At 40.6% G+C, this 144,179-nt stretch overlaps 2 protein-coding genes across 3 annotated transcripts; one reads left to right on the top strand and one right to left on the bottom strand.

Annotated features, from left to right (window-relative positions):
• Positions 1 to 42,342: 42,342 nt before the first annotated feature.
• Positions 42,343 to 48,522, top strand: GPR101 (G protein-coupled receptor 101). The gene is made up of 2 exons (XM_070603894.1): positions 42,343 to 42,473; positions 44,594 to 48,522. The coding sequence occupies exon 2, from the start codon at positions 44,638 to 44,640 to the stop codon at positions 46,204 to 46,206; it is 1,569 nt and encodes a 522-aa protein (XP_070459995.1). The 5' UTR covers positions 42,343 to 42,473; positions 44,594 to 44,637; the 3' UTR covers positions 46,207 to 48,522.
• A 6,242-nt stretch (positions 48,523 to 54,764) lies between these two features.
• On the bottom strand, positions 54,765 to 143,963 carry LOC103543080 (transmembrane 9 superfamily member 2-like). Of its 2 annotated transcripts, none has more exons than XM_070604954.1 (17): positions 143,509 to 143,963; positions 135,879 to 135,946; positions 134,245 to 134,338; positions 131,281 to 131,408; positions 130,949 to 131,078; positions 114,874 to 115,001; positions 110,341 to 110,452; positions 93,735 to 93,814; positions 91,535 to 91,643; positions 90,700 to 90,832; positions 89,506 to 89,625; positions 89,245 to 89,302; positions 75,760 to 75,919; positions 74,462 to 74,610; positions 69,869 to 69,980; positions 67,338 to 67,509; positions 54,765 to 54,955 (listed from the first exon to the last, which is right to left on the bottom strand). In XM_070604954.1, the coding sequence occupies exons 1-17, from the start codon at positions 143,689 to 143,691 to the stop codon at positions 54,888 to 54,890; spliced, it is 2,004 nt and encodes a 667-aa protein (XP_070461055.1). In that variant the 5' UTR covers positions 143,692 to 143,963; the 3' UTR covers positions 54,765 to 54,887. The 2 variants fall into 2 exon arrangements, with proteins under 2 accessions (XP_070461055.1, XP_070461054.1); XM_070604953.1 differs by having other exon boundaries at positions 74,462 to 74,613; positions 143,509 to 143,892.
• Positions 143,964 to 144,179: the final 216 nt, after the last annotated feature.

The raw sequence follows: 144,179 nt of genomic DNA, 5'->3' as shown, positions 1-144,179 counted from the left end.
GTGGGAATGGAAGGTAGAGGCACTGGAGGAGAGATCATCTGAAAATTAGAAGATGTACCCAAATATCCATCAACGACGAATGGATAAACAAAATGTGATATACCCGCCTTTAAATGGAATATTATTCCGCCTTTAAAAAGCGGTGAAATTCTGTCACATGCTACAACATGGATGAACCTTGAAATCATTATGCTAAGTGAAATAAACCAGTCACAAAAAGACAAATACTGTATGATTCCATTTATATGAGGTATCTAAAGTGGTCAAATTCACAGAAACAGAAAGTAGAATTCTGGTTGCCAAGGGCTGGAGGGGGGGGTGTGTGGAACGGGGAGGTCATGTTTAATGGGTACAGAGTTTCAGTTTTACAAGATGATAACGTTCTAGAGATCTGTTGCACAATAATGTGAACATACTTCACACCACTGAACTGTACACTTAAAATTAGTTAAGATGGTAAATTTCATGCTATGTAATTTTTACCACAATAAAAAACTGTATTTGAAGATGCAGTTTCTGCAGTGATGAGAGGGTCTTGGTGGACTGTCATGCATCCAACAGCCCCAGGCATCTCCCACAATGCCTTTCATTTCAAACAAAGGCCCACCACTCAACATACGTGTCTCTCTTCCACTAGAATGACTTCTGCAGCTTCTTATTTATGATCCTGCCAGTGAGCTTTACTTCAGGACTGGAGACTAAGGAAGCAGGAGTGCAGGAGACAAGCATTTCCCCACCAATTGCTTTCCTACTGATATTTAGAAATATTCAGCTTCCTCTAAAGAATGGCACTTGAGAATTTGCAGCTGCTTGTCTCAATCATATCCCCTTATCCCCAAGAGCTCTTTCAAAGTCACTCCATGTGAGCTTTTGACTAAGCCTGTGGATCAACTGAGTCACTGTATGCATATGAAACATGTTCATAATACATATTTAAGACCCAAGAGCCTACCTTTAAATATCTGCATTCCTGTGAAGCTCATCAGTAAAAAAGAGGGACGCCAAGGCAAAAGTGACCAAACAGCATGAAACTGATGAGCCTAGAGTCGCTGGAACAGAAAAGAAAACTCAACTCTGGTTAAAATTTCACCCTGTTGATCCTGTTTCTGTGTGTGTGTGTGTGTGTGTGTGTGTGTGGTGATTTCTGGCCAGTCTGGGGTGCTTGAATTTATCATAGTGTTCATGTAAACAAGGCAGTTAATTGTCTAAATGTCTTAAATATTTCCAGCCTAATTGAGGAGAACATCAATATGTTTTTTTTGACCTCTAACCATTTGCATAATAAACTCTAAACAAATCTCTCATCACCAACTTCCCTGGAAAACAAACAAATCCTGCTAAAAATGAAAAACTCACACACAGATGAAGATGGGTGACCCCAAATCACCTTCATTCTGTCCTCAGAATGTCCTTAGATTCATCATCTACCCATGACCTTGCCTCTCCTTCCTCCATACCTCCTCGACTCCCGTATCCCCTGCCTAGAGCAGTGCCATCCTATCAGTGAATACTTACAAAACAGTCTCGAATCATTTCCCTACCATTGGATATCTGCTTAACTGTAGCAATAGCAATAATAGTAACAGTAGTAGTAATAATAATGATGATGTATTCATAGTAATGATAATGATAATAGCAACGATTTATTTATTTTTTTTTAAAGATTTCATTTTTTTCCTTTTTCTCCCCAACGTCCCCCGGTACCTAGTTGTATATTCTTCTTTGTGGGTCCTTCTAGTTGTGACATGTGGGATGCTGCCTCAGCGTGGTTTCATGAGCAGTGTCATGTCCGCACCCAGGATTCGAACCAACAAAACAGTGGGCCTCTTGTAGCGGAGCGCGCGAACTTAACCACTCGGCCTTGGGGCCAGCCCCCTAGAAACAATTTATTGAGCCTCTAATATGTGCCAGGCATGGTACTAAATCTTTTACGTACATGGTTTCCTTTAATACACATAAAAAGTGTTGTGAAATAGCTACTGTTACCCCACTTTACAGATGAATAAAGGAAAGCCAAAACCTAGCACAGCTAGTAAGTAGAACTAGGTCTATCTGATTCCAAAGTCCATTATCTTTCTGCTTCCCCATGCCACTACTAAGAATTGTGTTTTCAGAACTGGGAAAATATTATAAAGAATTCCAGGTGTTATAATCCACATTCATACAATGTATGACAACAAAGTAAAATGTGGTTTCTATTTTTCAACCAACCACTAGAACTTTTGTATCCAAGTGAATGATTACACTCTGAGTTGCACCCATGGGAGGACATACGCTAATTCCAAGGGCATAAATATTGCTCCAATGTTCCAACATTTCTGTAGCTCTCTTTATTAGAACTGCCTCCAAAGCTTGCTTTGAAGTCACACAGGAAAATCTGTCTCCTTACCAGAGAGGCTCAGCTCATTTCTAAATCCAAAATATTCATTGCCAAGCATGATCACTAACCCCATTCACCAGTGTGGGCTCTAATGACTTTTAGCTGTTTGTTCAAATATTGTCCGTCCTCAGAGGACAAAGATTTGTCACCACTGAGGAGATTCAAAAGAATGCACTACAGGCTCTGAATGCAATTTGATAATTGTGTTGCTTCCTCCTCCCCAATATCTAGCATCTGGCTTGCCTTTTCAAAATTTCATGGAAAACAGGCAACGAGGAATCAAGAAGTTCTTTTCTGAATTAGAAAACAAACCAATTTTTCCCTCTAAATGTAATCATAAGTTCCAGAAAGTTTGCATTCACCAGCAGTCATTCATCAATCTTGGAAGGGATATCAGTGGAAACCAGTTGCTAGTTGGCCTTATGATTTGGAGTAGCCAGAATCCAACTGGCTCCCTGGGGTTTATTCACAGTGAACCAGGAAACAAACTACTTCTCACTGCAACTCTCCTTTGGTTGGAACAGTTTACCACAGGAATAAATTAATTACTGGTATAAAACTCCATTCCTACTCTGTCTGATGTATGTCTGTGAGAGGAGAGAGCAAGCCCCTTTGCCAGGTGGCCGCTTGGAGATAAATGAGCAATGGCAAACCAGCTGCCAGTTGGTCGTCCTTGCCACTACCTTTAAATACATATTTCAAGCTGTCTCTCCTGCTCCTGCTGATAAAATATTCTAGTATATTTATTGCTCAGGAAGTGATCGTCTCAAACATAAGCTTGATGTACCAAACCACAATGCTAAGTAAGATATATGTTTCATGGATCAATTACCTTCATGCAAATAGCACATCACTTTAACACGCTCATGAAGTGTCAAGCTTTTTGCATTTAGGTGCTGCAAAGGACACAATGAAGAATTGTTATTTTGGCGCTGGGGATGTTATACTAACCTAACATCACTGAGCCAAGCGATGTGACTTTCTGGATGGGGGAGTTGAAAAGAAAGGGGTACTTCAAGACAGCCTGAGCAAGGGATAACCAACCTGTGGCTAGCCCTTGAAGAAATGTGAAAGAAAACCCAAAGCCATTCTGAATGGGACTGATGCTGCAATCAAATGTCATGTTATATCCCCTGGATTATACATTGCCTTTGAAATGCTTGGGAGCACTATAATCAACAAGCAATGGGGAAAAAATGGTTTCATGATCTTCTTTTCAAGTAAAGCAAACAGTAGATTGAGCCATTTGTCAGAGCCACTAGTGAAGTCTAGCATTTGCCCTTAGATTCCGTTGAAAATCTCTCCCTGAATAATCTGGAAAGCAATGGTTTGGGGCAATTTGTTGGAGACTCACTGGGTTCTTGGAGCTTTCCACCACCTTCCTCTTCTCACCTTTCATTCCCAGGTTCCCACATCTCTCTCCATCCTCTGATAGCCATCTGAAGTAACTCTCGCAGACCTCCAGAAGATGGTCTAAGATGCTGCTATGGGTTAACATGGAGTCTTTGTGACTCCTTTGATTAACTTTGTAAGGTAACAAATTTAAGCAAAACCCAGCTGAGATACCCAACTGAGGATCTGGTGTGAAAAGAACGTTCTACATGAAATGCATCTATAATATTCTCATCAGTGAGTAAAATTCACATTCTCACATGAAATGGAAATGCTCGATTTCTTCCCCAGAGTTTTGCCTCTTACTAGGCTGCTTCATCAAAGTTAAGGCACAGTCAAATATTCTCTATTTGTGCTTGTGAGTATGCAAGCCTCTAACAGCACTTTAGTCATTCCCCTCCTCGGTCTGGCTTTTAATATTCCTCAAGGGAGAAAATTTTGTTTCACATGTAACCTGAGCACATGACAATATCCAAATCCTTTTATAAGCCTGCGAAACGGTGTCATAAGCACTGCTAGGAAGTTAGCAATGTCCGTAAACATTACCTGTGCTTGCTGCACATTTGCCCCATCAACAGGATTTATTTGCATCAAGACACGTTTTAGTAGTACTAATGTAGCATTATAACCCTAAGTGTATTCAGCTTTCTTCGCATATAATAGAAACAAGACCCCTAGGTTCGAAGGCTGAGCAGCCAGCTGCAGAAAAGGATCCTTTTTCCTCTGTCATATTACTTTCCTTCCAGAGAGACTCTTGATTCTTGGTGAACTTGCTTCCTGGCAGGTCTCATGAAAACTTAAATTGATAATGAGGGGTTTGCATTTTCCCAAGCTCTCCAAGGACTGCTAGCCACAGAGAGAACATTCCCAATTTGCCATCTCTTTCAGCAGGGCATGTTGCCTGCCCCTAGTGAATCACCGAGCATGAACACAATCCCTCTCAAAGGCTGCATTTGCTGCCACTGAAGTTTGTGGAAACATCAAGTTTGACACCAGGTAATTCCACATGAGCTTGTCTGGTACTACCTGAAACCAGATTCTTTCCCCTTGCACCCCTCTTCAAAATGCCACATACTAGTTTAGAAGTCCAAGTGATGAAACAGCCTCTAATGACATTCTCAAACCTATCAGTGGCCCCCAGGTCAAGTCATGAGAGCTGTAGCACTTGCAGACTTGGTTAGAGAATCCCTTTTCTTTGAAGTACAGCAGACACCCAATCCCTCTTTAGGTCAAATGTTTTATTAGTTCAATATCCTACATAGATATTTCTGCAAATTCCCTGTGCACCCATCCTAACGGGGAGTAAAAATTTCTAAATATCAATTGGTAACCATTTGAATCATGCATTGATGAAAGACCTTGTGAGTAACAGCTATGGGCACAGCCCTCAGAGGGCTGCTGAATACACACTTTGATTTAATGAAGTTTTCATGATTATGAGACAAACCAGAAATCCATTCCTAAGCCTGTAACTTATTGAGGACCATTGAGCAAGTGTGTGTACGTCTTCAGTAAAGTCAATATGAACTGAATGTAGTCCAGCTCTTTCATCGTAGCTAAGAGATTTCTCAGTTAGACTGACAACATTGCCAATACTATCTTTCACTGTTGATTCTGAAAAGTACTCTGTAAGCATTTCACCCTTAACTTGCACAGAAGGCATTCAACTACTTATTGATGATAAAACTCGCTGGTCAAAGGAAGCACTCAATTTGACTTTTTTTTTTTTTAAAGATTGGCATCTGAGTTAACATCTGTTGCCAATCTTCTTTTTCTTCTTCTTCTTCTTCTCCCCAAAACCCCCAGTACATAGTTGTATGTTTTAGTTGTAGGTCCTTCTGGTTGTGCCATGCAGGATGCCACCTCAGCATGGTCTGATGAGCGGTACCATGTCCTCGCCCAGGATCCGAACCGGTGAAACCCTGGGCTGCCAAAGCGGAGCGCGCGAACTTAACCACTCAGCCACGGGGCGGGCCCCTCAATTTGGCTTCTTTTCTTCTCCCATTTCTTGGATAGTCCCAAATGCCTCAATGGACCAGCATAAGCAGCTGGTCAGTTTTCCTCTGATGACACCTGCCTTCACTCTTAAAGAACATGGGGCTGAGCAGGGAGGCAGACAAGGAGAAGGGGAGAAGGAATGGAGTCACTGGAGAGCTTAGTTTAATCCCTTGTAATAATGATAATAGTGCTTGTTTAACCCCTAATATTGGCCACATGTCAAAACCAAGAGTAACCCTTTTCCCAGTTCTTTAGGGAAATATGTGTTCTTTTTTCCTTTTCTTTTTTTTTTTTAAGGTGGGCACCTGAGCTAACAACTGTTGCCAATCTTCTTTTATTTTTTCCCTTCTTCTTTCCCCACACAGTCCCCCAGTACATAGTTGTATATTCTAGTTGTAGGTCCCTCTGGTTGTGCTTTGTAGGACGCCGCCTCAGCGTGGCCTGCTGAGTAGTGCCATGTCCACACCCAGGATCAGAACCGACGAAACCCTGGGCCACTGAAGCGGAGTGCATGAACTTAACCACTCGGCCATGGGGCCGACCCCTGTGCTTTTTTATAGCACCAATATATCTTTTCCACAGCCTGTAATGCACCTGAAATTGGCTTGTTCTGCACACTAGTCCCCAGGACTCTTGTCACTGCCATGTCACCTGGGTTCAAGTCCTGGTTCTTCTATTTTCTAGCTGTGTGACCCTGAGACAAGTCACTTCACCTCTCTGATCTGTTTCCCATAGAATGGAGAAAATCACAGCACGTACTACGCAGGGTTGTTGTGACACTCAAAATCAAAATGAAAGGATGGGGCACTATAAAGTGCTCTACAATGCACGCAGACTATAAAGCAGTTTATAAATGTAAGGTGATGTCATCTACAACGTAGTGATAACCCAAGTGTATGTGGATGCTGAGACAAGTTGCAAGATCCCAAAGTGCTTCTTGATCAACAACGACACATTTGATTGTATGGAGTATAATTTAGCAGTAAGTATAGTTTGTTATGTTCTCATTCCTTTAAGCATGCAGCTTCCATGTTTGTGGTACCTATATATCTAGGCAAAGCAGTTGGTTAACCAACAACTCCACCTTCCATCAGACTGAGTAGAAAAGTTTACCAACTCCTTTGACACAGAACCGGGTTCACCTCTTCATCTCAGTGCCTCTCTTGCTCTCCCCAGGCATCAGTTCACATGCAGTTCAGTTCTCCAGTTCACATGCAGAATTCTGCATGTTGCCCCTGCTCCCTAGGAGGAAAACACATTTTTTCCAACATGTGCAAGGGAGATGGAGTTAAAGCGTGCCTCCTTTACCACGTGCAAACAAGCAACTGGCAGCCACTTGGCTGTTGGCCATTTAAATCCTAGAGCCCATCTGTCAATAAGATGACATTTACCCCTCCTAGGGTTCACAGATGTATACTGGACAGCAATTAGCTCAAGCCGTAGGTACAGAATTTCATTCCAGCTATTTTCCACAAAAATATTTACAACCATTTCCAGCATGAATAACCAAGTAACATCTCATCATCATTGGTTGTTCACGTACACACTGCATATGAGATAAGCCTTTCACAGAGATGATACCGGGTTATATTTGTATTATATTCTTATGAAATACCTTGCTACATGTTATTCCACGTTTCTCCTCACAGCAACCTGGGAGAGGGTAGGAAAGATAAAATGCTACACTCACCACTTTCTAAATGATGAGGCTAAGACATAGAACCTTATTGATTCAAGTAATATAGCTGGTTAGCGAGAGGCCCAGGCCTAGAACCCAGGCTTCCTGACTCTCAGTGTTCTCTATTACTGCTGATGTGTAAACATTTGTTATCATATGGCTAACGAAGAAAGGCAGTTCTAGTCGATGTAGGCGATGAGAGACAGAGAAACTATCAGAACAGCCACATCAGGATCCCCATCTCCACGGGCACATCAACACACAGCACTTCCAAGACAAGCTCTTCGATCTTTTCACTGCAAACACAGACAGCCCCACTGCATGAAAGAGAAGCACTGCATGTGAACAGGCACATTCCCTTGTATCCATCAAAAAATATTGGGCTTCACCCAGAATCTCCTTTTCCCCAGAAACTCAGCTTCTGCTGACTCCAATCTAAAGTTCACCAGCCTGACATCCAGAATCACAATGTGTAATCCCTGCACCATTACTGTGAAATCAACAAATTCCTCGGCCTCTTGGCTTCCCTTCAGGAACAAGCAGGAGAAAAGTTGCTCTGCAAAGAGAACATCTTGGATCATTCATTAGCAATCACAAAAGAAAACCCTCAAAGATAAACAGGGCTGCCCTTAAATGGGTTGCATTTTACCCACTTTCACCTGGGCTGCATCTCTCATGAGCCCACCTATTTCTCAGAAAGCTATTTTTGCTGTTTGTATATAACGAGTCTGCCTGCAGCACTGTGAACTTTTGCACTGGAGAGGAGTTGCAAATAAAGCAGAGTCATCCTATTAAGCCACAAACATTGCAAGTCATTTCATACTCCCCAGCCCTACTAATTACTGAAAATAATTATGCAACAGTAAGTGCTTTCTCCCTCGTTGTGTTTGGACTGATCATAATAGAAAGTCCTCAGGCAAATTAGAAGTCTAACAACTGCTTTGTTCAGAGTAGGAGAGAACAGTAAACTGGGAGGAGGAGAGCATAAGAGCAGAGCCAAGGAGAACTGGAGTGACTTAGGTTCACTCATGAAATTTCTCACCTCAGAAAGAGAGTCATTTTCCTAGTGGCTCTGCCCATATTTTAAGAGCAAAGCAAGAATAAGAGCTCTTGTGCGTCCGCGTAGGACGGTAGGCTCTCCCTGAAGTAGAATAGGTGGCTCTTTGGCCAGGTCAATGAAGGTGATTTTCTTACCAGAGAGACCACTTGCTCCAGTGGCAATTCCCAACAAGGAATCCCAGAGGTCATCAGCTGCAACCAGTGAATCCAAGCTGCTGTTGCAAGGGAGGGGCTTACCCAACCCCTACGGTACCCAACTCACTGCAATTGTTCGTGGTGGCTCTCATCTCTGGCACGTATATCCCATCCCCTATTTGCTTGTTAATGACTTTTTATAAGTAAAATTTATACAAGGAAATGCACAAATCTTAAGCCTACCATTCAATGACTTTTGACAAATGCACACACCAGGATAATCCACACCCCTATCAAATATAGGACATTTCAATCACCTCAGAAAGTTCCATCGTGCCCCTTTCTAGTCAGCACACACACCCCCCCCCCCCCACCCTCAGAGGCAATCTCAGGTGTGATCGTTTTCACCGTGGCCTGTTCTAGTGCTTCATGCAAAGGGAAACATATAACATTATACTCTTTCAGATAAGACTTCTTTCATTTTCATGGAGATACATCTATGCAGTTGTTCATTCCTTTTTATTCCTGTGTAGAGCTCCAATACATGACTATACCACAGTTTGTCTATCCCTTCACCAGCTGATGGACATTTGGGTTGTCTCTGGTTGAAGGTGATTACAAATACAACTGATATGAGCATTCTTTTACAAGTGTTTTTATGGAAATATGCTTCCATTTCATTTCTCTTGGGAAAATGCCCAGAAGTGGGATTGCTGGGTCATAGCGTAGACGTATACTTAGTTAAATATGAAACTGCCAGATTTTTTTCCAAAGTGGTTATATCATTTTACATTCCCACTGACAGTGTATGAATATTCCAATTGCTCCCCATCTTTGCCCACATGTGACATTGTCAGTCTTTTTTTGTTTCTTGGTTATTTTGGCGAGGAAGATTGGCCCTGAGCTAACATCTCTTGCCAATCTTACTCTTTTTGCTTGAGGAAGATTGTCACTGAGCTAACATCTGTGCCAATATTCCTCTGTTTTTTATGTGGGATGCCACCACAGCATGGCTTGATGAGCAGCATGTAGGTTCACACCCGGGATCTGAAACTGCGGACCCCAGGCCGCCAAAGCAGAGCCCACAAACTTAACCACTATGCCACAAGGCCGGCCCCCTGTCAATTTCAGCCATTCCAGTGAATGTGCAGTGGCATCCCATAGTTTTGATTTGCATTTCCCTAATGATTAATGACGTTGAGCACTTTTTCATGTGCTTATCCCCCATTTGTATTATCTGTCTTTGGGAAATATCTGTTCAAATTATTTGCCCACTTTTAATTGGATTATTTGTCATTATTGAGTTATAAGAGTTCTTTACATATTCTGGATGTAAGTCCTTTGTCTTACTGTTGTGAATATTTTATCCCAGTTTGTGACTTACCTATTCACTTTCTGATTTGTGTAATTTGGTGAGAAGAAGTGACAAATTTTGATGAAGTCGAGTTTATCATTTTTTTCTTGTATGATTTTTGTTTTCTGTGTCCCAAGAATCTAATAAATTTTGACTCTGCCTCTTTGATTGGTCTTGAATATGGCCCCATCTTCTCCTTTTTTTCCCTTTTGCAGATGACCAACTTCAAGCCACAATCATCTTTTGTCAAGACCACTGCAAGAGCTCCTTATATGTCCAGAATAGAACTCACGATTCCCAACTCTCTACCCCACTCCCACCTGTCCCTCACTTGGTCTTCCCCACCTCTTCAAAGGTACTACCATATAATTAGTCACTCAAGCAAAAACCTAGAAGTTATCCAGCACTTCTCTCTCTCTCCCTTGCATCTAACCCATCACTAAGCACTTTTGATTTTACCTCCAACCTATCTCTCAAATGCATATGCTTTTCTCCATCTCCTCTTCCACAACCTTAGCTCCGGCCACCCTGACTCCAGCAGTAGTTCTTAACTGGTCTCTCCAATTCCACTCTTGCTCTCTCCATTCCATTCTCCACAGAGAGTTAGAGTAACTTTTCCAGCTATCTATTGCTGCATAACAAAGCCCCTCAAAACAAAACACTTGGTGTTGTAAAACAACAACTATTTTGTTGTACCCATAGACTCCAGGGGTCAGGATTTGGGGAAAAGTACAGTGCAAAAGGCTCTTCTCTGCAACTTGATGTCTGGGGCCTAAACTGAGAAGAGACTAGAACACAGATGGTAGACCGGAATCATTCGGAGGCTTCTTCACTTGTATATCTGGTCCCTGGTCTGGGATGACTTAAAAGCTGGGTTCAGGGCCAGCACAGTGGTGCAGTGGTTAAGTTTGCATGTTCTGCTTCAGCAGCCCAGGGTTCGCTAGTTCGGATCCCGGGTGCAGACATGGCACCGCTTGGCAAGCCATGCTGTGGTAGGCGTCCCACATACAAAGTAGAGGAAGATGGGCACTGATGTTAGCTCAGGGCGAGTCTTCCTCAGCAAAATAAAAAGGTAAAAAAAAAAAAAGCTGGGTTCAGCTGGGACTGTCAACCAGAGTGCCTTTGTGTGGCCTCTCCATGTGGCTTGGGCTTCCTCACAGTTTGGTAGCCTCAAAGAAGTCAGATTGCTTACATGTCAATTCAGTTTGCAAGAATGAATGTTCAAATGAACATAGTGGAAGCTGAATGGCCTTGTATGCCTAGCCTTGGAAGTCACACAGCATCACTTACCTTGTAATTTACTAGTCAAAGTAGTCACTACACCCAGATTCAGCAAGAGAGGATAGAGACCTTACCTCTCAATAGGAGCTACATCAAAGAATTTGCAACAACCATAGTGCCCAATCTGAACCACAAAGCAGATCATAACATTGCCTGCCAAAGGCTTCCAATTGCCTTAGCAGTGACTCTCAAGTGGGGACACCCCTCTCTAGAGGGTGGCTCAGGATAACCTGAGGAGCAGTCCAGTCCTCCAGGGGTTTGTGTTCTCTAGAAGTCATGAGCTCATCCAACCAGTTTGCTCTTATTCATGAGCACTCTCTCACCAGGTGCATACAGAGCCAATACTGGCTGATATGGCATCTTTGTGCAAGTTTAAAAGGTGCCCCTTGCCCCCTCTGCATGAACACAGCCCTCTTCCAGTACGCATAGGCATGGTGAATGAAGCATGGGTTATATTTAGCCCTCACTCGGTTTCTCTCTAAGCCAGATGCCTTTGTGTATGACAGACGATGTACAATCATATATAATGACCCTGAGAACACAGCTCTTTCTGGGTGTTCCACAAGAGACAACCCAACACCTACAAAAGCACTCTCCCCCTCCTTGCTGCACCCTTGATTCTTTTCTTGCTCTTACACCCTATGTCCAGTCCATCAGGAAATCCTATCAGCTTTCTCTTCAAATATATATCACAGTCTACCTGGAGTACAGCTATGGGTGCTTTTCTAGCCTTCCCTGCTGGAGTGCAAGCTCCTTGAGGCAGAGACAATACCTCATTCACTTTCATCTGAAGAGAAGGCAACTGCTTACACGCTGCAATACGATGCACCAGAGAGTGCCTCTCTCCCATCACGGTGCCCAAATGCCTCGAATATCAACATTAGAACCCTTTCTCTGAGTTCCTGAGTCTATTATAAATGCCAGCATGCCTGGCACATCCATCTCATTCCCACTAAAGTGTTAGTGGCATATCACATCTGCTTCTTTCATGTGAATGCATTAGCCCATGCAGGAGGAGAATAACAGCACCAAAAGAGAAGGACGATGGAAAGAGAAGCCCACAGGACAATTTCACCCTGCCTTTGCCTTGTACATTACCAACACCCCACTGTGACAGAGTAGTCCTTGACTGGCTACACTAGAACATGTTTCATAATCAGAGTGCCCTATACGATTCCTTTTCTCCACAGATGCTACTCACACCAGAGAACATAAAATAAAGTTCTTCGAGACCTTAAATGAAGAATTTCTTTATAAAAGTTAAATAGGAAGTGGGAACAATCTAACCAAGATGATGGAAACTGGAAAAAACCTTTCTGAAAAGCAGTTTGGCTCTCTGCATCATAAGCCTTCAATCCAGCAATGCCCCGTCTAGAAATTGATCCTATGGGGGAAAGCAAAGTCCAGGAAAAGAGTTATGTACAATGATACACATATATAATGGTGAATAAAACGGACAACCTAAATGTCCAGCAGTAGGGCAATGGGTAACTAATATAAAGGAATACTATGCAGTCAATGAAAGTGGTATATTCAAGGAATATTTCATGACATGGGGAAATGCTCATGATATAATTTAAGCGGATAAAGCAAAATACAAAACCACATATGCAGTATACACATGTTTTTGTTGTTGTTTATTGCTGCATAAACAGTGCCTAAAACAGTGCCCAGCTCAATAAATAATCACTAAATGAATATGCATCATATAAATATATGTATATTATAGCATATATAATATAGTCATTGAATGACTAGAATGATTGAGTACTCACAATGTGTCAAGCGCTATGCTAAAGCTTTCATGGCATACATACCCTATTTAATCTTTACCACAATCCTTGTAAGACAGTTACTTGCACTAACCAATTTTTACAGATGAGGAAGTTGAAAGTCTGAGAGGATAAGTGACTTTGCTCAAGGACACATAGTTACTAAATGGCAGAGGTAGGATTCGAACCCAGGCAGTCTGATTCCAGAGCCTAAGGTCTCTAACAATGTAGTAATCCTTTATACATACTTTTGGAAACATATGAAAAAAAGACTGGGAGAAAAAAACACCAATATGCTACCAGTACTTTGTCTCTGGGTGGTAGGATTAGAAATAATTGGTATTTTCTTATTTTGCTTTTCTTTGTATTCCAAATTCCCTACAATAATTATGTATTGCTGTTGCATTCGGATTTTTTTAAATCAATAATTTTGTTTTTAATCAACCAAGAACTTCGGAGTTCTCAGCAGTCAAGTCCAGCCCTTGGTCCCGACCCCCCACTCACCACTTGGGGTGGATTCACCCCCCTGCAGTGCTAACCGAGCAATATGTCTGATTCTCCCTCGCCGAACCACCCCGACACCAAGCTGTAAGTATAAACAGTGCTTCCTGGCTGAGGTGGGAGTTAACTCTGTGTCCCTTTGCAGCTGTTCTGCCTAATCTTTGGCTTTCTGGCTTACCTTGGGCTAACCCCTCGCTCAGCCTTTGCCACTTAGGTTTTCTGCCTTCTGGCAAACCATCCCTCCCCACCCCCACCCATGCCTTACCCCCTTTCTTTCAGTCTCAGAGCCTATAGGCTCAGTATGACATCATTGCAACACCCACTGCGACAGTTGGGGGAGAATTCTCTATGCAGAGTCCTTGCAGAACACAGAATTCAGGGACAAGCCACAACAGCACTCTCTCTCCTCTGTGACTTCTTCACTTCTCTCTTCAGTTACAGACCCCAAGCTGATCACATCACTCTAATAAGGCCCTGATCAATGCTAAGGAGTTATTTTATGATTCCTGCAGGTTGTATTCCTGTTATTATTACACATCACAGCATCACATTAGCTTTCAAAAAACAAACCAGCATTGATTTGCTGACTCACTCTATGGTCTCCTATGACGCCCAGATCTTTCCATTATGTTTGCATCTCTAGGCAAGGAGAGAATTGATTTCCTCTCCAGCCCTCCATAAGAGGTTCCTGTTCACTTGCTGCTCCCAATCTTCCCCCACCTTCAGTACTGAAATTGGAGAAGTGTGGAAAGAAACAACCCTGAGGTCTATTTGTTAAGCCCCTGAGCAACAACAAAACAAAACAAAAGCATCAGAAGAAGGGAACTAAAGGGTTTTGCCTACTTTCCACCAGACCTCTCCAATTTTTGTTTTAATAACTTGGATAGCCAAAAGTACAGTTTATCTTATAGGTTATAAATCAATACAGTTGGGTAGTTAAGAGCCTAAGCTATGGAGTCAGAGAGATATGGATTCAAAACCCAGCTCCAAAACCTACTAGCTGTGTGATCTCGAACAAATCACTTTGCCTCTTAAGACCTCAGTTTGACCACCTGCAAAATGGAAGTAATTATAGTACAGTCAGTTCTGCTAGAACGTGATGTACGTGTTCCTAAAAATCACTGCGCCGTGCAAAATTGTGCGTTAAAAACCACAGGGCTTATGGGAAAAATGAGTTTAGGCACAACACTCAAAACCTTCATCAGCAACACATTTAAAAAGACAGCGACCTAATAAAAATTGTATCATAGTTTTACACGTGTTAAATGGTTAAGTAGTACATAAATACTACACCAAATGGGGCTCTTTAAAAAGACCTGAAGTTTGTTTGTGGAAGTGGCGGTTGAAAGAGTTGCAGCTTGTGAGTTCTTGTGAAGTGGTGGAAGGAGGATGATCTAAAATTGGACATAAAGTTGTAACAGCAGATGTGGATGGGTTTGACTTATGTCACCCAGGGTGAACGGAGAGAGCTGGCAGACGTTGGAAATGTGTGTATGTGCATGCATGCACAAGCATGCACATGTTTTGTGTATTCCTATGTGGCTCAGTTCAGCTGGGTGCAGTTTCCTGTGTTCACCTGGTGTCTGTCGTGGAAGAAATCACACATAAGCAAACACAAAGTTCATGTTATGCTCAAAGTGTTCCCTAATATATCAATCAAATCAGAATAAATTCATATTTTTCAAAACAAGAGTTATAGTGGCACCAACTGTACCAACCTCCTCGGCTTGGGAAGATTACATGAAATAATGCCTTTAGCAAATGGCCTAGCCTATGGTAGGCCCCCAATAAGTGAAAGCTGCAGTTATCAAAAGCAGCAGTAGCACAAACCTACAGACCCTACGGTACCTGTAGATGGAACCTGGAAGTGTCTCGATGTGGGTTTTCCTTCACACATCTGATGAGAGGCAATGGAAGCCCAGCAAAGCTCATCTCTGTTCAGAATCAACTCCCCTCACACCCTACCTGCTAACTGAGCGCCTTCGACATTTGCAATTAATTCTATGAACATCTCTTATGGCCTTAGAGTGCCAGACAGTGGCTAAGCAGTGCAGGATCTACAAGAGGAACCAAGACCTCAGCCCTTGGCCTAAAAGAGCTTCCTCTCTGATGATCGGTGAGAAGGGTGAGGCATGAGTGAGGCTGGGGTGCACTGGCTGGAGGGTTTCCAATAAGCAATAGGGAGATAGTGTTGGTTCTGGAGCAGGGCAGTGTCAGGATCAGAGCCATTATTTAGAGCAGATATCAGCAAACTTTTTCTGTAAAAAGCCTGACAGTAAGTTGTTAGGCTTTGCAGGCCATACGATCTATGTTACAACAAATCAAATCTGCTATTATAGCATGAAAGCAGTCATAGACAATACATACATGAATGAACATGGCTGTGTTCCAGTAAAGCTTTATTTACAAACAGGTAGTGAGCAAAGTTTGGTGTTTAGGCCATAGTTTGTCCACTTCTGCTTTAAAGAAGTCTTATCTAAGAGAATTTGTGCCACAAGTGCAAGCCACACAGGTAATTTTAAATTTTTCTAGTAGCCACATTCTAAAAAGTCAAAAGAAAGAGGCATAATTAATTTGAATAGTATATTTTATTTAATCCAGTATTTCCAAAATATTACCATTTCAACATTTAATGAACAAAACAATTAGTAATGAGATATTTTACATTCTTTTTATCATATCAAGTCTTTGAAATCTGTTATGGGTTGAATTGCGTCCCTCAAAAAGATGTTCAAGTCCTAACCCCCAGCAACTGGGAATGTGATCTTATGTGGAAATAGGGTGTTTGCAGATGTTCACATTAAGATGAGGCCATTAGGGTGGGCTCTAATCCAATATGACTGTTATCCTCATAGAAAGGGGAAATTTGAACACAGAGACAGATATACAGAAAGAGACAAGGCCATGTAAAGATGAAGGAAGAGATCGGGGTGACACAGCAGAAACCAAGGAACGCCAAAGATCGTCAGCAAACCACCAGAAGCTAGCGAGAGGCATGAAACAGATTTTCCTTCAGAGGCCTCAGAAAGAACCAACCCTGCCGACACCTTGATCATGGACTTCTAGCCTCCAGAAATGTGAGACAATAAATTTCTGTTATTTAAGCCACCCAATCTGTGATACTTTGTTACAGCAGCCCTAGGAAATGAATACGAAATCTAAGTCTTGGTATTTTACATTTACAGCACAATTGAATTCATACTAACCTCATTTCAAGGGCTCAACAGCCATCCGCGGCCAGTGGCCACCACATTAAACAGTGCAGCTTGACAGACAGCAATTCGGCTACCCAAAATTAATTAGTTTAGGGAGAGAAGGACGTCAGGGACACAGAGAGCTTGAGGATTATGTGTAAACAAAGAACTTCTTAAAAACTTTGACCTTCCTTGAAAATGTATTAAATGGGATGACGCTAGGTATTTACTTTCTCTCCACAGTTTGTGGGCCCTCAGGAACAGATCACTGTGCAGCCAAGGAATGCTCCATTTTCTTTAGCTTTGGCCAAAGTCATTTCATTCCAGAGCTCTGTTTTTGCTTCTACGGTGTGTGATCATTTTTGTCTCCCAACTGATTTCCTCTGAACTCAATATGTGATATTTTCCCTTGAAGTAATTCAGCAGTTTCATCATTTTATTGATCTTCCATTCCCCATTAACTGTATTCGTGCATGCAATATATCATCTGAAGTGACAGGGAGATTGTAACAAAAAGGCTAGCTCTGTTTTTGATGTTTGCTGACAGCTTTCAAGCTCCTTTCCCCTTTTCCCCTTTTGCACCACATCTAGTAAGCCAATAAGACAGCCTGGGCACTGTCTCTTGGTGCTGGTGAGGAAGTTCAAACCAAGAACACTCCAACCCTCGTGCAGCAATCTTCACCCCAGCCCCATCTTCTACCCACAATAAAAACCAGAGCCACTCACCCCTCCTTCACTCAAGCCAATTGGATGGGCTTGATGTTCTGCCCTACTCTCCCCAGAAAGCCTCACGATTTGAATAATAAACCTTTCCATACCTTCTTGGTACATGTGTGACATCATCAGCCTCAAGATCCGTACCAATTTTGCGTGGGTGTAGGAAGCATGATCTTGCCCTCCACAGAGGAGCCTCAAGACAATTGGTGCTGAGGGCAGTATAGTCTAAGAGATGACCATCACTTCCCGGAGGTCTTTCTTCCCTTGCTTTCAGCTTACTAACTGGCTCCACAGCCTGCTGGCAAGTATACACTTTGAGCTGCTGCCTACTGCCCGCTGCCTAGTGTGCTCCCTATCCTGGTCATGTTTATAGGTGTCTTCCTTCAGAGAGTGCCAAATCAGTATTATCAGGGTTAGGGAACTTTCTTATGGCAATTATTGTTTTATTGGGTTTAGAGACTCTGGGTTTAAGTTGAGTTTGAAGTGACCTCTTGGTATGCTGATTAGCCATGGCACTCAATAGAACCCAGAGTCTTCATTGGTCCATATTACAATTATCCAATACCGTGATGGTGTCCTCTGGCTCTTTAAGAGGAGTGGGGATAAAGCATTTAGGGTGGTTTCCATAAGAGTATATTGACTCCATTTTTTATGTTTGATTGCTGACAGCTTTCAAGCCCCATTCCCCTGTTCCCCCACATTTGAGCAAGCCCATAAGAAAGCCCAGATGTTCCTCCCCTTGGTACCGGCAGGGAAGTTCAAACTATCAAAATCTCAACCAGTGCAGGGGAACCCACACCCCCACCCCACGCCCTAACCACAATAAAACCAAAGTTACTAGTCCCTTCCTTCATTCACATTAAATAGACCTGCTCAGGACCTGCTCTCCCCAGAAAGCCTCATGACGTCATAGCTTTCTCATAGCATCTTGGTGCGTGTGTGGCATCATCAGCCTTGACTTCAAAACCAATTTGAGGTGAAGAGCTGATCCCACCCTCCTCAAGGCAACCACAAAACAGAGATTATATCAGTTAATAACTAGTATAAAATGTACCATCACATCTCTAATGAAAGCTAACCCCACCTCCAGAAGAAATTGATTTTTAGTCACAAAAGGAGATTTCCGCAATTGTATCCATGAGGGAAGACATTTTAGCAGCTTACACAACATGTCACATACTTCCCCCACTCCCACTTAGATACAGATTAATTTCCCCTTCAACATGCTTGCAAAAGCTTACTTTCCTAGCCAGGTAGAAAAGAATGCAACAGTCAAAGTCATCGTCTGTACAGAAATCTTGATAAAGGGTTTCAAAGAACTGCAATGTCATAGCTACCCTGGTATCGTAAATCCTTGCAAAGGGGAGTCAGCGTTGCCTGAGAAAGCTTTGTTAATCCTATAACTGTCACAACGTTTGACCAACAAAAAAAGTAGCAGCAGGAGGATTGAAATCCTGGGTAAGTTTCATAAAAATGAGGGGTCTGTAAGAGGTTATACAGTGAAAATGATATTGACAAATGCCATAGCAACCAAAACTGCCTGTCACCTTGTGAAAATTAAAATCCTCCTGATGGTCAGGCATTTAGTATATGTCTATAAATGACTGTTTGAATAAAAAGCTTCCCTCGGAATAAAATCCATTCCAGGGCTGCTAATATTGTTCAGGAAAGGGGGAACTTTGATTCTGGAAATCTCTTTTTTCAGTCTAATCCTACACAGAAGATATCAATTCCAGCTTCCAATGAAAACAGAAGGGAGAAATCTGTATTTATGTGAGAATGTGAAGCGGAAAGGCGCCTCCAGAGGCATCCACTGCACCGCCCGCCCATCAACAGGGTTGTGCTCCCAGGCGGGGCTCTTCAGAAATACTATGTTTCCACAGAACGAGATTTCATTTTCTCCCTTTGCCAAACACTGATCACAGCCCTCGCTCCCAGAGTTCTTCCTGGGTCTAACTTCCATTTCTTCTTGCCCTGGTTTCACTGCTTCTCATTGTTTTGGAGATTGTTTTCCTCATACCTTATTGGTAGATTTGATGATGGTTCAGCATCCTGTCAGTTTTGAGATAAGTCCTCAGCTCTTTAACCTAGCCTTGTTCATGGGTTTATAAATGCAGAAACATTTCTATTCAATCACAATGCTCACCCTGGCCTTAGTCCCCCTTGAACACGAATGCTCCTGTCTCTCTTTCCTAGGAGTCACTGCGCTTCACTATTTCTTTGTGAAAGGAATTCTAATGGAAGACAGCTTTCTCCTTCTGCTCTCTCCCCTTCCACTCATGCGCGCACAAGTGCATGTGTGTGACTTCTCAGGGTTCACAATCTCAACAAAGCAGAAAGAACAATAATAACTTGAACTCTTCCTGTAAGCTGCCCACTTGATGGACTTCTCTGATTCCCACTCAGCCCCACAGGTTGTCGCTCTCCTTTTCCATGTGAGGAAACTGAGGCTCAGAATCAGAGAGAGAGACTTGCAGCACTAGCACTGGATGGAACTGAGATTCCAAGCTTTAACTTCTAGATGCCCACAGCACGCCAGCAGTCTCAGGCTGCACAGCTCCCGTTATCAAGCATGGGGATCAAGGGCTGGGACACAGGGCAGGGGGTGGGGGTGCAGGTCACTCCTTTCATCCCTTCCACCTTGAAAAGTGCTGGTAACCATGAAAATACCCAATGGCCCTTTCTGGGAGTCCAGTTTAAGGTCCACCAACCAACTCAATCTTCCAAGAAGACCAAGTACACAAAACAAACAAACCAATGAAGCAGAGTTCCACCCCTTGAGCTCTCTGCCTACTTCTCTCAGGGGGTCCTGCCCACCTCTCTCTAAACCAACGGTATATGAGCCTCAGCAGTCGGCCAGAGCAATGGGAAACTCCTTCGATAGTCAGCCTGCTAGTTCTCCCCAGTTTTCGCCCTTGCAAGGAGGTTGCACGGTTACAGAGGGAAGCAAGCGTTAGAACAGCAGCAGAAGAAATCGTTTGAACTTTGACGTTTGCGCATGTGCAAGCATAAAATTAAAAATATAGGGGACACGTTAGAAAATAATAAAAATGCATATTTAAGAAGATCCACCCAATGCCAGTGCTTCCGTAAGCTTTGGGTTTTCTTAAAGGAGACATGCAACTGTTTCTTGCAATTTTATTTCTCTTGTCATTTTCTGTCTTCGACCTCTTACTGATCTGCCTTTCACAGAAAACACATTTGGTTATAGGCACTAAATTGGATCACTCCACTTCTGATAAACCTGTCCTGTCAAGTTTCTATAAAAGGGATGGGGGAGGGGCTCAAGCAAGAACAGATAATGCCATAATTGAGACAATAATAATTCTTCTTCATACTTTTGCCGTTATCAATATTTTAACACTTTCTGAAGGGATGAATGCACAACTTCTCAGTCTCTGCTATACAATAACACAACTCAAAAATAATAACACTAAAGTCCTACGACTCATTAGGAGGGAGCAGAGAGAAACGTCGGTGGCATTAAGAACACTGAGCAAGAGGAAAATGAAGGCCGGTGTTACAGCCCCATGGCCAATTCAGAAATGAATGATAATTAGACTGCCATTCAAAGTGCACAGGCAATCCAGACACATCTTTTGAATCTCATCCACATTTGCAGAAGGAACAGGTAGACAATGCCTAGAACGTTACCTTTCAAGAGTGTTAATGATGCAATATAAATTTCGTCCACGTATTAAGGATAATTCAGTCCTCATTAAGCGCCTGTGCTGATAGCCACCCACATTTCGGCACAGCAGGCCCTCGCAAATTTATTTTCCCTTTGTTAAATCCAGTTTACTTAATAGTTTGCTGAGCAATAGACAGAAACCGCGCGGGGGTGGAAATCAATTTCTACGTCTACCAAATAGTACCAGGTTTTCTAAACGGCAGCGCCCGCGTTCGACGGACACGTGGGCATCCTCCTGCCTTCCGAAGAGATGGGGCTACGCCCGGGGCTGTAGATGACGTTTAGTTACGAATAGACTGCCAGAGAGATAAGCCGCCCTTTCTCCTTGGAGTGCTTCCCCAAACGAAAATGTTGTCGAGGGCAGCAGATGGCAGTCACTAGGGCGCTGAGAGATGGGGGCTGGCAGTGGCACTGTCCAAACGGGACCCGCACCCGCGTCTCCGCTAGCGCACGGCAGTAACCTCCGCTGTATCCTACTGCAGGCGCGGCTGTCAGGAGGAGACGGCGCCCTGGGGGGTAGGCGCGGCAAAGCCGAGCGTCCAGAGAGCGCCCCGTTTGACGCACAGTGCTCCTAAAGAAATAGACACGAAGCGCCTCCGGGTCTGCGCCCTGTGGGTCCAGGGGGACCTAGGAGACCCGGAAGTGGAGTTGGAGGCACGGGGCAGTGCCAGGGGTCTTCACCATCACCCTCGGTGGGTCGGGGCCGGCTCCGGCGGTGGCACCCACGCAGTTACAGCTCCGCGACACCAGAGGGCGCCGTGCTCACAGCTTGCTTTCGCCGAGAGCCGGGCACCGGCGGGGAGTTGGGGGCCTCCTGGAGGGTGGGGACAGAAGCGAGTCTTAACTAGCCCGCCCAAATCGCCGCTCGTAGCCCGCACCACCCCCACGCCTCCCTGTGCAGCCCACAAGGGAGAGGCCTGCACTTCTCCGGAACATCCGATCAGGTAATATCTGATGACAACCCAGCAAAACGCAAATGAAGGAGGGGGAAGCATCCATAACACCTACGCGAGCTCAACCAAATGTCATTTTTAAACTGCTGAGAATGAGCAGTTGCAGTCAGACCCTATCCTGCAGCACTTGACAATCGCCCAGAGCTGGCTATGGCCTGAGGCACACGCCCCCCAGAGATGCAAAGGTGCCACACACCGAGGGGGCTTCCTGTATGGGACGCCACAGAACTGCAACCATAATAATCGAAATAGCACCTAGTACTTGCCATCGCTGCTCTGAGTACTCTCACATCATCTTATTTAATCCTCAAAACAGTTCCCACAAGGCATTCTTAGCCCCACTTTACAGATGGGGAAACTGGCTCAGAGGCGTCACAGAACCTGTTCATGTTTACACAGAAAGCATGTTCTTTTCACTGTCCACATTGCCTCCCTGATGGAGAACACAGCTGTCCTAATGGCTGCTTACACACTTCTTCAAGCCAGCAGGAAATATTGTAGCTAAAAGTATGCACGAGTTCATAAAATAACTTGGGCTCTAACCCCTCTTCACTTTGGAAACCACCTCAGAATCTTCCTCTGGTGCCCTTGGAATGCTGTATCTCAGACTGGCTGAAGAAAGCCTTACCCACTTGAGTTACGAAGTGATCCCACACACCAGGAGCCACAGTGGCCCCAGCCACTCGGAGCCTTTTCTTTTAGAATCTCAGGCGTGGGTTCTTGCCAGCATTTGCAAGACCTGCTTTCTGTGCACAGATGAGTGGAAAAGCGTCCAGTGGTCCAGAGGTATCACCAAGCACTCTGGTATGAACTGCTGATGCCAGGGTCTTACCTCCTTCCAGAAGCCTGTGCCAGCTCCTTCAGCCCACATTAGCTTCTCCTGCCTCTGACCTCCCCCTAGCACTTAATGTAGGAGCCATCCTGTAGCAACTTGCTTGTTTCCATCTCCTGCTCTCTGATTCTCTGGTGTGTGTCTATCTCCCCAGTGAGCTGGCAAGAACCACGAGAGCAGAGGCCGTGTCAGCACTGGGCACGTAGCAGCTCTCAGGGCGTTGTGAAATTGAATTATGGCTGCATATCTGCTTACAACATCTATCACTTTCCACCAATTAAACAAGGTGGCCCTGTTTGCTTTTTCTTCTGGTTTTTAGGTTTGTTTATTTGAAACAGTGAGGCCTGCTGACAGGTATAGTTTATAAAAAGACAACAGTAATTGTGAAAATGTGAATCATTTCCTTTGCACAATGCAATGTTTACTGCATCCCCTCTTCTCATTTGGATCCCTGTTTCATCTCTCTTTTGCACCTGTATTTTGATAACAGGTACTTATCTATGCCACAGAAAGCCAAAAATCAATTAATACTAATAGAAAATACTGCCGTCTGGCAAATTCCCATCTTCTCCACCATTTGCTAGAATGTGTTGTGTAGCAATCAGATGTGCTGGGCTGGATATCTCTCCCTCTCCTTCATAATGCAGTACGCAAACTAGCTGTTACTGGCAAGAAATGCGAAGGTGGGCGCTGAGGAGGAGGAAGCGAGGACTGATGAGGAAAAATGGTGAAAAAGGCAGATTGGGGGAAGGGGCACGTTAGAAATTGGGAAAGCAACAAAGTAGTATGGATATTACAGAACCCAATAACTAGAGATACGGAGTATTATGGACTGAATGTGTCTCCCCAAAATTCATATGTTGAAATCCTAACCCCCAATATGGGGGTATTAGGAGGTGGGTCCTTTGGGAGATGATTAGGTCATGAAGGGGAGCCCTTATGAGAGGGTTAGTGCCCATATAAGAGACCTCAGTGGGCTCTCTCATCCCTTCTGCCATGTGAGGACACAGTGAGAAGACAGGAAGTGTGTTCTCACCAGACACCAAATCCATTGCTTCCTTGATCTTGGACTTCCCAGCCTCCAGAACTGTGAGAAATAAATGTCTGCTGTTTAATTTCTGTTTTGCTATAGCAGCCTGAACTAAGACACAGAGGAAGGTCTAAAGAGTTGGGACTTCTTGCTAGACCATGTATGCCACCCAAGTGGCTCCATCCAAAATGCACACACTTGTAGAAGCTTCAAAGTTTCCAGATCTATCCCCCTATGCTAAGCTCCTGCCTCAGCGTGGACATGAGTTCCTCGGGCTAACTAGGTGCTTTGGGTTGAAAAGGACAAAAAGAGTCTCATTTAGGCTGCATTCAGAAAAGCATCCACTTCATGAATAACTGAACCTAGTTAATGATCCTCAGTGGCTGCTGACATCACGAAGAGAGAGAGAACAAGACATCATGCATCTCCTGATGGAAGCACATGGCACCATCTATGAAGTCTTGCCAAAAGGCAAACATGGATCTGCTCAAGCATGGATCCAACTACCAACTTACATGAAATACAAAGGACAGAGGAACATGTTAAAAGACATCACAGGGATGCAATCAGCAAGATCTGGACTCTGGGAAACTCTACAAAACAAATGATCTAATTTCTTCAACAAATAAATTGGAAAGAGAAAAAGAGAGAAGATATAGAGGAAACTGTAGATAAAAAAGGCCTAAATACATATCAAACAATCGCAACGTGTAGACCTTATTTAGATCCTGATTCTAACAAACTGTATAACTAAAAATATTCTATGGCATCTAAGAGATAACTGGAAATTTTAATACTTATTGGATAGCTTATGATATTAAAGAATTATTGTTAATTATTTTACATGTGGTAATGGCATTTCATTTATGGGTTTTTTTTTTAAAGGGTTCTGTGCTTAATTTAGAATACATACTGAAGTATTTACAGATGAAATGATGATATAAGAGGTTTGCTTCAAAATGTTCTGGGGTGAATATTTATAACAGCATTATTTATAATAGCCAAAAAGTGGAAACAACCCAATATCCATCAACTGGTTAATGGATAAACAAAATGTAGTATATCCATACAATGGAATACTATTCAGCAATAAAAAAGTACAAACTATAGATATATACTACAGCCTCAAAGTGTTGCTAAGCATATGATTCCATTTATATAAAATGTCGGGAAAAGGCAAATCCATAGAGACAGAAAGCGGATTAGTGGTTGTAGGGGGCTCAGGGTTGGAAAGAGAGTCCAGGAAAATGAGCAGAAGGAATCTCTTTGGGGTGATAAAAATTTTCTAAAACTGGATGTGGTGATATTTGTCAACTCTGTAAATTTACTAAAAGCCATTGAGTTTTACACTTAAAATGGGTGAATTTTATAGTTTGTAAATTATGTCTCAATAAAGCTGTTTTGCTTTTAGTGCTCCAGAGGATGGGAGGAGGGAGTGATTGGGAATTAAATGAAACAAGATTGGCCATGATAATTGCTTAAGCTGGGTGATGGGTACATGGGGTTTATTAAGCTATTGTCTTTAATTTTGCATATGTTTGAGAATTTCCACAATAAAAAATAATTAAAAAGTTGAAAGGAGGAGCTTGGAAGTTGAAAGTCATCAGGAACTAAGGCTTCTCTGGGGCCCTGCAACTCTTACCATTTTTCTTTCTCATGTGTCACGTTCTCTCTCACAGTGTCTCTGCTCTCTTACCCACGCCCCTCTAATAACCAACTGACCAAGCCTCTCGACATTCTGGAGTCCATCTCTCAGAGGGCATTGTCTGCATGGCCTGGCTGATTGCCAAGGCAACTCAGGCAAAGCCCTTGGTGCCAGCCTGGGTAGGGACCACTCTTGGGTCAGGTATCCATTTCTGGTCCAAACAGCCCACACCAAAAACAAAAAACAAAAACCCACACACAATAATATGAGCCTAGTTCCCTGAGAATGGGGCTGAGGAATAGGCTATTTGGGCTAGAAGTGAAAGTTGAGTCCAGCAGACACTACCATATCCCATATAGCCCCCGTTCCTATTGCCCCAAGAACATAACACGAGCTGTTGCATTACTGGAACTGCCTCTCCTGGATGTGGCTCCAGAAGTTGTGTCTGAGATTCAGAGCACGGCCTGCCAAATAAGAATGAGCAAAAGTGATGGATGCATCCCAGTCTAGCACTGGGGAGCAAAAGTTAAAGTATAAGGCTAACTCTTCTGAAGGGCCTGTGGATCTAAGCGTGGAGTAAAGAAACTCAAGGCGCTCCTAGCAACCTAGAGGGTTCACTAATTCAGCAGGCCTGGCACCCCTCCTCAGCACCTTCACTCTGGTGACCAACTCTCAAAGTTTTCTCCCAAAAGTCCTTTGCCAAAGATGATAAGAGAGCTCTAAGATAAAAGAAAAATAAAAACTTCTGGGTGGCCAGACCTGTCTCTGCCTACTTGTGGTGGAGCAAGTAAGCGATGGTGAGGGGTTCATTAAGCCGCAGTTCGCCCCTGTTGCCTCGGAAGTGGTTGATTATAAACATTTCCCTGCTTATTACCCACGAGTGCACCTACAACCACCTACAGGAACGGCATGTTGCCTTAGGCAGGGAAAGTGCTACATTTGAGCAAAGAGAGCTATTCAGCCTCCAAGCCCCATTGGCTTGTCCCACTTGCATACACCACAGGAAAAGTAGGACTCTCCCCCTGCTACAGTCACACTCGAGCTGCCACTCCAGCTCTTTGGCTGGGTCAATGCCGAGGGTAAATTCATGATGCCAAGCACATGACCAAGGCTGACACAATTAACTCCAATCAGCTGACCCCTTTTTCCTCTGCCTGTTGGCTCCAAAGGAGCTTTTCTCTGATGGTACCAATTTAGCCAAAGCTCTTTCATGAGCTTCATATCTTAGACAGTTTCTCTCTATAACTGTTCACCATGGCAAGTGTGTAGAGCCAGCACTCAACCCAGCTCAGCCTTCAGGAAGGACATTCTGCTTCAAAATGGACCAAAACCCAGGTACATTAAGGACCGATCTGCATACACCAAGCAACACCTCAGTGCCCTTTGCCCAGCTTCTTCTAATCTAGACTCTCTGCATCCCACCACCCCTCTCACATTTCCCCACAGCTCCAGGCACAGATGAGCAAGCTCTCCTAAAGAAAATCATGACCTTGGGGCTGGCCCCGTGGCCAAGTGGTTAAGTTCTTGCGCTCCGCTGCAGGCGGCCCAGTGTTCTGTTGGTTCGAATCCTGGGTGCGGACATGGCACTGCTCATCAAACCACGCTGAGGCAGCATCCCACATACCACAACTAGAAGGACCCACAACGAAGAATATACAACTATGTACCGGGGGGCTTTGGGGAGAAAAAGGAAAAATAAAATCTTTAAAAAGAAAAAGAAAATCATGACCTCGCCATCAAGAAATAAAATATCCGTGTGAAAGAGGTTCTCCCTAAGAACATTCCCCTTCTCCACCATTTATTCTTCCTTAGGCTTGCTACTTCAGGTCACTGGCTTTCTAAGTCTATTCATTTCACCCATTAGTCCTTTACCCTCATTTAAACCATCACTTTGCATCCACACATACTTCCCTCTCAATTGAGCCTTTACCTTACTCTTTACTTAGCTGTTTATTCATAGATTTTGGCTGGTATAACAGAAAGCAATGGATTCTCCTCCTCATTTGCCAACCACAGAAGCACTTCCTAGCTATTCCAAGTCCAGCAGCAAGCCTCTCACCACAGAAAGCTTCTTGACCGAGGATTCTTGGAGAATCTGCCCACTTGGCCCTCATTCCCTCTCCTTTTCATTGTTGGCAGAACTTAGCACAAGCTCTCAGCTATAGAATTACTGCCCAAGGGGAAATGGCTCCTTCCAGATACAATCAAGGCTCTGGATCAACTCTGGTGGTTTATTGATCACCCACACTGGTCCTAGTCCATGAAGTCAGAGAATAACAAGACTGCAAGGGAGGACACTGGGCTTGGTGAAGGCCAGAAGCCGTCTTCTAGAGCAGGGGTTATTAATCAGGGGTCCCTAGACACCAGACTGTATGGATTGCCTTCATAGGTCATGAAGCCCCTACAACTGGGATCAGATTGGTATCTGTATATGTGAATGTGGGTGTGGGTGTGTGTACATGCATTTTTTTAGTGGACAGGGTCCCTAGCTTTTATGAGTTTCTCAAAAAGGCCCCTGATCCAAAAAGAAAAAAAAAGATAAGAATCACTGTTCTCAAAGAAACACTAGGCTTGGTCAGCAACGCTCCCCAGACCATTGCGGAAAAGATTAGAAAGTCAGACTACAGGGTAGGGTCTGGTGGAACTGAGAATGGTATTTCAGGACCCTTTTCTCCAGAGCCAGACAGCCACCAATCCATATCTAAATTCTGACTCCAGGGTTCAGATACTGGAGGGATCCAAAAATCTTGCCCAAGGCTCAGTCAATCTGAATGTAACTCTTTACTCATGGACAAGGGTACACGTTAAAAAGGTGGTGATGCAATGGACTACTACTCAGCCATAAAAAAGGACAAAATTGTTCCATTCACATCAACATGGATGGACCTCGAGGGTATTATGCTAAGCGAAATAAGCCAGACAGAGAAAGACAAACTCTATATGACTCCACTCATAGGTGGAAGTTAACATATAGACAAGGAGAACTGATCGGTGGTTACCAGGGAAAAGAGGGGGTGGGGGAGGGCACAAAGGGTGAAGGGGTGTACCCACAACATGACTAACAATAATGTACAACTGAAATCTCACAAGGTTGTAATCTATCATAATCTTGATAATAAAACAAAAGGTGGTGATGCAACTGAATCATTGGGACCACATTTATATATCCCTGTCCTTCCCATGGGTCAGTCCTGTCATTAAAAGGAGCAACTGAGGGGCTGGCCCCGTGGCCAAGTGGTGAAGTTTGCGCGCTCCGCTGCAGGCGGCCCAGTGTTTGGTTGGTTCGAATCCTGGGCGCGGACATGGCACTGCTCGTCAAACCACGCTGAGGCGGCGTCCCACATGCCACAACTAGAAGGACCCACAACGAAGAATATACAACTATGTACTGGGGGGCTTTGGGGAGAAAAAGGAAAAAAAAAATCTTTAAAAAAAAAAAAAGGAGCAAACTGAACCAAGAGATGGGAAATGGCCTACCTCCTATCCTACAGGGAATTTGTGGCTGAGACAGACTAGAAGGCAGATTCTCTGAGACCACAGATTGCCACATAGCACCCATTAGTTTCTTTGTTCCTCTCCCTGCACCCTGGGCCCCAATGGAAGATGAAGGCCTATCATTAGTAAAAGATATTGATCAGGTCATTGTGAGGGAAGCCCTCTAAAATGCTGATTCCAAAAATAACCAAGTCTAGCATCTCACTGGGAGAGGGAAAACCAAAGAAATCCACCACACGCTTATTTACTTCATTCTAATAAAAGGAACCTTGACTAAATGTAAGCACTAGTTATGGAAGAATTCAAAAAAGTTGAATAAGTCAATAACCACAAGAAGCCTGTAGATAGTTTAGAAAACATCTTATTGAAAATCCAGGGTAACGTGTGCCAAGAATCCAAAATACCGGAAACTTGGAAAGAACGATCTTTGAGCAACTAAGTAGCCAAGTAAGAGAGATATGAGCAATGTGAAAAAAGCTCCTTTTCCAAATGGAAAGGTGGCCCAAGCAAAGGGAACAAAGATACTCCCCAAAAGTCGCAGGGCAGAGGCAAACTAAAAATCAGAGGGAACCAAGGGAGCTGGAGAGGAACCCGGCAAGGTACCTGAAAGCCAAAGCCAAGAGCCTCTTGAGACATAATCTAGGAAGAATGCCAGCAAGATGACCAGTGGCGACAACTGACAGTTGGGATAACAGCCATGCTTGGGAGGCCAAGAAGTGAACAGACACCAAACAGGATATCACTGGGATGTCTATTCCCCAGCTCTCACTGGAAGTGTTCAAGTCATTAGACCAAATAGTGGCAAATGCTGTGGACATCCAAGGCCTACAAAATAGCCTAAATGTGCACCCTTCATGAGAACTCAAGGGTAAAGCGTCCCCATGAAACCAGGCCAGAAGGTGCAGCTTGTCCTTACCAAGGGCCCCCATGACGAAGGCTGGCACATTGCCAGTATGAGTTCCATTCACAAGGTAGGGTCCTAAAGAGATCCTGGGGCACAGGCTGGGAAACATATCATTTTTATAATAAAGGATGAGCTCAATGACCATTTGGACAACAGTTTACACAAGATAAAGTAATGCCTGACCAATCCATTAAAATTTTTTAAGCAGTAAAAGCACACATGGATAAAAAGGAAATGTGAAAACAGAAGATTTTGACATAGTGCCAAATCACTACGGGAGTGGGTGTATGGTTGTATCATGGATAAGCAATGGGCATAGGGACAGGAAACAGGGATAAACTTGCCTTTCTCTAAGGAGGGAAGTGTAGACACTATGGTCTCCCCACAAAGACAGTGGAGAGATCTATCTTATTCGACTTACTCAAAAATTATGTGGAAGAAAGTCAGCCTAGTAAAATCTTTAGGTTTCCAGGCAACACCCAACCCTTCTGAGTAGTAAGATGTTAAGCTCTTTAGATTAAACTGCAGGAAGATGATGAGAGGCTGTGTGAGTGGGCTGAAAAGTAGCAGGTGAGTGTCAGTGTAGGCAAGTGCAACATAATGCACTGAGAAAAAGAATCCCATTAACCACTCAAAATAACACACCAAGCAATCAAGCCTCCTTTGTACAAATCCTCGGGACATCTGCACCCAAAATGAAAGGGCCAATTCTGCTATTAGACTAATGGAGTGACACAGAGGTCATCCAGCTCGTCCTTTGAGAGGTGAGGATATGGAGGTCCAGGGACAGAGCCAGGACTAGAACCCAGGCCAGAGAACTTCACCAGGAGCGCATCCACTGGACAAGAGTATTGGCCGTTAAGTATCAGCTAACAGATCAAGGGTCTTGGAACCAGTGTAGCGTAATAGAGGGACATGGGTTTTCCAGTCAGACACATTCAAATCCCAGCTCCATTTCTAGCCGTGTACAAATTAAGCAAGTTGCTTAATTTTTTTGCGTCTCAGTTACCTCAACTGTACGATGGGAATCATGACACACACTTTGCAAGTTTGTTATGAGGATTAGAGATATTTAAAAAGTGCTCTACAAAAGAATCTGAATAGACATTTCTCCAAGGAAGATATACAAATGGCAATATGCACATGAAAAGATGCTCAACATCATCAGTCTTAGGGAAATGAAAATCAAAATCACAATGAGATACTACTTCACATGCACTAGGACGGCTATAATCAAAAAAAAAATGGAAAATAAGTGCTGGCAAGGATGTGCAGAAATCGGAACCCCAATACACTGCAGGTGGGCATGTAAAATGGCGCAGCTGCTGTGGAAGACAATTTGGCAGATCCTGAATAAGTTAAACAGAATCACCACATGACCTAGCAATTCCACTCCTAGGCGTATACCCAAAAGAACTGGAAACAGGTGTTCAAACAAAAACTTGTACGTGAATGTTCACAGCAGCACCATTCACAATAACCAAAAGGTGGAAACAGCTCAAATGTCCAACAGCTGATGAACAGATAAGCAAAAGGTGGTATATCCATACAATGAAATATTATTCAGTCATAAAAAGGAATGAAGTACTAATACATATCAGAATATGGATGAACCTTGAAAACACTACGCTAAGTGAAAGAAGCCCATCACAAAAGACCACATATTATATGATTCCATTTATATGAAGTGTCCAGAATAGGCAAATCTATGGAGACAAAAAGTAGATCAGTGACTGCTTAGGGCAGAGGGGTGTGTATGGTGGGGAGGGGATCAGGGGCTGTTAGCTAAAGAATATGGGGTTTCTTTTTGAGGTTGTAAAAATATGCTAAAATTGACTGTGGTGATGGTTACACATATCTGTGAATATACTAAAATCAGTTGAATTGTACACTTGAAATGGGTGTATGGCATATGGATTATATCTCAATAATGCTATATAAAAAATAAAAATAATGTGTTCTACAATGATACGTTAGTAAATGTTTAACATCTGCCTCTCAGAGAAACAGGTCCTAATCCGTAGTGTTTGTTGACTTCCATGGTGAAAATACTCCCTTGGCTGATTTCAAAGGACCAACGTAATGTCAGTGAACGTGGAGTTGGGAAGGGGTGTGCAGCAGCACATCATTATAAAGCATTTGCAGCATGCAGACACAATGGACACAACCTCAAGATCACAAATAGTAGTAAAAGGCGATAAAATAATTAGGAAGTGAGGTGTTTTGAATATCTATTACCTGCGTTTTAAATGTAGTTCACTTAACTGTAGGTTTACGCAATTTAACTTTCAATGAGAGCTTGCAAAATTCCTGTAAACTTAATAATCAGCTCTCACAAACCGGCACAGACTGTCTCCAGGTACCACGCTGTAACCACAGAACACTATTTTTGAAGAATTTCACATAAGCATCTTCTAGAAAAATGCCACCCTTTGCATTTCTCTGGGCAAAAACCTATATGGCCATTACAGTTTGGCCTGAAGAGGTTGATATTTCCCCCTCTAATACTGATATCTGAGCACGGCAGAGATATTTTCCTAAATGTGGAGACATAATCCCATTTTCTGTAGACTCCATTTTGCGGCATTTTGGCAACATCACTACAGCCAACAAGCAACACTAACTGTTCCAGGAAGGCACCTGAGAACACTTGAAGTGCCTTTCTCTGGTTAACCCACCAGCTCCAAGGCTCTCTTCTGATTCTTAACTGTCATCAAGCTCAGTGTGCTATTTTAAGAAGTCAAACTTCCAAACATCTCAATTCATTGACAACCAAAATATAAATTAGCCTTTGAAAACTCCACAGACTCTGATATTTAATGCAGAGCCAAGGGGGGTTGAAGCATTTAGTACTTTGAATATTCAATATAAATTAGTGATACGTCGGTTCTAACTGCCCTCCACCCAAGGAATATGTGTTGTAGAAGTGGGTAGGCCGTCCCAATGCTCCTGGCAACTGATATTGCACCAAAGTCACACTGTGAAACTCTTGTTTTCAAGAGCCTCTGGGCAAGTGGACCCAAAAAGAGTAAGTGTGGTTTCCAAAGACGAGAGGGTTTAAGTCTTTCCCGCCCTGCAGATGACAGTGAGCGAAGCAGCTACAGAGAGCGGGCTCTGAAGTTATCCACATGCTCTTGGGGTGGTTTTGAGCAAATTAGCTTCTCTGAGCCTCAGTTTTCTCACTTATAAAATAATGAATATTAACAATACCCACCTCGCAAGATTGTTGGAGAATTGGATGCGATAAGGTGTATAAGGTTCATCGGTGATAGTTAGTGCTTAGGATAACACTAAGCAAGACAGTGTAGCAGCTAGGCATCCAGGCTGTAAAGTCAAAGGCAGTCCTACATTCAAATTCTAGCCCTGCCTGTTCCTCAGTGACTCTGAGTAAGTCATGGCTCCTCTCTAAGCCTTTGGTTCCCCATCTATAAAACGAGGCATCTATCTCACAGTGTTCATTAAATGAGCTGGGAGAGGTCAAGTGCTAGGTATGCTGTAAATCCCGAGTAAATGGGAGCTGCTAGCCTGCCATGAGGGGATGCACATAATTCCACAAGCATGTGGGAAGAGCTCACATTGTATTCCCATCACAGAGGGAAGGGGGGGCAAGGACGCTGATTACTGTAAGAACACAAGGGTGGACTGGCAAGAGCCAAGACAGGGGTGCTGGGAGGCCTGATGGTTCTCTCAGAGAAAGGCCAGTGTTCTAACGCTGGAGGTGGGAGCCTAGACACACAAACCATTGGCTTGGGGGTTTTTTTCCCCAGGGGCTCATTTTTACTTACAATTTAGGTATAATATAGGTAGATTAAACTGCACATATCTGAAGAGTACAATTTGATGAGTTTTGACATACGTATATACCACGAACCATCACCACCAACAAGATAATAAACATTTGCATCATCTCCAAAAGATTTTTCATACCCCTTTTGTAATTCATTCCCCTTTCCTCTCTTCCCCGATCCCAAGGCAACCACCAATCTACTTTATGTCACTTTAGGTTGATTTGCATTTCTGGAATTTTATGTAAAAAGAATCATACAGTATGTATTCCTTTTTGTGTGGTTTCTTTCACTCAGCATAATTATTTTGAAGTTCACCCATGTTGTCATGTATATCAACAACTTGTTCTCTTTTTCAGCTGAATATTCCAATGTGTGAATAGACTAGTCATCTGTTGATAGACAACAGAGTTGTTTCCAGTTTTTACATATTACAAATAAAGGTGCTATAAACATTGATGTACATCTCTACATGGACAAATGCTTTTATTTCTTTTAGGGGTGGAAAGGCTGGGTCATATGGTAAGTGTATGTTTAACACTTTTTTAAGCAGTCAAACTGTTTTCCAATGTGACTGTCCTACTTTACATTCCAAAAGCAGTGTATGAAAGTTATAGTTTCTCCAAATATCCTCAGGAACTATATGGCAAGGCTCTATGGAGAAACAATAAGCATTATGACATGCCTTGGTATGATTTTTCTCATGTTTCTTGTGCTTGAGTTTTGCTAAGGTTTTCAGATCTGTGGGTTTATAGTTTTTATTACATTTGGAAAAGTTTCGGCCATTATTTCTTAAAATAACATTTCTCTCTCCCTAACCCCTTGTGGAAATCCAATTACAGATTTTTAGGCCACTTAAAGTTGTCCCATAGCTCAGTGTTGCTCTATTCATTTTTTGTATCTTTTTTCTCTCTGTTTTATTTTGGACAGTTTCTATTGCTATGTCTTCAAGTTCACTAAACTTTTCTTCTGCAGTGTCTAACATGTTAATAATGACATCCAGTATGTTTTTTTCAATTTCAGACATTATAGTCTTTATCTCTAGAAATAAGATTTGAGTCTATTTTCTACCTTCTATGTCTCTCCCTAACATGCCCATGCTTCCCTCTACCTTCTTGAACATAAGAAGCATATTTTTTTAAAGGCATTTGAATGTCTTTGTCTACCAATTCTGTCATCTGTGTCTGTTTCTATTTAAGAATTTTTCTTCTCATTATGGGTCATATTTTCCTGTTTTGCATGCCTTGTGATGTTTTATTGGATTTCAGATTCTGCAAATTTTACCTAATTGGGTGCTGGATATTTTTGTACTCCTTTAAACATTTTTGAGCCTTGCTCTGATTTGCAGTAAAGATACTTGGAAACAGTTCGATCCTTTCAAAGCTTGCTTTTATGCTTTGCTATGTGAGAACAGAACAAACTTTAGATTATGGTTAATTTGGCTCCACTAGTAAGGCAGTCTTCTTCTGAGTACTCAGTCTAATGCCCTGTATATTATGAAGTTTCTTCTCTGTGGCTATTGGGAAACTGAGCTACTCCTAGCCTTGTGTGAAACTCTAGAAATCACTCCCCCTACTCCTTTTCAGTCATTCTTTCCCCAGCCTTGGGTAGTTTTCTCACATGCATGTGCTGATCAGTAACAGTCAAGTATTTGAGGGGTACCTTTTACAGATCTCTGGAGCTCTCTCGCTGGGAACCACCTCTCCAGTACATTACCTCGTAAATGCTAGCCACCTTCACCTCTCTGAATTCTGAACTCCATCTCTTCAATTTAGGCAAACTTCCAGGCTCATCCTGGGTTCCCAGCTAGAAACTCTCTCCAGGTAGTAAACTGGGGCAATTATAGGGCTCACCTCATTTGTTTCTCTTTCCTTTTTTTCCCAGTTTCATTGCAACATAATTGACATATAACATTGTGTAAGTTTAAGGTGTACAACATGTTGACTTGATACATTTATATATTGCAAAATGATTACCACCATAGCATTAGCTAACACCTCCATCACATCACATAATTACCATTTATTTTTTGCGGTAAGAACATTTAAGATCTACTCTCTTAGCACCTTTCAAGTATATAATACGGTATTATTAACTATAATCACCATGCTGTACATTAGACCCTAGAACTTATTCATCTTATAATGGAAGTTTGTACCCTTTGATCAACATCTCCTCATTTTCCCCACCCCCAGCCCCTGATAATCACCATTCTCCTCTGTTCCTATGAGTTCAGCTATTTTAGATTCCATATAAGTGAGATCATACAGTACTTGTCTTTCTCTGTCTGACTTATCTCACTTAGCATAATGCCCCCAAGGTCCATTCATACTGTTGCAAATGGCAGGATTTCTTTCTTTCTCATGGCTGAATAATATTCTATTGTATATATGCTCCACATCTTTTTTATCCATTGATCCACCAATGGACACTTGGGCTTCCATATCTCAGTTATTGTGAATAATGTTGCAATGAACATGAGAGTAAAGATATCTCTTCGAGATCCTGTTTTCATTTCCTTTGGATATATGTCCAGAAGTGGGATTGCTAGAAAGAGAAATCTTTCATCTCCTTGGTGGGGCAGGGGGCTTTGCCTGGTTGTGCCACATGCTCTGTAGACAGAGTTTCAGTGACCACCTTCCTGCTCTCAGACCTATTCTGTACTCCTACCTTCTGTGGTACCTGTTACATTCTAAGGTTTGAGCCTCTCAGGTGAATTACCTCAATTCTGTATCCTCCACTGCAGAAACTTAGGCTAAAACTTTCCCATTCTGACAGGTTAGTTACCACTCCTCTATCCATTTTCCATTTTCCAAAAGATATTTCCACTGACATATATCATCTGCGATTGTATCTTTGCTCTCTCTTTTAAAAAAAAATATTTTATTGAGGTCATATTGGGTTATAACATTGTGTAAATTTCAGGTGCACATTCTTTTTGAATACCATGTCTACTCATGCAAGGGAAACAAAAGAAAAATAAACAAATGGGACTACATCAGACTAAAAAGCTTCTGCAAGGCAAAAGAAACCATGAACAAAACGAAAAGACAACCCACCAACTGGGAAAAAATATTTGTAAATCATATATCGGACAAGGGGTTAATTTCCAAAATATATGAAGAACTCATACAACTCAACAACAAAAAAACAAACAACCTGATCAAAAAATGGGCAGAGGATCTGAACAGACATTTTCCAAAGAAGATATACAGATGGCCAACAGGCACATGAAAAGACATTCACCATCACTAGTCATTAGGGAGACGCAAAACAAAACTACAGTGAGATATCACCTTACACATGTCAGAATGGCCATAATTAACAAGACAAGAAATAACAAATGTTGGAGAGGATGTGGAGAAAAGGGAACCCTCGTATACCACTGTTTGGAATGCAAATTGGTGCAGCCACTATGGAAAACAGTATGGAGATTTCTCAAAAAATTAAAAATAGAAACACCATATGATCTAGCTATCCCACTACTGGGTATTTATCCAAAGAACATGAAATCAATAATTCTAAGAGATTTTTGCATCCCTATGCTCATTGCAGCATTATTCACAATGGCCAAGATGTGGAAGCAACCCAAGTACCCATCATCAGATGAATGGATAAAGAAGTGGTATATATACAGTGAATTACTACTCAGCCATAAAAAAGACAAAATCATGCCATTTGCAACAAAATGGGTGGACCTTGAGGTGTTATGCTAAGCAGAATAAGCCAGACAGAGAAAGACAAACACCATATGATTGTACTTATATGTGGAAGATAAACAAACACATGGATAAGGAGGACGGATTAGTGGTTACCAGAGGAGAAGGGGGTGGGAGAAGGGCAAAAGGGGTAAAGGGGCACATGTGTATGGTGACAGATAGAAATTAGACTATTGATGGTGAACACGATGCAGTCTATGCTTCTCTTTTCTGGAGGATCACTGTCCTATGCAGATGGTCCCTGACTTACAATGGTTCAACTTATGATGTTTCAACTTTACAATGGTGTGAAAGCAAGATGCATTCAGTAGAAACCATATTTCAAATTTTGAACTTTGATCCTTTCCCAGGCTAGTGATATGCAGTACAATACTCTTTCATGATGCTGAGCAGCAGCAGCGAGCTCAGCTCCCAGTCAGTCATGCGATCACAAGAGTAAACAACCGAGATTCTACAGTGTACTGTGTTGCCAGCGTTTTTTGGATGAGTACCCAGACAACCACTCTGTTTTTCACTTTCTAGCGCAGTGCTCAGTCAATTACATGAGATATTCAACACTTTATTGTAAAATAGACTTTGTGTTAGGTGCTTTTGTCCAACCGTAGGCTAATGTAAGTGTTCTGAGCACGTTTAAGGCAGCCTAGGCTAAGCTATGATGTTCAGTAGGCTAGGTGCATTAAATGCATTTTCAACTTAGGATATTTTCAATCTCCAATGGGTTTATTGGGACATAACTCTATGGTAAGTCGAGGAGCATCCGTACTTCCTTTTTTCCAATGTGTGACAACCATTATTTCATAGACTTGTGTCCACTTTTTTAGTTAAGGTGGAAGGGTAAATCTAGTCCCTTTTACTCTCTCATGGCCAGAAGCAGAAGTCCAGCTTTTAGCTTTTAAATATTGGCGTTGCATTACTTTTGGGGGATTTTTAATAACACCCAGATAGAAAGTAGATGGAATCAAAAGTCATAAACTGACAGGATCCTTAGAGATACCTAACACTTCCCCCGCCTCATTTAGGTGAAGTAATAGAACCGAGGTCAGAGAGGGGAGGGGAATCTTCCCAAAGTCACACAGAATTAGGTCTAGAAATCAGGTCTCCTGCTCTTCATTTTTAATCCATCCAATTATTTTCTGCTAATTTTCTCTTCCAAACCATTTTATTTGGACAGATACAGCTTTGAAAGTCAGAGATTCCGTCCTGCCCAAGCCCAGAGAGTGGGCAATATTAGCTCACACCTAGATAGTGCTTAATTTTGTTTGAATTTTGCAAACACAAACCCTAGGGTTGGCCTAAAGTGAACACCAGAGCAGCTCATAACACTGAAAAACTTAAAACACCCCCCGGGTAGGCACTCCAGAACAGAACTATATATTTTTCCCCATTGACTGATTATGAACTCACTAAGCAGGAAGGAGTGTGACTTAGAATTTAGATTGACTAATTTAGTCATTTCACACCTATGGGAACCATATATCCTACAAAAAGAAGCCATTATCACTGTAACTGCATTTGTATTCTTTCAATTCTAGCTATTCACCTGGATTCAAAAATTTTTCCTGGGCTGGGTCTCCGGGAGCCTTTCTGTCTTGCCTCTTGACCTTTCGGAGAAGCAGCCTAGGAAATGCCCCTGTGTTGGAGTCAGACAGAACAGGTTTTACCTCTCAACTACAACACTTACTTGCTGCGTGACCTTGGGTAAATTACTCAACCTCTCTGTAAGGACAGGGATGGTACTGTCATACATTGATTCTAAAGCACATGGGTTTGTTTGTTTGTTTCCCACATTTTAGCATCTTTGAAATCAAGATGTATATTGCTACCAGTAGTGTGATGGTTAAATTTGCAGGTTTTTTTTTTTTCTTAACGGTATATGGTGTCTTGGATTCTAAAAGTACTCTGTTAATCTCTAACTGGCAGAGTTTCCTCAAGGGTTCACTAAGATGAAGCAAGCATAGGGCTTGGCACATGGTAGGCACTCAAGGACTCTGGCACTCCCATTGTTACTAGAACCAATACCTGGCTGGGTCATGAGCCTCTGACTTCCCTCATCTGGCAGTTGGTACATCCATCAGGGCAGTCTGATGAGGTGAACAAGTCTGGGAAGACCAGGCTGGCACTCTGCTGGCTGGTGTTGCAGCTTGTGATTGTCATCAGGCGCTAGAGCTCTTTCTAGTAGCTTCTTGCCCTCCAGCCCTACCCCATTAATACCATTAGCCCGATCTTACCTCTGCTGTTACAGACTTATGAACATAGGGAAATGGATTAGTAACTTCTTGTGCCATCATTCCAAACTCTCCCTGTCTCATCCCAAAGAACCTCTCCAGAATCCAGCGAGGCTTGTCAGTTGAAGGGCTCTTCCAAGGCCATCGGAATCAGAGCCTACAGGGCCAGAGGCCAAATCCACATTCCTCAAGGCCCCCCACATACCTCTAGTTGGGATGCTGATACTTGCATGCCTTTGAAATTCAAGGACACTAACTCTGCTCATGCCTGGAGGGAAAAAGGGGAAACAGACACCTGAGGATGAACAACACTCAAACATCTCCCTGTACAGAAAAGTGGCTTGCATTTCTTGCCCAGAGCTCCTTGGCTTTCTTACTGTCTCCTGCAGGCAGACTGGCCTCGGATGCAGAGGCCTCACCCCACACAGGCTCTTCCACCCCTTGTCATTCCCCCTTGGCGCCCAGGAGTGCAGCTGCAGACTCCATGAGCCCCGCTCTCTGAGGCACCCACCTTTAACATGCACCTCAAGATTTCCTCCCTGTCCCCTGCTGGATCCCAGCAGTCCAGGGAACTCTCAGTACCATGGCGAAAAGGAGGAAAGGGCAAGATGGACTGGACTGGCCTTTGCCTCTGGCCACTTCTCACAGCTTGACTGCTTCCCAAGTGATTCTAAAATATCGAGTCAGAGTGAACTGCTGCTTAATAGTGCGTGCCACCCAGGATTCTGCACCATGGCCAGCGTGAGACTAGGAATTAATAACTGTGAGCGATTATCATGGAAACTGTCTCCAGGAAAAACGACCAGTTTTATACCATTCAACCTTGGGAAGATAAAATCAGGCCTAGCAAAGAAAAAAAAAAAAAAGATCTACAGCAAATGCAGGACTTGAAATCCAAGGAGCATCCTGGAGCCTGATTATACACCTGCCCTGTCTCTCTCCGGGCGGCACGGGGTGCAGGGGCGGTCGGGGCAGGGCATCTCCATCCAGCCGATCAACCAACTCAGAATCTTGTGCTCATCCTAGACCGTCCCCAACACCTCCTTGTCCTCATCCCACCGTCAATTTTGCTTTCTGTGGGTCTCTACTCAGCGCCCTCTGTGCCACCTGTCGAGACCCTTTTTGTCTCCTGCCACAGCCTCCTATCTGCTCTTTCTCCACTCAACACCTCACCCACCCCGACCCCAGCCCTGCTTCTAAGAGCCCCAGGAAAAAGTGAAATCTCATCACATCGCCTTGCATAAAAACCATCAACGAACAATAATGGCAAAATATTTATCATTGTAAAGGTTGGATGGTAGGAGCATGGGGGTTTATTTTATCATTCTCATTACATTCATGTGCATGTTTGAAATTGTTCATGATAAAACGTATCCTCCATGACCCTCCAGGGATCCCAGGATGAAGTCCAAAGTCCCAAGACTGGCATTCAAGGCCTGTCGGGATCTGCCACATCCCATTTTTCCAGCTCACCTCCTGGCACTCACTGTGCTGCACCCCTCTTGGCACCCAGCTCTCTCCTGCAGCCCTCTTTGCCTATGCGTCTCCTTCTTGCAGAATATGCTTCCCCAGCTGCCCGGTCTGGGAAATGTTTCCGCATCCCTTGGAAACCAGATGCAAATGACCCCTGGTCTGGAACAACTTCCTACACCCGACTCGACTTGGGGGTGGGGGCGGCTTATGCCCTGGTGTCTGCCCAGCTGCGATACAGAGCAAACACTCAATACGTGTTTGGGAGAGACCAGAAAGTCTTGGTAAATAGAGCAGGTGCAACTTTTACTTGAACTTGGGCAAGTAAGGTAAGCTCTCTTGGCTTCTGCTTCTGTCTCTATAAAGCGAAGATAATAGGAGTACTATCTCACAAGGCTGAGGCAAGGATTCGGCCGTATTCCCTGTGTAAACAGCTTAACATAGTACCTCGCCTGGGAGAGAGAGAGAGGGAGGGACGGAGAGAGGGACGGAGGGACGGAGGGACTGACTTACAGACTTCAATCAAGGAATACAGTGGATAATTAAGCGGCTTGTCTTAGATGAAATGCTCCCCAAACCTACAGGAAAGCAACTGCTGTTTAGCTCTTGCTGGGAGCTAGAGAAAATTGTGAAAAATCGACGACATCAAAGTCACGATGCCTCCATTGGGCCCAGGGGCGGTTCATACTTTAGGGGGTGGGAGTAGGGGGTCTTCAAAGGTTGAGACCCCACGCCCGGGCCCAGGTTTCTGCTTCTCTTTGGAAGAACTGTGCAGGTCTGTGACCGGGACCCGGCCGGAAGTCCGGGGGCTAGGAAGGCATGGGATTTGCACGAAAATCAGCCCTGGTGACAATCCCCGGTGTGTGAGGTCTCGGTGAGCTCGCACCGCCTGGGGTGCGGACGCGCCAGGAGGAAATGAGAGTGGGGTCCGCGACAGTGCCCCCCACCCGCCAGCCCCGCTCCTCCGGGTGCCCGCGGCCTCGTGCGTCACTGGCGCGGGCGGGGGCCGAGGGGAGGGGGGCGCCGCAAGGTGAGGGCCCCGCGCTGCCTTAAGACGCCGCGCGCCCCCGCCGCCGCTCAGAGCTGGCAGCGCCGCGCGCCGGCCGGACGAGCGGGCCCCCGCGCCGCGCCCCCTGACGCCGCTCCCGCCGCCCGGTGCGAGCTCGCAGTCGCCCGCGCCTCAGGAGGCAGCCCGGACAAGCGCCGCGAGGCCCGAGGGCCCGGCACGCCGTTCCAGCGCCACCACGCCTCCAACAGCAACAGGTAAGCGGCCCGGCTCGGCGACCAACTGGCCCCCGCGCTCGGGCGCCCGGGCCGCCCCGTCCGCCGCAGCCCGACGGCCGCTGCGCCGCTCCGCCCGACGCGGGCGCGGTGGTCCCGTCCCCCTGCCCCCGGCGCCCTCCCGCGCTCGCGTGTTCCCTCGCACTTTCTCGCGCGCGCTCTTCCCCCCGCCCTCAATTCTCTCGTTGTTTCCTCGTCCTTTCTGTCGTTCTCTGCTTTCCGTCCTCTTTTCTTATTCTTTTTCGATTTTTCTATCTCCATCTCTCCCTGTCTCTCATCCTCTCTCTCTCTTATTCTGTCTCACTTCACTTTGTCTCTCATTTGCTCATTCCTTGTTCCTCTGTCTCTTCCTCTGTCATTTTCTCTCTGTCTCTCAGTGTGGCTCTCATTCTGTCTCTGTCTCTCGTTCTGTCTCTGTCTCTCATTCTCTTTCTCTGCCTCTCAGTCTCTCTCTCTGTCTCTCTCAGACTCTCCCTACCACCCTGGCACCCCTGCCTCCTCTCCCACTCTCCCCGAGCTCACCCATCCCTACACCCGCCGCCACCGCCGATACCGCGTGGGCTGGAGAATGCAGGGAGGATGCCGAATTTCGGGAGGGGGGGGGGTCGCAATAGACATCTTTCCTGCATCCAGCCGCTGCGCTGCTGTGAAACTAGGAGATTTATCCGCCAGAGCCCGCCGTGGCCAAGGCGGCAGCTCGTTTCCATGGCAAATAAAGTCGACAGAGAGATAGAGATTGGAGACAGACATCCAGCCAGAGAAAAACCGAGGTGAGGGATCGTCGGAGAAACATGGAGAGAGAACAGAGATGCATACACACTGAAGGAAATGTTTAGCAAGAGTCCCGGGGAGTGAGAGACAGACAAACTGACAAAGAGGGAGAGGAACCGACTCTCTAAGTGCACGCACTAGAGAGAGAGCCTGAGCAACGGAGAGACAGAGACAATCAGGAGAGACAGGCAGTAGATATTCAGAGACCATTGGAGAGAGACAGACAGACAGCGATAAGGAGAGAACTATGCACGGAGAGACAGAAACTGCAGGAGGAGATAGAGACACAGAGATGAGAGAATCGGAGAAAGAGCAACTGCAACAAGAGACAGGAGGAGATGTGTAGAGAGAGAACTCGAGGGAGACATGGAAACAAGAGAGTTGGGGAGACACGGAGACTGACAGAGACACAGTCGAGTGAAACTGAACAGGTGCACTAGGAACCCACAGAGATTGTCAGGGAAATAGACTGAGAGAGAAATAGACGAGACAGCATCAGGGAAAGACGGAGAAGCGCACGCACTAGCGAGCGACAAGTGACAGGCAGAGACAGAGAGACGAGAGTGCATCAAAAAGGGACAGAGGGAGAGACAGGGACAAGACCGGGAGAAAGACGAAGAGAGACAGAGAGAGACATGCACACACAGCTACAGAGAATATGCACTAGCGAAGGAGACACAGAGAGGAGACTGGGAGACAGACAAACTGACCGAGAGTGGGAGGGGAGACGGGAGTGACAGAGAAAGGGAAGAGAGAGGAGAACGACAGACTGACAGACCAACAGCGTGCACGTGCTAGCAAGAGAATGAGAAACAGACAGACCACAGAGTGAGAGACAGGCGTCAGAGAAAAACGGTGAGACACATACACACACCCCCAAGAGATACAGAAAAAGTGCGCTAGCGAGAGACACCGGAGAGAAAGAGACAAATCGGCAAACGTAAACAGGCAGGAACAGAGCGCGCGCGCATGCGCTAGGGGGAGAGACGGCTGGAGAGGTAGATAGCTGGAGAGACCAAAACTCCGAAACCCAGAGACGGTGTGGGAGATGCGCAGAGAGAGCGCGCACGCGCTTCGGGGTTGCGGGGGGGACAGGTGGGAGGAACTCAGAGACCCCGAGAGAGGCAGAGAGACACAGAGAGTGAGAGAAGGATTCAGGGAAACCGCCTGGACGCGGACTGGGGCCGCGCGGGGTGGGGGCGGGGCATAGGGGTAGGCAGGAGGCAGCGGGGGGCCGGGAGAGGGTCCTGCAGCGCCTCTGCCCGGCCTGGAACACCCTCCCCGCCAAGGCAGGGTGACTAACCCAGGCCACGTGTTTCTTTCGTCCCCAGCATAGGCAGTGAGTGCGGTCCGTGCGCCCCTTCGCCGCCCGCTGATGCCGGCTCAGAGCCTGCACCCTGTCTCACACCCGCCTGCCATCGCCATGACGACCACCTGCACCAACAGCACGCGCGAAAGCAACAGCAGCCACGCGTGCATGCCCCTGTCCAAAATGCCCATCAGCCTGGCTCACGGCATCATCCGCTCGAGCGTGCTTCTCATCTTCCTCACCGCCTCATTCGTAGGCAACATAGTGCTGGGGCTCGTGTTGCAGCGCAAGCCGCAGCTGCTGCAAGTGACCAATCGCTTCATCTTTAACCTCCTCGTCACCGACCTGCTGCAGATTTCGCTCGTGGCCCCCTGGGTGGTGGCCACCTCCGTGCCTTTCTTCTGGCCCCTCAACAGCCACTTCTGTACCGCCCTGGTTAGCCTCACTCACCTGTTCGCCTTCGCCAGTGTCAACACCATTATTGTGGTGTCAGTGGATCGCTACCTGTCCATCATCCACCCTCTCTCCTACCCGGCCAAGATGACCCCGCGCCGGGGTTACTTGCTCCTCTATGGCACCTGGATCGTGGCCATCCTGCAGAGCACACCCCCACTCTATGGCTGGGGCCAGGCTGCCTTTGACGAGCGCAATGCCCTCTGCTCCATGATCTGGGGGGCCAGCCCCAGCTATACCATTCTCAGTGTAGTGTCCTTCATCATCATTCCACTGTTTGTCATGATTGCCTGCTACTCTGTGGTGTTTGGTGCAGCCCGGCGGCAGCATGCTCTGCTATACAACGTCAAGAGCCACAGCTTGGAGGTTCGAGCCAAGGACCGTGTGGAGAACGAGAACGAAGAAGGAGAGGAGAGGAAGGATGAGTTCCATGGCCAGGATGAAGGTGAGGTCAAGGCCAAGGAGGGCAGTATCAAGGCAGAAGAGGATGACAGCATGAAGGCCAAGAAAGGGAGCGTGGATACCAGTGAGGCGAGCGTGGAGGCCACGGGCAGCAAGGAGGTCAGAGAAAGCAGCTTGGTGGCCAGCGAAGGCAGCACGGAGGGTAAGGAAGCCGGCACCGAAATTGAGAGCAGCGTGAAGGCAGACAAGGGCCGCAGAGAGGTCCACCAGTGCAACATCGACTTGGGTGAAGATGACATGGATTTTGGTGAGGATGACATCCATTTCAGTGAGGATGACATCGAGGCAGTGAACATCCCAGAAAGTTTCCCAGCCAGTCGTCGAAACAGCAACAGCGACCCTCCTCTGCCCAGGTGCTACCAGTGCAAAGCTGCTAAAGTGATCTTCCTCATCATTTTCTCCTACGTGCTGTCCCTGGGGCCCTACTGCTTTCTAGCGGTCCTGGCCGTGTGGGTGGATGTCCAAACCAAGGTACCCCAGTGGGTGATCACCATAATAATCTGGCTTTTCTTCCTGCAGTGCTGCATCCACCCCTACATCTATGGCTACATGCACAAGGCCATCAAGAAGGAAATCCAGGATATGCTGAAGAAGTTCTTCTGCAAGGAAAAGCCTCCAAAAGAAGACAGCCACCCAGACCTGCCTGGAACCGAAGCCGGCACAGAAGGTGGGACTGAAGGCAAGACCGTCCCTTCTCATGATTCTGCCACTTCGCTTTGAAGTTAAGGCAGACCTTGAACTGTCCACAATACAGAAAACGGGAGCAGCTTTCTTTTAAATGGACCACCCACAATCCCATTAATGCCAACCCATTCCATTCCAGGCAAAGGTGTTGCACACGTTCTTCTCGCCTTGACAAGGTAGATAAATATATGGAAGAGGTAGGAACTGGAGTCTTCCCTTAAAAGTATGCCCCTCAAAGCACCCACTTGAGGATTCTGGCTGAAATTTCCCCCCAAAAAATTATTAGGCTCCAAATTTCTTAGAGCAACAAGGGCTATCCATTTGGATCTGTACCTGGTATTCTGTCTGTCTCTCCAGAGCTACAGCGTGTCAGCTTTCACTCTGAGGGAAAAGGAAGATGATGCCTGTGAACTTAAGGATTTTTCGGCCCTCAGGTTAAGAGTTCATGGGCAAGGGCTACAGCCTATGTTCAACTGAAAAAAAAAAAGCAGCAGACAAAATCATTCATGGAGCCCAGGAAGCAGAACCTCACTGACTGACTGACTGATCAACGTATGAGCCAAATTCTAAACTCAAGAGCCCCAGAATCTGGTACAAAGACTTAAGGAAACTAAGACAAAGCGTATCATGTAGTTAAAATACCAGGAAGGTTTCTAGATCCTCTAAAGGGATCCAGAAAAGTGGAAGAGCTTAATAGGGCATGTTTCAAATGGGAAGCTAGTCCAAGGCAGAAGATAGAGAAATAACATACATCCATGGGACTAAACAGTTGGCTTTTTTCTTTAAAACCCTGGGTTTGTGCATGGGCTGGGACCAAGGTCATTCCATACAAATGGAAAATTGTCAGTTGACACTAAACTATTTTCTGTCTTCTATTTGAATAATAGAGAGACAGAAATCATGCCACTTTTTTACAATTTTCCCTTTATGATTGAATTGGAATGCTCATAAGAATCCTCCAGATCTCCTTGGCCAGTCACTTGCGTGTGTGTGGTTTCTTTTTCCAAATAGAACTTTTTGGTCAAATAGTATTTCCAGAAAAAAAGAAATTCAACTAGGAGTGGCCAAAGCCCTACAAAACTCACACTGCCAATCAAGAGTGACATGCCCGTCAGAAATCTCTTGTGTCCATGAGATCATAGACAAGAAATATGATCTCCACATGGGGAGCAAATAAGGCAGGATAGACATTTTCCTTCCTCCAGGCGCACCCATGTGTCTTTGCTACCTGTGGCTCTCTCTAAAGCCTTTAAGCTCTCCGCAGATGTGGGAGAGAAATATAAGAGAGTCAGAACTAACAGAGAGGATGCTTTCTCAGTATCGGGGAAGCATCTGACCTATTCCAAACAATCCTAAAATCAAAGTGTTCAGGTCAGACATATCCTAATTATTGCTGTGGAAATATATCACTTTGGGAAAACCTTTACAATATCTAAATTATCCTTAGGGTCAATACAGAAGAAGAGTTTTCAAATCCCAAATGCTGAAATCACTTTGGGTAGGGGTATACATGTGTATTTCTGAGGGCACAGACCATATCAACATGACCAAATAACATGGAACCAAAAAACGGTCAAGACAGCATTTTTGGTTCTCCTGAATATCACATTAAAACAACTTTCTGGCCAATCAACTGTTCATGCAGAAACCCAGTGTTAATATGGGTGGAGGGAGTAGTTAGTTGAAAAAAGTTAATCAGGTAGTTGTATATAAAGATGGCCATATTCAGAGTTTAGCCTCAGTCTTGTATGATTACCATGTCTATTTTAGAACTCAAATTTCATTCATATAAATGCCCAGCTCATTTATATTTTCTTTATCTCTTCCTCCTCACAGATTCCAACATGAGCTTCTCAAGGGGTAGAGGTAAAAAGCAGTGTATTTGGGCTGTGAATAAGTCTGCATGGGAATTTGGGATTGCCATGTTCAGAATTTAGGCAAGGAGAGGGGCTAGGCCCCAATAATATTGAGCTGACCTCTCAGCTCGATCTGTTCATGGAAATCTTATTAATTCCAAACCCATTAATTTGGAACTTGTGGTAATTCAGACAAGACATGGGGGCTGAAGTTTACCCTTGCACTATCATTTATTTTTCTACCAAAATGTATAAAGTGAAATAATAGTCATAAATTTATTTTGTCAATTTATTGCCAAAATCTTGTATTAACCTGTCCTCAAAGGATATCTGGGTGAAGAAATGGCCTGTGTGACCAATACTCTTACTGGGGGAGGGGTGTTGCCTTGAAAGTCTGTCATGGTCGAAGGAGTTCAAGGGCGCTGTAACCTGTCTTTTAAGTAGCAGTGCTTACCTGGGTAGGAAACAGGATTTCAAATATAAGTGTCTCTAAATATTTTGTTGAAACTGAACTTCTTGTTTTATTTTTAAAGCTCAACCCCTTCAAAGTGTATCAGAGAAAATTGTTTGCCAAAATCCCAAATCAAAATGGAACCAGAACCTGTACAAGTGTGGTAAGTTCATTTAACAGCACACACAACATTCTCCAGGGCACCAAGACTCACCGATTTCCTTTTTAAAGCTCCTCTTTTCCCTATTTTAGTCATTGTCCATTCTTATGGCAAATTGGATTTTTCAAAGGTGAAAACCTTTTGAAAATAGGAGCCTGGAAAAGAGGACCTTTGAATGAAGAGCATTCTGCTTTGCTGACATTTTCATCTTACTGAACAATAGGGCCTCCAGTGAGCTTGGAGATAGCAACTGCTTCAAATTCTGTGCTATTTTGAATAAAACACTATCAAGTTAATGAGGTTTTACTGCACATACTGTTTTGTCATTTAAAAATCTGAAAGCACACAAAAAAGTCATCATTAGCCTCACAGATCCTCATGTGCAATAGCTTTCCCTAAATGTTTTTAAAGGAGGTATTCTTTTGCCAAGGCCACTTCATATGTGCAGTAAAAATCCCATTAAAGTACAGGGGCCAGGCAAACCAGACTTTGAAATGATGTGATTTCCAATTTAATGATTTCCTTATTTAAGAATAATAGAGCATCTAGTTTGCCAAGGAGTCGCAGGTGCTTTGACTAACACACCAATTTCAACAAGCTTGGGGAAGGCAGTAATAAAGGAGCAAGCTGAGGGCTTCTCTGACTTCTATGATGCGAGGGTCCATCTTCTCTACGGCACCACAGATACCAGCTGCTGGGAAGTCCTCTGCGCTTCTGGCTCCCTGCCTACCTCTTGCCGTCGTGCCCACTGCCTTCCCCTGCCTCACTCCCCCTGCCCCTGCTGTGCTGCCCTTCAGGAATACCCCGTGCTTGTAGCTCTGTGTGCTCACTCGCTCCCACTCAACCCCTCCAAACCCAGAGCTGACAGATTCACAGGGACCCTGGGGCCCACGGAAGCAAGGAAGGAGAAAAACAAACAATAGGAGTGACCAGCAATTAAAGGTATTTTTCTGTCTCCTCCCCAACTCCAATCCAATTTAGAGATAACTGGATACCTACTTCAAATTTGACAGGTAAGGAAAAGTGCCATTTTATAATTGAGGAGGTAGGCACCTCATCTCTTACCAAACAAACACCCAATACAACACATCTTGGGGGCACAGTCAATCCTGTAGATACAATTATTTCAGCGAAAACAAAAAAAATCTTTTACCTGTAAAATTATAAGGTGCCTAACGTTGCCTTATTTTATACATAATTAGCCAATTAAGCTAGGTAAAGTTACTTCAAAAGATTTTTTCATACTACCTGAGGAATAATTTACAAGGTTCAACTAGGCTTTCTTTCTTAGACTTTGCCAAAATGCTCTTAAAAATGTCGGAAATGCACCATTTGGAAGAGAAAAATTATGCATCATCTGGTAATTTGAACTCTCCAAGATAAAACCCTCAGAGGTTCTTGGGATGAAACAAAGAGAGTAACAATTTAAACTGCTGGACTGTATTTTTCTCTCATAACTGCCCTCCCCTATATTTTGACAAAAGAAGTGTTTTCCGCTCGTAATGTCATTTTTGTTGTATTCCTCTTTAAGACAAACCCCATGCTGTCAAGAGAGGCTTCTCTAAGCAAAATGTCTTTTCCTTCTAGAACAAAAGATTAAAGGAACAGTTGGCTCTGAGCCAGTTACCAAGATAAGGAGAGAAAAATCTGGTCAGTTAACCCTCTCCCTCCTTATCTCTGTCTCTCTCATTTTCTATGGGCCAGACAGGTGTTCTTGGCCCCTTCAAAGCCCCTCCAAGCTTAGGCATGAGGAGACAGAAGCAGTGAGCTGCAAACAGCAGACCACAGCCTAAAACTCAAAAAGAAGAGAAACACTTGTCATATTCTTTGCAGTTATTTGCAAACAATCTCTTCCTCTGACAAATGGCCACCTTGCTTATAGCAGCCTTTTGCTAAAAGCAATGAGGAAGAAAGGAAGGAAGGCTGAAGGAAGAAATATGAAAGCTAAAATCCACAGAACTTGGCCACTGATTACCAGGTCACTGGCAAGTTCACTGCTCTTTGGTAAGTAGAATAAGAATTCTCAAGGTCAATGAAGGTTGCCAATAGGAGTCAAATGTTCCCATCACTGCCTCCCAAATCTCTCATATCTCAAAGTTCACACGCCAAGGGGAAACCACAGTAACTTGTACACTCACAAGAGGTTTGCGATGTCTGAGGATTCATTACTGGATCTCTCTTCTTCTAACATATAGACAAAAACAAGATTGGTTTTAGTTTGGTGCTTTAAAGTTGAGTGGATTTCCCCCCTTCTTCATCTGTGTTACAACTTTAACGTTAAAAGTTTGGTGTTTTTGTCTGTTTCAGTGGTGTGTTTCTTTCTGTAGTAATTCTTCTAAATGTAAGCTATAACTGTATATAAAATACGTGTTCTTGGAGATAAGGTGCTAGATATTAGTTTGTCTGTGTTCGTAGATAGTGTCATCCTCAAAAATGGGTAGTAATAAATGTTAGTTAATAAAATGCATGCAGAATTCTATGTGTGACCCACACCTTGGTCAGTTTCTGAAGTAGAACATAGTACATTTGTTTTTTAAATTGTATTTTTAAAGTGTATACTACAGGATGCATAAGATGACTCCAAGTTAGGGTGGCGGGATGTGGTGCCTTTCATTCCTTAAATCCCTGGTACAATATATGACAGGTGAGAAATCATTCTGGTACAATTGGTCATTAATGTGAACTAATCATCTTGGCTGAAGTCCTCGCTGGCAGTTCTCCACAACACGTTTGACGCGGGTATGCCTGTTTTCCATTAATTGTATGTGTAGAATGCAAAATCAAAACAGACAATCCTTTCCCCCTGAAAGAGCCCAGGAGGGGCTACTGGAGTCCTGTTAGCAGGATAAAAGCATACTGTACTCTCATGACCCAGCCAGTCCCTGTCTGGGAACTGACAGGATTTGCATTTAGCAGATCTATATTGTGACTGTCCCTGCCCTCCAAGAGCAGTACCAAAAACCAAAGAAAAAGGCTGCTCTGGTTTTTTTCCTTGATTGGTTGCCTGAGAGAGAAGATAGAGCTTGGATGGGTAAATAGACTAAGAGGTAGTGGGACTCCTCCGGGGGTCCCAGCTAAGGTGTTTGAGAATTACAATCCTATATCCATAGCATTTGCATCAGACAAGAAAAAGAGAACTACAAGATGAGTTTATTATATTTTAAGAACAAAAATATTAAAACTGGAAAACCATATAATATATATATATGTATACACCCTCATTGAATAATTTCTAAAACTGCATTTAATACCAAATTTTATGTGCTGCTTTAAGACTGAAAACAATGGAAAAATGCATTCAGTCAATAAACAGTTATCTTTACTATTTTAAATTTTGAATTCAAAATTTTCCTTTTCCTTTTAAAAAAGCATTTGTAATTTAAAAGTGCCTTTTCAAAGGATTGCCAAACTACAATCCTGGGGCCGAGTTCCCACTGGCACAACTTACCTTCAGGTGCACACAAGAGGCGGGCTTTATCCTCCTCCTGACCCCAGCAAGAAGAGAAATCCCTTGACACCCCAATCAAATTCATAAATCAATACTGTTACATGGGTCAGTAGCCTCGGAGACTCTGCCCAAGGACAAGTTTTCATACATTGGTTGGCTTTCATTGGATCCTTTCTAAAATGGTTACAGTGCGTTTTTTGCTGGATGGGAATGACGGACTCCTGCTTGGAGAATGCAGAGAGATTGATGTTTGTGGCTTAACTAAATATTATTAAGTAATGTTTGTGTTTCTTAAATAGGTGCTGTTAATCTGTCCTTGGTATATTCTTCTTAAATATGCTAAATAAAGTCTAATTTTAATGTGTGTATCTGGTTATTATGCCGAGCGCCGTGGGAAAACAGGGAGCCTCAGAACTAGTCTCCATTCCTTCTCTTTTGCTTCAGTGGAGGAGACAGAGGATAAACTAACTGTGTTACACAGTGGAATGAAATATGTGGGCTTCAATATTTCACACTGTGCTATTCCAATATAAAGAATATGCAATGGGATGGGGGAGGCATCCTGATGGGCTTGCTGGAAGAGGGGCATTTGCCTAGTACTCTACGAACGAAACAAATTTCAAAGCGAGGGTGAGGTGGGCAGAGTGGGCAAATGGGACCAGATGGTTTGTAGGGCTCCCAAATGCCAGTCTTTATTCTCAAGGCAGTGAGGTTTGAGCAGGGGGAGGGGATGACCAGCCTTTGTTTTTGGGAAACAGTACTGGCCCAGCACCTGGGTCACCCGACACTGGGTTCCTGCCCCTGCTACCTTGCTCCTCAGGACCAGGGCACCTCCCTCAGCATAATTCAGCCACACCCACACCCATCCCGGTTCAGCCCCAACTCACCAGGGTTTATAGAACAGGAGGGCAGGAGCATGTTCCCTCAAGCCCCAGTTCAGAAAATGGTTATACCTCTAACACCAACCACGACCTATGAAAACACAGGACACAGATGAGATAGGCAAATATGTCTAAAACATAAGAGCCCACTAGTTCCTCTTGAGTCAATGTGCTTGACCTACTAGTAGCTCTTCTGGTAATCTCATCAGTAGTGGCGCAAGGAACTGCAAGCCTCATGCTTCCAAGTGGCATCCACAGTCCCACACTCAGAAGCGCAGGGAGCTGTTCATCTCCATTTCAGTCAAAGTAAAGTGCTCTTCTCCATTTTTCACTCCAAAATCAGGCTAAATACTGACTTACACACTGTATTTCAAGATGTTCAAAGATGGCTGCCACAAGAACTGCATGTGGCTGACTTCACCTTAATCTATGAACGCCATCCAGGTGATGACTTTTTCCCGCTGCAGAAATAAATTTGCTTTTCTAGCAAACTACTACCATCAGTGCAAATAGGAAAGCTTGTGAGCTCAAATAAAACTATCAGGCAGCAAGCCTGGTGGGAAAAACGTCCCCTCACCATACCCCTGCTTTATTCAGAGTATTTAGAGGAGAATGGAATTTGGTTCCAATGAATCTCATAATAGTAGTTACTCCTCTCAGGCAGGGCTTACTACTCTGCCTTAGATTATGAGACTGAATGGGAGAAGGTTGAGAGCATCTGAAAATTCCATTGCCAAGAGACATCTCTGGCCTTCTGTAGCCACTCCCTCTCCCACCAGTCCGGTCCAGGCCCCAGGCCTATTTGCCACCAGTCTTAGTCCTGATCCTTCCAGTATAAACAAAGCCATACTGCTGGCTAGTCAATTATTTTCTTTTTCCATGAGGTAACTAGTCAACTCCTACTCTCTCTCCCACTCTCTTTCAGAATGCAACTCTCTGACCCTGTCCCCTTCAATCTCCTCCTCTGACCCCTGTCCTCATTCCAATCTCCCCTTCAAGGGCAACACAACCTCTTTGATCGCTGCACACACAAACAAGTAAGGACGGCTTGGAGAATGTTCATGACGTGAAGGGGATGTGTAGCTAGTTTTCAAGAGTTTTCTTCAATAAGACTAATATTTATCAATCCAACTTATCACAGAAAATGTATGATTTTCATGACTGCTCACCCCAAACCGCATGCTCAAAGAAAATTTACAATACAAATTCCCGACATCTTGGGAGTTGTAACATCTGACTATTGTTTAGTTGAAGCAAAGAAATCCGAGAAAATTGCCTCCAAAGATTTGTTATCTACACACAACTAACTCAAACTTGAACATTCTCAGCCTCCAAAGGACAGCAAACAGAAAAAGACAACCAACCACCAGAAATGTGCAGATTTAATTGAGGAATAAGACAGTAGTATCTGGTATTTCATAAACTCTATATGCTCAACCAATGTACACTTTTTAAATGATCACCCACATACAAAGGTGTAATATAGTTTGTACAAATCAACTTAAGTTAGAAAAATTCACAATTTACCTAAGATTAGTTCGACAATGGTTCTGATGCTCTAAACAAAATGAGAACAAAAAAGGGAAAAGAAAAAGAAAAACATTTCATCTGAAAAACTAGGGTACTCAACTTTAATTTTTTTAAAGAAATGTGCCTCCCTTGCTCTAATTGCTTTAAATTAAACCCTTTTATGGTATCTTTTCAGGAAAATAAGACTTATAATAAACCTGTTTCCCAACCTGCTTTTTTCCATACAATCAGCATTTTGTGTCAGACAAACTGAGGCCAGACAATGAGATTTTAAATTGATATATATTTAAAACATGTAATTGGAAGCATACATATATCTCCATAGATGTTCAGATAGATGTAGACATTCAAAAGCGAGGGTGATGTGCCTGGAAGCCTTTGGAGACACTCTTTAATCCACTTTCACAACACTGTAGATTTTAGTAACAAACCAGAAGCAGGAAAAGAATCCAATTGTCCCTGAAAGAAAATGAAAAAGATCTTTGTTAATCAGACACTGTAGCAAATCAAAGAAGCTTTCTCAAAAATGCAAAGCATGTCAGTTTTGAGGTGGGCTACTGATTCTCTAAATCTCAAGACTTGCACATTAACAAATAAAAATCACCAGGCTCTCTTGCTCAGCAAAGAGGATGAGCAGCAGGGCTGGAGGCAGTCACCTGCAAAAGAGTGTGGGAATCCATTTGATTGAGTGCTGCTGGTCTCTAACCGAAGCAAACAGATAAAAACGCACAGCTTAAGTTACCTATTTCAAAAAGGATACAAAAGAGTCCAAGGCTAGTTTGTAAAACAATAAACTTCATATAACTTGCTTCAGTTTAGGGAATGCAAATAACCATTATCATTTTATGTGGCAAAAGCAGGAATAATCTATTTACTTGCATACTCAGAGCATATATTAGTTTTCTAAATCAAAGTTTTGTATTATGAAGCTTGAGAAACATCCCATTTCTGGGAATTTATCCTAAAGAAATGACCCATAGAAGAAAAAAAATACATGCCCAAAGGTGCTCATAATACTATGATTTATAATACTGAAAAATTACAAACCAAATGCCTCTAAATAGGTGACTAGCTAAACTAAGTGCTAAGTGCTCAGTGGACTAAGTGCTCAATGAAATAAGATTAGTCAGCAAAAAGGACAAATATCAAGACTAAATAGCAGCATGGGGCAATCTTTATATGATGTTAGGTGAAAAACGCCAGACCTTAAACAATTCCCAGGCATCATACCAATGTGAACATTGCATAAGTTTGAACCCATGGACGAGAGAGAGCAGAGCATGGACAAAAGAAGATACCTTTATAATTTAGGATGATACAATTATGGGCAAATTTTTCTTTAACATATGATTTCATTGATGTTCACATTATAAAAACAATTTTCAGGTGATATTAAGGTTCAATGACTTAACTGAAAAAAAAGTCTAATACAATTTCCAGATCTTATAGTCTAACGGGGCTCCCCAAGACAATTCAATCATCTAGGAAAACATGTTTCTCAATAAAAAGATCACAGAAAGCTTTAGGCAGGGTTTGGTACCTTCCTCTTTGCCAGTTTTCAAACTTAGAATATCTTCCCATCCAATATACCATCATGCCACTTCCCTCCCACCCTTCAAAGCTCCTTGTCAAGAGTCAGTATGGTACAGTGATTAAGACCATGGGCTCTAGAGAGACACAGATCTACTCTGTTGGTTACTAGCTGTCTGATCTTTGGCAAGTTACAATTGTGCCAAGCCTCAGTTTTCTCAGCTGAAAGATGGGGATGATAATACCTATTCCTACCTTAGGCTTCCTTTTCTGAATCCCTAACTTCAAAGGTTCAGGAGATGACAGGTGCGGAGCTAACACATCTCTGAATCTAAAACATTCCTGATTTCAATTTGCTGTGTATTACCCCCATAAATTATTGAAATGTCAATGAATTCTCAACTTTTTGATGCTCTACCTACATTACTCAAATTGTCTCTTACCCGAAACACAAAAATCCATCGACTCTCACATTGTCTTGGTAGTCAGCTGAGCTAAGGAATTGGGACTTTGGAGTCAGGCAGACAATTAGCCATACGATGTAGAGCAAGCTATCTCCTCTGTTCCTCACAAGTGAAGAGGAATTATACTCCCACCCAACTCTCACGCTTGACCTGAGAAGGAGGATAAGCTGTAGGAGAGTGCCTGGCAGAGAAGGCACTCAAGAAATTGTAGCTTCCATTGATATTCTGCTTGGGGACTTGAAAAATATGGTCGCATGGGGTTTATTTGACTCGAGTAGTAATCCTCGACACTGCCTGTACGCTGGAATCATCTGGGGAGATTTAACTACTACTATTGCCCGGGTAACACTCCCAGAGATCCTGATTTAACTGATCTGGAATGCAGCCTGAGCATCAAGAGGTTTAAAATCTCCCCAGGTGATTCTAACATGCAATCAGGACTCAGAACCTCTCGCCAAGTCTGCCCCTCTCGCTCTCTCTCTGTCATATGTAAGCAAACATAAGTAAATATGAAGAAAGTGGCGAAATTTCTCCTCTAAAGGCCATTGAACCACACAAGTTAAAAGCAACTTAAAGGATCTGGAGAAAATAAAATATTTTTTCTACAGCTCGATTGCTTGTACTACAACTGAAGGGAGATGGGACAAAAAGGGAGAGAATGATCACTTCACTGTCTTTGCCTACTTTTGCCTCAGGTCAGAGAAAGTACTAAACCAATACCAGAAATGTCCTAGTTTCTTTCTAAGCTTCATAACCTTTTATCATAAGGTCAGGTGATACACAACGAAAAGACAATCCAACCACGGGAACTTGAATGAGGCAGTCCAAGGCAAGAGAGAAGCCTATTTTTTCCCCTGTCCCTTCCCTAATTGTAATTCTACAACAAAAAGAATTCACAGCCTGATCCTAAGCCTGGAATCCAATGCACGTTTCTTCGAAGGCTTCCCAAAGTAGTCGTTATATATGCACACTTAAAAAAAGAAGCAACTAGCCAAATAAAATATTTTGAAAAGCTACCACATTCTACTCAATATAAACAAACCTTTAAAGAGACTTTCCACAGCCACTGTGGGAGCTAAATTCCAACACATATTAATTTCAGAATATGCAGCAGGGACTAAGACACGCAGAAAAAAGATTTTACTGTAGTTGGAATTAAAGCCATTGCACAAAGGAATAAAGAGAAAGCTTGTTTGGAGAAAAGGGTCTTGGGGGCTATGACTCTCTCCAGCCACATTTGATTCAGTGTTCATTAAGCACTTTCTCTGGGCCTGGCACTTGCCAGGTAATGTAAAGGATAGAAAAAGGGTTCTTGCAGGGAACAATCCCACTGGTGGCTATACTACATGTCATTATTTCTACAGAGGTCACAGTCAGAGACCTACACATGACCCTTAACTCCTTCCTTTTTTGCATCCACATCTTGTCAGTCACCAAGACCTGTAAATTCCAACTACATAATAGCTTTTGAATCCATTCCCTCCGTCCATCTGTCCATCTCCACAGCCACTGGGTCTTTAGCCACACTCTCTTCATCTCTCATCTAGAACTGTCTCCTGGCTTGTCTCTCTACCTCCAGTCTCCCTCTCAAATCTATTCCCCACTCTGGCAGAGTGATTGTGCTATTTCCAAAACACAAATTTGATTGTCATGCCCCTACTTATAAACCTTTCATAGCTCTCCATAGCAAAAGTACTCAAACTCTAGAGTGTATCAGAAACCTTTTAAGCTGTTAAAAATACAGATCATCACGGATGCTGATTCAGGGGCCTTGGGATGGGCCCTGGGCATCAGATTTATTGGTTTTCGTTGGTTTGAAGTAATTTCCACAAGTGAATGTGATGCACATCCAGGTTTGAAAATGACAATAATATGATATATGATAAAAATTACAACTCTTTAGCGTCGGCACACAAGGCCCTCCAGCATCAGGCCCTGGCCTACTTCTTCAGGGCTTGTTCCTGCCACTCTGTGCCTTAAATTTTAAACTCCAGCAACTCCAAACTACCTACCGATCACCATACACCACGCCTTGCTCAGCTTGTCAATTCTGCCTTCCAACTCTAAGACTCTGACTTCCCTCAAGACTCAGTTCTCTCACTTTCTCCAGAAAAACTTTGACCTGCTTCTCCCTTCCCATGACTGGGTTACCTACCTCTCCTCTGTGCTTTCACAGAACCTTGAGCTTAACTCTATTAGGCTCCTTTCCATGCATGGAAATGATCTATTTAGAGGTCTTCTCTCTCCGGACTGTAGCCTTGAAGCTAGGGGTTAAGTCGTACTCAATTTTTTACCCCCAGTGCTTAGCATAGTATTAGGCATATTGCAGGTGGACAACAAAGGTTTATTAAACTGAACTGTTTAAATTAACTGCTTAGCAATATAAGCTCTGTGAGCATAAGGATTTTTATCCCTTTAAATAAAGTTTTATTCACTGCTAAAGCCCCAGCCTCTAGGGTGGTGCCTGACACACATAGGTATTCAATATATACTTCTTGAATGGCAGGAATTTGGAGAGGGCATCATAGAGAAGGTGCTACAAAGTTGGATTCAGAGGCATTTGAGGCATTTGAGGATGGGAGACAGCTATTGCAGACAGAGGGGAAAGTACCCACAAAGGCTTGAAGTAATTAAGACCCTGGCACTTTTAAGGAACAATGAGATCCACTGCAGAGGGGTTGGATATTAAAGGTATGCAATCAGAGAATTAAGGGAACATTAAAGAGAGCATATAGGAGAAAAGATTACAAAAGTAGGTGAGAGCCAGATAATGAGTGCCAAGAAGTTTGAATTTGATTATGTATGCAACTGAAACCAGGAAAGATATACAAGCCAGAGAATGAGATTACCAAATTCGTATTTCATGACAGTGATGATAATGATGAAGATGATGACAATGATAATAGCTGTTGTTTACTAAATACTTATATGCCTGGCTCTGGGTTGAATGCTTCACATGTGCAATCACATGGAGCTGAATTCTCTGAGGGAGGTAGTATGATTTTCCACATTCTATAAGGAAACAGAGTCTTGGAAAGGTAAAGTGAGTTGCCTTACAACACACAGCCAATAAGCAGTGCGGCTGGGACTCAAAGCTAATTCTGTCCCCTGATTATTCTGGGACGGAGATATCGATACAGGCTGAGTGACCAGGAACTGCTTTGTGCAGAAAGACCTCAAACAGTAAGCAGCAGTTGAACAGGAAAACCTTGGACGGGGCGGAGAGTAGAAATCAACCCAGGGATGAGATACCAGAGAGTGTAAAATACACAATACAAGAATGCTAGAGAATGAAAGTAAGCTTCCGCTTACTTCTGGGGAAAAGGAACACTTCTCTTCCTCTGAAGTTTTTTAGTATGATACTCAAAACCAGAAGAACACTGGCTACCACAGGGCCCAGAGTTAGAGTAGGTCTATAAGTGCTTGTACTGGGACAAACAATATGACCCAGAGGTTTTCAATATCCTTGAGAATAGAAAGGAACGTGTCCTGTTCATTCCCACAGCACCTAGCACTGTGGTCCATAAATGTAAGCTGAAATCAAAATGGGCTAGAATTGAAGAGGTAATGGAATTATTCCAGAGGTTACCCTAGCCTTGACTCCCTCTCTCCTAAAAGAATGCGGAAGAACTGGATAGATGTGCGTCTATTTTTTTTAAAGAAGAGTTGAAAGGGTAAGGAAAAGACTTAAGATATTATTTTCATCATGTATTACTGAGGGCGATATCTTCTTGCTTTACGTGCAGAGTCTTAGTTCTCCCAATTAAGAGCAGTCCACCTGATGAAATAGAGGACCACAGAGCAGATTCTGCTGGCACCCTTTGGTTGTTGGTTTGGCCCCAGCTCAGAGAAAGTACCTCTTTCTTTTTTTTTTTTTTTTTAAAGATTTTTTATTTTTTTCCCTTTTTCTCCCCAAAGCCCCCCGGTACAGCGTTGTATATTCTTCGTTGTGGGTCCTTCTAGTTGTGGCATGTGGGACGCTGTCTCAGCGTGGTGTGATGAGCAGTGCCATGTCCGCGCCCAGGATTCGAACCAACGAAACACTGGGCCGCCTGCAGTGGAGCGCGCGAACTTAACCACTCGGCCACGGGGCCAGCCCCAAAGTACCTCTTTCTTGAGAAGGATGTAGAGAGTTGTATTTAAAAGAATGAGCTTTGAAGTCAGTCCAAGCTGGGTTTGAATGAATCACAGCTTCAACACTTACTAGCTGAGTGACCTTGAACAAGTCACTTAATCTCTCTGGGCCTCAGTTTCCTCATCCATGCAATGGGAGTAATATGACCTACACCTCATGATAATTAGACAATTAGGTGAAAAATAAGTGAAATAAAGGTATGCAAATAGTTGGCACACAGTCAACTCAATAAAAAACAAATGCTATTATATCTTATGTTTCCATATTCCCTATTAGCACATTGCCAAGCCCATAGAAGAAGCTTAATAAATATTTATTTGGTTGGTTAACAATTAACATTAAAACATCTTTATCCCTTTTTGATCTATTGGCATTTGGAATTGAATTTTTTTTAAGATTTTATTTTTCCTTTTTCTCCCAAAGCCCTCAGTACAGAGTTGTGTATTCAGTTGTGGGTCCTCAGCATGGCTTGATGAGCAGTGCCATGTCCGTGCCCAGTATTTGAACTGGCGAAACCCTGGGCCACCGAAGCAGCACGTGCGAACTTAACCACTCAGCCACAGGCCCAGCCCCTGGGATTGAAACTTTTAATAAGGCAGAGACAACTTGGTATACTAAAACACAAAAAGTCCACTATAGCTAACATTTGCGTGTTAAGACCATTGGACTTTTCCTTCCGTATACTGTATTTCGTCTTGCATTGTGTGAGAACATGGATTCTTCACTTTAATTTAGTGAGGAAATATTACATAGCAGACACTCTAAAATATATTGAACTTCATTAGCTTCTTTTAATGAATAAAAATATATTCAAAGCACGACACTTAGGGAGAACGGCCACAGCAAAGCACTCTGCACTTGGCTGATACTTCTTCTAGGTCTTAAAAGCCCTTTGTATCACACTGGTTTCAATCACTGCAGTTATTGGTGGTTCAGAGTCTCAGATTCTAAACGTGATCTCTTGAGATCATCAAAACTGTATTTTGAAAATAGCATTAAGTTCCAAGTAAAAAGTGAGGTTCAAAAATAACTGACTGTAGACCAGGGTTTCTTAGCAGCCCTCCTGACATCTTGAGCCAGAGAATTCTTTATTTGGAGGGCTGTTCTGTACATTGTAGGACGTTTAGCAGCGTCCCTGGCCTCAACCCACTGGATGTCATTAGCATCCTCCCAGTTGTAACAAACAAAAATGTCTCCAGATATTGCTAAATGTTCCCTAAGGGGCAAATTCGCTTCTTGTTGAGAACCGCTGCCCTAGAATGATAAACTGTGGCTAAATGCAAACATCTTTCATTGCTTGCCTAAAATATATATCATCATATAAAATATTTAATTTTCTACCCAATGGCAATGCCAGCCAAGGTTTATATTAGGCTGTAAACTCCATTATTACAATGCAACACAGCATTTTAGACTTTAAGAGAAGGAATCCTAACTGTTATCTTAATCGGTTATTTTGATTATATGTCCATTATATCAAAATAGAAATACATTACTTCAATTAATTTTCTTAAGACTTTAACTCAGGGGCGGACCCAGTGGCATATTAGTTAAGTTCTCACACTCCACTTTGGCAGCCCAGGGTTCACAGGTTCAGATCCCAGGCAAGGACCTAGCACTGCTTGTCAAGCCACGCTGGGTGGCATCCCACATAAAATAGAGGAAGATTGGCAAAGACCTTAGCTCTGGGCCAATCTTCCTCACACACACACAAAAAACAAAGACTTTAATTCATTTGTCGATATATAAAACAAAATTTGATGCAAATAGAAAATCACTAACTATCCTCCAATCAAGATCAAGTATCCATAAGTGTGCCATCCACGAGCTTCCATTAGATACCTGAGTAAAGCAATCAGATTAGGAGAGATCATAGCCTACTTGGTCAGGTGCAGACTTAGTTTCTTTTTTAGCTGGTTTAACCAGCTGTTAAACTAGTTATATTAAAACTAGTTAGAGGGCTGGCCCCATGGCCCAGTGGCTAAGTTCGCACGCTCTGCTGCAGGCGGCCCAGCGTTTCGTTGGTTCGAATCCTGGGCGCGGACATGGCACTGCTCGTCAGACCACGCTGGGGCGGCGTCCCACATGCCACAACTAGAAGGACCCACAACGAAGAATATACAACTATGTACTGGGGGGCTTTGGGGAGAAAAAGGAAAAAATAAAATCTTTTAAAAAAAAAACTAGTTAGGATTTTGGGCAAGCCACTCAATCTTAACTGAAATTTCTTTGTCTTTGTGTATATAACGCAAGGTTTTCTGATGACACTATTGCTATATTGTGGCTTATCCTCCCTCTCTCCGTCCCTTGAGTCCTATTTTGACATGTCGTTTATACATCTGCAAATGTGTTCTCAACTGAAAATTGGGTAGAGGAACACCAGCCACAATGCACATCACTTCCTTTGACTCAAAAAATGAGAGGAAGAAAACATTGGGGTGTCATTTTAGACAGACTGTGTTAACAAAAAAGAAAACCACTTTTTTGGGGGGGTGATTGTTTTTTTTTAAAAAAAAAACATACTCTATGCCAGCCAGGCTGTAGGGAAACTGGTACACTCTGCTGATGGCAGAAAAGCAGAAAGAGCCACAAGAATATTCATGCTTTTTAATGCTGTCATCCCATTTTACAGACTTCTTAAGGAAATAATCTAAAATAGGGAAAAAAGTTCAATAGTGAAGAAACAGTTAAGTAATCTGCTCAATGGATTAAGCAGTCATAAAAATGATAAATATGAAGGATATGTAGCAACATGGAAATATACACAGTATATAAATAAAGTGTCTTCCTACAGTCATAACACTCAATATTGAAAGGTGACAGCTGTAAAGTCCTCTATTTCCGTTGTCCTGCCATGGATGAATTCAAGTTCCAAAGAGGGATGAGGAATGAAGGAAGAGCTTCAGATGAATGCACAATTATTCTAAATAAGCGTGAAACTCCTTAGCCTTTTTTACACGAGTGGATGCTGCTAATTTTAAAGTTGTCATTTTTTAAAAATTACTCAGAAACATTTGTCTACAGCAAAAAAGAGTAATCAGCAATTAATAACTATACTTTTGTGTACATCTATATTCTCAAGACTAATTAATTAAGGATGTCTTCCTCAGAAGCAAAACAACATGCACACAAGCAATAAGCCTTGCTTCCTGCTGTGAACCTCAAGATATAATAATGAAATATAAAGAGGTGCCATTTAAGAGTCTATAAGCAGACAGGGTTCTTAAAGAACAGTTTTGGAAAATAGATGTCAAAAACACACTTCATGGGGCTGGCCCGGTGGCGCAGCGGTTAAGTTTGCACGTTCCACTTCTCGGCGGCCCGGGGTTCGCTGGTTCGGATCCCAGGTGTGGACATGGCACCGCTTGGCACGCCATGCTGTGGTAGGCGTCCCACATATAAAGTAGAGGAAGATGGGCACGATGTTAGCTCAGGGCCAGGCTTCCTCAGCAAAAAGAGGAGGACTGGCAGTAGTTAGCTCAGGGCTAATCTTCCCCCCCACAAAAAAAACACACTTCATGATTTTACTAATTTTTTTCCTGGTATGAATGATAACCAGAATTTACTTTGGAGGTTTCTCATACCCATGATTTAATTTTAAAATAGATATGGAATCATTATGCCATAATGGGATGTCCTCTCTTTCATACTCTGTGCAATTAAGGAAGAACCATGTGCTTAGCACCACGAAGGATACAAAATAGGCATAAGATAGAGCCCCTGTTGTCAAGGAGACTCCAATCTAGTTGGGGAAACATGCTCAAAAAGTCAGAAGGAGACACACCTGGACTTAGTGAGTGGTTCAGCTTTGAGAGGCTTAGAAAATACATTGAGTAGGGAGGACAGGAGCCTAAACACCACGTTAAGTTTAGACCTTGACAGAGAAGGAAGCATGACACTATTAAAGTTTTCTAATAAGAAGAATAGTATTATCACATTAGTCCCCTGTTTAAACTCTCTCAACTTCCCATCACTCCTACAATAAAATCTAAATTCTTTAATATAGTTTATTAGACCCTTGTAAGATCTGACCGTTCCTTACCTCTCTAATATCATTGCCACCTAGTGCCACCCTCCCTCTCTTGCCATTCTGGATTTCTCTGTCTTTTTGGAAAATGTCACACTCTTTCCCCCTTCAGGGCTTCTGAACACACTGTCACCTCTGCTTGGAACACTCAACCACCCACCTCTTCTTCAATATCATTTCTTTTGCAAAGCTCATCAAACCCATAATGTCTTCTTTGTCTCCCTTCCATTAGAATAGAAGGTCCCCCAAAACAGAGGATCTTATCTGTCTTCTTCACCACTGTGTCCCAAGAACCTAGTATAGTGTCTGGCCCAGTGCAAGCTTTCTATAAAAATGTGCTGATGTATTAAAATTAATCTTGGACTGAAATGCATTATTATAATGGAAGAAAAATGAAAGAAGTTCTCCTGGCAGCAGATAGTGTACAGAGTAGGTTAGAAAAGGAGAGACTAGAGTTCAGCAAACCAAATAGGAGGCAGTTGGTGAAATCCAGGCATTAGAGAATAAAGGCTTTCGCTAAGATTGAAAGAAAGATATGGACAGAAATAAGAAGCTTCCAAAGAAAGACCAATTGGGAAGTTATAATTAACTAGCTATAAAGCACGGAAAGGCTATATTAAGAATTCCTGCAAAATAAGGCAAGAAGATTAGAGATTAGAGATGATGGTCAAAGAAAGAAAGAAATTAAGGTAAGTCAGTTTAGGGGAAAGGAAGTGCTAAATTTGCTGTTTGATGCATGTTGAGTTGGCAGTACCAATAGGAGATGCAAATGTTGAGAATGTAACTGGGTAGAGGTTACGGCTAGAGATACACATTTGGGAGCTGTCAGAATTGAGGAGCTAAGTGAAGCCATGGGACTAAAGGAGCTCTAAAAGGGAGAGTACAGAAATGAGGACTGAAATGCTGAAGACTGAAGCTTGGATAAAGGCTAAAGTTGGGTGACAGGAAGAAGGAACACAAAAGCAGGCACAGAGTGGCACAGGAGGGTAACGCAAATCATGTTGAGAGAATTTCACAGAATAGGTATTGAGTAGTATTAAGTAAAGAAACCAAGAAGGGTGAAGACTTGGGAAAGGCCATTAGATTTGGCAAGAGATCACTGTCAACCTCTGAGAGTCAGCATTCAGTAGAGTGTAGTGACAGAAACTAGAATGCAAGTGGTGGAGCCAACCAAGGGGGAAAGATTTTTGTCAGCAACGTGACCATTCAAGATTACATTTAACCTTTGAAAGAAGCTGTCGTAATATAAGACTCCCAGACAAAGGCAACCTGAGTCAAAGTGTTACATAATGAAGAAAAACATAAGCCTGAAATCACTGTGCTCAGTACATCCAACTGCACATTACACAAATATAAATGCCTCACTGAGGGAGAAATCCAAAACAAAAGAGATGAGGGGCACAGACCACATCGACACATAGTAACAGGGATAAATCTTACAAACAATATCGAAGGAAGGAAACCAGCCACAAAAGAAACCAGACATGAAAGAGTACATTCTGGATGATTCCATTTACATACAATTGAAAAACAGGCCAAATTAATCTATGCTGTGAAAAGTCAGGATAGCAGTTGCCTTTGGGGAGGGTGAGTGGAGAGAGGCCGAACTGTGGCTTCAGGGGTGTTGATCATGTACTGTTTATTGACATGGGTGCTAGTTACAAAAGTGTGTTCACCTTGTGACAACTCATCGAGCTGTACACTTATGATGTGTGTACTTTTCTGTATGCATATTTTAATAAAAAGTTAAAAAATCTAAAAAACAAATATGAGGAGCCTGTTTAGACTAGAATGATGAGATGTTCTCGGGTCTTCAGTTTTAAACAGAACTTCCGGTGGCTGAGTGGTAAGAGCAGGCCTGCATGGTCTTCTCTTTACTGAGGAGTTGAGACCAGCAGTACACAGGCAATACTCTATCAGAAAGGAGCCACCACCAAGATGCCCGGGTTCTGAGCTGTTTACATTTGTTTTAAGGCTTTGATTTGTGACAAATTTCCATTGTTCATTTTTACATATTTGTTGAACCCGAGAGTTAAAAAGAGAGAAAACACTAGAAATTTTCCAGATTGACCTACATAAGTGCTACGACTTGAGCTAAAACCAGAACTTAAAATGAGGCAGGTAGAGATGGAATGCTGCCTCATTTGTGTTGAAAAGGGCTAAAGCTCTCCAAATTCATTATTTCTGCAATTGGATCATTTTAGAAACCTCTCCACTTTTTCAACCCGCTTCAAGCATTAATCTAAATAAAGTTTCCATCACATCCAAACTCATTTAGCAACCCTAAATGAATCATCTTGAGAAGTACACATCTTGTCCCTCACATCTAATTGCTTATATGACCACACATTTACTTAATCTAATTTGACTAATTTCAAAGTTATTCAAGTCAGTTAATTTCTATGCTTGGGGACTATTCAAAGGTGATTACACATAACCCTTTCTGTGCTTTGGAACATATCCCTACTGTTGAAAAACATTCACAAGCGACACTCTTGGAGCAAAGTACACAAGGTCCCTCCAGCTCCCCAGGCTTTGCAATCTTCTATCCCCAAAGGAGAAAAATGAACACGATGACTTTGTTCCCTATCCCTCCCATTAATTGTTAATTGATACTTATTACATTCTGCCTATCTCCTAATCTCCTTAGAGAGTCTGAAATACACGAAATAATTCTGTGGTTACCTGTGAAGAGAAAGAAAATCAACACCATGATCATCGTGTACCCAAAGTACAAAACGGTGCTTGCCATGCCCGTGATTTGAAGTTTGGTAAAGAAGTAATAAATGGCATACATAAAAAAATAGACAGCTGTAAAACTGCTTGTAAAAAAGGCTCTCCACCACCAATGATAATCCTGCAAAAAGAAATAGACAAAACAACATTTTAGATGAAATTTTAATTATAAATAGGTTAGCAATTATTGTAATTACAAACAACATAAAATAGGCTCTCTAAGATTATGGATTAAAAGAAACAAAAGGGGAAATTCTATAAGAAATTTAATATAATATATACTGTCTGACTAATGCATGTTCTGCTTGGGGTACCCTAACCCTTATAAACTCTTGGTTTCCAGGGGGACCACAGTGCCCTTGAGGATTGTACTTCTAATGTGTGCATCCTTTCTATCATGACACTGCCTCAGCTCTGGAAGGTTTTCTGGTCAGCTTCAGTCTACTGGCTGGAGTTGTGCTGGGCCTGAATTGATGTCCCAGGCCAGGTAAAAAAGGTTAGTATAGAAACTTGAGCTAGACCTTTATGGTTAATGGGATTTGTTTTAACCGGCTAAATTCAGGACCCATGGAGGCATGACGAGATCAATAATCAGGTTAGTCTCACCCTGCCCCATGAGCTCCTATTGATAATAATTTTACTGTAAAGGCACTGTGTCAAGGGCCAAGGAGATAGTGCAGAAAACAGTTACCATAAGCAGGCCTGAGGTTGCTATCTTTAGAAAGGCCTGCTTGCAAGGTTGGCCCTTGGCTTACATCTGGGAATCTGGCATGTAATCATTCGCTGACTGATCAAACTGGTTTGCTATACCTAGACTGCACAAACAATGTGATTTATGGTGAACACTTGCTTACCTTTTGGAAGTCTGGAATTTTTGTAGTTGCTAGGCAGAGGGTACTTATGTGACTAGCTCCCAATAAAAACTTTGGATGCTGAGTTTCTAAAGGGCTTCCCTGGGCAAAAACATTGCACATATATTACTGCATTTTTTACTGCTGGAGAAAGGAGCACACTCAGTGTACCCCCTCATGGGAGAGAGAAAGCATAGGAGGACTGTATGGATTTCTCCAGTCTCCACCTGTGTCTTTTTTGCTTGCTGATCCTGTTGTGCATGCTTTTGCTGTAATAAACCCTAGCCATAAATACATCTATATGCTGAGTCCCATAAGTCCTTCCAGTGAATCACCCAAAATGTGAGTGGTCTTGGAGAGCCCCAAAACATTTTCTAAGAGATAAAAATATACACATTATATGCCTATTACCCTATATTTCACTAACGATTGTTGCAGATTTTCTATGACAAAATGTACCTTAGAATTATTGAGTAGATAAGTAAAATATACAGTCACCTACCACATAATGACATTTTGGTCAACAATGGACTGCATGTAGGATGGTAATCCCACAAGATGAGTACCATATAGCCTAGGTGTGTAGTAGGCTATACTACCTAGGTGTGTGTAAGTACATTCAACGATGTTCACACAGTGACAAAATCACCTACCATCACATTTCTTAGAACATATCCCCGTTGTTAAGCGAGGCGTGACTGTATACATAATTGTTTTTACCTTTATACCTATAGCTCAAGAAGAAAATGCTCTAAGACATCATGTATATAATAGTCATTCCCTAAACTCCCTATTGTCACCTTTAGAGTGACATTTAACTACCAAAATAAGAGGGATTTAGGGAATTTAAGAAAACAATGTTCATTACAGCCTTAGTTTCCCAGAATGATGTCAGGAAAAAAATGGGGGTGGAGTGGGGTAAAGGAACCATTTATGTCCATGGTAATCAAAAGGCAATGAAATGAAAGTAAGAAAAAGGGCCTTTAGCAACAATCTCAAACCCATAACATACAATCCTGACCTAAGCTGCAAGAAAACTTTAATTGTTAAAAAGAAAACACCATTGAGCCAGACCTTTTATATGTCTAAATATCAAATCAGTTCCCTATATTTTTCTATGTTAGCTGAATATTATGCAGCAACTATAGTAACTAGCCAGAGACAAATTGCTTTCTGTTTAAGTTTTCCATCAAAGTAGTATTAACATGATGGCTGCATCAAAATCAAAAAATGTCATTATGGGGGCCAGCCTGGTGGCTCAGTGGTTAAGTGCGCACGTTCCGCTTCAGCGGCCGGGGTTCATCAGTTCGGATCCCGGGTGCGGACATGGCACCGCTTGGTACGCCATGCTGTGGTAGGCATCCCACGTATAAAGTAGAGGAAGATGGGTACGGATGTTAGCTCAGGGCCAGTCTTCCTCAGAAAAAGAGGAGGATTGGCAGATGTTAGCTCAGGGGTAATCTTCCTCGGGAAAAAAAACGTCATTAGGAAAAGACAATATAAAACTGATCCCAAGTTGTAGAAAACATGCCACTAACATTTATCTTAATTCCTTTCTCAACAAAGACTTCTAATTCCAGCAATGCAAGTGGAGAAAGCTTAAGGAGCATTAATCTCTTATGTCATTACCTCAGCACATAAATGAAAATAACACAGCAAAACCGTAGCTTCTGAACAGGTAATCAGGAGAATTATAAAGACTAAGAAAAGGAAGCCAAACATGAAGTATATCTGATGAGACCTGAAAATAAAAATGACAGCTTTAACATAAGCTTTAACTTAACAACACACACAGAAAGATCAGTCCAAATCTATACAAAAGGCTGTCACACACTTCTCTAACCTTTAATTCTTCATTCCAAACCTTCCCCTATCCATCTAGTATCGGAAAAAAAAACAACTTCCCTTCCCTATGCAGCTTCAGAGTTTGGCCACATCTTCTTCAGGCAGAATCAGTGTTGCTACTTACCTATGTTTCTCTGCTCGTATAATTTAGTTTTCACTTGAGACCCATCAATATCTCTATAATTTTCTCTATACATATTTAAAAACATGCTTTCTCTTTAGAAATGGAAGATTGTAAATGCCATAAATACCAGCGACTATATTATACAACAGAAAACCACAGAGTCAGACACCACTTTGCTTTGAAGGTCTATGGACATGCAGCCTCCCCAAATAGGTCTTTACAGCACAGTACACATAATTCTATCAAGTATACTTTCAAACATGCATTTTTTTAAAAAAATCCGTATAGATTACATTTAGGTCAAACTTCAGGAATGAAGTAACTTCTTTCATTATTACAGAGCTGAGGTGACCAAAGTGGAATGAGCAATATACATTTTTAAACGCCTTCTGAAAATAAGAAGAAACTGATGAACTGATCAATACCCCACTTTAAAATCTCATGTAAAATATATACCTGGGTGTGAGGATGAAGGATGGAGGTTGGAGAGAGTCCCCTTTATAGATAATATATAAAAAGTTGTACACAACAAATACACTGTTTCTCATTGAAACAAAAATTAATTCATCTAAAGAATCTTTTAGTTTTCAGTTTAAAATTACTTTTCCACCAAAAACATCTGGAAAGTATGGTTACTATAATCTATTTTGCAGCATGTTAAATATTTAGTTGCTGACAAGGTAACACATTTTACTGCTTATCTTTCAAACAAATTTGGCACAATGCTATTTAAAAAGTGAGCAATCGTTCAACATCCGCAAATCAATCAACATGATCCACCACATCAACAAACTGAGGAATAAAAACCACATGATCATCTCAATAGATACAGAGAAGGCATTTGACAAGATCCAACAGCCATTTATGATAAAAACTCTGAACAAAATGGGCATAGAAAGAAACTACCTCAACATAATAAAGGCCATATATGACAAACCCACAGCCAACACCATACCCAATGGGCAAAAACTGAGTGCCATCCCCCTGAAGACAGGAACGAGACAAGGATGCCCTCTATCACCACTCTTATTTAACATAGTACTCGAGGTCCTGGCCAGAGCAGTCAGGCAAGAAAAAGGAATAAAAGGAATCCAAATAGGGAGGGAAGAAGTGAAACTCTCGCTGTTTGTAGACAACATTATCTTATATATAGAAAACCCCAAAGAATCCATTGGAAAACTTTTAGAAGTAATCAACAACTACAGCAAAGTTACAGGGTATAAAATCAATTTACATAAATCAGTAGCATTTCTATACTCTAATAATGAACTAACAGAAAAAGAACTCAAGAACACAATACCATTCACAATCGCAACAAAAAGAATAAAATACCTTGGGGTACATTTAACTAAGGAAGTGAAAGACCTATACAATGAAAATTACAATGCTTTTCTGAAAGAAATGGATGACGACATAAAGAGATGGAAAGACATTCCATGCACATGGATTGGAAGAATAAACATAGTTAAAATGTCCATTCTACCTAAAGCAATCTACAGATTCAACACCACCCCAATCAGAATCCCAATGACATTCTTGACAGATATAGAACAAAGAATCCTAAAATTCATATGGGGCAACAAAAGACCCCGAATTGCTAAAGCAATCCTGAGAAAAAAGAACAAAACGAGAGGCATCACAATCCCTGACTTCAAAACATACTACAAAGCTACAGTAATCAAAACAGCATGGTACTGGTACAAAAACAGGTGCACAGATCAATGGAACAGAATTGAAAGCCCAGAAATAAAACCACACATCTATGGACAGCTCATCTTTGACAAAGGAGCTGAGGGCCTACAATGGAGAAAAGTCAGTCTTTTCAACAAATGGTGCTGGGAAAACTGGAAAGCCACATGTAAAAGAATGAAAATTGACCATTCTTTTTCACCATTCACCAAAATAAACTCAAAATGGATCAAAGACCTAAAGGTGAGACCTGAAACCATAAGGCTTCTGGAAGAAAATGTAGGCAGTACACTCTTTGACATCAGTATTAAAAGGATCTTTTCAGACACCATGTCTTCTCAGACAAGGGAAACAATAGAAAGAATAAACAAATGGGACTTCATCAGACTAAAGAGCTTCTTCAAGGCAAAGGAAAACAGGATTGAAACAAAAAAACAACCCACTAACTGGGAAAAAATATTCGCAAGTCATATATCTGACAAAGACTTAATCTCCATAATATATAAAGAACTCACACAACTCAACAACAAAAAATCAAACAACCTGATCAAAAAATGGGCAGGAGACATGAACAAACATTTCTCCAAAGAAGATATACAGATGGCCAATAGGCACATGAAAAGATCTTCATCATTGCTGATCATCAGGGAAATGCAAATCAAAACTACACTAAGATATCACCTTATACCCATTAAATGACAAAAATAACTAAAACAAATAGTAACGAACGCTGGAAAGGTTGTGGAGAAAAAGGAACCCTCATACGCTGCTGGTGGGAATGCAAACTGGTGCAGACACTACAGAAAACAGTATGGGGATTCCTCAAAAAATTAAACATAGAACTACCATACGATCCAGCTATTCCACTATTGGGTATCTATCCAAAGAGCTTGAAGTCAGCAATTCCAAAAGTCCCATGCACCCCAATGTTCATTGCAGCATTATTTACAATAGCCAAGACATGGAAGCAACCTAAGTGTCCATCAACCGATGAATGGATAAAGAAGACGTGGTACATATATACAACGGAATACTACTTAGCCATAAAGAAGAACAAAATCGTCCCATTTGCAACAACATGGATGGACCTTGAGGGAATTATGTTAAGTGAAATAAGCCAGACAGAGAAGGACAATCTCTGTATGACTCCACTCATATGAGGAATTTAAAAATGCAGACAAAGAGAACAGATTAGTGGCTACTGGGGGAAAGGTGGGCTGGGGGGTGGGTACAAAGGGTGAAAGGGTGCACTTACAACACAACTAACAAACAATAATGTACAACTGAAATTTCACAAGATTGTAACCTATCATTAACTCAATAAAAATTAAATTAAAAAATAAACTAAAAAAATGAAAAGTGAGCAATTTATAAGATCATTAAGCCTAACTTCTGAAGACTTAAAAGTTTTGTCTGAAAGATTCCTTTGGGACAAAAGTTGTTATAAACACACATAGTTGGCTTTTGCATTTTATTTTATGATGACTTTGCCCCATCTCCAAAAATCCCTCCACAGTAACAGCACGCTTGGTCAGCTCCTGAAACCAGAATGCAATCAAAAATCAAGAAGTAAGAAGAAAGGGATGCGGAGCAAATGAAATAGCTGTCAGAAAGCTAGGGCACTAAAGCTGTTGCACTTTAATCAGAGAGCACTGGTTCTTACTTTACATGCATTTCTAACTACCTTGGTTATTAGAATTCTTAAACCACAACAGATTAAAAGCAGCAAATAAAAAGAGGAAAGCTACAAGGAGCTGGCAGTCTGACACCAGAACTTAACAGTTGACAGGACGACAGAAAACTATTACTTACAGCTCAATATAGAAGAAGACCCAAAGTCAGTGGTCTTCCACTTATTTTTAGCAGAAGAACTCTAACTGAAATCTTGCATGGAAGGCCAATATGGAAAACAGATACAAATCAGAGCTGCCCCTTGCCATCTTTAGGCATCTCCCTCCAAGGGACACTCCCACCCCCAACCCTGCAAGGGCTCAGAGAAATAAAATTTGAGAGCAACTTTGCTGAGTCAGCTGGAAAGGCTTAAAAAGTGGTTATTAATTTTAAAAAAGGAAACTTGTATAGAAATTTCCATCAAAAAGAGGCTTTAAAATTTTGTGAATTGGGGCCAGCCCCATGGCATAGTGGTTAAGTCCAGCATGTTCCACTTCAGCAGCCCGGGTTCGCAGGTTTGGATACTGGGCACGGACCTACACAACTCATCAAGCCATGCTGCGGCGGCAACCCACATACAAAATAGAGGAAGACTGGCACAGATGTTAGCTCGGGACAATCTTCCTCAAGTAATAAAAGAGGAAGATTGGCAATAGATGTTAGCTCAGGGCAAATCTTCCTCAGCAAAAAATAAATAAATAAATCAATAAATAAATAATAGTGAATTAAGTCTTAGTTCCCCCAGCAAATTACCCCTGGGTCAGATAGCTATTTCCTGGACAAAGCAGGGTCAAATGAAGTTTTACCATAACAGAATTTAACTTCCTTGAAATATAGGCAAATTAATTTATTAACAATTAAGATTTTTGAGATTATGAAGATACAATACTCACCAAATACTGTTTAGAATGAAAAAGAGTTGAATAAAAATACAGCCAAAAGGTAAAATGCCACCGAGTATGATGCCAAAAAGTGCTTTGGTAGAGAAAGTCTGTAGTGGAACGTGACGGGGTATCTGGTTTATGTGAACTGGACTCCCAAACTGCTTGAAAATAAACCAAGTGAAAATCAGAATGACATGATATGTAAGTAAATGGATACAGATATAATCACAATACAGAGTCTTGAATCTGAACAGGACAAGCAACATTTCCCAGAGCAGTCATGTGGGCAGAGGCTGGACCCATGCTGTGCACTAGAAATAGAACGCAAGCCACAGAGGCAGTTTTACATATTTTAGAAGCTGCATTTAAAGAAGAGAAAGAGGTGAAATTAATTTATTAATATATTTTATTTGATCTAACATACCCAAATATTATCATTTAAATGTGATCAATATAAAAGGTATTAATCAGATAGTTCATATTCTTTTCAGTTTTGTTGTTCTGATTGTTTGAAATCCAGTGTATATTTTACACTTACAACAAATCTCAATTCGAACTAGCCACATTTCAAGCACTCAAAAGCCACAGGAGGCCAGTGGCCACCATACTAGACAGCGCACAGCGAGACAATAAGGATGTTTATCCTTCCTCATAAATTTCAAGGGCGAGATTGGACAAGATTTACTGGTAACTATTCCAATATGAAATAATATATGATGTCAAAAAGTTCTCTTAGAATTTATCTAAGAATTTCTCTCTTAAAATTTGTCAGTAGTTTACATAGATTTTTCTGTTTTCTGCTCTCTCTGGAACTCCACCTCCTGTTTTGCCTTGTCTAATTTCTCCCTGCAAACTCACGCTATGTTTAAACAATACTTCTGCAAGGTGGTCGCATTTAGTCTTTTTGGTATCCTGCTCCTCTTCCTTATACATGGAATGGGCTAATTTCAAATCTGTAAACTGAACAGCCCCATTTCTTGGACTATATCTTGGCTTTCTTCCCCCACTGTATAATCCTATTACTTTTCTGACTTTGTTAAAGTTAACCTTCCTACAATATGTCCCTTTAGTTTTGTCCATCAGCAATAGAGAGAAATATAAACAACATAAAAAGTGGGAAATACATTAAATAATATCATTTAAAGTGTTACTTTCATTAAAAATTTTTTTTAATATTTTATTCCAAAATGATTTTTCTCTGTAGTTTTCTCCAGTGGTACATTTTGCATTCCACGTATAGTATATACACATTGAGGTATTATTTCAGACATCACTCAACGGTCAAAAGCAGTATTTTAAAAGTTTACCTTTTTCTTGCTTCCGAAGTATGCACCAAAAAATGTTAGTGGTACTGAAATTCCAAACCACACTGCAAGGATACTTATCAGAGTACCAAATGAGATGGCGGCCGATGATCCTTCCACCCAAAGAATTATATTCATCGTGAAGAGGTCAATGACAACGATACTAGGGGGAAAATGCCATTAGAAAAGAATAGGCTTTCAGGAAAATGTTATAAACATACTTGATGTGAATGTCAGAACATTCTTTTGATGAAAAGGATATAACAAATTACAAGGTTAAACCCTAGAAGAATATTAAATCACCCTGTATAAACCCAGTCATTGAGCTGGGGCTTAAACCCAATACCATATAACAAGATAGCAGTTTATTACAGGATATAATTTCCACATCCTACTCATCTTTGCACCTCCAGAATCCAGCAGAAAATAAATAAGGTGTGGAGTAATATATCATGGAAAAACTCAATATGCAATATAGTGAACACAATTAACAAAATGTATATATTTAAAATCATTTTTAGAATTCTAGACTGAAATGGGCTATAAGAAGCCTCAAGTCAGACAAGTATTCACTTAAAACAAAGATTAGTATGGAGATTTCTCAAAAAGTTAAAAATAGAACTACCATATGACCCAGCCATCCCACTACTGGGTATCTATCCAAAGAACCTGAAATCAGCAATTAAAAGAGACTCATGCAAGATGTGGTATATATACACAATGGAGTACTACTCAGCCATAAAAAATGATGAAATCCAGCCATTTGAGACAATATGGATGGTCCTTGAGGGTATTATGCAGAGTGAAATTAGTCAGAGAGAGAGTCAAATACTGTATGATCTCACTCATAAGTAGAAGATAAAAACAACAACAAACAAACACATAGTAATGGAGATTGGATTGGTGGTTATGACAGGGGAAGGGAGGGGAGGACAAAAAGTGTGATTAGGCATCAGGGAAATGCAAATCAAAACTACACTAAGATATCACCTTACACCCGTTAGATTAGCAAAAACATCCAAAACCAAGAGCGACAAATGTTGGAGAGGTTGTGGAGAAAAAGGAACCCTCATACACTGTTGGTGGGAATGCAAACTGGTACAGCCACTATGAAAAACGGTATGGAGATTTCTCAAAAAGTTAAAAATAGAAATACCCTATGACCCAGCCATCCCATTACTGGGTATCTATCCTAAGAACCTAAAATCAGAAATCCCAAGAGTCCCTTGCACCCCTATGTTCATCGCAGCATTATTTACAATAGCCAAGACGTGGAACCAACCTACATGTCCAGAAACTGATGATTGGATAAAGAAGATATGGTATATATACACAATGGAATACTACTCAGCCATAAAAAAGACAAAATTGGCCCATTCGCAGCAACATGGGTGGACCTCAAGGGTATTATGTTAAGCGAAATAAGCCAGTCAGAGAAAGACGAACTCTATATGACTCCACTCATAGGTGGAAGTTAATATATTGACAAGGAGATCTGATCGGTGGTTACCAGGGAAAAGGGGGGGTGGGGGGAGGGCACAAAGGGGGAAGAGGTGTACCCACAACATGACTAACAATAACGTACAACTGAAATCTCACAAGGTTGTAATCTATCATAATATTAATTAAAAAAAAGTGTGATTAGGCTCAAACGTTAGGGGATGGACTATAATTAGTTTTTGGGTGGTGAACATGATGTAATCTATACAGAATTTGAAACATATTATGATGTACATCTGAAAGCTATATAATGTTATAATCCAATGGCACTGCAATTAAAAAAATTTTTTGAAATAAAAAGTAAAAAAAAGAGACTCATGCACCCCTATGTTCATTGCAGCATTATTCACAATAGCCAAGTCACGGAAGCAACCTAAGAGCCCATCAACTGATGACTGGATAAAGAAGATGTGGTACATATATACAATGGAATACTACTGAGCCATAAAAAAGGATAAAATTGTCTCATTCACAACAATATGGATGTACCTTGAGAGTATTATGTTAAGCCAGAAATAAGCCAGATAGAGAAAGATAAACTCTGTATGATTGCACTCATATGTAGAAGATAAACAAACACATAGACAAAGAGAACAGATTAGGGGTTACCAAAGGAAACAGAGGTAGGGGGTAGGCACAAAGGGTGAAGTGGTGCACCTACAATATGACTGACAAATAATAATGTAAAACTGAAATTTCACAAGGTTGTAAACTATCATAACCTCAATTAAAAAATAAATTATAAAAACAAAGAGTTTTATATTAGTCACTCAAAATCAACAGATCAACTGCTAAATCTACTGGATAAATCACCAGGCAAGCCCAGCTATCGTGCCCCTATTTATCCCACACAAGTTTGATCAAAGCTACAGGTGAATATGGGTATGAGTATGGATGTGAGTGTCTCTGAAAGCCAAGAAGATGAGGTTGAAAGATGGGCAGAGGCTAGATTGTGAGGGGCTTTGAATGTCAGCTTAAGGAACGTAGACTTTATCCCATCAGCATCAGGAAGCAACGAAAGGCTTTTTACACTCAAAGCTGTGAGGTACACAGTGCAGTTTTTCAGGAAGATGAATCCACAGCACTGTGGAGGACAGACCTAAGGGAGGAGACGCTACAGACAAGGGGACTAGGTAGAAAGTGGTAAGGATCTGTATAATCTGGTGATGGTTAAAATGCAAAGGATGGATACAAAAGACATGAAGAATTAAGAGACTTTGGTTAAAGATGGCAGATTGAACATTCAGCTCTGCTCCCTCCTTAAAACTCCAATAAAATTATAGCAAAGGAATTTTAAAAGGGCATAAATACACAAGGATGGGGGATACAGCAAAGAAGACATTAGCAACGAACTTTGGAAACCAGATAGCAGACAAATAGTAACTGAGTTAGAAAAACCAGGAGGACTGGTTGAAAGTCAGCCTAAGACACTGACAGACCTACAGATTCCTTCCCTCAGTCTGCAGAGCCAAATAACTTCCCTTCCCGACCCCAGCAGAAGACTGGAGGTCTAGTCTCTTAGAGAAGATCCCTGAAGCTCAGAAGAAAACTTTAAAAAAGAAAATCTATGATTGACATCCTCAGCGAGACTAGAGGAGACATTGCAATGATGAGAAAAGAAGAGGAAATTTTAAGGACTATTGAGAAAATAAAAGAGCTCTTTGGAATTAAAAATATGACAAAGGAAATTAAAACCTCAATAAAAGGGTTGTAAGATAAAGCTGATGAAAGGTCTTAGAAAACAGCTTTTTAAAGGAAGAAATGGAGAACAGGGGAAAAAAAGGAAAATTAGATGACCAACCCAGGCATATGAAAAATAGGAGTTACCTGAATAGAGTTTGTTCTGATTGTCTTTAAGGGATATTAAGTAATTTGCTCGAGGTCGGACAGCTGATAAGAGGCAGAGCTGGGATTCTAACTCAAGTGTGTCTGATTTTTTAAGAGCAAGCTTTTGCCATTCCACTATGCTATAATAAAGGCTTTATGGTAAGAACCTACCCCACCAATGACATCTATCCTCTCCGCCCCAGACATTTTGTCAACGACCACAGAGCAGAAATGTGGTAACAGCCATTGCCTGATGCACCAGGTTAGACTTTGAGGTCTACTGTTTAAGGAATCTCTGATTTAGTTCTTTAGTTGTAGGTTCTCTCAAGGTCCAATCCACTTCTCAGATTCTAATGCTGCCTTCATATTTGCCATTTCTTCTCAATTTCTCATTAAGGATCATTGTTTTGGATGCTTCCCCATCTCTCATTACAAGTGATTTGGTCCTTTCTAAGTCAACTTCAATCATTTGTTCTTTCACTTTAGTATTTCTACTTCACCTTTCCCCTTGGTGTTTATAATCTCTTCTGTCTCCTAAAACCTGTGTTAGCAGGTAAATCTATTCTGCATTTTAAAGGGTCGTACTTTGCTTCTGCTGGAGATGTAGTTTTGAGTCCTCTTGAGCAACACCAAATACAACAACAAAACCTCACCTTAAGTCTCATCAGTTTCTGGCATCTCAGTAAGGGAGTCTGGTTTCTCATGATTTAACCATACTTCTTAAAATGTTTTTTAATACCTTTCTGCCCTAATGAATTTGCTTAGCCACAATATTCCTCTGCCAAATTTTCTAGCTTTTGAGAGATTAATTTCAGCTGTTATCATTCCATGGCCAGAAAAATTACTTCTCACTTGACAAATCATAACCTCCCTTCTTATACATAAACTTAATTAACCCATCTCAACAATTTCCCTTTTGAAAGTACACGCTAGAATGTTAATATGTGTTTAACAATTCTGTAACTGTCCTTCAATTTCACATCTTTATATTCTAAATATTTCTTCCTTTGTCGACCTCTAATTATGTCTAGACCTTTTCATGGAATCATAAACAGCAAAACTAAAAGGAAACGTAAAAGGTCACCTAGGTCCATCTCCTACATGAAACATTTATTCACACATTTATCAAACAATTATTGAGTATCTGTGTGTTAGGCCCTGGCACTCAAAGATAAATAAAACAAAAATCTTTGCTCTGAAAAAGCTCAGTCTGGCGGGGGACAGAGATAAACAAATAAATTACAATACAACATGGGAAATGCTATAGCAGATGATGGTCACAGAGCAGTAGGAACACAGAATAAAAGAGTGACCAAAAATGCTTTATAGCTCACAAAACAATTTCACAATCCATTAGTTCATTTACTTCTATAAACGACTCTGTGACACAGGCATTAAAGGCAAGGAAGTGGACAATCAGGAAGGTTACAGGACTCGCCCAAAGTCACTTACCTAATACTGAGTGCTGGAATTGAAACTTTCTCCTTCTAATTTTAAAGTTTGGGGAGATGCCCATCAAACTGTGCTGACTCTTCCCTTTCCTACCTACCACTTTTGGGGTTACATGAAGGAAAAGTACATCATTTAATAATTTCACTCCTTCAATTTCTTTTAGGGAGCATATATGTTCATTAGCCTAACTGCTCCTCCATTTAAATTTAAATCCATTTTTACATTGCCCATTTATATACTGTAAAATACTGAAATTCTCTTTCAACCTAGCACATTCCAAGACATAAGAATTCCAGTGCCTTATGATTCTGTCTCCCATCCACCTAAGAGAGCCCCTAAAGGACTCAAGGGAAATATGTCCTTCATATCATCCCCCGTTTACTGCTCTAAAATTGCATTCAGTTCTACTCACAGAACTAGGAAACTAAATCTGTTTTACATTTTTAAATCATTCACATGATTCAATCATGGAGCAGATATTTATTGAGCACTTACTCCATACAAGGCACTTATACTGCATGTAAGGCACTGGGTTACACACTGTGAAAGATACAGAAATGAACAAGACATAGTACTCTCTCATGAGTTTTAGAATGTAGAATGAGAGATAGAACACATTTTAAAAACTGCAATCTAAGGAATACTGTGATAAGTGTAATATTGGTAATAGACACTGTACAATTTCAGAACATGGAAGTGGTGGCATTTGAGCTGGGACTTAAAGAATGAATAGAAATTTGGCACTGAAAAATTGGAAAGAAGATATTACAAATAGATGGAACGGCATGAGCAAAGGCATGATAATAGAAGAAAATAGTATCTAATAACCACAGCTACCATTTATCAAGCACTTATTATGTGCTAGGCACTGTTCCAAATGCTTTACATACATTATCCCATTTAATCCTCATAGCAACTATCTGAGGTAGACAACACCATTATTTCCATATTGCAGAAGAAGAAATCTAATATTAGAGAGGTAAAATAACTTGCCCAAGGTCCCATTATTAGTAAATATTATTTGAAACTCTTTTTTTGCCTATCTAATTTAAAACACAACTGCATAATGCAATAATTATATATCCATGTTGATGAGCATACAAAGTATTAAGATGTAATTTATATGACAAAAACAGCACAAAGGAGGGAGGAGGGAAAGGAGCTATATAGAAGCAAAGTTTTTGTATAATAATGAAATTAAATTAGTATTAATCTGAACTAGATTGTTATAAATTGAGACAGTAATTGTAACCCATAAGGTAACCCTGAAGAAAACAACTCAAAAAATAGTAAAAGAAGTGACAAGGGGATAAAAATGGTACACTAGAAAATATCTATTTAACACAACAGAAGACAGTAATGTAGGAATAGAAGAACAAAAAAAGACAAGATTTATAGAAATAAAAATATCAAAATATCAGATGTAAAGCCTACCTTATCAATAATTACATTAAATGTAAATAGATGAAATATTTCAATTAAAAGTCACAGGTTGACAAAATGGACCAAAAAACAAAGATCCAAATATATGATGTCTACAAGAGACATAACTTTGATTCAGAGAAATAAATAAGTTGAAAATAAAAGGATTGTATTATACTACATATAAATATAAATATCATGCAAACAGTAATGAAAAGAGAGCTAGAGTAGCTATATTTCTATCAGACAAAATAGACTTTAAGACAAAAAGGATTATGAGAGGCAAAGAAGGACATTTTATAACGATAAGAGGGTCAATCTATCAAGAATATACAACAATTATAAACATATACATACCTAACTGCAGAACCCCAAAATATATGAAGCAAAAACCGACAGAACAAAAGGAGAAACAGACAATTCAATACTAATAGTTGGAGACTTAAATACCCCCTTTCAATAATGGATAGAACAACTAAACAGGAGATCAGCAAGGAAACGGAAGACGTTAACAACACTATAAACATATTAGACCTAACAGACATCTACAGAACACATTCCCCTCAAGTGTACATGGAACATTCTCCAGGGTAGACCATATGTTAGGCCATAAAGCAAGTCTCAACAAATTTGAAAGATTTGAAATAAGACAAAGTATAATGTCATTGAAAGAAATTAAAGAAGACCAAATAAACGGAAAGACATCCTGTGCTCGTGCGCTGGAAGACTTACCACCGTTAAAATGGCAATATTCCCCAAACTGATCTACGGATTCCACGCCATCCCTAGCAAACTCCCAGGCAGCTTTGTGAAGAAATCGAAAAGCTCTTCCTAAAATTCATCAGGAAATACAAAATTCCAGAATAACCAAAACAATCTTGAAAAAGAACAAAGTTAGAGGTCTCACATTTTCTAACTTCAAAATTTATACTAAGCTACAGTAATCAAGACTCCGGGTACTGGCCTAAGGACAGACATACAGACTAATGGATTAGGATTGAGAGCCCAGAAATAAAATCATAGATTTATGGTCATTTGAGTTTCAACAAGGGAGTCAATACAATTCAATTGGGGGAGAATATTCTTTTCAACAAATAACATCAGGACAACTGGATATCCATGTACAAAAGAATGAAGTTGGACCCCTACTTCACACCATATACAAAAATGAACTCAAGATGGATAAACATCTAAATTTAAGATGTAAAACTATAAAACTATTACAAGAAATATGCACAAATTTTAGTGACCTTAGATTAGGCTTCTTAAATATGACACCTAAAGCACAAACAACCAAAGAAAAGATAAATAAATTGAATGTCATCAAAATTAAAAAGTTTTCAACTTCAAAGAAAACGATCGAGAAACTGAGACAACAATTCACAGAATGGAAGAAAATATTTATAAATCATATATCTTATAAGAATCTAGTAACCAGAATATATAAAGAGCTCCTACAATTCAACAATAAAAAGTAAAATAACCCCATTTAAAAATGGGCAAAGGATTTGAATTGATATATTTCCAAAGAAGATATGCAAATGGCCAATAAGCACATGAAAAGATGCTCAATACCATTAGCCATCAGGAAAATGCAAATTAAAATTACAATGAATTGTCACTTCACACTCACTAGGATGATTATAATCAAAAACAGAGATAATAACAAATGTTGGTTAGGGTGTGGAGAAACTGGAACTCTCATACATTGCTGGTAGGAATGTAAAATGATGCAACCACTTTTGAAAACAGTCTGGCAGTTTCTCAAAATGGTAAACAGAATTATCATAAGACCCAGCAATTCCACTCTCAGGTATAAACCCAGTAGAATTGAAAGTATATGTTCACTCAAAACAGTATACACAAAAGTTCATAGCAGGGGCCGGCCTAGTGGCATAGTGGTTAAGTTCATGTGCTCCACTTTGGTGGCCCAGGGTTCACAGGTTTTGGATTCTGGGCGTGGATCCAGCACTGCTTGTCAAGCCATGCTGTGGTGGCATCCCACATAAAATAGAGGAAGATTGGCACAGATGTTAGCTCAGCAACAATCTTCCTCAAGCAAAAAGAGGAAAATTGGCAACAGATATTAGCTCAGGGCCAATCATCTTGACAAAAATGTTCATAGCTGCTCTATTCACAATATCCAAAAGCTGAAACAGCCCAAATGATGAATAGACAAACAAAAAGTGGTAATCGATATAATGGAACATTATTCTATCATAAAAGTAATGAAGTACAAATACATGCTATAACATGGATGAACTTTCAAAACATTATGCTAAGTGAAAGAAGTCAGATGCAAGAGGTCACATTTTTTATGATTCAATTTATATGAAATTTCCAGCATAGTCAAGTCCATAGAGACAGAAAGTAGATTAGTAGATTAGCAGCTAAAAATTCCAATGATACTTTTCACAGAGATAGAAAAAAACAATCCTAAATTTCATATGGAACCACAAAAGACCCCCAATAACCAAAGCAATCCTGAGAAAGAAGAAGAAAGCTGGAGGCATCACATTCCTGATTTCAAACTATACTACAAAGCTAGAGAAATCAAAACAGTGATGGATGGTAACCAAACTTACTGTGGTGCTCATTTTATAGTGCATACAAATATTGAATCATTATGTTGTACACCTGAAACTAATATAAGGTATATATGTCAATTATACCAAATAAAAAAATTAATAAAAAAGAAGGCACCAACCCTGCTGATACCTGGATTTCCAATTTCTAGCCTCCAGATGTGTGAGACAATAAATACCTGTTGTTTAAAAAAACAGTATAGTACTGGGCATAAAAATAGACACATAGACCAATGGAACAGATTTGAAAGCCCAGAAACAAATCCTCACATATGTGGTCAACTAATATTTGACAAGGGAGCCAAGAATACTCAATGGGGAAAGGATAGTCTCTTCAATAAATGGTGTTGAGAAAACGATAATTACTTTAAGAATGAAATTGGACCCCTATCTTACATTACTCACAAAAATTAACTTGAAATGGATTAAAGACTTAAACAGAAGACATGAAACCATAAAACTCCTAGAAGAAAACACAGGGGAAAAACTCCTTGACATTGGTCTTCACGACAATTTTTTGAGTATGACACCAAAAACACAAGCAGCAAAGGCAAAAATTAATAAGTGGAACTACATCGAATTTAAAAGCTTCTATACAGCCAAAGAAATAATCAACAAAACGAAAAGGCAACCTACTGAATAGGAGAAAATATCTGTAAATCTTATAACTGATAAGGAGTTAATATCCAAAATATATAAAGTCATACAACTCAATAGCAAAAACAACCACAACAATCCGATTAACAAATGGGTAGAGGAACTGAAGACATACAGATGGCCAACAGGTACGTGAACAGGTGCTCAACATCACGAATCATCAGGGAAATGCAAACAAAACCATGAGATATCACCTTACACCTGTTAGAATGGCTATTCCCAAAAAGACAAGAAATAACAAGTGTTGCCGAGGATGTGGAAAAAAGGGAAGTCTTGTGCACTGTTGGTGAGAATGTAAATTGGTGCAGCACCTATAGAAAACAGTATGGAGGTTCCTCAAAAGATTAAAAATAGAACTACCATATGATCCAGCAAAACCAATTCTGGGTGTATATCCAAAGAAAATGAAAACAGGATCTCAAAGAGATATCTGCACTCCTGCGTTCATTGCAGCATTATTCACAACCTGCTCAAGGCCTCATAACTAGAAAAAGGCAGAATTGGGAAATGAAACCCTATGTATGTACAGAGTGAATGGCATGTGTGTGTGTCTGACTCTAAAGCCTGTGCTGGTAGCCTCTAAAGTTACCTCTCCGCTTCAATACATGGTTATGAATTATTGTTATTGTTGTTTACAATGAAATCATTTAAAAATAAGTAATACATGCATATGGTACACAATGCAAAAGGTGAAAAACCAAAAGTGAAAAGAAAGAGTGAAAAGTAGTCTGCTTCATACTCCTGTCACCCAGCCATCCAGTAACCCACCCAGGCGACAATCACTGTTAACAGCTGCTTTTCAAATTAGATTTTTTTTTTATTTTTACAAAATTGTGGTTTGATACTACATCATTTCATAGCGCATGTTATTATGAATTTCTACTCTAATTTTTAAACTTTTTGGGTTAAAACATTCTTCAAAATTGATCACATAGAAAACATAATAAAAACAGCTCATAGTGCATTGCAAATGCTAACACTTTTCAGACAATGATTGTTCAATTTGGCTAATCAAGATTATCAATATAGGGCCAGGCCCATAGCCAAGTGGTTAAGTTCACGTGCTCCACTTCAGTGGCCCAGGGTTTCACTGGTTCGGATCCTGGGCACGGACATGGCACCACTCATCAGGTCACGTTGAGGCAGCATCCCACATGCCACAACTAGAAGGACCCGCAACTAAAATATACAACCATTCACTGGGGTGATTTGGGGAGAAAAAGCAGAAAAAGAAAAAAAAACACTGGCAATGGTTGTTAGCTCAGGTGTCAATCTTAAAAAAAAGATTATTGATATAGTACATTCTAATCTTGCACTATTTCTATTTCAATGATGTAACTTATTTTTACCATAAGATAGAACATCTGTATAATGAAAAATGGGCCATTACTATTCATCTTAAGCCATGAAGACAGAGTTTTCAGGGCGATTTACATTTATTTCCTCTACAATGCCTAGCATAATGCCTTATATATAGTAAAAACAAAAACAAAAAAACCCACAATAAGTATGTTGAAGGAGTAACTAAATGATGCAGAGAATAGTAGATGGTTTATTGACTGATTCTTGCATGCAATATCCCTTGCATTACAATCCAGTATAACAACTTCGGCACAATGGCACTTTGTTACCAAATTTATTCAGTTTGAGATTCATCTAAGTCTTGAACTTGAAGCAACAAATACCTGAAATATTGTTAAAAGTATCTCCTTACATAAGTCTATTAAAGCCTTCACCTCAGGAAAGACCACCATTCTAGTTTCCCTGAAAAGAGTTATAAGAAAAGCAGATGGCCCTATTCAAGGTGATGAGAGGGAGGGGAGTGCATTGTCCTTATTTTAAATAAGTCAAAAATTCTGAGAGACATATATTTGATGTGCAAACTTACAATGTTCAATCCGTTCAATGATCTTAGCTTTTTCCCTAGAGTTTAGGGGAAAACAAGCCAAGTGTAGATAAAAGATGATGAGTCTACTGAACCTATCACTACATTGCTTCACTCATGGCACTATGCTCCGTCATAGAGCACTTTTAAAGCATTGGCTCTCATTTTGTCACTAATCAATATATAATGTAATTGAATTTGCTATATATAACTTTCATTATAGGACCTCTTCCACCATTTTAACACAATTCTAGCATCAAGGACATGGGAATTTTGTAACAAATAGGAATTAAAGTATCACATAACAGTTAAGATATAATCCAATAAATACCATATGATTTCACTCATATGTGGAAATAAAAAAAACGATAACAATCACACAGATACAGAGAACAGATTAGTGGTTACCAGAGGGGAAGTGGGCAGGGAGGAGGACAAAAGGGGTAAAGGGACACATTTGTATGGTGACAGATGGAAACTAGACTTTTGGTGGTGAATACAATGTACTGTATATAGAAGTTGAAATATAATGATGTACACCTGAAATTTACATGTTATAAACTAATGTTACCTCAATAAAAATATATTACACAGAGAAAAAAAGATATAATCTACTGCATTTTCCTTAAAAAAAAACAAAACTCCTGTCCTTCAGGACATACAAAGGTAAGAATTTTTAAAAATGAAACAGAGTATTGATGGAATTGTGTCCCTGAAAATTCAAATGTTGATGTCCTACTCTCTAATGTGATGGTATTTGGAGATGGGGCCTTTGGGAGGCGATCGGGTTTAGATGAGGTCATGAAGGTGGGCCTTCATGATGGGGTTAGTGTCCTTATAAGAAGAGATACCAGAGAATTCTCTCTCTCCTCTCTCTCTCTCTCTCTTCAAGACACCAGAGAGTTCTCTCTCTCCTCTCTCTCTCTCTTCAAGACAGCAGAGAGTTCTCTTTCTCTCCGAGACACCAGAGAGTTCTCTCTCTCCTCTCTCTCTCTCCCTCTCTCTCTATTCGAGACACCAGAGAGTGCTCTCTCTCCTCTCTCGTTCTCTCCCTACTATGTGAGGACACAGAAAGAAGGCTGCCATCATCAAGCCAGGAAGCGAGCTCTCACCAGGACCTGACCCTGTTGGTGCCCTGATCTCGAACTTCCCAGCCTCCAGAACTATGAGAAATAAATTTCTGTTGTTTAAGAGATGGAGTCTATAGTATTTCGTTATGGTAGCCCAAGCTGACTAAGACAAAACATATCAAACAATTTGGAGATAAAACCCTAACCAAGCCAGGACTTAATCAGCAAGGTACTGTGGGAAGAACACTGGACGGAATGCAGGGAATACATCCAGTTATGTATAGCCCGGGCTCCATTAATGACATCACATGTGACCTTGAACATGCTGCTCTCTGGCTTGGCCACCAGTTCTGCATCTCTATCATTAGGGGACTGAATGAGCTACTCTTTTTTTTTTTTTTGTGGAAGATTAGCCCTGAGCTAACATCTGCCACCAATCCTCCTCTTTTTTCTGAGGAAGACTGGCCCTGAGCTAATATCCGTGCCATCTCCGTCTACTTGATATGTGGGATGCCTGCCAGAGCATGGCTTGCCAAGCTGTGTGTAGGTCCGCACCTGGGATCTGAACTGGCAAACCCCAGGCCACCAAAGCAGAACGTGCAAACTTAACCACTGCGTCACGGGGCTGGCCCCTGAATGAGCTCCTCTTAAGCCACTGAGCAGCAGCACTCCCACTCGCACTCTGACTCTGACCCCACCTTGGAACTGCAGTAACCAGGTAAGACAGGAAGGAATAACTGCTGAAGGCAGAGACGAGGCAAATAACACCAGGTGGTGCATAAACTGCCGCTCTAACAGGATACGCAATGCAAGATGAATAACTGAAATGAGCAGTTACGAAATCTGCCTCAGAAACAAAGATCAAAATGGAATAGTGCAGCAGCATCGTCTGCTCTCTGTGGTAGAGGTTAAGATGTACAAAAAGACGAAAAGAATGCAGACACAACAGACAGAGAATGCTACAGCTATAGAAAACACAGTGGTCATTCATCTCCTTTCTGCTCTTCATTACTGTATACAATGCTTTTTCCAAGATGAAGTATAAGAAAGGGTATAATTGCATAAAGAAAAGAGAAGGCGAGATACTAACCCAGGGCATAATAGTGCTGTCAGCAGAAAATTTGTATTCCAGTTAACACCTTTAAATGCTGAGGAAATAAAAGACAGAATAGTTACTGTAGCAATTTGATTTAGTCCCTTTTACAAATACTTAGAGTAACCAAGACACAATTACATTTTAATCAGTGGCCTAAAATCCCCCATGCGATTTTTAAATTTTCTATTTTACTGCCTTTTAATTTCTACATTTAACACAGCAGCTTACTAGAATAATAACAGTTGTCATACTTACTCTTATACATTTTAGCAGACACATATCCAGCAGGAGTTCCCAGAAGGACCCATAACACGATGGCACAGGTCATTAAAGCGCCTCGTTTGGAAGCGGAAAGAAAACCAAGGCAGGCCAGAACTGGAGGCACAAAAAAGACATATCAAACCTGTAACAATAATAGCCTCAAAAGCACAGAGAACTTGATAATAACTGAAAGACACCTTTAATAAGACAGATTATATGAAAACGCACACAAAGATATTCTCTGATGTGGGTACTTAAGCAACACTGCAAATGAATGTTACTCACTTAGCTAATTGGCAATTTTTTCTTAATGAAAAGGTCTGATTTTCAATACAAGGCAAATGAAGTAAGTTTCTGAGTTGGATTTAGTCTTTAATTCCACTGTTTAAATCAAAATTAAACACAGTATCTCCCCCTTCCCTCCTCCAGTAGTCACTCCCGAAACAGCAAATCATTTTTCCCACAAAAATGTCCTTTAATGATGTACACCTGACATTTACATAATGTTCTAAACCAACGTGACCTCAATTCAAAAAATTCCTTCTGTTTCCTTTTATTCAAGGAGAGGAATAAAACAAAGTGAGACTTGGTCTCAGGAAAATATAACCTTAAGAGCTGAATTTTGAAATTATTGTTGAGATCTGAAACACCTACTAATCCATTTTTTTACAGCAGCTTTCTTTGTGAAAAGCACTCCTCTGGCTATCAAAAACTGACAAGCTCCATTTTTGGTTTATAAATGAAGGCAGCCAGGGTTCATCAGGCATCATAAGCCTACGAAAGATGCCATTCTGTTTGTACATTTAAAGACCAGTACTGAGGCTTGCCATAGCCTTTCAAAATGCTAGTCTTTGAATTATGAACTCCCTTATCCTCTTAAAATGTGATTCTACCCACAGGCTGATTTTCAAGAAAACATCCATTTTGCAAAGCAAGGAATATGTGTATTGGACATTACAATAAATTATTCAGAACCGAAGAAGCTATGAAAGATCCTTTATATAGGAACATATTCAGACTCATATCCCTAATTTGAGAATACAGAAATGTAAGTACTAAAAAACACATTTCCTTAAACTTTAAGGTATAATTTTCAAAGTCCCTTTGTCCACATGAATCAAAGTTGACATATGTCGGCAGTTCACTAAGAATGTTTAAGATGACACGTATTGATCCAAGCCTACTCACATAAAGTAATGAACGTCATAATCAAAACTTGTATTCCTTGACCCAGGAAAACTGACAGCAACATTCCGTATCTTGGAGGTCTGAATACATCCCCATGAACCAGCTTCCAACCAAACTCATCCTGGGCCTCTTCCTGCATGTGAGAAAGTCTTTAGTAAGCACACAAGTGACTATGACAGAAAGGTATAAGAGCTCTGAAAGTTAGACGAAACTGAACTTTCCTCTAAAGACAGACTAACTGGAAACCAAGGGCTCATTTGGATATAGCAAGTCTCTACAAGGTATGTGATCCTGCCATACAAATGATTCACTCCCTTACTCTAAGTTTTGCACCGGAGGGAGTGTGTTAATTATATAAAGCACACAACTGGCTTGATTTTCATGAAGAAAGCAAAATGATTTAACATACACAAGGAATTCAACCAATTTTATAGAAATTAAAAATTCGGCAATGCACAAATGATTACAAGAGTCAAAACAAATAATTAGATAAAACTAAATTTAACCTAAATTATAGTATTTTGCAATGTTTGGTACATTTATCTCATATTCTGAATTAATGAAAATCTTAAATAATGATATTTTGAAAGCTCATAAACACATAAAAAAGAATATAACCAAAGAGTTCACAACAAATAACTCTCTAATAAATTTACCTGTACTTTTAAGAAATCCACACAACTCTACACTTTCTGATATGGTATAATATGCAAAATTACTAGACACTGAAAATTGTATTCAAGTTGTTATACTCTAAGTAGAAATATAACATTGAGACCTGGGCAGAGTAGGCACTGAAATATTTGCTGAATCAAATATGTGCGTTTTTACTTACGGAGGAAGTCATCTGATTATATCTGATAATATCTCTATAGAGAGTCCTTAATATGACCGTAGCCACCATTCCAGATAAGAAAAGAACAATAAAAAAGGAATTCATAATACTAGAAAATGTAAAGAAGAAAAAAGAGAAGTTAAATCTCAAGTTCTTTATTTGAACAGTAAAAAGAAAATGTGTATACATATAAAAGAAAGACATTCAAACAATCATTGTGCTGATGAGTTTTCTAAGGTTAAACTTAGATCAAAGACTGAATACATCAATATATTAAATGAACTTAAAGCTCTAGCACAAAAGTGTGTTACAAATAAGGCATCAGAAGCAACACTATTCTTAAGGTTACTTTAGAATTTTTTAAGAGTACATTCCCAAAAAGAAACCAGAAGTGAGTAAGATCAGCCACACAAACTTAGTTCCAGAGCATGGAACTGAGAATGTAAGTTCAGGAATCGAGGTTGAATTAATGGCTGATTGAATTCTCAGCTGGTGGATCAACGCTATAGTCTTTTCATCACTTTATGAGCTTCAGGGTAAAGACTCCATGGACCACTTACCTACCAGCTCTTACCTACTGTTTCTAAAACTAAAACGTAAAAACTACCCCCAGATCAAAACTAATGCCTTCTGCCATCCCACCACCCAGCCAAACTCAGACACATCAAAAAAGTTTCACCAGAATCTATGAAAAGACCAACAGTATTTCAGAAAGATGCCAATAAGATGATCGATGTCTAAAATGTTCGTTAAATTTCATAAGTAAATTAGCTCATGACAGAAACTTTTAAAGTACACTTATTGTTACATTATAAACATTAATACTACTAGAGGTTAGCCCGAAATCTATCTGGAGGCCCTTCACTTTTACAACCCCTTTGGAGAAACTATTTAAATAAATTTCATCCGAAGGGAGTTCGGGGCGGGGGGGGGAGGGGCATGACAAAATGGGACCCAGACTATTACCCAAACAGAAGACTGTCTGGAAAAGCTACCACATGATAATAATAATAATGAGGAAGAGGATGAGGAATAAGGGTAGAAATAGGAGGAGGAGGGGATGCTATTTTCATTTTCAAGGCAGTGGCAGTATGAGGAAAATCATCATCTCAACACCATACTCATAGTATCACACCTTTCCCTACTTCCATTTTTACATTTATAGTCTTCTTCCACCAAAAATTGCTTTATTACAAGATAGGAGGATAACGGGACAAAATACTATATATACAAATTCATCTCTTTTTCATCAGCTTCTCTGATCAGTCTCCTAAGTTACTAATTTAACATCCTACTCCCACTCTCAGCGCCAATCATTACATTCGCAGCTGGTCTATCCCTCAGTTCCATGTCGAAACTGCTCCTGCCATAGTCACGAAGGGCTTCTAACTCTGTGGGTTGATCCTGCTGAAGATTCCTGAGGAATCAAGTCCTTTTACTCCGAATCCACTAGAATGTAAGCTTCATGTGAGCAGAAGCCTGTCTACCTGATTCATTGCTGCATCTCGGAGGCTACTGCAGCACTTGGCGTCATAATAGGGACTTAAAAAACCTGTAGAAAGGACGGTCCATCACTCACAGACATTATCTCTACACAGTCTTCTCCTTTATACGACCAGCTTGATTAAATGACCACTTGAAATATTTTGGTCTCTCATACGTAATCCTTTCACCTTTCTCCTTGCTCTCTTCCCAGTCTTTCGTGACACCCTGAGCTTCCTCCACCCCAGCTGGTTACTGCTTTTCCTACTCTCCAGTTTTCGCGAACCTTCTGAACGCACAAACAAAAGTTTCTATTCTGTTTTCCTCTCCTCTCTTGTGTAGTGTCCACTTCCACAGTTATATCCCGCTGACTTCCCACCCCAATCTTCTTTGCAAGCGAACAGAGTATCTCTATGACTCTCAGGCTTCTCTTTCCCTTCAGTATAAACATGAGTATATTTAAAACACACTTTAATTTTTTCTTTTTCTTTGTGTACGTGGAGAGGTGGAGAAGAGGAAGGACAAGGGAGATTAGCCACAGAGAAGAAAAAATGTCACTCAAGATAATCTATGGTGACAAAATATTTTAAAAATATATATGTATATAAAATATATATGTACATGTATATATATTTACAAATATATATATATGTTTGTGTGTGTATATATATATTGGCCACCCTGAAGCTACTTACTCTCTATTTCATAAAGTGCTTACCTAAACCACTGAATGTTGGTATGAGGCATGGACTCCAAAATATAATCCCATCTAGAAGCCCACTTGACTCTTTTGTTTTCCTAAAACAAAAATATAAAATCATATGACCACATTTTAACTGACCCTTTGCTGGTTATAATCCTAAAACAGACAGTTATTCTGCTTGTACTTTCTCCATTTCTTTACTGCTAACTCCACAGAATCACGAGATCCACCCTGACATTTTTGTCTTATTTTATTTACTGACATTCTTCCTCGTTTCAGAAAGGGACTAGGAAGAAAATAATTTTAGCTTACTGCTGTTCACCAGAAATAGCACTTTTTGGCTACTATTTTTCTGTAACGATAAATCCACCCCATACTTCATTTCCGTTTGTCCAGATCCCATTTTCATCTTAATTGCAACTTCATATCATACTTTCAAAAGTACACAAAGATATATATAACGAGAGTCACTATAGTTTTCTTTGTAAATTTAAAAACCTAGAAACAGGGGTCGGCCCCGTGGCTGAGTGGTTAGGTTTGTGCGCTCTGCTTCGGCGGCGCAGGGTTTCGCTGGTTGGGATCCTGGGCACGGACATGGCACTGCTCATCAGGCCACACTGAGGTGGTGTCCCACATGCCACAACTAGAAGGACCTGCAACTAAAATATACGACTATGTACTGGGGGGATTTGGGGAGAAAAAGGAAAAAATAAATAAATAAAAATAAAAAATAAATAAAAACCTAGAAACAACCAAAAATGTCTGTCAGAATGGGAATAAACTATGGTAATCCATGCTAAGAAATACTATGTAACTATTAAAAAGAATTAAGTGATATGTATATGAATTATTATATATATATATGTATTTGAAACTGCATTAAGTGAAAAAAGAAAGGTGAAAAGTACATATAGCAAAATTCCATTTTCCCCCTCAAAAATAATATACATATCTTGTAGATGGAAACATTTTTCTGGAATAAATAAAAAATAATGGTTATACTTTTGCAGGGAGAGACTAGAAATGTGGGGGTATTAAGGGAAGGGAGAATTTTACTTATACTTTTTCTATATGATTTGAAGTCTTCACCATATGCAAGTATTATCAATTTTATTTTTTAAATTGAACTAAAAGAAAACTTGCTTCACTGAAACCCACCAGGCTCCACCTCCTGCAAATAGGTTTATTATTAGAGTATTTTGTTTAATTATAAAACACTGCTCAACTAAAGTCATCATTTCTTATTGAATACTCTAATATTTTACATATTTGGTTGTTCAATATTTTGAGATGTTGTAGCAACAAGTTCATAAAAGATGTTTTGTTTTTAAATATTGTTTTCAGAACTGAAGCAAACACAAGAAAATGCAATTACCAATCAAGCTGTTTCTGCTGACGTGTGATCAAACACAAACTGTCGATAGCTTCTGACAAAATATCCCCACTAGATGAAGGTCCTAACTGGTAATCCCCAGTAAACGTGGGAAGCATTAATGCAGTGTTATTACTCCTCAAATCAGTAACATGCTTTCAGCAAAAGGAAAGCACTGGTGCAGACTGACCAAGTTATGTTTGAAATGACTTATCATTTAAAACTGGGTAATTAGGTGTCTTTTCTGAAGTTTGGCGGTGGAGTATGAAGAAAGTCAATGTACACTGCTTTTTTTTTTAAATGCCCAAACGATAGATTTTAATTAAAATGGGTTTTAAGCCACCTGTGGATTTTAGTGCCAACCTGATGACCAGGTGCTCATGGTTAATATTACCAGTGACAGGGCAGATTGACATCACATGCCTCCTGACATGAGCTATCAAGTCTGCAGTATGCCTGCCAAGAATGTACGGCCTGGGCCTGGTCATGAAAACCATCAGACAGATCCTGGTCATCCTACACAACGTAAGACGTGTACTCTTGGAAAATTTCAAGGATGTGGAAAACAGGGAAAGACTAAAGAATTGGTAAAGATTGGAGGAGGCTAAAAACTAAACACAACACGTAATCCTGGATAGGATCGAGAAGCAGAAAACGTGACATTGTTGGCCAGCTGGTGAAATTTGCTGGATAGATAGGGATTGGATGGTAATGTGATACGAATATTGATTCCTAATTTGGAGGGTTGTATGGTAGTGATCCAGGAAAGTGAGCTCGTTTCATAGAAAGACACTCTGGAGTGTTTAGGGGTGATGAAACATCTATCTAGCTCTCAAAAGATTCAGAGAAAGGGGCTAGCCTGGTGACATAATGGTTAAGTCTGCATGTTCCACTTCAGCAGCCCAGAGTTCACAGGTTCAGATCCCGTGCACGGACCTATACACCACTCATCAACCATGCTGTGGCGGGATCCCATATACAAAAAAGAGGAAGATTGGCACAGATGTTAGCTCAGGGCCAATCTTCTTCACCACAAAAAAAAAGTTTCAGACGCCAGCCCCGTGGCTGAGTGGTTGGGTTTGTGTGCTCCGCTTCGGCAGCCTGAGGTTCACCAGTTTGGATCCTGGGCGCAGACCTGCACACCGCTCATCAAGCCACACTGTAGCACCGTCCCACACTAGAAGGACTTACCACTCAGATATACGACTATGTACTGGGGTTTTGGGGAGAAAAAAAGAAAAAAGAGGAAGATTGGCAACAGATGTTAGCTCAGGGCCAATCTTCCTCACGCACACAAAAAAAAGATTCAGAGGAAGACTAATGATAATGAGCACACACAGAGAAGAGCGAACATGGAGTAAATGAGGTAAAATGTTAACAATTGGGGCATCTGGTTAAAGGGACTACAGGAATGCTTTGTATTGTTCTGGCAATTCTTCTGTAGTCTGAAATTGTTTCAAAATAAATTATTTTTAAAAACCTATAAGAAAATCAGAATTTATAGAACTGACAGATCCAGGGGTAAGTATTCACTGCATGAAAGGATTTATCTTAGCCATTCCATTAAAATATTGTTCCTATAATAAAATGTGACTTAATTTATCAAAATTGGAATTACATGCATCTCTTCACCAGCCTATCCATTGCCTTAAGCAAGTTAACTCATATCAAGTCTTTAAAAAAGGAGAGACACTTTCAAATATGCACTATGAAGTTTGGAGTTTAAATACAAGGAGAGCCTAGAAAATCTGCAGTTGTTAAACCAACTCATTTTTGCACCAAACACTGCCACCTGCTGGAAATAATAGACCACAACACACATTATTCTTCCATAAGAAAGGAGCAAATTATTAAAATCCTAAGGCACGTTTGAGAACAAAATGACAAATGCAAAAAGATAACTAAGCAGTGGAACCTATTTTTTTATCCATTTAAAATTAATAAATGAATCTGCATCTTTACATGCCAGAGTTTCCAAATCTTTCAGAAGGCATAGCAATTCTCACAATCAGACGAGGTGAACAGGTCTTTAATGTTGTTTATAACGGAGGCACAAGCAGCAGAGGTAGAAACAAAGATGAGACTTCTTGATTCATGACACAGCACCCCATCATGGGTCTCAGTCAGTAAAAACTCATGCAGGGACTCTAAGAATCACGCTGGCAGGCAACTAGACATTCTTCTAGGCCAGATGTTTTCAGCAGGGAGAGCAGCACCCCCTACGGGGCATAATGAAAATGTGTGCGGATGCCACTGATACTAAGCAGCATAGGAGAACGCCAGATGCCCGGCAGCACAGTGAGACCCGAACAATGAAGAATTGAGAAGAACTTCCAAATGCCCCATCCAACATTAGTGTGAGTGGAAAACTGCTTACGATTATCTGCACCGAGATTCTATCTCCATTTTACAGATAAACATAAAGTATTTTTATATGTCTTTAATATACATTGATATTTTTTTCCGGGCATGCAACTACCAAGTAAATTGAGGGGAAATGGTACCATGTTTGGTTTGAAACTACCAAAATTGATCAACATTTTGGAAAATCATGGCATCATTTGGAAAGATGTGACCTACAGTGTACAATATTCGTATATTCATCTGCATTCACAGCTGTCACACTTACAGTGATTATACACCAGGTGCATGCATCTTACAGTGACTGAAATATATACTGAAATACGTATTATTTTATTACAAGTCACTTTCTTTTCACTTATCCTTTATAGTATAGCTAGGGTGTTATATTGACATGTATTGACAAGTTTAATTATGTGGTATCTATTAATATAATTTTACAATAGTAAAGGGAGAGTTATCAAACATGTTATTAAAAGAGGACATCAATCCGATAGGGTTAAGAACTACTGTCCAGCTCAACTCCCTCGTTTTTTTATAGGGAAACTGAGGTCCAGAGAGGAAAGTGAACTTGTTCAGGGTCACAGCATGAGTTTGAAGCAAGCCAGCACTAAAATTTGCTGATTCTCAATTCAGTTATTGGCCTATGCTGCCTGAACATCAGAAATACATTTGGGGGAAAAAGGCAACGCTATAAATGTGGCTAGGGTCCCAGGCTAGCCCACAAATAAAGCTTATATAACTCCAAAACATAGCTAAAAGAAACGTGATTAGAATGAAACCCAAAAAACTTTTGCTTGGTAGTATAAAAAGAGTACGTTTCTAGAGTAAAAGTATTGTGACTAGAAATACCTTCACCTGGCATTTAAGGCCATTCAAAATCTGTCTCAAATCTCTCTCTCTAACCTTTCTACCAACACTACGTAAACAGTTAAAGTCCAGGGTGTGAGACTGAATCTTTTGGGCCTGTACATACCCCAGCACCTAAAACCTGGCACATAGAGTACATTTGTTGCCTGTTGATTAATGAATAAACAAATGAAAAATGTTTGTCTCAATTGGACGAGTTTATTTACTATTCCCCATATATACCATGTACATTCTTACCTGGAAAGCCCTACCCCCAGCTCTCCAAATTCCTAAAATCTAGGTCTCTTAACTCAGTCCATTGGCCTTCCCACAATGCCTCACACACCTCTGTCCCTTCTATCCAAATCATACTCAGCGTCCTTCGAGGCCCAGCTCAAGGCCCTTCTCTTATAAAGCCTTTTGGGCCAATTTGCCCACCCTAATTCCCTCCCATTCTAAACTGACACCATGTAATAAAGAGGCTGCATTGAGAGCCTGCATCCTCTAGTCAAACTAATCTGGGATTATAATCCTTTACATCTGTGACCTTGGGCAAGCGACTTTACCTCTATGAGTCTGCTTTATTTTCTACAAAATGGAGATTTAAAATAGTACCTGCCTTCAGGACTATTGTGAGAACTAAAGTTGAACTAGGTACTTTATAAAAATTCCCATGCTGGGCACATAACAGGCACTCAATAAATATTTGATATATAAATGAATGAACAGAAGGTCATCACTCAAATAGTAATCTTTATGAGCCATCCTTCAATAAATTCTGGATAAATCTGCTGTATAAACTCCAAACTTTATAACCATTTAGGAACATGAATCATTTTCTGAAAACATAAAGTGCACATGATGCTTAATTAAAAAGCAAAAAGACAAAACTGTTTAAACTAAAAATTCTTATATTGCCTCTGAACCTTTCTGACGGCAGCTGCCTGACCAGGGGCTCAGGCCCACAACTCAGCTAATGACCACAGGCTCCGCGGCCAACAGCAGTTTGCAGGTGGCTGCGCTAAGATGGTAGAGGCGGCCCAGGAGGATGGAGGTTGGCCGAGAAGCTGCTGCAGCTGCATGGCACTGACATCTGTAACTAATTTGACGTGTGCACGGAATTTGGCTTCCTGTCCGTGTCCCACTGCCCCATCCCTGTGTCAGGATTGCGCCTGCTTCTCCCCATGACCCTAAGAACACCTTTGTGCCAAAGATACATGGAAGGTTTCCATAGTCTGCAGGAGAGTGACACCGTGTAGCTCACCCAGCAAAAGGCCTGGAATCAATCCATGTCACGGGACTTGGTGGGATTTCCTGTATTGAGAGTGAGAATCAACAAAATGGGGGAAACACGTAGAAGCACACACCAAAGCAGACAGTCCCTGCAAATGGGAAGGTCTAGATCTTTGCCAAGATGGCAGCCACTGGTCACGTGCAGCTATTCAGCACTTGAAATGTGGCTGGTCCTAAGTGAGATGGGCTGTAGGTGTAAAATACACACCGGATTTCAAAGACTTGATACAAGAAAAAATATATAAGATATTTCTTTACAAAAAGAGTGCTCTATAAACACTGTGTTCTAGTTAATAAATTTGTTTCTCACAGGGGTATGGGTTAGCAGTTCTGACACTACTTACATTATGCTGGGGTTGAACAAATCAGTCAATATATCGTAGATGATGGGAGCCAGGTTTCTCACTGTCAGGGAAAAAAGTTACAAATAAGCAAGGGGAGAGGGCTAGCACGAACACTGGGGTGCTGGATGACAGAGACAGCAATATGAACTCATATTCATTTATTTCCTTATCCACTTGTTTATGTCTGTATTTTCCCACATGCAATTAGCAAGTAATCTGTGGGGTGATACTTTGCCACTGGGAAAATAACCAGTTTCCCCCACACTCATGTACCTACAATTTTAACATTCATTGATAATATTGACCTGAACCAACTATTTACTTGGAGGGTGAAAAAATAGTGATTTTCAAATTCTGTCATGCCCACTGAAGCAATTCAATAAATGACGATGAGGTACCCAGCTGGTTGACAAAATTTTCATAACCCATATTGTAGATTAAGTTATTTTATAGTTACAGTTACCAATATATGAAGCCTTGCTTCTCATTTGTTCATGAAAGTTCAGACTATATTATGGGTTCAATAGGATCTTGTAAATTACTCTAAGACACAGCAACAATGTACACCTGGGATGCCCAAAGTAGGCTCACAGTGAGACAGAAATGTTACTCCAGAAGAGAACACCATAGTCAAGCACGGTTGTAAAATGCTGAGTTAGACTCAGTCAAAAGGTTTCTTTATTAGGATACTTTTAAATAGTTTACTAACGTGCAAACGTGCATTGTGGAGCTGAGAAAGGAGGCAGGAGAAAGTAGCATTTTCCAAACTTATTTGACTAGTGTTCTCTAGGGAATGCAGTTTAGGAAATGTTAACGTGTACCATTATAACTGGGTTAAAAAAGCATTTTCAACCCAAGACAGAAAATGAAGAAACAGCATCATCAGAGATATACATCACCACTCTTCCTTACACCCTCCCCCCGCAACTACGACAGCAACTTTGTGCTGTTCAGATGAAGAATATTGTGGCTTGGCGCATTCTCACTGCATAATTCCACTCTGCATACACGAGCTACTATCGTGAAGACATCTGTAAATCAAGTGCTCCTGTATCTGAGACAAGGAATAGGAAACCTTGTGTGACTACTATGGGTTAGGCACCGTGCTTAAAGATTTTATATTAGCTCGTTTATCTCTGATAGCAATCACACGAGGTGACATCCCCATTTTACAGATAAGGAAATTCAGGCTCAAAGTAACTTGTCCAAGTTCACACAGGTAACAAAGGTCAAGCCAGGATTCAAACTCAGATATGTGTGGTTCTTTCCATTGTACCGCTTCTGGAAGCCAAGGGTCTTCTAAGCACCCTAAATGAGTTTCAATGGGAAAGGGAAATTGCGGCTTCTAGAATAGCTTCCAGGATTCAGACCAGACTGTCGAGGAACAAGGGGTTGAGACCTAGCCCAACTAAGGCGAGTCCCCACATTCCCCCACTCGGTGTGGCTGCATCTGAACTCGTGCCTCAGCTCCTTTGGCAGCCACAGTTACTTCCTGACAGGCAGACACACCACTAATGCCATACTCTGTAGGCTCCTGGTATGAATCTGAACTTCAATTTAGATCTGCTTTCTCTTGGCTTTTACTGTAAACATAAGAGTTCCTACATGTAAATTTTAATAGCCAACTGACAAGTGATGAAAAACAGAAAGGCTTCAGCTCTTCGGTCAACTTCTGATAAAAGCTTAGACTTTGAATAGTATTCTCAATCATTAGGGAAAGGTTATTTTAATTTCTTCAGGGTGTATTTCATTCCTTTCCCCAAATTACACTTCTGCATTTCATACAGAGATTAGAGTACTGGACTATACTTATTGGACTAGTAAATTGCCTGTTTTCACCAATTGTACTTTGGGGAAACTGCAGGATGTAGGACCAAGTAATCCTGACCTCTAGCTGAATGATTCAAAGCACACACATACATTTCTAACATAAACGTTTCTCATTTTCTTTACAGTAACTCTGTAGGCAGAAAATATAATAGACCTTTAATAGAGACAACCAGAATAGTATAGTGGAAAAACTATGAGTTTGGGGGCCAAACAGTCCTGAGTTTGAATATCACTTCCACCTCCTGCTAGCAATGATCCTGAGAAAATTACCACAGCTTGCTGGGCTTCAGTCCCCTCATTTATAAAATGGAGATAACCACTATAGGTGACACATAAGGACAAAAGCAAGGCATCCCCAATCTGGAATTGCTTTCAGAATGAGATTAGGAAGAATCCTGTTATGATGGCTGTCAGGCCCTCTATAGAAATGATACAAACCAAGCACAATTTGTAAACGTTTGAAGAAATTTGAGACCTAATCCCAAATAAGGTGATTAGGGTGTGGTCTCAGGAAAGCATATCTAAAGCCATAAGAAATTAGCCTTATACAAAATCAAGTATATAATCAAAGCTGAATCAAAAATATGATTTATAGTCTTAAAAAACCTTAAAAGAAAATTACATAGATCTACACAGTCATAAAAGGTTTTCCCTATGAAAGGAAGGTCCCAAAGTTACTCTTTTGGTGAAGTACCTCTAACACTGTCCAGGGCTAAGAGCGCCTACCCATGAATAGAAACATCTGCTCCATGGGTAAGCATAGCATTAGAGTGCCATGAATATCATCTTTCAATACCTCACCTCCCTTCGCTCTGGTGTCCTATGCTTACCAAGAAACTTTCTATTTATTCTGTTCTATTTATATCTGCTTTCTTATACATCTTTATTACAGGCAGATGTGCTAACCAGCTAACATGAATGGTGTTGTCTACTAGGCATTTATATCTCTCTATTTACATTAATACATTGGTATTCTGGTTTACACATTGGACCCTTAGGAGTTTGCCTAGTATAAACCTATCTCCTTTTGGTACACTCACAAAATTAAAATTCTGAAGCATGACTTTAAAGGATTAACAAAAACCTAGTATTGCTGAGTGTATGAGGAAACAGCACATCCTCAGTCTTCGCAATTTTTTTGGAAAAGAATTTGGCAAGGTGTTTTCAAAATGTGTGCACTCTTGGGGCCAGCCCCGTGGCTGAGTGGTTAAGTTCACACGTGCCGCTTCAGCAGCCCAAGGTTTCGCCAGTTTGGATCTGGGGCACAGACCTAGCACCGCTCACCAAGCCATGCTGAGGCAGCGTCCCACACGGCAGAACCAGAAGGACCTACAACTAGAATATACAACTAGGTACTGGGGGGCTTTGGGGAGAAGAAGAAAAAAAAAAGAAGATTGGGAATGGGTATTAGGTCAGGTGCCAATCTTTAAAAAATAAGAACGTGTACACTCTTTTACCTAAACAGTCCTACTTCTAGGAGTTTAACTCCAGGAGATAATCACATAAGTAAAAAAGTAAGGATGTTCTTTAAAGCTTTGTTTATAATAATTAAAAATTAGACATTTGGGGGTGGGCGGAGCAAAATGGCAGGGTGAGCTGACCCGGGATTCCCTCCCCTCCAAAATACAACAAAAGATTGGAAGAACTGAATTTCAGAGAATAAACATAATGCTAGCTCGTTAGAGACCTACAATACCAAGAAGGCGGAGATCATAAACCTAGCTTTACACCTTTGGAGGCGCTGGAACGGTAGGAGAGAACATCGCTCCCTCCCCTAGAGTCTGCGATTGCTGCGGCGCGGGTCGGGAAGGAGCGGGGGAGGGGCCGCGCGACCGGGGGATCATCCAGGACTCCTGCCGCTGATTCACTGATTCTGTGGAGACCCGCTGACGGGGGGGGCCGGGGGGGGGGAGAAGCTTCCGTCCGTGGGGACCCTATAAATCAAGGGCCTTGGGAGACCAGAGAACAGAACTGATCTGAACCCAGACCGGCGTGTGTGAGTAACAGCCCCTCCCCCCCAGCAAAGCCAGTGGGCGCAGCCATCTTGCCCCGAAGGCGGAGAGCTAACACGCCGCTCTCGACCCCCATCTAGTGGCGACAGGCTGTAACTGCAACTGAATTCTACCACCATGAGAAAAAACCGCTCCTCTACCATCCAGCAATTTATAAAAGCCCCAGACCAGAAGGAAAACAATAAAAACATAGAATTAAGTCCTGAGGACTTGGAATTAGGTAAACTAAGTGATAATGAATTCAGAGCAGCTATAATCAAAAAACTCAATGAGGTAGAGAGAAAGATAGAGAAACAAACCGAGTTCTGGAGTTACTTCACAAAAGAGATTGAAATCATAAAGAATAGTCAAACAGAATTACTTGAGATGAAAGACACAATGGACCAGATAAAACAGAATACGGATTCCCTGAATGCCCGTGTAGACAACCTAGAGGAGCAAACTAGCATAATCGAGGACAGACAGGCTGAATGGCGCCAGACAGAGGAAGAAAGACAACTAAGAATTAACAAAAATGAGGAAAATCTCTGAGAGATAATGGATTCAATGAGGAGTAAGAACATAAGGATCATAGGAATTCCCGAGAATATGGAAAAGGAAAATGGAGCAGAAAGTGTGCTTAACGAAATTATTGAAGAGAACTTCCCAAATCTAGGGATCAACGGAGAAATGTGTGTAGAGGAGGGTTTTAGATCTCCTAGATTTGTCAATGTAAAAAGACCTACTGCAAGGCACATAGTAGTAAAGTTGGCAAAAAGGAACGATAAGGAAAGAATACTCAGGGAAGTAAGAAAAAAAAAGAGAATAACCTATAAAGGAGCCCCTATCAGATTGTCAGCAGATTTCTCTATAGAAACCCTACAAGCTAGGAGAGAATGGAGTGATATAGTCAAAGCTTTAAAGGATAAAAACCTTCAGCCAAGAATACTCTATCCAGCAAGAATTTCCTTCAGATATGAGGGAGAAATCAAATCTTTTCCAGACAAACAAAAGTTAAGGGAATTTGTAACTAAAAGCCCTCCATTACAAGAAATCCTCAAGAAGGCTCTCATACCTGAAAAAAGAAAAAAGGGAGAAAGGGGACACAAGCCACAGACTAGGGAGACCGATGGATAGAACCAGAACAGGATAGCAAATATTCAATTATAGCATTAGGGTAAAGGTAAGGAAACTACCAAAACAAGGACGATCTTAGCACTCTAACTACCAATTAATAAGACAAGTTGGAATAAAAAATGAAAATAATTATTTAGGAGGGGAAGAGCAAAGGGTCTAAATCAGTATTGGTCAAGTAAGTAAGAGACCACCAGAGAATAGACTATATTATACACGAGATTCTAAATACAAACTTCAAGGTAGACACTAAAATAAAGTACAGAAGAGAGTCACAAATCATAAATAAGGAAAAATCTAAGAAACCCAGCATAAGAAATTGCAGTATTAAATGGGTAGTCTAAAGCGCACAGGAAAAGAAATGCAGGAAAACAAGATAATGAGCAACAGATTAACAGCACTAAGTCCACATGCATCAATAATCACTCTCAATGTGAACGGATTGAACTCTCCAATAAAAAGACACAGAGTGGCAAAATGGATTAAAGAACACGATCCAACAATTTGTTGCCTCCAGGAAACACACCTCAGCCCCAAGGACAAACACAGGCTCAGGGTGAAGGGGTGGAGGACAATACTTCAAGCAAATAGCAAGGAAAAAAAGGCAGGTGTTGCAATTCTCATATCAGACCAAGTGGATTTCAAAATAAGACAGGTAAAGAGAGACACAGAGAGAGAATATATAATGATCAAAGGGACACTTCATCAAGAAGAAATAACGCTTATAAATATCTATGCACCCAACACAGGAGCACCAAGATTCATAAAGCAACTATTAACAGACCTAAAGGAAGATGTTAAAAACAACACAATAATAGTAGGGGACCTCAACACCCCACTCACATCAATGGACAGATCATCCAGACAGAAAATCAACAAGGAAATAGTGGAGCTGAATGAAAAACTAAAACAATTGGACTTAATAGACATATATAGATCACTCCACCCTGAAAGAGCTGAATACACATTCTTCTCAAGTGCACATGGAACATTCTCTAGGATAGACCATATGTTGGGAAACAAGGCAAGCCTCTACAAATTTAAAAAAATTGAAATAATAACAGGCATCTTCTCAGATCATAGTGCTATAAGGCTAGAAATTAATTACAAGAAAAAAGCTGAGAAAGGCACAAAGATGTGGAGACTAAACAACACACTCCTGAACAAGCAATGGATCACTGAAGAAATTAAAGAAGAAATAAAAAAATACCTGGAAACAAATGAAAATGATAGCATGCCATACCAACTCATATGGGATACAGCAAAAGCTGTATTAAGAGGAAAATTCATCACAATACAGGCACATCTTAACAAACAAGAAAAATCCCAAATAAGCAACCTTAAAGCACACCTAACTGAACTAGAGAAAAAAGAACAAATGAAGCCCAAAGTCAGCAGAAGGAGAGAAATCATAAAAATCAGAGCAGAAATAAATACTATGGATACAAAAAAGGCAGTAGAAAGGATCAATGAGACAAAGAGCTGGTTTTTGGAGAAGATAAATAAAATTGACAAACCACTAGCCAGACTTACAAAGAAAAAAAGGGAGAAAGCTCAAATAAACAAAATCAGAAATGAGCGAGGAGAAATAACAACAGACTCTGCAGAAATACAACAGATTATAAGAGAATACTACAAAAAACTATATGCCAACAGAATGGAGAACCTAGAGGAAATGGATAAATTCCTGGACTCCTACAATCTCCCAAAGCTCACTCAAGAAGAGGCAGACAATTTGAACAGACCAATCACAAGGAAAGAGATTGAAACAGCAATCAAAAACATCCCAAAGAATAAAACCCCACTTCCTAACACATTCTATGAGGCCAGCATCACGCTGATACCAAAACCTGACAAGGACACCACGAAAAAAGAGAACTACAGGCCAATATCACTGATGAACATGGATGCAAAAATCCTAAACAAAATTTTGGCAACCAGAATTCAGCAATCCATCAAAAGAATCATACATCAGGATCAGGTGGGATTCATACCAGGGACACAGGGATGGTTCAACATCTGCAAATCAATCAACGTGATGCACCACATCAACAAACTGAGGAATAAAAACCACATGATCATCTCAATAGATGCAGAGAAGGCATTTGACAAGATCCAACAGCCATTTATGATAAAAACTCTGAACAAAATGGGCATAGAAGGAAACTACCTCAACATAATAAAGGCCATATACGACAAACCCATACACAACATCATACTCAATGGGCAAAAACTGAACCCCATCTCCCTGAAAACAGGAACGAGACAAGGATGCCCTCTATCACCACTCTTATTTAACATAGTACTCGAGGTCCTGGCCAGAGCAATCAGGCAAGAAAAAGGAATAAAAGAAATCCAAATAGGGAGGGAAGAAGTGAAACTCTCACTGTTTGCAGACGACATGATCTTATATATAGAAAACTCCAAAGAATCCATTGGAAAACTGTTAGAAGTAATCAACAACTACAGCAAAGTTGCGGGGTATAAAATCAATTTGCATAAATCAGTAGCATTTCTATACTCCAGTAATGAACCAACAGAAAAAGAACTCAAGAATACAATACCATTCACAATCGCAACAAAAAGAATAAAATACCTTGGGGTAAATTTAACTAAGGAAGTGAAGGACCTATATAATGAAAATTACAAGGCCTTTCTGAGAGAATTGGATGACAACATAAGGAGATGGAAAGACATTCCATGTACATGGATTGGAAGAATAAACATAGTTACAATGTCCGTTCTACCTAAAGCAATCTACAGATTCAACACCATCCCAATCAGAATCCCAATGACATTCTTTACAGAATTAGAACAAAGAATCCTAAAATTCATATGTGGCAACAAAAGACCCCGAATTTCTAAAGCAATCCTGAGAAAAAAGAACAAAACGGGAGGCATCACAATCCCTGACTTCAAAACATACTACAAAGCTACAGTAATCAAAACAGCATGGTACTGGTACAAAAACAGGTGCACAGATCAATGGAACAGAATTGAAAGCCCAGAAATAAAACCACACATCTATGGACAGCTTATCTTTGACAAAGGAGCTGAGGGCATACAATGGAGAAAAGAAAGTCTTTTCAACAAATGGTGCTGGGAAAACTGGAAAGCCACATGTAAAAGAATGAAAATTGACCATTCTTTTTCACCATTCACCAAAATTAACTCAAAATGGACTAAAGACCTAAAGGTGAGACCTGAAACCATAAGACTTCTGGAAGAAAACGTAGGCAGTACACTCTTGGACATCAGTATTAAAAGGATCTTTTCGGACACCATGCCTTCTCAGAGAAGGGAAACAATAGAAAGAATAAACAAATAGGACTTCATCAGATTAAAGAGCTTCTTCAAGGCAAATGAAAACAGGATTGAAACAAAAAAACAACCCACTAACTGGGAAAAAATATTTGCAAGTCATATATCTGACAAAGGCTTAATATCCTTAATATATAAAGAACTCTCGCAACTCAACCACAAAACATCAAACAACCCAATCAAAAAATGGGCTGGAGACATGAACAGACATTTCTCCAAAGAAGATATACTGATGGCCAATAGGCACATGAAAAGATGCTCATCATCGCTGATCATCAGGGAAATGCAAATCAAAACTACACTAAGATATCACCTTACACCCGTTAGAATGACAAAAATATCTAAAACTAATAGCAACAAATGTTGGAGAGGTTGCGGAGAAAAAGGAACCCTCATACACTGCTGGTGGGAATGCAAACTAGTGCAGCCACTATGGAAAACAGTATGGAGATTCCTCAAAAAACTAAAAATAGAACTACCATATGATCCAGCCATCCCACTACTGGGCATTTATCCAAAGAGCCTGAAGTCAGCAATCCCAAAAGTCCTGTGCACCCCAATGTTTATTGCAGCACTGTTTACAATAGCCAAGACTTGGAAGCAACCTAAGTGCCCAGCAACAGACGAATGGATAAAGAAGATGTGGTACATATATACAATGGAATACTACTCAGCTGCAAAACAGAACAAAATCATTCCATTTCCAATAACATGGATGGACCTTGAGAGAATTATGTTAAGTGAAATAAGCCAGCAAGAGAAGGATAATCTGTGTATGACTCCACTCATATGAGGAATTTAAAATTATGGACCAAGAACAGTTTAGTGGATACCAGGGGAAAGGTGGGGTGGGGGGTGGGCACAAAGGGTGAAGTGGTGCACCTACAACATGACTGACAAACATTAATGTACAATTGAAATTTCACAAGATTGTAACCTATCAATAACTCAATAAAAAAATAAAAAATAATAAAAAAATTAAAATAAAAAAAAATTAGACATTTGGGTTGTTTTCATCAATAGGGCCCTAAAAAAAGTCTATTATGGCCTATACATTAAATGACTATGTAGTCAATAAAAAAAGAATGTGACTCTATATTTATCGACATGGAAAGATGTCCACGACATACACAGTAAGTGAAAATAGTACATGTAATATCCCATTTGTACAAAGTTGTATACCAGCACACGTGCAGTCTTTCCCTTGTATATTCTACTGAACATTGCATCCCCATGAATTCCGCCATGGTCTATGAAACGTGCATATTCTAATCATCTTTTGAAAATTCACATGCTTTAACATAGTGAATCTTCTTGAAGCCATTGTTTTAATATTTTTTAACCTGGCATTATCCAAAGTAAGCTCATTGTAGAATCCTTTTTTCACATAACACCTCTAAATACCATGCAAAAATAAATAAAATAAAATAAAAAGCAACTCGTTTCCAGAAAACCCTTTGGGAAATGACAGCATCAGAGAGCTGATAGATTATTTACCAGAATGTTAAGAGTCAGTCTGTCTGTCTATCTATCTACCAAAAATACATACCATCTTTATAAAAATAGCTATTTACCAAAAAAAGAATCCAGACGTACACATGTGGACATTTGTGTTACGGTAAGGGCTTTACATTTTCTGAAAATGAGGATGAAATGACATGAGAAGAAATCGGGCCTCCGCGATCATGTGACTTACCTCAGCTCCCGCAGCTAGTAAGTGACCAAGCCTCAGTTTGAACTGCAGGTCAGTCTGAGTCCAATATGTGTGCTCTTTTCACTACACTATACTGTGTCTCTTCCTTTAAGGTCCCACGTGAGCGGCCAGCCAGCCTGCCAAGCCCCAGACGACACCCCTCTGGTTTCCCACGTACCTCTTTCAAACCTCAGTATGAAGTAAGAGCAAGTAAAGCAGCTGGCACAGTACCTGAAAGGCAGCCACTTTAAAACAGCAATTCCTTTAACGATTGTCCTTTGACTGGTTTTAACATAAAAAACTTACCTACTTTCTTGGGCTCTTAGCTATGTTATACAACTTTGATGAAAATTGAGGCTTTAATAGTAATGAAGTATATGATATTTATATACTTGATTTGGAAAAAAGTAAGATGATGGCATGGAATACTTACTTCAAATTTCACAGAGTAAGTGTAGGTTATATTCAACTTATCTGTATATTCTCCAGGAATTTCCATAGGGGGTCCATCACAAGTTATGTGGTTTTCATCTGAACGATTATAGCTAATCGAAGAGAAAAAAAAAGGAAGGGAATTTTTATAACAAACTGACATTGTAAATTTCCAACTCATGTATATTCAGGCATGTCACAATAGGAGGCTGAGAAAAAAGATCTTTCACTATAGTCTGAATTTGAAACTCTTTGCAATTTAAAATACTTTTGTTTCTAAATGTCCCTAACACTCAAATGAGACTCAATAAACTGCCCAAAATGCAATAATTAAGAATCTTCTCTTTACCTAACAGATTTTTTTTTTTAAATCCTTCTGTTAGCAAATGGCTTTATTTTTCATCTTTCATCTCATCCCTCTTCGATATACTAAGTAACCTATCTTGTAACCTTAGCTGTAGGGTTAGAAAATGAAATAGATGAAGCAGAAACCATTTTTATAAGCACCCAGAGATTTGAGGGCCTACTGTATGTAAAATAACATATTTAGCAATGAAAGGTACTGAGGACATAATCTATGTGAATCTTTTGTGTTTGAAAAAAGAGAATGATTATTAAAAACAGAAGATGGAAAACAAAAACTGGAGAAGTTTGAAACTAGACAGGACTGATAAAGCTAGCAAATGCCTGGTCGGGAATAAAGAAACTCTTATATCGCTTGAAAAGCAAAAAAGGAATAAAGTGGAGATAGAAAAATCAAAAGAAGAAATAGTGATGCTTCACTTTTAAAATATTAATCCAACGTGTAATTTATCCCTTGGTTTCTGTCTAAAGAATACTATGCAATCCTTACTGGATTGTTATGTATATGCACAATAAAACCATTCACTCACAATTGCACAGGTTGGGGCCAACCCAGTGGTGTAGTGGTTAAGTTTGCACATTCCACTTTGGGGGTCTGGGGTTCACAGGTTCAGACCCTGGGCAAGGACCTACATACCACTCATCAAGCTATGTTGTGGGGTGTCCCACATACAAAATAGAGGAAGACTGTCACAGATGTTAGCTCAGCGACAATCTTCATCAAGCAAAAAGTGGAAGATTGGTTACAGATGTTAGCTCAGGGCCAATCTTCCTCAGCAAGAAAAAAAAAGTGCACAGGTTATTGAGATACACCTCTTTCTATTCATTTTTGTACCTCAGTGTCTGGTACAAAATATGCCCTTATTAAGTGTTTGTAGGATACATGCATTCTATTCAAATCCAAAATACATATTAAAAGTTATGAATTAAAGAAATAATAATTGTTAAGCCTACAGATCAAAACTTAACAAAAAAGAGAAAAATTAAATTACTGCGTGATCATGCACATCAACGTTTGCTGTTTAAATATGGGCCTTGACCTCAGTATAGGAAATATCTGCATTTCATATAAGAAAGATTATGCAGCAAAAACTGTGTTAAGATCTCTGACCAAGGTAGAAGCCCTATTTTAAACCACTGGCCTTACATAAGAGTTGACACTTAAAAAGGAATGCTCTGAATGCTGTATTGAGAACAGACTTCTAGAAGACAAGGGTGGCAGGAGGGAGACCAGTTAGGGTTTGGCAATAATCTAGGTGAGATATAATGATATCTCAGACAAGGTAATATTGGTAGAGGTGATGAGAAGTGGTGGATTCTGAATATATTTTGAAAATAGAGCCACGTGATCTGGATCTGGATCCAGATCCAAAGGATTGGACTGGATATAGGGTATGAGTGAAGAAAGATAAAGAGGAATCAAGGGTGATACCATGGTTTAGGGGCCTGAGCAACTGGAAAGACGTAGTTGCCATTTCCTGAGACAGAGAAGACAACAGGAGAAGCAGGTTTGGAGAGAAGATTCAAAGTTCATTTTTGGAGATGTTAAGTTTGAAATGCCTATTAGACATCCAAGTGGACATGTCAAGTAGACAGCTAAATATACTAGTCTAGAGGTCTATGAGTCATGGTGGTATCTAATGCCATGAGACAGGATACAGATCACCAAGGTGTAAGTATAAATAAAGAACAGAGAAAGTTCAAAGACTGAGTCCTGCGGCCCTCCAACATTAAGAGGTTGGAGAAATGAGAAGACTCATAAGCAACCAGTGACACAGGAGAAAACTAGGAAAGTATGGTAACCCAAAAGCCAAATGAAGCAAGTGTTTTAAGGAAAAAGAGATGATCAACTATGGTAACCATCAGGGAAATTAGCTGGGTACAGTACCTAAAAGAAAACACAAGATTGCAGGCCTAGAAAACTTGAGGCCTAACTCACTTCTGTGGCCTTGAGCAGATCACCTAATTCTGAAAAAGATGAATTATAACACAGTCCTTGTTCTCAGGGGACCCAAATAAATGACCTTTACAGTGATTAGATAAAAGTTTTATCACACGCATACATAAGCTATTACTATGGGCAATGGAGAATAAATTTGTTGTTAGTGCTGTTGAGTCAATTCTGACTCCTAGTGACCCTGTGGACAGCAGAGCGGAACCCTGCCCGGTCTTTCTGCACCATCCTCTCACCTTGTGGCACTATATCAGACAATGCTCCACTGCTGTTCATAGGGTTTTATGGCCAATTTTTTGGAAGTGGGTGGCCAGGTCCTTCTTCCTAGTCTGTCTCAGTCTGGAAGTTCCGCTGAAACCTGTCCAGCATGGGTGACCCTGCTGGTATTTGAAATACTGTGGTATAGCTTTCAGCTTCACAGCAACACGCAGCCACCACAGTATGACAACGGACAGACGGTGGTGTGGTTCCCTGACCTGGAAATGAACTCTGGCCTCAGCAGTGAGAGTGCCGAATCTTAACCACTAGACCACCACGGCTGGCTGTAGAATAAATGTAACTCTAAAAAATTATTTTCTTGGACTTTTTAATCTATCCGAGTCTGAGAACCTGAGATGTGACTGGAAAGCATTAAGTTTGATTTTCATATGGCTGATGAGATTAGCTTCCTGGAGGATCACACTTTGTGTGTTTGCTACCTTTCCAACCAAATGATTTTCAACATGAGCACTCATCCTGACTCAGACGTCACAGTCCATCATCCTAAAATTCTGTTGCCAGATATCAGAAGTGACATACACAAAAAAGCACGGGTGATTGCCCTTGACAATGGTTAGTATTTCCTGGCCTCGCCTAGTAGCTATGTTTACCCCTGTGATTCATAAATATGCCCTGATCCTTTTAATTCTTCTTTTATTTCCTGTCTGTAACACTTTGCAAAGATAATCTTCAAAAATTTTAACAGAGCCACTAACTTTAAAAGAATATCCTTTTACTAAGATAAATCAGAGTTGGAAAGTGCCAGTATTCTTCACCATTTGGGGCCTGTTTATCTAATGAACTCTATGGACCCTTTTGCCCAGAAAAACACACATCAATAAAAATTTCCAGAGTTTGATGCATCAGGGTCCGTATTAAAGACTCCTAATTCAGCCCTCTTCTTTTACTGATGAGTAAATTACGCCTATGAGAGATCAAGTTAACCTACCCATGGTCAAAAGCTTGGCACAATACATTCTCTAACTATTCTTTCCCTTTGGCCGTCAGCAGTGACAGATGGAACCACCTTGGCTAAAGTAAAATAAGGTAGTAGGCTTAAAAACAATGATGCCTGATTCCTTTCTATGAACTTGCGGTTGACTTCCAATATGGAACCAGCAGAGATGAGACTAAAAATCTAAATTTTCTAATTCTTTGTTCTGTATTCAGAAAACTATACCATACTTGCTTCATTTAATATACTTCACATAAGTCTCAAGGGATAACTTCCTCCATCCTAATATTTGAGGTTTTGTACTATTTTGCCCATAATGGATGATGATTTTATACATTGTGTGACATATTCCCCTCTCTACCTGTCTTAAGTGGAGAGTACTAATCTTATCCTACAATTTCAAAGAATCTTAGAGTTGGAACATTAAATGTCACCTGTCCAGTCTCTTACCCAATGCAAAACTGTCCTTTACAATTCATTGAGCACTTGCTTACTAGGGACTACATACTATGGTGGATGCCTAATTGTGAAATCTCCAACAGCTGAGTCATCCAGACTCTTCTTACGAACATCCAGGGACAAAGTACTCACTAATTCTTGAGACGGCTTATTCGACTGTTAGAGAGTTCTAATTGTTAGCAGATTTTTCCTTATACTCAGCTGATACCTGTGTAATAGACTCCATTGGTACTAGGCTTGTCCTCTGAAGAAACATAAATCTAAATCTAATGTTTTTGTTGTATGGCAGCTACTAAAGTGGAGGGTTAGGATACCCTCAATAAGTCTATCCTCTGCCAGATCTGTCAATTCTTCCTCACATCACATGGTACTCAGACACTTAGTACAGGTAGAAGGGAATAAAATTACCCATTTGGTTTTTCAAACTGTATGGCTAAGGTTACATCACATGTGTATACTAAAATGAAAACTCTCGTTGAGAACTTCTACATTTTGAATTAATTTTTAAATTAATAGAGCTAATTAAAAACATATTCTGTAATTACCTTTTAGGATCAAGTCTAGCAGTAACCAATCTTGCAATACCCCCATTTCTTTCACTTTCCCTGTGATATGTAAGAGTAATATCAACGTGGTTGAAGAGGTAGAAACTATTATTTTTGTTGAATTCAGACTGCAAAAAGACAAAGAAATTTTAAAGAAGTTTGAATTTTTCCTAGAAACTAAAAACTATAAAACCTGATGGTGGAATAAAAATGAGATACACTAGTTCTAAAAAGAACTGAGCTATAAATTAAGCATACTGAAGAGTAAATGTGTTTTTATATGATTAAAACTACAGCCATGAGCATCCGGCATAAAATTAAGATGTTAGTTAATTCTATAGTCTTAAATAGTTGTTACTTCTATAGTCTTAAATAGTTGGTACAAAGAAACGATATTGCAAAACTGTAAAATTCATGTACAAATGCATGTATCTCTGGATTTTTAACCATACAAAACTATGAAGTAATACAAATTAACTAATAAAATGTTATCAGTATATAAAGTGTAAGCATATCATGAGTTTGGGCTTTATTTATGGTAAAAGTAACGAAGCAAAAACAAATAGGAGAATGTGTTTCAGAATGTTAACAGTGGGACCTCTGGGAAGTGAGATTATAGGCAATCATTTTTCCACTGCTTTGTTATACTTTTCTGTACTTCCCAAATTTTCTATAATGAGGGTATATTTACATTTATAAGCAGAAGCATCAGATAAAAAGTGAATTAAACTCTCGCTACAAGCTAAATATTCACTAGTTCACTCCCTATTAGCCACAACTATATCTAAAGGCAATTATCCAAACTTCCTAGATCAATGCTTCTTAAACTTGAAAGTTCCTACAAATCATCCGGGGATCTTGCTAAAATGCAGATCCTGAATCACTAGGTCTAAGGTGAGGCCCAAGATTCTGTATGTCTCACAAGCTCCTAGGTGATGCCAATGCTCCTGGTCCTGGAACACACTTTGAGAACCACTGCTCTAATCCAGAAGAAAGAAAATTTTTGGCACTCTTTTCTGGTAAAAGTGGTTAAAGGAGAGTGTATAACTATTTTTCCATGGGGCTCTGAGGGCAGTTTTTGTATCAGAGCTGTTATAGGTTGGATTATGTCCCCCAAAAACATATGTTGAAGTCCTAACTCCTAGTACTTGTGAATGTGATCTTATTTGGAAAGAAGGGCTCTGCAGACAAAATCAAGTTAAGACGAGGGCATTAGGGCGTGCTGTAATCCAATGTGACTGGTATCTTTCCAAGAGGAAAACACCATATGAAGACAGAGACACGCAGGGAGAACGCCATCTGAGGACACAGGCAGAGACTGAAGTGCTGAAGCTGCAAGCCAAAAGGAACCTGAAGGATTGTCGGCTGTCACCAGAAGCCAGGAGAAAGACCTGGAGCCTCCCTCACAGCCCTCAGAAAGAACCAACGCTGCCAACAGCTCGATCGTGGACTTCTCGCCTCCAGAACTGTGACACAATAAAGTTGTGTTGTCTTAAGCCACCCATTTTGTGGTACTTTGTTACAGCAGCCCGAGCAAACTAATCGGTTCACAGTATGAGCTTTGCAATCAGACAGTCACGTACTAGTTATATGACCACAGACAAGTCATTTAGCTTCCTTAAGCCTCAGCTTCCTCTCTTTTAAAATGGGGACAATGAAGGGTTTGCTCATAGGATTGCTGAGAGGATTAAATAGAATAATGCATGTGAAGTACTTAGTGCAGTGCTTGGCAGAGGAAGCGTTCAATAAATATTAGACATTATGTCACCCAGGCCTTCAGTCTTCAGAAAATGAGTACAAATGAGCCTTGCCAATTACCATATTGAGTAATCTACAATATGTAAGACTCCTAGATTAAGAATTATGGCTCTGCAAATCTCAGAATTGAGGGTGATGGCCCTCAAGGCACTTTAGAGATCATTTAGTACAATGATGATAAAGAGGGTAAGAGAGATCCTGTAGAGGTGTGTCCAAATCAGCTTGAGGTGGAAAGTAACTACCGCTCACTACACTCCTATCCATAATCGCAAAACACCAGAAACGACCAAAAATGTCTATCAATACAGTTAAACGAAATACGGCATAAACATACAGAGAAAAAAATGCAGCTAGTAGATTTGCACGTATGGAGGTATGTCTGTGATATATACTCATGGAAGCAGCACAGCACAGTAGCACAGTGGTTAATATGTGGACTCCACAGTCAAACTGCCTAGGTTCAAAGCTCAGATATGGCATGTACTAGCCTGTGTGACCTCCGCCAAGTTGCTTAACCTCTCAGTGCCTCAATTTCCACATATATAATGTAGAGATCATAACAGTACTTACCTTAAAGGGTGCTGTGAGGATTAGATCAACCCATGAAAAGCATTTCAACCACTGTCGGGCATCAAGTAAGTACTCAATATTATAGGTAAAGCGATAACAAAGGCCCTTCAGGATCTGAATCCTCTTTGTCTCTCTAGACTCATCTGCTGCCACAGCCTCTACTTGTAACCCACTATATTACTAAAAAGAATGATTTATTCTGTGTTCTCACAGCACTCAGCTCATATCTCTGTCACTTACCACATCAAATTGTAGTTGGTGTATTTACGTGCTTATAACCCCTACAGAAAATTGTATTCTCCAGAGCTCACAAGGCTAGGAACTTTGGCTCATTCATTTGTTCACTCATTCAACAAATATTTCTGAGCACCTACCATGTACCAGCCACTTCTTAACTATGTCCTCAGAGCCAATATCCTTTCGGTGCTCAAAAAATATAAGAGGTAGTTTGGCATGGTGGAAAGAGAAAAGAATCTGGATCAAAAAACATTGGAATGGAATTCAGATTTTGCCACATAGAATCTTTTGTATGTCAGTCTTTCTGGGCCTTAGTTTTCTTAACTGTAAAATGGGGACACCATCATTTACCTCATAAAATTGTTAACTGGATTAAGTGAGAAATTATATGGAAAGATCTAGCGTAGCACCTGGCACAGAATAAGAAGGTCATTAAATGTTAGTTTCTGTCCTACCAGATGTTAAAATTATGCTTTAAAACTTTGACTAGATTTTGAATTCCAGTCTTATTTGGGCCAAATCTCCTGCTGAAAACTACAAATGATAAATGCAACATAACAAATATCTTCCTTAAAAGCAACATGAGCATAGAATGTACAACACCAAGAGTGAACCCTAATGTAAACTATGGACTTGGAGTCATTATGATGTACCAAAGTAGGTTCATCAACTGTAACAAATGTACCACTCTGGTGGGGATGTTGATAACGGCGGATGCTGTGCAAGTGTAGGGGCAAGGGATAGATGGGAAATCTCTATATCTTCCTCTTAAATTTTCTGTGAACCTAAATCTGCTCTAAAAAATAAATTCTTTAATATTAAAAAAAAAAAAGTAACGTGAGCTGACAAGAAGGTGAGGAATTACCATGCCAAATTCTAAGGGAAAGCAGAAAGCCCTTAGGGTACATGTGAGCCAGAAGCGAACCTGGTCCACATCCCCAGTGGACTATAGGGAAGATGGCCTTGATGCTAACCAGAACAAGAAAGGGGACTGTCCTTGAAGAGCTGTGGCCACAGGCCAGGCCTAACAAATTTGCAGGCTAGATTCACATCACCTAGGTAGCCCCAGGAAATTCAAGTTTGAATTTGCTTTGAGGTGGTCCCAAACTGGTATTGCCCAAAGATGCCTTACAGAAGTAAATGAAAATCCTCTCTGGAGAAAAGTGCTTTGACTCAAAGAAACTCCACAAACAGTTTTCAAGAACAATGAGCATGTAGTCAAAATAATGAAACTCACAAGGAAAAAGCGCATCATAAGGGGGCCAGCCTGGTGGCACAGTGGTTAAGTCAGCACATTCTCCTTCGGCAGCCCAGGGTTCACTGGTTCGGATCCCGGGTGTGGACCTACGCACCACTTGTTAAGCCATGCTGTGGCAGGCATCCCACAGGTAAAGTAGAGGAAGATGTGCATGGATGTTAGTTCAGGGCCAGTCTTCCTCAGCAAAAAGAGGAGGATTGGCAGCAGATGTTAGCTCAGGGCTAACCTTCCTCAAAAAAATAAAGGGCTGGGGCTGGCCCCGTGGCCGCATGGTTAAGTTCGCCCACTCTGCTGCCGGCGGCCCAGTGTTTCGTTGGTTCGAATCCTGGATGCGGACATGGCACTGCTCATCAAACCATGCTGAGGCAGCGTCCCACATGCCACAACTAGAAGGACCCACAACAAAGAGTATACAACTATGTACCAGGGGGCTTTGGGGAGAAAAAGGAAAAAAATTTTTTAAAAATCTTAAAAAAATAAAAATAAAATATAAAGGGCATCATAAGCAAGAACCAGCAGGAACAAACCTGCAGAGATTTCAGATCCAGGAATAATCAGAGGCAGATTTAAAGTTAACTAAACTTAAGATATTTAAAAGAAATAAAATACAAACATGAAAGCATGTACATGAAATAGAAGAGTATACAATAATGACCTAGCAGTTGTGGAAAAGAAGACAATAAAACTTGTAGAAATGAGAAAGATGATTACTGAAATTAAAAATTCAATGCCTATGTTTAAGAGAAGAAACAAGTAAAGAGAGAATTTATAGACTAGAAGATAAGCCAGAAGAACATAGCACATAAAAATAATGGAAAATACAGAAGGGAGGATAGGAGACATGGAGGAGAAAATAAGAACATTTAACATAGCTTTGATTGGAGTCTGAAGAGGAGAGAACAAAAGGCCTGACAATGGCAGACAATTCCAGAACTGAGAAAAGGCACCAATCCAGGAAACTCAAAGAATTACAAACAGGACTAGAAACAAAGCAAAACATAATCATGAAACTGCCTGACACCCTCTAAGGAAAGAAGTGAGTAATAAGGAGGTATAAATGAAAGATCTATAACAAAAATACAAACCTTCTTAAGTATTAGAAGAATTACAACAATAAAAATGCAGACCATCCAAACACTTTTCAAATAAATATCATGTTTCATGGAACCTTAAATGCCACCATTATAAAATATCATTATTTTGGAGGGGGGTGGAGCAAAATGGCGGGGTGAGCTGACCTTGGATGCTCTCCCCTCCAAAATACAACAAAAGATTGGAAGAACTGAATTTCAGAGAATAAACATAATGCCACCTCGTTAGAGACCTACTATACCAAGAAGGTGGAGATCATAAACCTTGCTTACACCCTTGGAGGCACTGGAACAGTAGGAGAGAACATCGCTCCCTCCCCTGGAGTCTGCAATCGCTGTGGCGCGGGTCGGGAAGGAGCGGGGGAGGGGCCACGCGACCGGGGGATCATCCAGGACTCCTGCCCCTGATTCAGTGGAAACCCGCTGACAGGGGGAAAGCTTCCATCCGCAGGGACCCCATAAACCCAGGGCCTTGGGAGACCAGAGAACAGAACTGATCTGAACCCAGACCTGCGCATGTGAGTAACAGCCCCTCACCCCCAGCAAAGCCAGGGGGCGCAGCCATCTTGCCGGAAGGCGGAGAGCTAACACGGCTCTCGACCCCCATCTAGTGGCGACAGGCTGTAACTGCAACTGAATTCTACCACCATGAGAAAAAACCGCTCCTCTACCATCCAGCAATTTATAAAAGCCCCAGACCAGAAGGAAAACAATAAAAACACAGAATTAAGTCCTGAGGACTTGGAATTAGGTAAACTAAGTGATAATGAATTCAGAGCAGCTATAATCAAAAAACTCAATGAGGTAGAGAGAAAGATAGAGAAACAAGCCGAGTTCTGGAGTTACTTCACAAAAGAGATTGAAATCATAAAGAAGAATCAAACAGAATTACTTGAGATAAAAAACACAATGGACCAGATAAAACAGAATACGGATTCCCTGAATGCCCGTGTAGACAACCTAGAGGAGCAAATCAGCATAATCGAGGACAGACAGGCTGAATGGCGCCAGACAGAGGAAGAAAGACAACTAAGAATTTAAAAAAATGAGGAAAATCTCCGAGAGATAATGGATTCAATGAGGAGTAAGAACATAAGGATCATAGGAATTCCTGAGAATATGGAAAAGGAAAATGGAGCAGAAAGTGTGCTTAACGAAATTATTGAAGAGAACTTCCCAAATCTAGGGATCAATGGAGAAATGTGTGTAGAGGAGGGTTTTAGATCTCCTAGATTTGTCAATGTAAAAAGACCTACTGCAAGGCACATAGTAGTAAAGTTGGCAAAAAGGAACGATAAGGAAAGAATACTCAGGGAAGCAAGAAAAGAAAAGAGAATAACCTATAAAGGAGTCCCTATCAGACTGTCAGCAGACTTCTCTACAGAAACCCTACAAGCTAGGAGAGAATGGAGAGACATAGTCAAAGCTTTAAAGGATAAAAACCTTCAGCCAAGAATACTCTATCCAGCAAGAATTTCCTTCAGATATGAGGGAGAAATTAAATCTTTTCCAGACAGACAAAAGTTAAGGGAATTTGTAACTAAAAGCCCTCCATTACAAGAAATCCTCAAGAAGGCTCTCATACCTGAAAAAAGAAAAAAGGGAGAAAGGGGACACAATCCACAGACTAGGGAGACCGATGGATAGAACCAGAACAGGATAGCAAATATTCAATTATAGCATTAGGGTAAAGGTAAGGAAACTACCAAAACAAGGACGATCTTAGCACTCTAACTACCAATTAATAAGACGAGTTGGAATAAAAAATGAAAATAATTATTTAGGAGGGGAAGAGCAAAGGGTCTAAATCAGTATTGGTCAAGTAGGTAAGAGTCCACCAGAGAATAGACTATATTATACACGAGATTCTAAATACAAACTTCAAGGTAGACACTAAAATAAAGTACAGAACAGAGTCACAAATCATAAATAAGGAAAAATCTAAGAAACCCAGCATAAGAAATTGCAGTATTAAATGGGTAGTCTAAAGCACACAGGAAAAGAAATGCAGGAAAACAAGATAATGAGCGACAGATTAACAGCATTAAGTCCACATGCATCAATAATCACTCTCAATGTGAACGGATTGAACTCTCCAATAAAAAGACACAGAGTGGCAAAATGGATTAAAGAACATGATCCAACAATTTGTTGCCTCCAGGAAACACACCTCAGCCCCAAGGACAAACACAGGCTCAGGGTGAAGGGGTGGAGGACAATACTTCAAGCAAATAGCAAGGAAAAAAAGGCAGGTGTTGCAATTCTCATATCAGACCAAGTGGATTTCAAAATAAGACAGGTAAAGAGAGACACAGAGAGAGAATATATAATGATCAAAGGGACACTTCATCAAGAAGAAATAACGCTTATAAATATCTATGCACCCAACACAGGAGCACCAAGATTCATAAAGCAACTATTAACAGACCTAAAGGAAGATGTTAAAAACAACACAACAATAGGAGGGGACCCCAACACCCCACTCACATCAATGGAAAGATCATCCAGACGGAAAATCAACAATGAAATAGTGGAGCTGAATGAAAAACTAAAACAATTGGACTTAACAGACATATATAGATCACTCCACCCTGAAAGAGCTGAATACACATTCTTCTCAAGTGCACATGGAACATTCTCTAGGATAGACCATATGTTGGGAAACAAGGCAAGCCTCTACAAATTTAAAAAAATTGAAATAATAACAGGCATCTTCTCCGATCATAGTGCTATAAGGCTAGAAATTAATTACAAGAAAAAAGCTGAGAAAGGCACAAAGATGTGGAGACTAAACAACACACTCCTGAACAAGCAATGGATCACTGAAGAAATTAAAGAAGAAATAAAAAAATACCTGGAAACAAATGAAAATGATAGCATGCCATACCAACTCATATGGGATACAGCAAAAGCTGTATTAAGAGGAAAATTCATCGCAATACAGGCACATCTTAACAAACAAGAAAAATCCCAAATAAGCAACCTTAAAGCACACCTAACCGAACTAGAGAAAAAAGAACAAATGAAGCCCAAAGTCAGCAGAAGGAGAGAAATAATGAAAATCAGAGCAGAAATAAATACTATGGAAACGAAAAAGGCAGTAGAAAGGATCAATGAGACAAAGAGCTGGTTTTTGGAGAAGATAAATAAAATTGACAAACCACTAGCCAGACTTACAAAAAAAAAAGAGAAAAAGCTCAAATAAACAAAATCAGAAATGAGCGAGGAGAAATAACAACAGACTCTGCAGAAATACAACAGATTATAAGAGAATACTACAAAAAACTATATGCCAACAGAATGGATAACCTAGAGGAAATGGATAAATTCTTGGACTCCTACAATCTCCCAAAGCTCACTCAAGAAGAGGCAGACAATTTGAACAGACCAATCACAAGGAAAGAGATTGAAATAGCAATCAGAAACATCCCAAAGAATAAAACCCCAGGACCAGATGGCTTTCCTGGGGAATTCTACCAAACTTTCAGAGAGAATTTAATACCTATCCTTTTCAAGCTATTCCAAAAAATTAGGGAAGATGGAACACTTCCTAACACATTCTATGAGGCCAACATCACGCTGATACCAACACCTGACAAGGATACCACGAAAAAAGAGATCTACAGGCCAATATTACTGATGAACATAGATGCAAAAATTCTAAACAAAATTTTGGCAACCAGAATTCAGCAATTCATCAAAAGAATCATAAATCATGATCAAGTGGGATTCATACCAGGGACACAGGGATGGTACAACATCCGCAAATCAATCAACGTGATACACCACATCAACAAACTGAGGAATAAAAACCACATGATCATCTCAATAGATGCAGAGAAGGCATTTGACAAGATCCAACAGCCATTTATGATAAAAACTCTGAACAAAATGGGCATAGAAGGAAACTACCTCAACATAATAAAGGCCATATACGACAAACCCATACACAACATCATACTCAATGGGCAAAAACTGAACCCCATCCCCCTGAAAACAGGAACGAGACAAGGATGCCCTCTATCACCACTCTTATTTAACATAGTACTCGAGGTCCTGGCCAGAGCAGTCAGGCAAGAAAAAGGAATAAAAGGAATCCAAATAGGGAGGGAAGAAGTGAAACTCTCGCTGTTTGCAGACGACATGATCTTATATATAGAAAACCCCAAAGAATCCATTGGAAAACTGTTAGAAGTAAGCAACAACTACAGCAAAGTTGCGGGGTATAAAATCAATTTGCATAAATCAGTAGCATTTCTATACTCCAGTAATGAACCAACAGAAAAAGAACTCAAGAACACAATACCATTCACAATCGCAACAAAAAGAATAAAATACCTTGGGGTACATTTAACTAAGGAAGTGAAGGACCTATATAATCAAAATTACAAGGCCTTTCTGAGAGAATTGGATGACAACATAAGGAGATGGAAAGACATTCCATGTACATGGATTGGAAGAATAAACATAGTTACAATGTCCGTTCTACCTAAAGCAATCTACAGATTCAATGCCATCCCAATCAGAATCCCAATGACATTCTTTACAGAATTAGAACAAAGAATCCTAAAATTCATATGTGGCAACAAAAGACCCCGAATTTCTAAAGCAATCCTGAGAAAAAAGAACAAAACGGGAGGCATCACAATCACTGACTTCAAAACATACTGCAAAGCTACAGTAATCAAAACAGCATGGTACTGGTACAAAAACAGGTGCACAGATCAATGGAACAGAATTGAAAGCCCAGAAATAAAACCACACATCTATGGACAGCTTATCTTTGACAAAAGAGCTGAGGGCATACAATGGAGAAAAGAAAGTCTTTTCAACAAATGGTGCTGGGAAAACTGGAAAGCCACATGTAAAAGAATGAAAATTGACCATTCTTTTTCACCATTCACCAAAATAAACTCAAAATGGATTAAAGACCTAAAGGTGAGACCTGAAACCATAAGGCTTCTGGAAGTAAACGTAGGCAGTACACTCTTGGACATCAGTATTAAAAGGATCTTTTCGGACACCATGCCTTCTCAGAGAAGGGAAACAATAGAAAGAATAAACAAATGGGACTTCATCAGATTAAAGAGCTTCTTCAAGGCAAATGAAAACAGGATTGAAACAAAAAAACAACCCACTAACTGGGAAAAAATATTTGCAAGTCATATATCTGACAAAGGCTTAATATCCATAATTTATAAAGAACTCTCGCAACTCAACCACAAAACATCAAACAATTCAATCAAAAAATGGGCTGGAGACATGAACAGACATTTCTCCAAAGAAGATATACTGATGGCCAATAGGCACATGAAAAGATGCTCATCATCGCTGATCATCAGGGAAATGCAAATCAAAACTACACTAAGTTATCACCTTACACCCGTTAGAATGACAAAAATATCTAAAACTAATAGCAACAAATGTTGGAGAGGTTGCGGAGAAAAAGGAACCCTCATACACTGCTGGTGGGAATGCAAACTAGTGCAGCCACTATGGAAAACAGTATGGAGATCCCTCAAAAAATTAAAAATAGAACTACCATACGATCCAGCCATCCCACTACTGGGTATTTATCCAAAGAGCTTGAAGTCAGCAATCCCAAAAGTCCTATGCACCCCAATGTTTATTGCAGCACTGTTTACAATAGCCAAGACTTGGAAGCAACCTAAGTGCCCAGCAACAGACGAATGGATAAAGAAGATGTGGTACATATATACAATGGAATACTACTCAGCTGCAAAACAGAACAAAATCATTCCATTTGCAATAACATGGATGGACCTTGAGAGAATTATGTTAAGTGAAATAAGCCAGCGAGAGAAGGATAATCTGTGTATGACTCCACTCATATGAGGAATTTAAAATTATGGACTAAGAACAGTTTAGTGGATACCAGGGGAAAGGTGGGGTGGGGGGTGGGCACAAAGGGTGAAGTGGTACACCTACAACATGACTGACAAACATTAATGTACAACTGAAATTTCACAAGATTGTAACCTATCAATAACTCAATAAAAAAAATCATTATTTTATGTGTGGCTAAGAAAAAACACTGCTAATTATACTTTGACATGCCATCAACTGGGAGACGCATTCTGATTTAATAAATGTTAAAATATGGGAAAATATGAGTCTTAGAATTGATAAAATATGGAATATAAAAATAGTAAACAAAACAAAATAATAGAACTGAGAACAGATGTAGTATCAATAAATGTAAATGGGCTTAACTCACCTATTAAGAGGAAAAGATTTTTTGTAAGATACCACAAAGTAAAACTCAACGATATGTTGTATACAAGAGACACACCTAAAACAAAGAGGTTCTTAAAAGTTAAAAATGAAAGGCTAGACAAAGTTATACCAAGTAAATGTATGCAAAAAGAAAGCAAGGGAGTTGGACTTCCTCCTCCAGACATGATGGAATGAGACCGGATTTACCCTTTCACCTTAAACAACTAAAATAAATTGGTAAAATATATGAAAAAACAGTTTTCAGACATTGGACAACAAAGAATGTTAAAAGGGTGATCACCAGGAGAAGAACAAATAAGGTGAGCCCTTCTATTGCCTCAGGCTTCCTTCCCAGAGAGCATTTCCAGGCTGTAGTGCAGGGAAAAGGTACCCAAGCAGAGCCCTGCAGTTCCAGGAACTGAGAAGACAAAGTTCAAAGTCTAGAGAGGCCAAAGGGGCTAGATTTTGTGGGGAGAGCACCAGAGGGAAGAGAGCTGCACAGAGATTTCTGGAGATTCACAGAGGGCTCTCTCTCATCAGAGTAGTGATCGTACATGCGCGTAAGGTGTGCCAGTCACTGACTTATTGTCTCTCATCTCCAAATTCATGCTTTTTGACGTCTCTGAAAATTATGTGGCCCTTCAAATATTTTAAACACTTTTCCTTTGCAAGCTAGCACTGAATGAGGCTTTGTCAGTAGAGGGCGCTGGACAGACATTGCAAGGGAAAAGGGTTTCGTTTCCTGGTTGATGGGAGCTCACTCCACAGCTCGTTTCTCCAGTGTGTATGACCTCTAGTGAATTAATAGATCCACGCATCACAACAAAAAGAGACAAAAAGACATTAGGTTGAGGGGAGCGAGGGATGAACAGGTGGAGCCCAGAAGATTTTTAGGGCACTGAAACTACTCTGTATGAGACTGTTACAATGGACACATGTCATTATACATTTGTCCAAACCCATAAAATGTACAACATCAAGAGTAAACCCTAATGTCAACTATCGTCTTTGGGTGATAATGGTGTATCAATAAAGGTTCACCAATTATAACTAATGTACCACACTCTGGGGAGTGAAATTGATAACAGGGGAGGCAATGCATGTGTAAGGGCAGGGTGGACATGGAAATCTCTGTATTTGCTGCTCAATTTTTCTTTGAACCTAAAACCACTCTAAATAATAAATCTACTTTTAAAAAAGAGACACATCATGTGCCTCCTGATGAAAGAATACATCGCTACCTTATCTCACCAAAGAGAGCAAACCTGACTCTGATCAAGCTGCTGCATCCATCTGCCAATTTGCAGGATATAAAGGACAGAGGAACATGCACCATTGTTTGGATAAATAATACAGGGAGGTCAAATGGACAGATATGTGAAAACTCTAACATAGAAAAATGCTAATTGTAGAACGTAGGTGCTGGGTATATGATACATTCAACTTTTCTGTGTGTTTGAAAATGCTCATAATAAAATATTGAAAAAAGATATCGAAAATGGCGAAGTCTAAACTACAGTGTCTAGGAATGTGGACTCGGGTGATAAAACTATAAAAGAAACTCAAGGAAGTGATTAGGATAAAAGTTAGGATAGGGGTTACTTCAGGGGAAGGGTGGTGTAACGGGTAGGAATACATGGATACCTTCTGGGGTGGCTGGCCAAATTCTATTTCTTCACCTGGCTGGGGTTTACAAAGGTGTTTCCCTTATAATAATTCATTAAACTTTATATCTGTTCTGTGTGGATTTCTGTATCTGTATTTTACAACAAAAAGGGGTTTTCTTAAAGTCCATATCCTTTGACCCAGCAATTACACTAATATGAATTTATCTTAAGGTAATAATTAGACAAGAGTACACAGATGTTTGTACAATAACTATCATTTATTGAGTGCCTACTACGTATTCGACACCACTCCAAGCACTTTACAAGTATCCTATTTATGCTCACAATAACCCTATGGGCTATATACTATTCTTATTCCCATTTTATAGATGAAACTCAAAGAGGTAAAAGAATATTCACTGCAGCATTATTAACAAAAACTGAAAACACTAAATCATGATGGAATGAATGAAAAATTATAATCCATCCATACAATGGAATACTATGAAACTATTTAAAATTGTAAACACTTTCTCACTCCTGTATTCTCTCTCTCTCTGTATATATAATATGCATATTGAACATGGAAAGAAGTCCTTTATAAATTTCTAAGTAAAGACAAAGAAGCAGAATACAGAAATATATATATTATAATCTCACTTCAATTAAAAAATTATATACACATAAAAAGAATCTATTAAAATTGAGGATTATGGGGAGACTCTCACTTCATACTCTTTTTTTTTTAATTTAAAGATTTTATTTTTTCCCTTTTTCTCCCCAAAGCCCCCCGGTACACAGTTGTATATTCTTAGTTGTGGGTCCTTCTAGTTGTGGCATATGGGACACTGCCTCAGCGTGGTCTGATGAGCGGTGCCATGTCCGCGCCCAGGATTCGAACTGATGAAACACTGGGTCACCTGCAGCGGAGCGCGAGAACTTAACCACTCAGCCATGGGGCCAACCCCTCTCACTTCATACTCTTTATCCCTCTGTGTTGTATGAGGTTTTTACAAACGCGTTACTTTTGTAATCATGGTGGTGGTGGTGTCACAATGTGAAGGTACTTAATGAATCTTAAAACAAAAACACACCTGCCTATTGATCAGACAACCATATTTGCCACTTTGATTCTAAACATCTAATTCAGCAGTTCTCAAACTTTTTAGTCTCAGGACTCCCACTCTTAAAAATTATTAAGGACCCTAAAGAGTTTTTGTTTCTGTGAGTTATATCTATCCATATTGACCACATTCGAACTTAAAATGAGAAAATTTTAAAACACAAGAATACAGAAGCACACACTCCATTGGCCTTCAGAGTGATGACATCATCACACTTCATATAGCCTCTGGAAAATTCCACCGTACACTCACAAAAGAATGAGACTAAAGAAGGCAAATAACATCTTAATATTATTATGAAAATAGCTTTGACCTTGCAGACTCCCTGAAAAGTTCTCAGAGAGCCCAAGACCTCACTTTGAGAATGGCTGATACAATTATTTATGCAAAAAAGATCAATTACACTATAAACACGTTTTTCGAAACTTGCCTATAGCTTTAATTTTGCAATGAAAGACAGCCTATGTGCAAAAGGGGGAAGGAGGAGGACATCAACATCCATCCAAAATAAATATCCTTAAAATAAAAATATACAAGAAAATTTACAAGTAAGGGTTCTTCTATATATAAAAAGGGTAACAAAAGGCAACTGCTGGTTTTACCTAACCTTGGTAATTTTAGGGTGGCACCCCACAAATGTTAATAAAAATTAGTGCTACTCTGGCCAACTGGGGCTCTTACATACTATTGGTCTAGTTATTCTCCCCAGACTTGATCTTCAAAGACGTGGTCTTTAAATGGTCCCAAAGAACCCACTTTCATATATAGTATCAAATACAGGCTATATTAATCAAATTCCTCCTGTTGATTAACTCCTCTCTTCTGCCACTCTCCCCTTACTTTAAAAGAATTCTCAATTAAGCAGCTGTTCGCACTTCTCCCATATTCCCTATCTCAATGTTTCCCATTGTGAAGAACACATATCCCTGAGGATATACGATATAATTTTAGGTAGTAGACGAAAAAACAATTTGTACTCTACTTCTTTATCTGTTTACTTGAAATTAGATGAATAAAAAATATAAGTAGTACACAAAACCTGTAATTTCTGGGATATTATAGTTTCCTTTATAAATAAATTTAAGTTGAATTATGGATTTTTAAAAATATATAAATAATAATATGGGTGCCGCAGATAAGGCAGAAATCACCAAGGTGGTGCATGAACGACTGAAATTTAAGAAGTACTACCTTTTCTCCGCAAAGAAACAGTTCAGAGTACCATGAGTTAGACAACCAAGCCAGAAACCCAGCAGTCATCCTGTGTTCCTCCCTCTCCCTGCCCCTTCGTCCCCATCATTGATCCACATCAAGTGTCCACGTTTAACATAGATTAAAAGCAGAGCTGCCCAGGTTGAGCTCTTCCATGCCCATTTGGCCACTTGGTTAGCCTCCACGGCAGCCCCGAAACACTTGTTACCCTAGGGCCCAGCAGAAGACAGTGTGAGAACCACAAGACAGATTTCAAACACAGTGTGACTGGGACTCCCAAGCTACAAAGATCTGAGTTGGAGTCTTACCTCTGCCACTTACTAATTGTACGCCCCTAGTCAAGTCACTTACCCTCTCTGAGATTTCGTTCATCTGTAAAATGGCAGTAGTAGATTCTAGCAACAGGGCTGTTCTGAGCATTAAATTAGTCACCGCATATAGAGTACTATAACATTGCTCCTGGCACATAACAGGTATTCAATGCTACTTTCCTTACCATAGCATACAGGACCTCCCTCCACCATCTAGCTTCTGCCTACCCCCTTTATGGCTTCATCTCTAGCTGTACCCCCCAAATCCCAAAACTTATGCCACAGACATGCTTGACTACTCATAGTCCCCTAATCACAGCATGCTGTTTCAGACTTCCAAGCTCTTGACCACACTGATTTCCCTACTAGAAATGCTCATGCACCCATTTATCTGACAAATACTTTTTCATTCCCTCCATTATATCCTCCTTGCCCCTTAGTCTCCTATTACATACATTTTATTGCATTGATTTGTTTACATGTCTATCTCCCTACTGTGAACTTCTAGAGGACAGGGACCACGTCTACTTCTCTTTGTATCCCCAACACCTGGCACAAAACCTAGAAGATGGTAGCTGTCTCATTGATGTTCGCTAAGTGACTCTAACAGAAAGCAAACTGTAAGTGAAGCAACATTCTAATATTTCTATAGTAAGCTCTCAACACTTACATTGATAACGCAAGCATCTTTCGATAGGCCACCTTCAGTAATAAAACATCCTATTGGAAATCCTGGTGTGCAGTACTTTTGTCCATCTTCCATATCACGACACCATATTACTGGCATATTATCAATAATCCTATATATAAACATTTTTCAAATAAAAGATTTAATAAGTATTTCACATCAAGCAATACTAAAATCATCTTAAATATATTTAAGCTCAAATTTTTAATCAAAGCTAAGTCACAAAAAATAGTATACAATTCCAAGTATCTATTAAAACTACTTCTGAAAAGAATTGAAAGATTAAGTCACATTATTTCAGACGCCAAACCTACCAGTGATGTTGATAACTCAGTTCTATTCCTTTCTTCAAAAAAGCTAGCTTTTTCATTTGGTCTTCATTTGCTATATCATAAGATTTTACACAAACTTTTACACATGTTTCTGTCTTGTTAAAAGAAAACTGTTAAGAAAGAATTAAAAATATTAAGAGATTTGACTCGATTTTATAAATCAAATGTCACAAAATAAGCACTTTACCTTACAGATAAAACTTTTCTTCAGAGACTTCAGTATGCTATCATCCTCAACACTACCTCCTCTAAGTTTCAATTCATACCTGAAATGATTACACTAGACACAGACACACACACACACAATGCTTTCACCACTGAACAGAATTTGCCTTCTTCAATAATACGTAAGGTGGGATGGAAAATCCACTCTGTAGCTTCCTAAAGACTACCCTGATATAGAATCCTTCATTTAAATGTGATAATAAAATTGATTGCAGTGATGGTTACACAACTCTGTGAATATACTACAAATAATTGAATTGGACACTTTAAGTGGGTCAATTATTTGGTATGTGAATTATCTCTCAATAAAGCCATTACCAAAAAGTGGTAATAAAATATTTGATACTTTTAATATGAAAGCTTTTCTTTATAAGGTCCAGCTATCGGGGATTATCAAGGTAAAGTGCCAGTGTTATTACTCTGGAAATAATGAGCAAGAATAAACTATGAAAAAAGAGTTAGCAACTCATATGCTAAAATCATACAAATATTAACAAAAAACTCCCTATCAGCAACTGAGTTAACATGGCTGAAACAACACTGTCATGTTTCTTCAGTCCAAGGGACAGCATTTCTTGATAAGGCACACTTTCCTGTTAGGACAATGGTACTCCACGGGGGTACTGTGTGCAACGTTAATCATTGAAAAGCTAATGCCCAACACACAAACCAACGGAAGAGATCAATAAAGAAGCCAGAACTAGACCTCCACAGCTACGCTCACATGATTGGCTTACAAAGGGGCACGAGCAATTCAACGGAGGAGGGATGGTCCTTCCAACAAACAGTGCTGAAGCAACTGGGCATCTACAGGCAAAACTAAATAAAATTCAATCCAAACACCACACTATATACAAAAAAATAACTCAAAATGGATCACAGGTGTAAATGTAAAGTAAAATAATAAAACTTTGAGAATAAAGCATAGAAGAAAATCTTCAACACCTAAGGCTGTGCAAAGTCTTCTTAGACTTAACACCAAAAGCCTAATCCATAAAAGGAAAACTTGATAATTGGACCGCATAAAAATTAAAAACTTTTGCTTTGTGAAAGACCGTTAAGAGGATGAAAATGCAAGCTACAGACTGGGAGAAACCGTTGGCAAACTACTGTTGCAACAAAGGAATCTTGTCTAGAATATATAAAGAACTCTGAAAATTCAACAGTAAAAGAACAAAACAATCCAAACAGAAAATGGGCAAAAGGGGAGACATTTCATTCAAGAGAGTATATGGATGGCAAATAAGCACAGGAAAAGACGTTCAACATCATTAGCCATTAGGAAAATGCAAATTAAATCAATGAGACGCACCTATCAGAGTGACTCAAATAAAAAACACCACCACCAAGCGCTGACAAGGATGCAGAGAACCTGGATCACTCATACTTTGCTGCTGGGAAGGTAAAACAGTATAGTCACTCTGAAAAACAGGCAGTTTGTTACAACACTAAATGTGCAATTATCATTTCATTCAGTGATTACACTCTTGGGTGGTTATCTCAGAAAAATGAAAAGCTATCTGCACAAAAAACCTACACATAAACGTTCATAGCAGTTTTATTCATAACAGTCAAAAGCTAGAAGCAATCCAAATGTCCTTCAGTGAGGTGAATAGTTAAACTGGCACATCCATACCATGGAATACTACTCAGCAACAAAAAAGCATGAACTCCAGATACACACAACAACCTGGATGGATCTCAAGGGAATGTGCTGAGTGAAAAAAGCTAGGCCCAGAAAGGTTACATACTGTGTGATTCCATTCGTATAACATTATTGAAGTAACACTATAGAAATAGAGAAGAGATTAGGGTTTGTCAGGGCTAAGGAATGTGGAGGAGGGGTTGGGGGTGGCTATAAATGGGCAGCATGAGGGAGCCTTGTGGTCATGGAACTATGCTGTGTATTGATTGTGGTGCTGGGTACACGAATGTGCACAGGTGAAAAAACTGTAAAGAATCTCTTCCTCACACACACACACACATACATACAAATGAGTGCATGTAAAACTAGTGAAATCTGAATAAACTCTATGCATTGTACCAATGTCAATTCCCTGGTTTTGATATTGTACTACAGTCATGCAAGATGTTCCCATTGGGCAAACATAGGTAAAGGGTCCACGAGACCTCACTGTTTATTCTTTTTGTAGCTTTCTGTAAATCTATAATTATTTCCAAAAAAAAGTTTTAAAAGAAGCTAATGCCTGGTGATTTCACGAGTATATATATATATATTAAAATTGACCAAATTATACACTTTCAATATGTGCAGTTTATTGTGCTTCAATTATACTTCAATGAAGCTGGAAAAAAAAGAAGAAAGTTAATGCCTTCATAATCATAACTGCTTATGAAAACATCCTTACTCTATCCCCATATCTATTATAATATTGAATGCAATATCAATAGATACTGAGAGTCCAATTATATCTGCTTATATTACCCTACCCAAAATATGCAAGAACAATAAATTAAACTTTTTTCTTTCAAAAGCAAAAATAAAACTTGAAAGGTAAAACCTTGATGTGGAACCACAAACTAACGCAAATCGCTTAAAGAGCATATAGCAATGCATTATCCTGGCAACACTACATTCTACTTCCTTTTCTTTCTCTCCACCTCCTTTTAAAACAAAGACTCTTTGCCACAATTATGGGTAGTCAGTTTTGAGAAGATTCATGTTAAAATAAGATTTAATAACAAGGTCGGCTGAATAACCTGATAAGGAGAGGATGTTATTTGTTCTCCAAATAGTACTTGTCCAAGGTTTTCAGAAGGACTTTTCTTTTCAGAGTCTTGACAGAAGTCAAAGCTAAAAGAGGAGAGGTTTAAGTAAGATAAAAACATCAGCAAAAAAATTAGTCTTTGTCATCTATCTAGCCTCTCCACTGTTAATGATAGATGCTTCTAAAAATATGACCCAGAATGTGTCTAATTATGATTTATAGACCTCATTAAATATTTCTCTTGATTGTTTAACCTCTGATAATTATGAATTAATTATTTAAAATGCTTATGGTACTGCTCTTGACTTTTGTCATGTAGGTAATCACAATCTTTTTTTTTTTTTTCTAAGAAAGTTTTTTTTTTAAGATTTTATTTTTTTCCTTTTTCTCCCCAAAGCCCCCCAGTACATAGTTGGATATTCTTCGTTGTGGGACCTTCTAGTTGTGGCATGTGGGACGCTGTCTCAGCGTGGTTTGATGAGGAGGGCCATGTCCGTGCCCAGAATTCGAACCAACGAAACACTAGGCCGCCTGCAGCGGAGAGCGCGAACTTAACCACTCGGCCACGGGGCCAGGCCCGGTAATCACAGTCTTAAAAAAAAACTAATGAGGGCCGGCCTGGTGGTGCAGTCGTTAAGTTCACACGTTCCAATTCAGTGGCCTAGGGTTTGCTGGTTCAGATCCTGGGCATGGACCTATGCACTGCTTGTCAAGCCATGCTGTGGCAGGCATCCCACATATAAAGTAGAGGAAGATGGGCATAGATGTTAGCTCAGGGCCAGTTTTCTTCAAAAAAAAAAAAAACTACAGGGTCAAACTTCAAATTATGTAAAAATTAGCAAACAATAGTTTAAAGCCTGTACTAATTCTAACCTGAGACATTTAGAAACTGTTATTATCAGTTCTGATCAAAGGAAAACTTAAAAAAATAAGATCCCCCCCAAACACATTCCCACACACTCACAAATCAAAGGGTTACTAGGTGAAAAGAATCACAACTACTTTTAAGTAAATTTGAATATAAAATGGCTTAATTAGAAGACAAAATAAATGGTAGGCCTGTGAAATATTTTAAATATGCATACTAACACCTTACATTTATACCTGGTATCTTAATGAAAATTAGACCTGATTTTATTTCTGCTTTATTAGTGTAAATAAGTTAATACCAACGGGAACTACGATCATTTTTTCTAAAAAGTACATCATTTGTTGTTATTCTCAAATGATTGATCATACTTAATCGTGATTATATAATAACTGCTCACTACTAAACTAAACACCTTCATCCATTAAAAATCTTACTATAAAACCGATTCCATGTTTTGGAAATAAGCTACAACTCCGCAAAGATATTTTCTTAAAAGTTCAAAGTGCAGTAAATTTATAATTTGCCTTTCTTAGAAAGAAAAATCAAGTATGGCAACTTCCTAATATTTTAAGCTCTTGTCTCCCATCGAAAGCTCTCTCTTCTAATCTTTTTTTTCATGTTATCTTTATTACAATATTACCACCACATTTCTTAATACATCCGGGGCTTTCATTTGCTATCTTTAACAACTTAAGGCACATTTTAACACAATTATATCAATTATATCAGGTATAATTATAATACTTATAACTTACGTATTATATTCATATGGTAGGACAGATTCCACTGAGTCCAGTCTGTTTACAAACAGTGCTATTGATGACTATAAGAAGGAAAAAAAATCCATTAATAATACAAAGCAAAACAAGGGAGCGCTTGCAAAATACATAATGAAGTAATTGAAAGGTAATTGGGTCTATTGCTCCCATCAATTTATAACTGTATAGTTACAAATTTATAACTTAGTACAGTGCTATAAATTTATAACACAGTATAGCTATAAGTTCATAACATTTCATTTATCTGGCATCACTGGGTTCTCTGAACACATAAATTTTTCAGATATCTCAGTTGTTCGTAAGCTTTTTTAATTATAGAACCTTTTGAGAATATGATGAAAGCTATGGCCCCTCTCCCCAGAAAAGCACACACAGTCACCAAATTCTCTGTTCAGTTTTAAGAGGCTTCCTAGTTCCTGGAATCCATTGAACTCAGGTTAAGAACTTGAGATAATTAAAGTTATTGCGTTGGGGCCGGCCGGTGGTGCAGCAGCTAAGTTCACACATTCCGCTTCTCAGCGGCCCGGGGTTCACCGGCTTGGATCCCGGGTCCAGACACGGCACCGCTTGGCAAAAGCCATGCTGTGGTAGGCATCCCACATAAAAAAAGGAAAAGTAGAGGAAGATGGGCAGGGATGTTAGCTCAGGGCCAGTCTTCCTCAGCAAAAAGAGGAGGATTGGCAGCAGTTAGCTCAGGGCTAATCTTCCTCCAAAAAAAAAATAAATAAATAAAAAATATAAATAAAAAAATTAAGTTATTGCGTAAGTGCTTTCTGTCTTATATTAGCCAATTTTATAAGAAACATGCTAAAATTCCTTTCACTCTTTCCTATCTTAAACAGAAAATGATAATCATCATTTAACCTTGCTTGATGACTCAGGGTCATTTTGAACATCAATCATTGCACTTGCTTTGAGTCTGTGACAGCTTCAGTATCAAATGAGGTAAGACGAGCTATTTGCCCCAAAACTAAATGGCAATAGATGACTACCCACACCCCTGCCACCCGCACCCCCTCACCCCTACCAAAGAACTTAAACTTGTTTGTAAAGACTTTACATCTCTTTCTTTTTGGCTGTCAGTTGTGAGTATGCCTCCTCTCCCTTCTATTTTCCCCCCTAATCTGCTAGAGAGCAAGCCCTCAATATGTGGAATAAGTAACCAGATTTGTTAAAACTATATTGCAAAGACTGTCTGAGAGCATGAGAGTGAGCATAGGAAAATTATCACGTCCATCCTGACTCTTCATGGGACATTTTTGCTTACTTTCCTGGGTCTCAGCTGTGTTCTTGAGAATTTACCAGATAGGATTTTTCAAATCACTAAAACAGCAGATCTTGGGTAATCACTTTATCCTTTTCAAAATTCCATATACTGTTTTTTAAAAAAACTGAACATCTAATATAAATATGGCCAATAGACACATGAAAAGATGTTCATCATCGCTAATCATCAGGGAAATGCAAATCAAAACTACACTAAGATATCACCTTACACCCATTAGATTGGCAAAAACATTCAAAACCAAGAGCGACAAATGTTGGAGAGGTTGTGGAGAAAAAGGAACCCTCATACACTGTTGGTGGGAGTGCAAACTGGTACAGCCACTATGGAAAACAGTATGGAGATTTCTCAAAAAGTTACAGATAGAAATACCCTATGACCCAGCCATCCCATTACTGGGTATCTATCCTAAGAACCTGAAATCAGAAATCCCAAGAGTCCCTTGCACCCCTATGTTCATCGCAGCATTATTTACAATAGCCAAGATGTGGAACCAACCTACATGCCCAGAAACTGATGATTGGATAAAGAAGATATGGTATATATACACAATGGAATACTACTCAGCCATAAAAAAGACAAAATTGGCCCATTCGCAGCAACGTGGATGGACCTCGAGGGTATTATGTTAAGCGAAATAAGCCAGTCAGAGAAAGACGAACTCTATATGACTCCACTCATAGGTGGAAGTTAACATATTGACAAGGAGATCTGATCGGTGGTTACCAGGGAAAAGGGGGGAGTGGGGGGAGGGCACAAAGGGGGAAGTACAACTGAAATCTCACAAGGTTGTAATCTATCATGACATTAATAAAAAAAAACTGAACATCTACTATCATCTTTACTCTATGGTTAGATTTTTTTAAAAAGAGGATGTAGAAAATTACCAAGTTTGGGAACAAATATAAATAGCCTTACTATAACTCTGTGAAACCAGAGAATTGTGTCTGCACTCAGTGAAATCTAATCAGAAATTGAGCACTAGCAACATATATCAGTTATAGTTTTATAAAGGTGAATAGGCAAAAGTTTCTAAGAAGATAGAAGATAATTAAGGATAATAGTTCTCATCTAAAGTCCCAAAATTGACAAAGTATATAAGATTTGAACTATATTTTAAAATGCATATTTGGAGCTTACTATATTTAAAGGAACTTGATGGTTTCTCAAATCAAGTGGAGAAAAGATAGATTATTCAATAAACGGTGTTAAGACAACTGGTCAGTGATCTGGGAAAAAAAAGTTAAGTTGGATCCCTATCTCATATATTAAACCAGGAAATCTTATTTACATGTTAAAATTTAAACCATAAAAGCAACAGAAGAAACCATGGGAGAATTATTTTATAGTCTTACTGGCATGGGAAAGACCTTCCAAAACAGGGCACAAAACTCAGAAGCCATAAAAAAAATTGATACATTAGAATAAAAGCCAATTTTTCTAAATGGCAAAAAAAAAAAACCCACAATAAGCAAAACCAAAAGACAACTGACAAACTTGGAAAAAGGATGTCACAGGCAAGGGACTAGTTTCCTGATTTAAGAGTTCCCACAAATCAATTTTTAAAATGTTTAACCTAATAGAAAAATGAGCGAAGGACATACAGAAAGTTCACAGAAAAGAAAGTACAAATGGCTTTTAATTACACGAAAAAATTATCAATAAAAAAGATTCCTAATAAAAGCAATGCAAATTAAAATCACAACACACAATTTTTCAATGATCAGATTGTCAAAGATCTAAAAGGTTGATAACACGTTGTCAAGGTGTGGAGAAACAGGCACTCTCCCCTACTGTTGGCAGGAGTGTAAAGTAATACAACCTCTATGGAGGGCACTTGGCAATATCAAAATTGTTAAGTTCATATATTCTTTGACCCAGCAATTCCATTCCTAGAAATTTATTCTACAGATATATTCCCACAGTCAGCAATGTTTGGTAAGATCAAGAGAATGGAAACAAGCTAAATACATAAATAAGGGACTATGTAAATCAATTACAGCACATCCTTATAACAGAATGCTATGCAACCATTATAAAAGAATGAGGATGTTCTTTGTGCAATGATATAAAACAATCTCCAGGCTATAGTGTTAAATGAATAAAGGTACACGAAGATAAGAACAGTATGCTATCATCCATGTAAAAAAAAAGGAAGAAAAAAGAATATAAATACATATTTGTTTGTATATTCATAAAATCCCTAGAAGGATACACAAGAAACTGATAATACTGGCGTCCCCCATGGAGGGGCACTATGTGACGCAAGGACCCACAGAGATAGACATTCACAGAGAAAACTTCTCATCTGCCTGTGTCCTTGCATATTATTCTAAGAGGGATCATTACAATCAAGGGGGATGAACATTTTTGTAGACTCTGATACATATTTCAAATTACTTTCCAAAGGGTTCAAGTTTAACCATTAAACCAAGCTAAATGTCATCACAAGGCAGCAAACACAAATCCTGGAGGAGGCACAGTCCACCGGAAAAACAGACTGGTCTCTTTTTTTTTCCTAAAGTCATCTTATTTTATTTTATTTTTGAGGAATATTAGCTCTGAGCTAATATCTGCCACCAATCCTCCTCTCTTTTTGCTGAGGAAGACTGGCCCTGAGCTAACATCTGTGCCCATCGTCCTCCACTTTATATGTGGGATACCTGCCACAGCATGACCTGACAAGCAGTGTGTAGGTCCACACCCGGGATCCAAACTGGCAAACCCCGTGGCCACCAAAGTGGAACATGCAAACTTAACTGCTGCACCACTAGGCTGGCCCCCAGACTGGTCTCTTTTATAAGTCAGTGTTATGAAAAGAACAAGGGGGAACTGTGCTTGATTAAAAGAGCTATAAGAGGGGCCAGCCCCGTGGCCGAGTGGTTAAGTTCGTGCGCTCCACTGTGGCGGACCAGGATTTTGCTGGTTCAGATCCTGGGTGCGGACATGGCACCGCTCATTGGGCCAAACTGAGGCGGCATCCCACATGCCACAACTAAAAGGACCCACAACTAAAAGTACACAACTATGTACCAGGGGGCTTTGGGAGAAAAAGGAAAAATAAAATCTTTAGAAAAAAAATAAATAAAAATTAAAGAGCTATAAGAATATAACAAACAGATGCAATTTGTGGTCCTAGATTGGATTGTGGTTTGGCTATTTTGGCAATAGCTGGGGAACGCTGACTATGAACTAGGTAATAGATGAGATAAAAATGTATTGATGTGGAAAGATGGAGTTGTTAACAGAAAAGTGAAAGTTACAAAATAACGTGCATGCTATGATTTTATTTGGATAAAAAATGCATGTGGGCAACAGCAGTAAACAAACACATAGATACAGAGAACAGATTGGTGGTTGCCAAAGAGGAAGGGGGGTGGCGGGAGGGTGAAAGGGGTAAAGGGGGACATTTATATGATGATGAATGGAAACTAGACTTTTGGTGGTGAACGTGATGTAGTCTATACAGAAGTCGAAATATAATGATGTACACCTGAAATTTACATAATGTTATAGACCAATGTCACCTCAATAAAAAAATGTATGTGGACTCTTCTTCATTGCTGGTGGGAATGTAAAATGGTACAGTCACTTTGGAAGACAGTTCAGTGATTTCTTGCAAAACTAAACATATTCGTACCATATCAACCAGGAATCACGCTCCTTGGTATTTACCCAAAGGAGTTGAAAACTTATGTCCACACAAAAACCTGCACACAATGTTTATAGTAGCTTTATTCATAATTGCCAAAAGTTGGAAGCAACCAAGATGTACTTCAGAGTAGGTGAATAGATAGTGAACTGTGATATATCCAGACAATGGAATATTATTGAGCACTAGAGAGAAGTGAGCAATCAAGCCATGAAAAGACATAGAGGAGCCTTCAATGCATATTACTAAGTGAAAGAAGCCAATCTGAAAAGGCTGCATACTGTGTGATTCCAACTATATGACACTCTGGAAAAGGCAAAACTATGGAGACAGTAAATAGATCAGTGGTTGTCAAGGCTTAAAGGGAGGGAGGGATGAAGAGGCAGAGAGCATAGAGGACTTTTAGGGCAGTGAAGTTATTCTGTAAGTTGTTATAACGATGGATACATGTCATTATACATTTTCCCAAACTCATAGGATGCAAAATACCAAGAGTGAACAGTAATGTAAACCATGGACTTTGGGTGATAATGATGTGTCAATGTAGGTTCATCAACTGGGAGGTGTTGATAATGGGGGAAGCTATGCAAGTGTGGGGGCAGGGGTACATAGGAACTTTATACTTTCTGCTCAATTTTACTAAGTTGAACCTAAAACTAAATTGAACCTAAAGTGAACCTAAAACTGCTCTTTAAAAAAGTCTATTAAAAATATACGTGGGTATGAACATGCATAGAAAAAAATTTAGAATACCAGCTAAGGTATCAACAGTGGAATTCTCTAGTTGTTAGAAATGTTTTTCTTTTCTTATTTTTGCCTATATGCATTTTCTAACCACCTACCATGCATGCTACTGCTTTTTTTTTTCCTCCCCAAAGCCCCAGTGCATGGCTGTATATCCTCGTTGTACGTCCTTCTAGTTCTATGTGAGCCCCCACTGCAGCATGGCAACTGACAGAGGGGTGGTGTGGTTCTGCAGCCCAAAACGAACCCAGCTCCCCGAAGCAGCGAGTGCCGAACGTTAACCACTAGGCCATCAGGGTTGGCTGTTACTGCTTTTGTAATTGTAAAAATTTAAAAACTAAAAAAAATCAAGGAGCTGGACTCTACCAAATTAGGGAAGTTTGGAGTGTTAAGCATAAAAAGGAGAGACTCACCAAAAGAGAGAAGGTGCAATCTCAGAACAAAAAGCAGACTGCATCTAGGGATGTGAGGAGCAGCCTAAAAAGAAAAGAGCTTACAGAAAAGAAATTCCACACACTTGTTATGGTTAAAGATCATGTTTCTTGTGAGGACGTCTGCTGAAATAAAGAATAAAGAGCCAGGACCAGGTATCGCCAGTCAGGGAAAAGGCAGATATAAAATATTTTTAAGTGCCATTTCTTATATTACATGTGTTTGGCAAGATGTTGGTTCAAAACATTGCTATCAGTACTTCTCACAGGAAAAGGCAAGCTCCAGGTTTTTTAAGAGCAAACTTGCTGCACCTAGAACTGGCCTTTAAAAACCCTGGAACTTTCCAGGTGGCGAAGGCTATAGTCACAGCACACCCAGCACTGTTCTCAACTTTGTAGTGCCTTTGCGGGGCCTTCTACCAGAACACTCCCCCATATACTAGATGAGGCAACTAGGGGTCAGAAAATGTCTCATGCCTTATGACCTTTTGAATCGATTACTTGCAAAAACAAATTGTTTTGAGTCAGCTTACAGTTACAAAAACAAGGCTGCCAAAGAAGGAAGTCAAGAAATTACCGGAGATTGGGGGACACGCGGAAAAGGAATTGGGCCAGATATCTCTGGCTAAAGAAAATCACCAGTGACAACAGTTACCACTTATTGAAAGCTTACTGTGTGCCAAGTGCTGTCGTCAGTGCTTTTCATACGTTGTCTCATTTTATTCTCACAAGTCTGAGAGGTAAATAATATTATCTTGGTGTTTGCGGAGAAAGAGCCCAGGGGAAACCAAAGCGAATTAAGAAGAATTAAGGAGGTAAAAGTGTGAGGCCACAGGAGTGAGGGGTGACAGAAACATGGCGGGGACGTATCCAACAAAGCCCATAGTAGGTGAATCTTGAAAGGGAGTCTGATTGTATAACGGGGACAATAGGGAGGGGAAGAAGGGAGGAGGAGAGAGAGGACGCTGAGAGGGAGAGGAACGAGCCCAAGAGGAGGGGGAAGTGGGGGGAGGACTGTGATAGAGGAGGAGGAGCAGCCAAGAAGAGAGGGGGATGGGGAGGAACCAAAAGAGAGGAGAAGCTGAGAGGGAGTTGGCCGAAAGGGGAGGAGGAGGAGAGACAGGAAGCAAGATAGGGGAGAGGGCGGGCCGAGAGGGGGGCGGAGCCAAAAGGGAAGAGTGTAAGGGAGGGGGCGGAGCCAAGAGGGAGGGGAAGAGAAGCAGCCTAGACCGAGGGAAAGGGGCCGAGAGAAAAAGAGGAAAAGGAGGAGCTGTGAGGGAGGAGGAGGAGGAGGAGGAGGAGGAGCCGAGGAGGCAGGGGGAGGAGCCGAGAGGGAGGGGAAAAGCATCAGGGAGATCCGGATCCACCCAAGCGCGAGGCACAGAGGCTGAGACCCTGAAACACATCCCCAGAGAGGGCTTAAGCATCCCCGGTGTGCCCTATGCCCCTACCCGAAGCCTTCCCCTCATAGCTCACTCCCTCTGTGGTCCTCACCTTGCAGGCTGCAGTCTCTCGGTCCGCCTCGCAGAAGTTGACCGGAGCCAACCCAGGAAGGTAGAAAGCAGCGCAGGGCGGGCCCTGGAGCCCCACGAGCAGCCCCAGCCCTAGCAGCAGCCTGGGGAGGGCAGACCGGAGGCGCCAGAGGTTGGTTCCCACGCGGAAACCACAAGTACTCATTTTAGGAGCTGGCTCAGCGCTCGGGGACACACACCATGGGTTAGATCGGAACTAGTGGAGGGAAGAAGCAAAAACAACAAGGAAGAACCGTGCACAGGGAAGAGCCGAGACCGGCTGGTGGGACTAGAACTCCCGGGAAGGCCACTTATTGAGCGAGACGCTGGCTTGGAACCCGGTTGCTACGGCGCCGCGCCGGGCTGCATTTGTGAGCGCGCGCGGTACGCATGCGCGCGGGTCCCCACCACGCCTTCCACCCCGCCCCCCGCCCCTCCGCCCCACCCCAACCCCCACGTTGGGCAGCTCAGCGCTTTCCCGCGGTTCCCGCGATGCCTCGTGGAGCTGGGGGGGTGGGGAGAGCAGGGGAGGCTGCTTGGGAGCTCTCAACATCTCAACATCACAGGGTCTCCCATCCTCACGATTTTGCCTCTCTCAGCCCCAAAGTAGCAGTACTAACCGTCCCGCCATCTTCATTTCTCGCGGCCGAGGTT

The sequence above is a fragment of the Equus przewalskii genome, chromosome X, assembly GCF_037783145.1.
Source record: "Equus przewalskii isolate Varuska chromosome X, EquPr2, whole genome shotgun sequence".
Classification (NCBI taxonomy): domain Eukaryota; kingdom Metazoa; phylum Chordata; class Mammalia; order Perissodactyla; family Equidae; genus Equus; species Equus przewalskii.
Note: the sequence above shows the minus strand (reverse complement) of the source record. Positions and strands in the feature narration are given on the sequence as shown.

Excerpts from the sequence above, each read along its gene's own strand:
- LOC103543080 (XM_070604953.1), bottom strand. The coding sequence starts at position 143,691 with ATGAGTACTTGTGGTTTCCGCGTGGGAACCAACCTCTGGCGCCTCCGG. Across the intron at positions 135,947-143,508 it reads GAGAGACTGCAGCCTGCAAG|TCATCAATAGCACTGTTTGT; the intron begins GTGAGGACCACA and ends TCCTTCTTATAG. Across the intron at positions 93,815-110,340 it reads CTTACTCTGTGAAATTTGAA|GAAAACAAAAGAGTCAAGTG; the intron begins GTAAGTATTCCA and ends TTTTTGTTTTAG.
- GPR101 (XM_070603894.1), top strand. The coding sequence starts at position 44,638 with ATGCCGGCTCAGAGCCTGCACCCTGTCTCACACCCGCCTGCCATCGCC.